The 144,179-nt window shown below is 42.4% G+C and overlaps 1 protein-coding gene across 1 annotated transcript; it reads left to right on the forward strand.

The window, feature by feature from the left end:
• Positions 1-32,568: 32,568 nt before the first annotated feature.
• LOC311147672 (protein Wnt-5a-like) lies at positions 32,569-114,671 on the forward strand. The gene is made up of 5 exons (XM_084184426.1): positions 32,569-32,878; positions 81,157-81,322; positions 84,099-84,346; positions 113,300-113,592; positions 114,164-114,671. Exons 2-5 carry the CDS (start codon positions 81,183-81,185, stop codon positions 114,620-114,622), a joined length of 1,140 nt encoding a protein of 379 aa, XP_084040552.1. The 5' UTR covers positions 32,569-32,878; positions 81,157-81,182; the 3' UTR covers positions 114,623-114,671.
• The last annotated feature ends 29,508 nt before the right edge of the window (positions 114,672-144,179 follow it).

Below are 144,179 nucleotides of genomic sequence, written 5' to 3' on the forward strand. Positions count from 1 at the left end.
TTTTCATCGGCAGGGTCTAGGAAGCTGGTCAGAATTGAAGGAATGATGGATAGTGCTAAATACAGGGAAATTCCTGAGGGAAACCTGTTTCAGTATTCCAGAGATTTGAGACTGGCATGGAGGTTCACCTTCCAGCAGGACAATGACCCTAATCACACTGCTAAAGCAACACTTGAGTGGTTTAAGGGGAAACATTTAAATATCTTGGAATGGCCTAGAATACCCCAAGAGACTTGCAGCTGTAATTTTTCTACAAAATATTGACTTTGGGGGGGGTGAATAGTTATGCACGCTCAAGTTTTCTTGTCTTATTTCTTGTTTGTTTCACAATAAGATTTATTTTTCATCTTCAAAGTGGTAGGCATGTTGTGTAAATCAAATGATACAAACCCTCCAAAAAATCCATTTTAATTCCATGGTTGTAAGGCAACAAAATAGGAAAAATGCCAAGGGGGGTGAATACTTTCGCAAGCTACTGTATTTAGCTAAGGTGTATGTAAACTTCCGACTTCCACTGTATATTTAAATACTCGAATACCACTCATCTATTCCCCTCAAAAAAATATTGAATTTTAAACGTTCGTTACAGCTCAGCTTTACCACAGATAAGCAGAATTTGACAAAATCTAAAAAATGAAAGTCTGCTTACCTGTTAGTTCGGCTGTAAACTGCATCCTGTCAGTTTAGACGACAATCTGTTATGATGAGTTTCTCTGGCATCAAGTAATTCAGTATGCAAGAAGATTCTTAAACTCTTATATGGAAAGTTGATCCAAAGTATTTAATATTATGGTACCGGATTCAACATGACAAGCGGCACGTGAGTAGCCTATTGTCATTTGAATGACTTACATAGAAAACCTCTCAGTTTATATACTGATTTGCGAGCTAATTCCATCCAACATTTGCCAACTAATATTGAGTGTCACTCCTCACCACAATAGTATCACCCTATATGGTATCATGTTGCACCCTAGTCAGGATATTCCATCACGTACTCCTTCTAAGATTAGCACCAGTGGCCCCCAAGCTATCTTGGCACACAAACCTTGTGGCACCCACCAGTGACAGAAATAAATACATGGAATGTCCTCATCCTCAAAATCCTATACACCATGTAATATCAGACATTAACAAACCCTGTGTAAAAAACATCTTATCAGTGTTCGTTCATGGTTTTGATATATTCACTATTATTCTACAATGAAATAAATTGTAAAAATAAAGACGAACCCTTGAATGAGTAGGTGTCCAAACTTTTGACTGGTAGTTTACGTCTAGTGGAGGAGTTTGATGAAGTTTGTGTGGGTTACTTTGACAGAGATGGTGTTCTATTTAGGAAATTGCATTTTGGTGCCCAAGATGGCCTGCCATACTACCATTGTGAACCAACCTCAGTATCTCTTGTCGAAGCGTAACTGGAATGACAATTAGAGATACACTGGGCAGGACGATTGCCCCAGTGTATCTCTAATTGTCGTTCCAGTTACGCTTCGACAAGACATACTGAGGTTGGTTCACAATGGTAGTATGGCAGGCCATCTTGGGGCAGACAAGATGTATGACTATCTTGCGTAACATCTTCTGGTCTGAAACAGGATGTCATGTCTTACAGGATGTCATGTCTTACTGTCCTTTGCCCAACGCAAAGAGTGGTAATCAGTTTTCCCTGAGGCCATTCCACTGAGGAAAATCACGAGAGGAAAGTTACTACGGATATTGCAGTAGTTTCCCCGTGGTAAGGACAACTTGGTTGCTGATTATCTCTCAAGGGTGGGCAGTCAACACGTTTTGTGTTTGCCAGTGTTTTGCCCTGGCGCACAATTTATTTTGACTGCACGTTTTTCTGTATTGGAGATTCGTTTTGTTTTGTTTGGGGTCATTCCAAACGTACATTTTTCATAACTTGAGAGTTTAAGACAACTATAAAAAAAATTATAACAAAAAGTAGAGAGAAAAAATATATATGGTTAAATCTATATATCTATATATATATATATATATATACAGTGGGGAGAACAAGTATTTGATACATTGCCGATTTTGCAGGTTTTCCTACTTACAAAGCATGTAGAGGTCTGTAATTTTTATCATAAGTACACTTCAACTGTGAGAGACGGAATCGAAAACAAAAATCCAGAAAATCACATTGTATGATTTTTAAGTAATTAATTTGCATTTTATTGCATGACATAAGTATTTGATCACCTACCAACCAGTAAGAATTCTGGCTCTCACAGACCTGTTAGTTTTTCTTTAAGAAACCCTCCTGTTCTCCACTCATTACCTGTATTAACTGCACCTGTTTGAACTCGTTACCTGTATAAAAGACACCTGTCCACACACTCAATCAAACAGACTCCAACCTCTCCACAATGGCCAAGACCAGAGAGCTGTGTAAGGACATCAGGGATAAAATTGTAGACCTGCACAAGGCTGGGATGGGCTACAGGACAATAGACAAGCAGCTTGGTGAGAAGGCAACAACTGTTGCCGCAATTATTAGAAAATGGAAGAAGTTCAAGATGACGGTCAATCACCCTCGGTCTGGGGCTCCATGCAAGATCTCACCTCATGGGGCATCAATGATCATGAGGAAAGTGAGGGATCAGCCCAGAACTACACGGCAGGACCTGGTCAATGACCTGAAGAGAGCTGGGACCACAGTCTCAAAGAAAACCATTGGTAACACACTACGCCGTCATGGATTAAAATCCTGCAGCGCACGCAAGGTCCCCCTGCTCAAGCCAGCGCATGTCCAGGCACGTCTGAAGTTTGCCAATGACCATCTGGATGATCCAGAGGAGGAATGGGAGAAGGTCATGTGGTCTGATGAGACAAAAATAGAGCTTTTTGGTCTAAACTCCACTCGCTGTGTTTGGAGGAAGAAGAACGATGAGTACAACCCCAAGAACACCATCCCAACCGTGAAGCATGGAGGTGGAAACATCATTCTTTGGGGATGCTTTTCTGCAAAGGGGACAGGACGACTGCACCGTATTGAGGGGAGGATGGATGGGGCCATGTATCGCGAGATCTTGGCCAACAACCTCCTTCCCTCAGTAAGAGCATTGAAGATGGGTCGTGGCTGGGTCTTCCAGCATGACAACGACCCGAAACACACAGCCAGGGCAACTAAGGAGTGGCTCCGTAAGAAGCATCTCAAGGTCCTGGAGTGGCCTAGCCAGTCTCCAGACCTGAACCCAATATAAAATCTTTGGAGGGAGCTGAAAGTCCGTATTGCCCAGCGACAGCCCCGAAACCTGAAGGATCTGGAGAAGGTCTGTATGGAGGAGTGGGCCAAAATCCCTGCTGCAGTGTGTGCAAACCTGGTCAAGACCTACAGGAAACGTATGATCTCTGTAATTGCAAACAAAGGTTTCTGTACCAAATATTAAGTTCTGCTTTTCTGATGTATCAAATACTTATGTCATGCAATAAAATGCAAATTAATTACTTAAAAATCATACAATGTGATTTTCTGGATTTTTGTTTTAGATTCCGTCTCTCACAGTTGAAGTGTACCTATGATAAAAATGACAGACCTCTACATGCTTTATAAGTAGGAAAGCCTGCAAAATCGGCAGTGTATCCAATACTTGTTCTCCCCACTGTATATATATATATATATATAGTCTTTTATATTCTGTTTTGTCGTATATTTAATTGTTGACAGCCATGTTTACATTGGAGAAGGTGACACATTTAAGTAGCGACGCATTTAAGTTGATTATGCTGTGCAATGGAAATTGTTTTCTATTGGTGGTGAGCAAACTTATCCAACAAAAATATAGTATATATTTGTTTCTTAAGGTCTTTGGTTTTTCCATTATGTTTTGAGGTTTGGACTTTAGCATATATAGCTCATTAGCACGTAGGGAGTACTGATTGATGTCACCTCATTTGTCAGTATGTGTTACACCTGTGCTGGCCCAGGTGCTATTTAAGAGTGGCTGGCCCAGTGCTCCAGTAATCTTGAGCGATATGGAGGGTCAACACCTTTAGTCTATTTGGTTTCTAGAAAAACATTATTTTGTCTGATGTTTTGCGCCACCTTTTTGGTTTGTTTGCTGTCTAAGTTTGGTGTGGGTTTTTGTTTGCCTTTTGGGCAAAGTTAGTGGGTGTTTATGGCGGGTGTCTTTTAGGTTCCAGTTGTTGCTAGTCAACTTTCAGTAGCCACCCCCATGAGTGTCTTTCAGAACCCCTCCTAAAACCCCACCTGTTTTGGCTGTTGGTCAGTGACATTTTTGAGTTCCCCCTTCTGTTTGAGGTACATTTTTTGTTTTGTTGCTGGGGAATGTAAAAAAAAATGTGTCTTGCTATTTGCGAAACGTCAGTCTAAGGAAGCTGGCATGTGCCTAATGTTAAATGCCCTTTAGCTGAATGAATCAGTTATTGTAAAATATTTAACATTTATTGAAATGCTATTAGGGTCCCCTGAGAAATACTGACCAGCACTTTGGTTCCAACCCTGTCATAACTCCTACCTATCTTTTTCATTTGTCGTACCAAATAGCATAATTATTTATATGATTCCAACAGTTCACACAAGTGTGTTGATCTACACTGCGTGTACAACACATTAGGAACACTGTCCTAATATTGAGTTGCACCCGCTTTTGCCCTCAGAACAGCCTCAATTCGGGACATGGATTCTACAAGGTGTTGAAAGCTTTCCACAGGGGTGCTGGCCCATGTTAACTCCAATGCTTCCCACAGTAGTTTCAAGTTGGCTGGATGTCCTTTGGGTGGTGGACCATTCTTGATGCACACGAAACTGTTGAGCATGAAAAACCCAGCAGCGTTGCAGTTAATGACATTCTCAAACCGGTGCACCAGGCACCTACCACACCCTGTTCAGAGGCACTTAAATATTTTGTCTTGCCCATTCACCCTCTGAATGGCACACATTCACAATCCATGTCAATTTTCAAGTCTTCTCCCCTTCATCTACACTGATTGAAGTGGATTCAACAAGTGACAATAAGGGATCATAGCTTTCACCCGGTCAGTCTGTTTTGTGCACTAAAGTGTATATTGCAAGTCAAATTGCAATATTTGGTTAAAATCACTTTTGTTGTTGTCCATATTGGCCTAACAACCTTGTGACTTTGCCATTATGCAAACATTTGGTGGCACAGAAAGAAAGGGTATCTTCAGGAGATGTGCAAAAGTAAGTAGAATTCATATAGGCCCAATGTAGGCTAGCTCTCATTAAAAAAATAAAACAATTGTGGTGCGCATAACTTTTTAAAGCTATGAGCACCAGTGCTACCAATTAAACATGTTACATTAGAGCCCAGGCCATAAACCTTGCATTTCAAGACTATAGGCGTTGTACTGGGTCTTCACCCGTTCCTACCAGTGTGTGAATGGAGATTTCACTGGGAATGGTCCAATATTGAAGTGAGGTAGACTTACTACATGTTAACCAGCGCGAAATGACAGCCCATACATTAATGCATTGTAACAATTAGATCTTTACTTGCTTTAAACTAGTAGCTAGCGCATATTGATCATGTGTTCCTTCTCTCTTTCTAGAAGCAATCAGTTACAAGTTTTGGATGACCCAATTGCTGGGTTGCAGGTATTCGGTCAATAGATGGGTTGATTTCTGTAAAAATGGCAAAATTGGGTTGTTGGTGATGGATTATTAAGGTTGGCAGGGCTATGGATATTTGACTCAGCCAGTCGGTTAATTCTCCCGCCACAGCGTGTGAAGTCCACCAGAACATGAGCATGTGTTGAGACGTGGAAACTTGCAAGTCTTCTAGTTCTAGTGCGACTGAGTGGAAAACGGCTAACGTTATTTACACCGACAAAGGGTATTTTGGCTGACTGAAAACGGCAAGTAACAAATGTTACAAATTATGAATTTGATGGTCATTCAGGTTAAATATGTTGGCCAATCATGATTAGGTTGCTAGCTAACATTAGCTTGAGCGTTTTTAGCTAGCCATTTTCTGTGCTAAAATCTCTGGCTGTGGTAACGTTAGCCTCGCGACCATGCTCGTAACGTTAGCTTAGTGTTGTCGCGGAATATAACTAAATGTACGGTTTCTGTCAACGTTTGGCTAGCTAACTTTTATTTTTTTATTTTTTTTAAATCTTTATTTTAACAGGGAAAAACAGACAGACCTGGATCTCTTTTACGGCTGTGCCCTGTGTAAACATGTTGACATGTATAGTTTTAGACATACAGACTAGAACATTTCAAACATACAAAACAAAAACACAATTCAACAGAAACAATCACAGACAACATCATATTGATCCTCCATAGAATGGGCAAGGGACACCAGAGTGTCTAACTTAAATTGGATCTGCAATTTGTTCCATAAATAAGGTGCAAAGGAACTGAAGGCAGTCCTACCCAACTCTGTGGAGACCACAGGAGTCTCTCTAATGTAATCCACATCTGTGATCTGGTTTTAAAATTAGTATATCTAGTGGAAATTAATGATGATATATATATGGAGGTAGTTTTAAAAGAAGTGCTTTATAAATAAACAAGAGAGCATGTTGCTCTCGCCTCACAGATAGAGGCCCAACCCACATGTTGATATAGGAAACAGTGATGAGTTTTGTAACTATCACCCGTGATAAACCTGAGTGCACAATGGTAAATAGCATCCAGTGGTTTTAATGTGTTTGCCGATGCATGCATATAGATAATATCACCATAATCTAAAACGAACATAAAAGTAGCCTGTACAATTTGTTTTCTATTTACGGAGGACAGACAAGCCCTGTTTCTGTAAAGGAACCCTATATTGAATTCAGTAACATGTTTTTTAAAAGAAAGCCTATCATCTACCACACCCCTAAGTATTTATATGCAGAGACCTGTTTGATTTGGGTACCATCCAAGCTAGTGATTACATAAGTGTTTCTAATTGAGAGTTTAGACCTAGAAAAAAAAACATGACATTTGTTTTCTTGGCGTTTAAAACAAGTTTAAGCTGTAAAAGAGACCCCTGTAGTATCCTAAAATCAGACTCCAACTGCATTAAAGCTTGGTCCGCTGTTGGAGCAATAGAGTACATCACTGTGTCATCTGCATATAAATGGAATTTACAATATCTGACATCATCACCAATGTTGTTTATATGAAGTGAGAACACTAGTGGGCCAATTACTGAACCCTGAGGGACCCCTTTAATTAACTGTAAGGGGTCAGACTTGACCCCGTCGACCATGACGGCTTGAGTTCTATCTTTAAGATAGTCATAAAACTATCGACAGGCATCAGTGCCCAGTCCTATAGATGACAGCTTACTCAAAAGGAAAGCATGGTCTACAGTGTCAAAAGCTTTTGACAAATCTACAAACAACGCAGCACAGTGCTTTCTATCATCTAAGGCTGTCACGATCGTCATAAAGAGTGGACCAAGGCGCAGCGTGATATGAGTACATACTTTAATAGGTACTTTTCAAACAGCAACAAAAACAACAAAACGATACGTGAAGTCCTCGGTCAATAACACAAACCTACACGGAACAAGATCCCACAAAACACAAGTGCACAACAGGCTGCCTAAGTATGGTTCCCAATCAGAGACAACAAGCAACAGCTGATTCACGTTGCCTCTGATTGAGAACCACCCCGGCCAACATAGAAACACATAACCTAGAATAGAACATAGAAAATGAAACAGACACTACACAAAGAAACTAACACCCTGGCTCAACATACAAGAGTCCCCAGAGCCAGGGCGTGACAAAGGCATTTGCAATATCATTTACAACATGCATAGTGGCCGATGTGGTACTGTGTTTAGATCTAAAACCAGATTGTTTGGTGCTAAAAATACTGTTAACAGAAAGAAAAGATTGTAACTGTTTGTTGACTATAGATTCTAGGATCTTTGCCAGACAAGGGAGCCTAGAGATGGGTCGATAGTTATCCAAATCACTACCGTCACCTCCCTTATGTAATGGCAGAACAAAAGCTGCTTTCCAAACCTTAGGGATATTTCCTGTGCTTAATGTTAGATGAAAAATGTGTGTCACTGAACCAGCAATGATAGGTGCAGCACACTTAAGTAAGTACGGGTCTAAATTGTCAGCGCCTAAGGATTTCTTAGTATCAATGGCACACAGGGCAGCTAGAACCTCTGCTTCAGTTATTTCCTGGAAACTAAAAACAGGGTTACCATTTTTTAGAGTAACGGTTGAAAAGCAAGACGAAAAATCAACTAACTGGCCAGTACCACAATGGCCACTTTTCTTTTCAAATAAAAAACCAGCAAAGATGAAATGCTCATTAAAAGCATCAAATATCATTTTTTTCACTTAGAATACAGGAGTCTGAGATAATTTGCTTAGGAAGAGAAACAGCAGAATTCCCCCGTTTCAGTGAATTAACGGTTTTCCAGAATTTTGCAGGATCTCCTGCAGAATCTGTCATAGCATTAAGGAAGTAATTTGATTTTGCCTTTTTGACAGCTGCTGTACATTTATATCTCAATTGCCTAATAAACAGCCAATCAGCTGGAGTACCTATTTTTCTCGCCAAGGCCCAGGCCCGATTCTTTTGCAGAAAAATACCTGACAATTCAGGAGAGAACCAAGAACTGGTTCGGTTTCTTACTCTATGATTCTTAAGCGGGGCATGTTTATCAGAAATAGAGGTAACAATAGAAGAGAAAAAAGCAAGGGCTAAAACCGGGTCCAGAAAGCAGCAAGTGGATAAAAGCTCAGAGTGATATTAGTCAAGGATAAAAGCTTGCTGTGATAAATGTTTATAATTTCTCTTAGAGATTATACAGGGATCAGAGTGTTTCAGCCTGGTATCTCTAATACAAGCAATAGAGCAGTGGTCACTGATATCATTTGGAAAAAAAACACTGGCTGTGTATTAATGGGGGGTATTTGTTAGAATAATGTCTAGAGTAGATTTTACTGGATTCTTAAAGTTGGGACGGGTTGGTTTAGTTATCAGCTGAGTTAGATTTAGCTCAGTACAAATATATTTTAATTTATCGGATACTGGTGAAAGCCAATCCAGGTTAAAATCTCCCAAAATCAGTAATTCAGAGTTTGCATAATTAGACAGTATATCCGAATTTGCATAGAGTACAAGGAGGAGCTGAGGGGGGGGGGGGGGGGGGGGCGATATACCCCTGCTAGAGTTAAATGAGCATTATTACCAAGTACCACATTTAAAACTAGACATTCATATTGCTTTGGGACAGAGGTTGATATGGACACAAACATTTAAGCAGCATTTTGCATAAATCGCGATACCACCACCTCTACCAACTCTATCAGCTCTATAAATATTGTACCCAATCAACTGAACATCTGAATCAGGCACAGAATCACACAGCCACGATTCAGATACAATCAGTACGTCAACATTTGATTGTGAGACCAAAATGTCAATAAAGTCCAACTTTTGGATCAGGCTTCTAGCATTCAAATACATTATTCCAATACCATTGCTACGGGAATTCATATCAGATGGACTATCCAAGGTAGCACCTGAAGCTGCACTAAATGAGCAATAAACCATTTGAGCTATTGACAGAGCTCAATTTTATGGGGACAAGATAACTACTAACAATACCTCTCTGCATGTAAGTAGTATTCGCAATACGGTGATTGGACAATAATCTAGGAATTGCAGAAAAGCTGAAGTTTGTTCCATATTTGCAATTGAGGGACTAAATAATGAAACTGGGAGAGGAGCATTGAACATAGTCTGATAGGGGAGCGTACAATCCCAAAAGTCAACCCCCGAAAATACACAACGTCAGGTATCAAAGGCTCTACATGAGGCAAGAGTAAGAGACATGTTGGTGGAGAGGATGCTGGAGCCATACCTGTTAAGATGTAAATTGTCCCGAAGAAATAGACCTGGTCAGTCTGTAAAAGCTGCAATGTTATCCACAAAAGGAATTCCCATCGTGCAGCAGTATCCCTTAAGCCAGGTGTGTAATTGGCGTATACGACTAAAAACCATATCCGTGTAGCGGATACTGCTTCCCAGATTCCAGCAGCGTATTTATCAATGTTTTAAAATCGTCTCTCAATTTCTCTGACTGCTGGAGTTTAATGTAATTTGACCCAACATGGACAATGACAGTTGAAGCGGCGGAGTGCTTGCTAATAAGTAGCGGTAGCATGGAATTTAGGTCAGGGATCCTAGCGACAGGGTAGCAGAAAGTCTCAGCTTTCCGGATTGAAACGTTTCGGACCATGGATGAACCCACCACGAGAACGGAAGGACTACAGATGGGTTTATTGGGTAAATGACGGGGCCTCTCCCAGGTGATCTGCCTCCTAGCAGGTTGAGGGGGGCTAGCAGCTGAGACTGACGACCTAGCGGTAGGCATGGAGCGCAGATGAGTTTGCTTGGGCACTTCCACCTGAGAGAGACGGCAGCAGTAGCGATGTAGCGGAGGGACCCTCTACAGTATGATTGGAATGCACTTCCAGGCCTTCCAGGACCTTGAATCTCCTCCCCAATTGTAGCACTTCCGAAACATTTGATGGATTCCGTTTCCTGGAGTGCTTTACTCCCCGGACAGCAATCCAGGCATCCTGAGGCGGAGCAGAAGGGGTGGAACAGACCGGGCCCTTCGGTTTAGCTCCTAGCCTGGGCCATGGCTCATTTAAGGGAACCGAATGGAGTTTCTCCGTTACAGGCTCCCCAGAAGTGGAGATGCCGAGCCAGGGGCAGGTGACGTCGTCGATTTTGGAGGTGGTTTGTGCAACCATGGAGTCCAGGAGTTCTTCGTCCTCCTTGATCTGGCGCAAGACAGATACTCTCCCCTCCAGCTCAGCGACTCTCTGGCTCAGGTACTGGCAGATGGTACATCCAGGGGTGAGCGAAGCCATGAGAGACATCCAACTTTCAGCTTGCTCCTCTCTGTAGGTCATCTCGTCATTGTTGGTAACCAGGAGTCTGTTGCGTGATGACGTGATGTGCTTGATATTGTACTGAGGTGGTATACTACACAGTAGGCAATGACTTGAAGCCATAAAAACCTATGTCAAAGTCTGTAATGGTAGCTAGCTACCTTAGCTAGCTAAGACTGACTTCTTCTGGACTGTTTCGGACACTTTCGATCGTTATCTAACGTTAGCTGAATTGTACTTATTTTACATCTGGGTTAATTTTACCAAGCTATATGGCAGGCTTATCTAATGCTTGCATGGTGACTGAGTTAGCTGTACTGGTTTTCAATGGTTTCTGAAAGTGGCAGCTTTTAGTTGGACTTGTGAAGTAGAGGATAGATGCAAATTATGTTAGGTAGCTAACGTTAGAGGTTACCTTCAATTTGATGTAGCCAAGTTAGTATAGCTAGCTATGTTTTTCCAACATTTCTTTATTTCTGTACTTATATGAAGAGGTCAAGGCCAATGAATGGACAGTTTTGTAAAGGATACACTGAATGAATGGAACCTGGCATCTTTGATTCCAAGATACATGTTTTTATAAATTTCTACATGTTTTCAAACCCTGACTCAGTACTTTGTTGAAGAACCTTTGGCAGCGATTACAGCCTCATGTCTTCTTTGGTATGACGGTACAAGCTTGGCACACCTGTATTTGGGGAGTTTCTCCCATTTCTTCTCCGCAGATCCTCTCAAGCGCTGTCAGGTTGGATGGGGAGCGTTTCTGCACAGCTATTTTCAGGTTTCTCCAGAGATGTTCGATATGGTTCAAGTAAGGGCTCTGGCTTGTCCACTCAAGGACATTGAGACTTGTCCAGAAGCCAGTCACGTGTTGTCTTGTCTGTGTGCTTAGGGTTGTTGTCCTGTTGGAAGGTGAACCTTCACCCCAGTCTGAGGTCGTGAGCGCTCTGGAACATGTTTTCATCAAGGATCTCTCTGTACTTTGCTCCGTTCATCGTTCCCTTGATCCTGACTAGTGTTCCAGTCTCTTGCCGCTGAAAAATATCCCCACAGCATCATGCTGCCACCACCATGCTTCACCATAGGGATGGTGCCATGTTTCCTCCAGACGTGACGCTTGGCATTCAGGCCAAAGAGTTAAATCTTGGTTTCATCAGACCAGAGAAGCTTGTTTCTCGTGGTCAGAGTCCTTTAGGTGACTTTTGGCAAACTCCAAGCTGGCTGTCGTGCCTTTTACTGAGGAATGGCTTCCGTCTGGCCACTCTACCATAAAGGCCTGATTGGTGGAGTGCTGCAGAGATGGTTGTTCTTCTGGAATGTTCTCCCATCTCCACAGAGGAGCTCTGTCAGAGTGACCATCAACCCCCTGACCAAGGCCCTTCTCCCCCAATTGCTCAGTAATCAATTTCATAAGAAGGCTGTAACGTAACAAAATGTGGAAAAGGGTCTGAATACTTTCTGAATGCACTGTATCTGCTGCCTCTTTGGTATTAAATGGCATTGTAAATAGCATGGACAAAAGGCAGCGTTGTGCTGGCCTTTTCATAGACCTGTCGAAGGCTTGCAACACTTGACCACTCATTATTAATTCGTAGACATTCTGAAATTGGCCTTGGTCAGGCAGCCTGCTTTTGGTTTGAAAACTACCTGTCAGAGGACACTTTCTTATGATGGTGTTAAGTCAGGTTTCCTTGTCACCCAAGGGTCTCTATAAACAATATTGGGTTGTCTGTAAGAAATGGTAACCTCCACATGTATGTGGACGACGCTGTTGTGCATTCTGTTGCCCAGGCTCAGAACTACAATATGCCTTTTTTGCTTTACAGAAAGCCTTTGTTGAACTGAGTTTTACTTAATGCAGTTACATTTATCTGATTTATGCATATTGGATGGTGCCCATATTGATCGTGTCCCCACTTTTATAAATATCTGGATTGACAAAAAGCTAATTGTCTATCAACAGTGGCAACACACCTGGGTTTGACAACTTGGATGGAAATTTAATGAGGATGACAGAGGATGATATTGCCACTCCTATTTGCCATCCCTTCAATCTAAGCCTACAGGAAAGTGTGTGCCCTCAGGCCTGGAAGAAAGCAAAGGTAATTCCGCTACACAAGAATAGCAAAGCACCCTTTACTGGCTCAAACAGCTGACCAATCAACCTGTTACCAACCCTTAGTAAACTTTTGGAGAAAAAAAAGTTACACCAGATACAATGCTACTTCACAGTAAACAAATTAACTACAGTTTTTCAGCACGCTGTTCGACTTCAGCTCAGCTTTTAACATTATTGATCATAATCTGCTGCTGGAAAAACGTTATAGCTTTACATCCCCTGCTATATTGTGGATTAAGAGTTACCGGTCTAACAGAACAGAAGGTGTTATTTAATGGAAGCCTCTCCAATATATTCCAGGTAGAGTCAGTCATTCCCCAGGGCAGCTGTCTAGGCCCCTTACTTTTTTCAGTCTTTACTAATGACCTGCCACTGGCTCTGATAAAGCCTGTGTCTATGTATGCTGATGACCCTTCACTATACACATCAGCTACCACAGCAAGTGAATTCATTGCAACACTTAACAAAGAGTTGCAGTCAGTTTCAGAATGGGTGGCAATAAATAAGTTAGTCCTAAATATTTCTAAATCGAAAAGCATTGTATTTCGGACAAATTGAGCAAGGAAATACTAAAATGCTTGGAGTAACCCTGGATTGTAAACAGTCATGGTCAAAACATATTGATCCAACAGTAGCTAAGATGGGGAGAGATCTGTCCTAAATAAAGTGCTGCTATGCCTTTACAACGTTATCAACAAGGCAGGTCCTACAGGACCTAGTTTTGTCGCAACTGGATTACTGTCCAGTCGTGTGGTCAGGTGCCACAAAGAGGGACTTAGGAAAATTACAATAAGGAACAGAACAGGGCAGCATGGCTGGCCCTTAAATGTACATGGATAGCTAACATTAATAATATGCATGTCAGCCTTCTTGGCTCAAAGTACATATTGAATTCATCAACTTGTATTTGTGAGAATTATTGACATGTTGAATGCACTGAACTGGCTGTTTAAACTACTAGTACACAGCTCAGAAACCCATGCATACCCCACAAGGCATGCCTCCAGAAGTCTCTTCACAGTCCCCAAGTTCAGAACAGACTACGGGAGGTGAACAGTACTACATAGAGCCTTGAGTACATGGAACTCTATTCCCCATCACGTAACCCATCCAAGCAGTAAAATCTGATTTAAAAAAACAGATAAAAATGCAACGTATGGAACAGCGGGGTCCTTGAAGAGATGCGCATACACACGATAACATATGCACTATTGTCACGACCGTTTAGTGAAGGATCGGACCAAGGTGCAGCACGGTATGTGTATATATTAATTTATTCAAGAAACACCGACAACAGAACGTGAAGTTCTACAGGCTACACAGCAACAAGCCAAACCAGAAACAAGATCCCTCAAAGGTAGGAACATGGCTGCCTAAGTATGATCCCCAATCAGAGACAACGATCGACAGCTGGCTCTGATTGGGAATCACACACGGCCAACATAGAAATTGACAACCTAGACAGTACACTCCAAATCACACCCTGACCTAACCAACTAGAGAATAAACGGATTTCCAAGGTCAGGGCGTGACAGTACCCCCCCCCCCCCCCCCCCCCAGAGGTGCGGAATTTGGCCGCAAAAACCCGACTCATTAGGGGAGGGTCCGGGTGGTAATCTATCCTCGTTGGCGTCTCCGGCTTCGGGCACGACGTAAATAGTAACCTCTTATCCCTTCCTGCCTCCCCGATGCACACCCGGTCCGGTCTGGCCCCCGGCGCAATGCTTCCCCTCTCAGTCCTCCCACAATGCACCAAGCCCTGTCTGGACCCTGGTGTGGGAGCCCTCGACCCTGGAGAGGAGCTGACGTCTGGTCCCGGCTCAGTAGTCCTCCCGCGATGCACCAGGCCCTGTCTGGACCCTGGTGTGGGAGGCCCTGACCCTGGAGAGGGGTTGACGTCTGGCTCCGGCTCGGACCCCGGTGGAGCGGATGGCTCCAGCATGGGGGGGAAGAGCAGATAACCGGAGCTGCACTAGACACCGGTGGAGTGGACTGCTCCGGCACTGGACTGGAGCAGCTGACCCTCGCTGGAGATTGGGTGCGTGGCGCTGGAACAGGCCGTACCGGACTGGGCACACGCTCCACTGGTTTGGTGCGAGGAGCAAGCACGGGCCGTACCGGGCTGGGGACACGTACCACTGGTCTGGTGTGAGGAGCAGGCACAACCCGTCCTGGCTGGACGCTCACTTTAGCCCGGCAAGTGCAGGACGCTGGCACAGGACGCACTGGGCTGTGAAGGCGCACTGGCGACACAGTGCGTATAACCAGCGCAGGATTTACTGGACCGAGGAGGCGTACTGGAGACCAGGAGCATTGAGCCGGCACAACCCGTCCTGGCTGAATGCTCACCTTCGCACAGCAAGTGCGAGGCGCTGGCACAGGACACACTGGGCTTTGAAGGTGCACTGGCGACACAGTGCGTATCTCCGCATTACATGGTTCCTGAACGGTCACACGCTCCTTAAAGCGAGTGCTGGTAGTTGGCTCTGGTCTGAAACCTGGCTCCACCAACCACCCCGTGTGCCCCCCCCCAAAAAAAATAGTTGGGGGCTGCCTCTCGGGCTTCCTTCGTGGTCGTAAACTACGAAGTCGCCGTTGATCCTCCCTCGCTGTCTCCGTCTGCTCCCATGGAAGGCGATCCCTTCCTGCCTGGGTCTCCTCCTTCGCCCAGGGTCCCTTTCCAGCCAATATCTCTTCCCATGTCCAGAATGTCTTCCCCACCTGTGTCCAGGATGTCTGCTCCTCCTGGCCACACTGCTTGGTCTGTTGGAGGTGGGATCTTCTGTCACGACCGTTGAGTGAAGGATCGTATAAGGTGCAGCATGGTATGCGTACATATTAATGTATTCAAGAACCACCGACAACAAAACGTGAAGTTCCACAGGCTACAAAGCAACAAGCCAAACCAGAAACAAGATCCCACAAACAAAGGTAGGAACATGGCTGCCTAAATATGATCTCCAATCAGAGACAACGATCGACAGCTGCCTCTGATTGGGAACCACACCCGGCCAACAAAGAAATGGACAACCTAGACAGTACTCCCCAAATCACACCCTGACCTAACCAACTAGAGAATAAATGGATCTCCAAGGTCAGGGCGTGACAACTATACACACGTAAACATGGATTTTGTGTTGTACAAATGTGGTAGTAGAGTAGTGGCCTGAGGGGGCACACTTAATATTTTGTTAAATCTGTTGTGAAATGTAATGTTTTTAATTGTATATAACTACCTTAATTTTTCTGGACCTAAGGAATAGCCTTGGCAGCAGGTAGTGGGGACCTATAATAAATACAAATAAGTGGACAAGTTAAGAATTAACTTATAGGAGTAGGGCATGCCTTTCGTTAAATAGCAGGAAACAAATTCAGTCGACATTAATTCCGGCTTTAGACTATGGCAATTTTGTCTATATGAATGCACCTGCCACTGTATTACGGGCGATACACATCACTGCATTCTGTATCAGAAAGTAGGCCCTCTCAATTCTCGTAGATCAATGCACTGCTCTCTTTTTGAGATAAGGCCATACCAGAAAATCTGTGGTCACCGTTAGCTGTCGATTGAGGTGACATTGAGGACACAGGTGCTGGGCAGATTCCCAGCGTTGGAAGTCTCTCATCTTCAGTAGTACCACATTTTTTCATAACAAGCTCTGATGAAACACCCTTCATGTGCGTGTTTGCTTTATGAAGTGTTTGTTCCCCTTTCACACTGACACCTGTTCTTTATGTCTCCCTACAGCTGATTGTGAGCCGGGTCCTAAACCAAACACACACATCCTCCTGTCCATCCCAGTGGAGCAGCTCTACTGATCCAGGTGCTAGATTGACTGCAGCAAAGTCCCAGGACCATGCACACCTGCCCTTGTTGAAGTCAATCCTTTACCCACCTTCGGTTGCCGAGATGTTCTCTTTCCTTCCAGTGTTTGACAATCAGAGAGCAGTGACTCGTAGAGCTCCAGAGGACTCTGTGAATGTAGCCCCGACTGAGACACTATACTGATATACCGTGGCTTTAACTCTCCACAGCAACTGTCAAATAATCTTCTCACTGCCCCTGCCAGGTTCACTGACTCGCTGACCAGACCTAAACAACAGACTGGTCAGCATAAAAACCAGAAGGACCAATCAGGAAGGACCAATGATAATGACCAACCGGAATGTATATTTGGTGTTATTTTTTATTCTACTTTGTGAACTCTTGAAAGACTATGGATGAGAACAACTCTTGATGTGGTTTGTTTACGTAGCCACATACGGCTAGCATTAGCATCATCCACAACATGGATCTCAGATCCACATGGATCTTCTCAATGTACAGTGCCAAAGGAACCTCTCCCTGTCAACAGAGACACTGAGGGGGGAACCAAATTAAAATTACTCTAGAACCCACAGAGAACCCTGAACTGTCCTGTGTACCTTTTTCAGAATGTTCTCAAGTCTGGAAACACTCCTGTCATCACTGGACAGCTATCTTGGTTGAAAGTGCTCCAAGTAGAAAATGTCCATAGGAACCGGTGGAGGTTGATGCATTTAAGATTATTTTTATGAGCATGGCCTTATTTCTATTACAGCATATTGGATGACTGTCATTCATATTTCATTCACAAAGCTCAATGTATCACCAAAAGGTACCCACCATGAGGTGCGGCTGGCTTCTGTGTTAAGCGAGCAGTGTCAAGAAGCAGTGCGGCTTGGCAGGGTCGTGTTTCGGAGGACGCATGGCTCTCGACCTTCACCTCTCCTGAGTCCGAACGGGAGTTGCAGCGATGGGACAAGACTGTAACTACAAATTTGGATATCACCATTTTGGGGAGAAAGTGGTGTACATTCTTTTAAACAAATATAATCATAATAATAACTAGCCTACAAGTGAATGTTTATAATGTAGGTGCACAAGTCGAGAGGCAAATTGGAGTAATCAAGGTGACAGACAATTACACATTCAATAGAGCCTTGCACACTCTTCCTGCATATAGTTGATCTTGTGTGTAATCATTAGTCCAAACCGAGAGTTACTCTATTAAAACAAATTAATATTGGACAAATTCAGGTAGGTCCATCCCCATTTCAGTTTAAGAAACATTTTGCAACAGAATTGGCGGAATGAATAGACCCCTGATCACAGTTCACTTTCATAGCAGCCATACAAACAGCATCATCACATCTACAGTACCAGTCAAAAGTTTTGACCGACCTACTCATTCAAGGGTTTTTCTTTCTTTTTACTATTTTCCACATTGTAGAAAAATAGTGAAGACATCTAAACTATGAAATAACACAAAACCGAAAAAGTGTTAAACAAATCAAAATATGTTATTTGAGATTCTTCAAAGTAGCCAGCCTTTGCCTTGATGACAGCTTTGCACACTCTTGGCATTCCCATTAAACCAATGTTCTCATTACATTTCACAATATAGTTATATTTTGAAGCAATGGTTGTGTGGGGAGATGTTTACAATGCAAATGAATGCACAACAACAGGTTTTGAATGAAAGACTGGCTGCGTTATCTTCCCCAAACTTGAAACTCATGTGCATGTATTCCAGTTAGGCTCTACACCGGTTGTAAAGCGAATGAATGTGTTTCATTTTAAGTTATGGGCTAGGCTACATGAGGTGTGCGACTGATTTGAAAAAGTCGGGGGGAAAAGCATGCGCTATTTGCCTTAAGCTGGGCATCATTCACAAGTGATAGGCTAATATTGTCACCCATCAGACTATTCTTGATTTAATCTTGTCTTTACGTACAGTGTCTTTGGAAAGTATTCAGACCCCTTGACTTTTTCCACATTTTGTTACGTTAAAGCATTAAAAAATGTAGTAAATAAAACATTCTCAGCTATCTACACACAATACCCCATAATGACAAAGCGAAAACAGTTTTATTTTTTATTTTGCACATTTATTAAAAATAAACATACCTTATTAGCATAAGTATTCAGTCCCTTTGCTATGAAACTCAACTGAGCTCCAGTGCATCCTGTTTCCATTGATCATCCTTGATGTTTCTACAACTTGATTAGGGTCCTGTCAGGGGCGACGTGTATGCGGTGAGTGAAGTCAAGCGCAGGACACAGAGATACTAGCAGACGTACTTTACTAAATGTAAAGAACATACAAAACAAAACCTCCTAACAGGGAGGAAAACAAATACACGTATACTACAAAAACAGCAATGCCGATACAGCCTAGACAAAAAACAATAACACACAATACCAAACGAGAGACATGGGTAAATATAGGGACTACAATCAAACATAATAGACAACAGGTGTAACCACTCAAGACAGAACAAGACAAACACCGAAACATCGATCGGCAGTAGCTAGTACTCCGGGGACGACGAACGCCGAAGCCTGCCCGAGCAAGGAGGAGGAGCAGCCTCGGCAGAATCCGTGACAGGTCCACCAAGCCATGAGGTCGAAGGAATTGTCCGTAGAGCTCCGAGACAGGATTGTGTCAAAGCACAGATCTGGGGAAGGGTACCAACAAATTGCTGCAGCATTGAAAGTCCCCAAGAACAGTGGCCTCCACCAAGACTCTTCTAGAGCTGGCCGCCCGGCCAAACTGAGCAATCGGGGGAGAAGGGCCTTGGTCAGGGAGGTGACCAAGAACCCGATGGTCACTCTGACAGAGCTCTAGAGTTCCTCTGTAGAGATGAGAGAACCTTCCAGAAGGACAACGATCTATGCAGCACTCTACCAATCAGGCCTTTATGGTAGAGTGGCCAGACGGAAGCCGCTTCGCAGTAAAATGCACTTGACAGCCCGGATGGAGTTTGCCAAAAGGCACCTAAAGACTCTCATACTAAGAGAAACAAAATTCTCTGGTGTGATTGAAATCTTTGGCCTGAATGCCAAGCGTCACGTCTGGAGGAAACCTGGCACCATCCCTATGATGAAGTATGGTGGTGGCAGCATCATGCTGTTGGGATGTTTTTCAGCAGCAGGGACTGGGAGACTAGTCCAGATCGAGGGAAAGATGAACGGCGCAAAGTACAGAGATCCTTGATGAAAACCTGCTCCAGAGTGCTCAGGACCTCAGACTGGGATGAAGGTTCACCTTCCAGGACATTGGGCCTCATTCACCAAGCGTTCTTACGAAGTAATGTGTTCTTAAACCCCACTTAGGCACTTTTGACGAAGATTCTGACATTCACTAATGTTTTCTCATCTTGGATTTGTTCTTAGGTAAGACCTGAACCCAATAGAACATCTTTGGAGGGAGCTGAAAGTCTGTATTGCCCAGCGACAGCCCCGAATCCTGAAGGATCTGGAGAAGGTCTGTATGGAGGAGTGGGCCAAAATCCCTGCTGCAGTGTGTGCAAACATGGTCAAGACCTACAGGAAACGTATGATCTCTGTAACTGTACCAAATATTAAGTTCTGCTTTTCTGATGTTCAAATACTTATGTCATGCAATAAAATGCAAATTAATTACTTAAAAATCATACAATGTGATTTTCTGGGTTTTTGTTTTAGATTCAATCTCTCACAGTTGAAGTGTACCTATGATAAAAATTACAGACCTCTGCATGCTTTGTAACTAGGAAAACCTGCGAAATCGGTAGTGTATCAAATACTTGTTCTCCACACTGTATGCAAAGAAACACTAGCACTGCAATTTACATCAGCAATTAAGGTGATTAAATCCTGCATTATGTGGTGATTGATCACGCTATTTATAGGGCCTGTTTCTGCACATCAGGCATGCTATCAAAATTGCACATCTATTGCTGCTTGACGACATTGCCGAGCGTGCTCTGAGAAGGGAACGCATCTTTGAGGATCAGGTTGATTTATTTGCAGAGACTGACGAGTACTTGATTGGACGGTTTAGGCTTCCAAGACATGTTTTAATGGAGCTGTGTGATACTTTGGAGCCAGCGCTGCAAAGCCATACCCAACGGTCCAATCCCGTACCACCTCATGTGCAGGTACACTCCACCTTGGGATTTTTAGCCACTGGGACATTTCAGCGGGAGTTAGCAGACCGGGTGGGCATATCACAGCCATCCATCAGCCGCGCTCTCCCACGAGTTGTGGATGGAATAAATCAACTGGTGATATGGTGATATTATCTATATGCATGCATCGGCAAACACATTAAAACCACTGGATGCTATTTACCATTGTGCACTCAGGTTTATCACGGGTGATAGTTACAAAACTCATCACTGTATCCTATATCAACATGTGGGTTGGGCCTCTATCTGTGAGGCGAGAGCAACATGCTCTCTTGTTTATTTATAAAGCACTTCTTTTAAAACTACCTCCATATATTTCATCATTTATTTCCACTAGATATACTAATTTTAAAACCAGATCACAGATGTGGATTACAATAGACTCCTGTGGTCTCCACAGAGTTGGGTAGGACTGCCTTCAGTTCCTTTGCACCTTATTCATGGAACAAACTGCAGATCCAACTTAAGTTAGACACTCTGGTGGCCCTTGCCCCTTTAAAAAAGGTTATGGAGGATCAATATGATGTTGTCTGTGATTGTTTCTGTTGAATTGTGTTTTTGTTTTGTATGTTTGAAATGTTCTTGTCTGTATGTCTAAAACTGTACATGTCAACATGTTTACACAGGGCACAGCCGTAAAAGAGATCGAGGTCTCAGTCTGTTTTTCCCTATACAACGCAACAACAGCTGCCGGTCAAGAGAGGGTTCTACTCTATTGCGGGTCTGCACAACGTTATCGGGGCAATAGACTGCACTCACGTGCGCATTAAGGCACCCTCACCAGACCCATTCCCATACCTCAACCGCAAGCAATATCACTCAATCAATGTACCAATCATCTGTGACTCCGACAACCATCTCTTGAACGTGGTCTCCCAGTTCCCAGGAGGTGCACATTACTTATATTTTGCAGAGCAGTTCTGTGGGAATGTGCCTGGAACAAGGAGCTGCTGGAGACGCATGGCTCATTGGTAAGCATCGTTCAGTAATTTCCAATTCCAATTGTTGGTTTCAAAAAGTGGGTTTCTTCATTAATGACTTGTTTCATTAGGAGATCGGGGGTATGCCCTGGCCAATGACGCCACTAACAAATCCTCAGACGCACCAAGAGGCCTCTTATAACCAGAGGCACGCACGAACCCGCTCCACCATTGAGTGAACCATTGGTATTCTGAAGGGATGCTGGATGTGTTTGGACACAGCAGGGGGTAAGCTGCTTTACAAGCCAGAGAAGGTGAGTAGGACTACTTGTTTTATTCAGGTTTGAAAAATGGAGAACATGTTGTAGAATAATCTAATTCCAACAATTCATTTTATTTAGTTTTTCTAGCTTTTGATCATCTTTACACCGTTTTTAGGTTTGCAGAATAATCATGGCCTGTTGTGTGTTACATAACATCGCTATGAAGCGTGGTGTTCCACTTCCACTTCAGCCACCACACCAGGATGTGGGTCCTGACCCATTGCTGGGACCAGACAACCGACTTGGCGTGGAAGTCAGACAACAAATAATTTCTCGTTTTTTATTTGTTTTGTCCTTTAAATACCACAAATTAAACACATGAAATGACACAGGTTTCAGTGTGCGTTCTTTATATCTTTAAATGTGTGTTTATGTCTTTGAGTGTTTCTGATATTGTGGCCAGAGTAAAAGCGATTTCACAGAGACTTTGCGCAATCCGCTCCTGGTTATCCAAGACCGCATCGGAGATGACACGTGCAGTTGGACGGGACCTGGGGGCACGTACAGAGGCAGGCCTACTGCAGGAAGGCCAAATGGTGTCAGGTTCCTCTTCACAGAGGGGTTGCCTGGATTGGAGATCTGAAAATAAAAATGATACTGAAAGTAAAACAGTCACAGTGCATGTTTTTTTTGTAGATGTTTCAGTTTGTTCTATATAGGCCTACTGCAAAAGCAATAGGATTTCAAACTGAATAAACTAGGAATTCAGGTGAGGACTCATTCACAGTCACATAGGCCCATATTTGGTTTGACAAACTGGTGTAAAATTCCTTTCCAATGGTTTCACCGTTGCTTTCAGTTAAATTATGGCAAGGAATTGTATAAATTCAGAAAGACTTGCTTACCGTCTTATTCACTGGTGGGAGATGGCCTTGGAGGATATGAAGCTGTTGATATAGGGCCCTGGTCAGTGTCCAGTTGCTCAGCTGATGGCACACCTGAGAGTGCCGTCTCACCAATAATGGCCCCGATGCGCTGGTCAATCTCAGATAACTCAGGGCCTGCATGCCCCCTTCCAGTGGTCAGCTTATGTCTCTTATGTATGGCAATGGATTTTTTGGTCTCTGATTTTAAGTCAAACCATTTATTTTTTACATCTTCAATTGAGCGACGTTGTCCAGAAACAGAGTTCACGGAATCCGTGATCTCCTTCCATGCCTCTTTGGTTGGTTGCAGTAGAATTTCTATTTCAGAATGACTGAAGTTCCTTTTCGTTTGGTGATCGGTAGACCACCACAGTATGTGTGTCTTTTGGACATTCTCCAACTTTTCTTGCACACAGCCCTGAAGTGTCATGTCCTTATATGGGAATTTGCGGGGTGTTTTCTTATGCTAATTAGGAACAACTGGCACACGCTTTCAATTACGAAGACGTGTGATTCATCAATCTTCAGAACACAGGTGTGAACAATTCTGTTATTTAAGATGTCATGAATCCGACGTACACTTTTCTTAGGGAGTTTATTAAGAACAAAGTTTAGAAAATTCTCAGGTAGATATTGGTGAATGAGGCCCAATGATCCTAAGCACACAGCCAAGACAATGCAGGCGTGGCTTCGGGATAAGTCTCTGAATGTCCTTGAGTCCTTGAGTGGCCCAGCCAGAGCCCGGACTTGAACCCGATCGAACATCTCTGGAGAGACCTGAAAATAGCTGTGCAGCAACGCTCCCCATCCAACCTGAGAGCGCTTGAGAGGATCTGTAGGGAAGAATTGGAGAAACTCCACAAATACAGGTGTGTCAAGCTTGTAGCGTCATACCCAAGAAGACTCGATGCTGTAATAGCTGACGAAGGTGCTTCAACAAGGTACTGAGTAAAGGGTCTGAATACTTATATTTCAGTTATTTCTATTAAACAAATTAGCAAAAATGGGGGGGAGAATCATCCATTTTAGAATAAGGCTGTAACGTAACAATGTGTAAAAAGTAAAGCGGTCTGAAATTTGCTTTGATTTAGAATGGACCACTATCATGCACATGTCATCTATGCATTGAAATAGCGAATGGAGTACGCTTTTCCCGTGATTCATTTTAATGCCAGCCAGGTAGGCTATACTCCTGTTTTAAATTGGAGATGTTTGATAGCTTTAGCCAGCTAGCTAGCTAACAAAAATATAATTCCTCTCTTTGAGTCAGGTTGTTGAGTAGGCAAAATTTGTTGCATTAGCTAGCGTAAGTGAAAGTGAAACTACATTTAAATCTCTGCTGCTTCTCATACATTTAAGAAATTAATTTGTTCAAAACTGTTCAACTATTGTCTTTCTCCCTCCAGTCAACTACTCGCCACATTTTATGCACTGCGGTGCTAGCTAGCTAGCTGTATCTTATGCTTTCAGTACTAGATTAATTATCTGATCATTTGAACAGATGGATATGTCAGTTCATGTTGCAAGAGCTCTGATTGGATGGAGGATGTCCTCCAGAAGTTGTCGTAATTACTGTGCAAGTCTATGGAAGGCGGTGAGAACCATGAGTCTCCGAGGTTTTATATTGAAGTCAATGTGCCAGAGAAGGACGGAAATGAGTTGTCCTCCGGCTACACTATGGTGCTACCCTACAAAGTGCTGTTGAGACTACTGTAGACATTCATTGCAAAACAGTGTTTTAATCAGTTATTTGTTGACATCTAAAAATAATAACATGGGTCCCATTATGCCTGGTGAAAACCAAACATTCCACAGTAAGAACCTTATACCAACGATCAAGCATGGTGATGGTAGTGTGATGGTTTGGGGATGCTTTGCTGCCTCAGGACCTGGACGACTTGCCTTTAATTTAAGGAATCGTGAATTCTGCTCTGTATCAGATAATTCTACACAAGAATGTCAGGCCATCCTTCTGTAAGCTGACGGTGAAGCGCAGCTGGGTCATGCAGCAAGACAATGATCCAAAACACACAAGTCTACATGAAAATGGCTAAAAAGCAACACATTCAAAGTTTTGGAATGGCCTAGTCTAAGTGCAGACCTAATCCCAATTGAGATGTTGTGGCAGGACTTGAAACGAGCAGTTCATGCTTGAAAACCCACAAATGTCGCTTAGTTACAGTGAGGGAAAAAAGTATTTGACCCCCTCTCAATCAGAAAGATTTCTGGCTCCCAGGTGTCTTTTATATAGGTAACGAGCTGAGATTAGGAGCACACTCTTAAAGGGAGTGCTCCTAATCTCAGCTTGTTACCTGTATAAAAGACACCTGTCCACAGAAGCAACCAATCAAATTCCAAACTCTCCACCATGGCCAAGACCAAAGAGCTCTCCAAGGATGTCAGGGACAAGATTGTAGACCTACAAGACCATCGCCAAGCAGCTTGGTGAGAAGGTGACAACAGTTGGTGCGATTATTCGCAAATGGAAGAAACACAAAAGAACTGTCAATCTCCCTCGGCCTGGGGCTCCATGCAAGATCTCACGTCGTGGAGTTGCAATGATCAGGAGAACGGTGAGGAATCTGCCCAGAACTACACGGGAGGATCTTGTCAATGATCTCAAGGCAGCTGGGACCATAGTCACCAAGAAAACAATTGGTAACACACTACGCCGTGAAGGACTGAAATCCTGCAGCGCCCGCAAGGTCCCCCTGCTCAAGAAAGCACATTTACATGCCCATCTGAAGTTTGCCAATTAACATCTGAATGATTCAGAGGAGAACTGGGTGAAAGTGTTGTGGTCAGATGAGACCAAAATGGAGCTCTTTGGCATCAACTCAACGTGTTTAGAGGAGGAGGAGGAATGCTGCCTATGACCCCAAGAACACCATCAAACATGGATGTGGAAACATGCTTTTGGGGGTGTTTTCTGCTAAGGGGACAAGACAACTTCACCGCATCAAAGGGACGATGGACAGGGCCATGTACCGTCAAATCTTGGGTGAGAACCTCCTTCCCTCAGCCAGGGCATTGAAAATGGGTCATGGATGGGTATTCCAACATGACAATGACCCAAAACACACGACCAAGGCAACAAAGGAGTGGCTCAAGAAGAAGCACATTAAGGTCCTGGAGTGGCCTAGCCAGTATCCAGACCTTAATCCCATAGAAAATCTGTGGAGGGAGCTGAAGGTTCGAGTTGCCAAACGTCAGCCTCGAAACCTTAATGACTTGGAGAAGATCTGCAAAGAGGAGTGGGATAAAATCCCTCCTGAGATGTGTGCAAACCTGGTGGCCAACTACAAGAAACGTCTGACCTCTGATTGCCAACAAGTATTAAGTCATGTTTTGCAGAGGGGTCAAAAACGTATTTCCCTCATTAAAATGCAAATCAATATAACATTTTTGATATAATTTTGTTTTTGTTATTCTGTCTCTCACTGTTCAAATAAAACTACCATTAAAATTATAGACTGATCATTTGTCAGTGGACAAACGTACAAAATCAGCAGGAAATCAAATACTTTTCCCTCACCGCGACTGAACAACTACAGTAAGCGTTCGTTTGGAGTCATTTCTAGCTAAAAGGTGGCAATTACTTTCACACAGGGGTGTTGCATAACTTTGTTTATGAAATCAATTAAATAGGTATGTAATTGTTATTTGTTCACTCAGGTTCCCTTTATCTAATATTAGGTTTTGGTTGAAGATCTGAAAACATTCAGCATCAAACGTAGAGAATTTTAAAGGGGGCAAATACTTTTTCACAGCACTGTACCTACATGTACACTATGGTCACAAGACACAGGCCTCCTTATTGTTCCTAGAATTTCAAAGCAAACACCTTGTCACGAACGTTGAGGGATGGGTCAGACCAAGGTGCAGCGTGAAAAGCGTACATGTTTATTAACTAAACAAACATTCCACAAAACAAGAAACAACGTAACGTGAAGTCCTCTGGCTATACACATACAAGCCTAACAGGAACAAGATCCCACAATACACAGTAGGCAATGGGCTACTTAAGTATGATCCCCAATCAGAGACAACGAACGACAGCTGTCTCTGATTGGGAATCACACCCGGCCAAACCTAGAAACACAACCTAGCACAGCAACATAGAAATAGACTAACTAGAACAAACAGAATATATAACATAGAAACTCACGCCCTGACCAAACCAACTAAAGACAACAGGCCTCTCAAGGCCAGGGCATGACACACCTTGAGGCAGGGCTTTCTCCTATAGAGCTACATTTTTATGTAATGGTCTGCCGATCCATGTGAGAGACCCATGGTCGTAGGGACTCCAACTGGAACACCACCGGGTGCAGTGGTCGGGGCTCTTCTCTCTCGATCCCCAACCAGCCCTCTAGCCCCCCCAAAAAATTGTTCTTGGGGTTGCTTCTCGGGCTTCCTCAGCGGTTGGTCCCGTTCTCGTTGATCCTCTCTTGCCAGGGCCTGTACCTTTGCCCAGGGTCCTTTCCCAGCGAATATCTCCTCCCATGACCACCATTCGCCCACCTGTGACAAAGCTATTCGCTCCGCCTCTGCACGCTGCTTGGTCCTTTTGTGGTGGGATCTTCTGTCACGAACGTTGAGAGACGGGTCAGACCATGGTGCAGCGTGAAAAGCGTACATGTTTATTAACTAAATAAACAAGAAACAACGTAACATGTAGTCCTCCTGCTATACACATACAAGCCTAACAGGAACAAGATCCCATAATACACAGTAGGCAATGGGCTACTTAAGTATGACCCCCAATCAGAGACAATGAGCGACAGCTGTTTCTGATTGGGAATCACACCCGGCCAAACCTAGAAACACAACCTAGCACTGCAACATAGAAATAGACTAACTAGAACATAAACATAGAATATATAACATAGAAACTCACACCCTGACCAAACCAACTAAAGACAAAAGGCCTCTCAAGGCCAGGGCGTGACACACCTTGAGGCAGGGCTTTCTCCTATAGAGCTACATTTTTATGTAATGGTCTGCCGATCCATGTGAGAGACGCAGACTGTCTCAACCTTTAAGTCTTTACTGAAGACTCATCTCTTCAGTAGGTCCTATGATTAAGTGTAGTCTGGCCCAGGGGTGTGAAGGTGAACGGCAAGGCACTGGAGTGACAACCACCATTGCTGTCTCTGCCTGGCCGGATCCCGTCTCCACACTGAGATTCTCTGCCCCAAACCCTTTTACAGGGGCTGCTTAACTGGCTTGCTTGAACTCTCCCATTCTGTCCCTGGGAGGGGTGCATCACTTAATACCAGGATTTTTTCACTATAATCGACCTGAGTGGGTTCCTGTCACTGACGTGATCTTCCTTCCTGTCCTCGGACTCGTGCGGTGGGGGAGATCATCGTGGGCTATACTCGGCCTTGTCTCAGGGTAGTAAGTTAGTGGTCTGTTGATATTCCTTTGGTGTAGGGGCAGTGAAGAGAGACACACCCACGCACACAGGTACAGACATACACATACAAAAGCTAGCACACACACTTTAAACACGTACAAAAAGTTGTATGTTGGTATTATACATTTTGTATTGTAGATATGTAGTGGTGTAATAATGCTATATGATGTACTGTTTTATCTTTTGTGTAATGTGTGGACCGCAGGAAGCATAGCTGCTGCCTTGGCAGCCTTAATAAATACAATAGTGGGAGGGGTTATATACTTGTTATGGATCCCCACGGTACTGCTGCTCATTCCGTTCACCAGCTCCGGAGGTCTATGTCACCGGCATTCTAGGCGTCACTGACATGGTTCATTACCACCAATCCCGGACTGTCTTGTCTCATTACCTACACCTGGTTCACAATTCTCCTGATTTAGTATGTGTGTGAATATACGTGCCCTCTGTTCCCCATTGTCCTTGTTGATTATTGTCCCATGTCCGTTTGTTTTGTGAGTACCATGTATTGTGCTCTTGTTATTACGGGTCTCGTCTCGTGTATTTGTTTGGAGGTTTACACTGCGCTCTTTTGTTAGGGTTATATTCCAGTGTTATTTTATATATATATGTATATATATGTGTGTGTATATATATATATATGTGTGTGTATATATATATATATATATATATATATATATATATATATATATATGTTTGTTTTGGGCTTCGTCCCCGTTGTTTTTTCATGATGTACCTTGTGATGGGTGGAGTAATAAAAAAAACAAATACGTATTCCTGCGCCTGTCTTCGAATCATTATACAACGTGACAATACTACCTGGCTGGCCCTGTCCGGAGCTCACTTAGGATGGGGCCACAGTGTTCCCACCCCCCCGTCATATCTGGTGTAATTCTCCTGTCTTATATGGCGTCCCTCTAATTATCTCTCTCTTTCCCCTCCCGGAGGACCTGAGCCATAGGACCATGCCTCAGGGCTACCTGGCCTGACGAATCCTGGCTGTCCCCGTCCGCAGTCCACCTGCTGATCCAGCTGTTCTGCCTGCGGCAATGGAACCCTGACCTGTTCACCGGATGTGCTACCTTGTCCCGGATCTTGTTTTGACCCTCTCTCGTCCTCTCTCTCTACCGCACCTGCTGCCTCAATCTATGAATGCTTGGCTATGAAAAGCTAACTGACATTTACTCCTGAGTTGCCGACCTGTTGCACCCTGTATGACCACTGTGATTATTATTTGATCCTGCTGGTCATCTATGAATGTTTGAACATCTTGAAGGATGATGTATCCTCATGTACTCTCCACCTGGCACAGCCAGAACAGGTCTGGCCACCCCTCAGAGCCTGGTTCCTCTCTAGGTTTATTCCTTTTTTCCAGGCTTTCTAGGGAGTTTTTCCTAGCCACCTTGCTTCTACATCTGCATTGCTTACTCTCTGGGGTTTAAGCTCGGTTTCTGTATAAGCACTTTGTGACTACTGTGCAGATAAATACTTGGTTTTAATGTAATCTGGCACCTTTTTTGTATTGATGTGTGATATGATCCCATGTACTGTTTTGTAATGTGGATGTAATATCCTAGGCATGTTAGTTTTATTATATTGAGATGTGATTTACAACAGCCAGAATGACACCCTCATTAAAATGACAATTGAACAGGTAAAAAGGTAACCTTAGCCTATGCAGAAAAATATACTTTTTTTTTTTTTACATAGAATTAGGCATAATGATTATGGCTCTGGATTGCAGGAAAAACTTGTTTGAAAAATCCCCCCCATCCTCACATACTTCATGACAACCCTGTTCTACAGTGTGTTGCCTTTGTCAATATGTTTCTCATTCAATAATAATAATAATAATAATAATAATATGCCATTTAGCAGACGCTTTTATCCAAAGCGACTTACAGTCATGCGTGCATACATTTTTGTGTATGGGTGGTCCCGGGGATCAAACCCACTACCTTGGCGTTACAAGCGCCGTGCTCTACCAGCTGAGCTACAGAGGACCAATAAAAGTGTGGCAATTGTCTCATCTGTGTGGAGAATGTGTCTCTATCAGATAACCTCAAACATAATAAAACATGGATGTGATCAATATCAGTGATCAGTGACAGTGGTCCTCTGTAGCTCAATTGGTAGAGCATGGCACTTGTAACGCCAGGGTAGTGGGTTCGATCCCCGGGACCACCCATACGTAAAAATGTATGCACACATGACTGTAAGTCGCTTTGGATAAAAGCGTCTGCTAAATGGCATATTATTATTATTAATATCACTTATTACAACGTATCAGTGGATCTTTTGAAATCCTCAATCTTTCTGACACTCAAAGAATGGATTGTGCTTTTGTTACCCGTTTTCATGGTCACTCTAACGCTCTCTCAGAAGCAATGGGGCATGGACTCAGCACTTTCTACACTGATTGGGGACTACTAGGCAGGCAGGCAGGCAATGGTGTGAGGTCTGAGGTGAGTGGCGCAGTGGTCTAAGGGATCCTGGTTCGAATCCAGGCTCTGTCGTAGCTGACCGCGACTGGGAGACCCATGGGCCGCCCCGGGAGACTCTTGGGGCAGCGCACAATTTGCCCAGCATCGTCCAGGGTAGGGGAGGGAATGGCCAGCAGGGATGTAGCTCAATTGGTAGAGCATGGCGTTTCCAATGCCAGGATTGTGGGTTCGATTCCCACGGGGGGCCAGTATGAAAAATAAAATAATAATGTATGCACTCACTAACTGTAAGTCACTCTGGATAAGAGCGTCTGCTAAATTACTAAAATGTTACTGTACATACTGGTGTCTCTCCCCTGATGGATGATGACAATGTAGACAACAGCCCCCCCCCCCCCACACACACACACACACAAAATGATTCAAAGTGTAGACTCACTCATCTCTCAGAGCACAAAAAAGCACTGCAGAGACTGGCCTTTCAAAGATTGACAGGCACTATGAATGTAACACAGTTAGATTATTTTAGTTCCTCTGCTTTTATTTCCTCTCAAATCCACTGGAATCCAAATGTATTTGGCCCAGATCTGTGATTGTTGGAAATACGGTATAAACCAATGAATAATGGTTACAGTAGCTGCCTCAGCCTTCTCCCGCTCCTGAGAACGGATGTGTGTAGCCTGTGGTTTGAGTCTGTTCAACGATAATGACACAGAAACCTGGAACACTTCGCCCCTATATACTGTTCCTCCAACTTTGTTCACATCGAATGTTCTGCGATAACTTCCATGTTCAGCGATAAGATAATACTTATTCTAATGACCATAATGCTTATGCATACATGCCTGTGGATGATGAGAGCGCTCTGTATAAGCAAACAGTGTTGACCTGCTTGCGTTGGTTTTTACTGGGAGGTAACTGGATCCCCTGCTCCTGAAAATCCTAACTTGGCTCCGGCATGGATAGGATAATATCCCCGGGTGCTTTATACATTTATTTTAGGTTAGAGACGCTTGTCTTGTTACAGCCTGCTCTGCCCTTTATTTTTATATTTTTTCAATTTCACCTAGATGTATTCTTTGCCCTCAAAGTTGTGGGACTTTGAAGAAGAAAAATGTGCTTTGGAAGAAAATGTGAAGCGCGTGCGCCATCGAAGTTTTCCCTCACTCATCAGTGGTAGGATTTGCTAGTTTGCGAAAGGAGGCAGGTGAAAGAAGAAGAGGGATTCAAACTGTCTGCACACACACACAGAGACACTCACACTACTGGGCGGGGGTTATCTCCACGAGTGCACCGTCTGCAAGCAAAGCTGTTGATCTCCACGCGCCTTCTCTCTCTCACACACACACAGTGCCTCTGTGAGCGTGGAATTTCGGCAATTTGGGTCCCACACCACTCACGGCTAGATCTGTTGGGAACGCACTTTTTGCGGGTAAAGTTTTTGTTCCAAAGAAAATCACCTGAAGATTCCAGGAGAGAGAGGTATTTCTGGCAGAATGGAGGATTAAATAATGGCTTCAGGTTTGTGGCGATAAACCCAGTGTGGATGTTTCACACAGGTATAACGCATTAAGCTCTGAGTTCAAGATGTCACCGCTGTTGGATCATATCTCTCCTTAGGCTACCTCTCACCAGTAAATAACCCCGGTCTCTGCACTAGTTCTCCTCTGTCCTGCGCGCATTCGTCCATGAACGATCGCCCATGCCAGTCTACCGACAACAAGCGTCGAGAGCCGCAGGATTACCACGGTTACCGCCACCTTCCTCCATTACACACCAGACACTACCCCGATTTAGCACTAATTGCTTTGGATTGCAACCGACCTGAGCACCCTGTATAGGTAAAAGGAGTCTTGAGTCCACTACACCCTTGGCAGTGGAATTATTCGTTTGATTATCATCTCCCCAAAGTGGATTACCTTTAGTAAAACATTGTTTTCCGCGGTGAGTAGCCTGTAGTTTGCTCTCCATTGAGTTGTTCATTATGTAATTGTTATTGAGACCGATTACCAATTTTTAAAAAAGAACTTTCCCTCCATTACGTCCACCACTAAGCGTGTGTTTAGGATTTATTCTCGTTCGTTTGACCACAGTTTGCAGTCTATCCAAAAGCAGTTCTCTTCACCCTGAAGTAGGGCAACTTTTTAAAACTATTTTTATTTTTGTGTGCATTAAACGTAATGCAACATGTTTGAATTTGCAATGATTCCCTTGGTCCCTCTCTTGGTCTACTCTTCTCTGCTCCCTCTCCTTCCATCAAAACATACTCTGGCTCATCTGGCCTTCTAAAACCTGTGTGTGCTCGGGACTGATATTTATTGATGATGATTTATTAATTAACACTAATCTATTTATGGTGACTATGTAAGTTGTTTAAAAAAACTGCGTCGCTTGAAGGCGATTTTTTTTCATGTATAGAAGTTTAGTCTACATCTGACATGAATACATCATTTGATAGCCATTATCCTTCCAAGGATAATCGAACAATGTCAAGCACACTTTTTATGGGAGCATTCAATGTCTGACTAACCAGGTTTCTATCCAACCTTTTTATGTCGGATAAAAAATGTAATGACAGGCCTGATGGAAACAGACATTTTTCCGGTAAACTTAACAAATGTCGACAAAACAAAATATGCTAGACAAGGTGGGGTCTTTTTGTTTCGGTAAAATGATCGAAAATGTTGTAGGAAACGCTTTTACGCGCAAATATTGATATAATAACCATCAAAGTAAACTTGGAGTCACGCGATGTGTGGTCCTCCCACTATGACTCGTCTGGAAAGCATGCCGTTTTATTAGGCTACAGATTCAATCAATTATGATGAACTTCACAGGGCGGTGAAAGTACAAGGTGATGAGCTTGATGCTCCTAAACCAATAAATATCGAGGGACGTATTCTGGTGACATGATCATCGATGCTTGGCTTCCGTTTGATAAATAAAAATAACATCGCTCTTTTGTCCATAATGATCTCATGTAGGCCAGGGCTCTTTAACCCTGTTCCTGGAGAGCTACGGTCCTATAGGTTTTCACTCTAACCATAATCTATCACACCTGAGTCTAATAATTAGCTGGTTGATAAACTGAACCAGGTTAGTTACAACTGCGGTTGGAGCGAAAACCTACAGGAGGGTAGCTCTCCAGGAACAGGGTTGGAGACCCCTGATGTAGGCTATACGTGCGCTCTACAGAGCGCCAATACCAGAGTTGGCACACTCACTATACAACGCAATTTCTTTTGTGAGAACCATCAGTCGATTTGAAAAGGCGATGGAAAGCCATTTAACTTGTCTTTTTTATTCGGTACATGGGAATTTCACCGCAAAATGTATGTGCACTACGTCATCACACACTGCAACAAGTCAATTTGATGGAAACATCTCTGTTGGGAAAATGCACATTGCTTTTATGCGATTTTAGAATTTTAGCATGAAAATATGTCACCAATTGGATGGAAACCTGGCTATTGATCTACATTTTAAACATTAGGGCATCTTTACTTTCTCTACTCAATTATTCTCAGAAACAAATAGGCTAGTAAATATCTGAAATGAACTATTTCAATCTTGACCGTTATTTTGTCATGTAATTTAGGCCTAATTTATTCCCCTGTAAATGTGTAGATAGTAGGCTATTCATTTATTGTATTCGCATAATGCACGTGGGGTATAAACATTACATCACCTAATTGTGTTTGTGCATAAAATGGTTTAGCCTATTTCAACATATGAGTCAATATAATGTTATTAGCCGACATGGAATATCACTTATTTTCTGGCCATAAATCCATTCATAATAGCCTACTCACAGCAATTTAGGGTGGAGCAGACACCAGGCCGTTGCCATCATGATTGAATAGCCCTACTAGGTGTGCGCTGACCGGCTCTTTACCAGAGAGTGGCGGTCTGGTATGAATGGTGTGTGTTTATCTGCTTCTTTCGCTGGTTGGGATATTCTCCATAGCAGTTCTGTCAATTCAAGAAGTGAATTGAAATTCCAGTTCAAGAAAATAAATGACACTAGCAATATTTGGGACGAGCAGCCTAGCTAGGGCAGACTAGGCTGTAGGCCTACATTTTCCTTCATACAGAAACGTTGTTTAGAAATTATCTGAATGGTTATGGTATTTCACTGGCTAAATATAGGATACCATTAGACCTGTAATTAAAATAGAAGAAATGAAATGGACATTACCTACGCAAGCGACAGTGCTCAAACTGAAAGTGTGTGGGATTGTGAATTAAAATCACCATGCAGAGATCGACGCTCAATTGTTGCCACTTTATAAACAGCAGGACCATTAAAGGCTAATTAATTTCACTGTTGCATTTGCTTTTTCATTAGAATCAGAACAGCGGAAATTCTAATTATTCCAGAGCCCAAAAACAGTATTGAATATACTTCACAGGTGCATTTTAATCCCATACTTCTGCTTAAATTATGCAAACATTCATACACTCTTAGAATTTTCCCCCCTATAGAACCAAAAAGGGTTATATCCCTTGCTTCATATATGGAACCCTTAAAAGTTCTATATAGAACCCTTTTTTATAGGGTTCTTTGATCAGAACCCTATAGGTTATTCTTCACTTAACCAAAATGGTTACATAATCCTACATGGTGCAATTTATGAATTATGGCTACTACTATTAAATAGTAATATTTGGAGCAAATAATATAACTAAATTAACAATTAAATAATGGACAAAAGAATACCAGCATAGTTTTTAGAATTTGTAATTATATGCAAACATAGTTTGGAAATATGCACTGGTGGCCAGGGAGTCATTCCTTTGTTTGAATGATGGCCCATGTTGAGTTCTTTGCAATACAATTCACTTTGTCCAAAATGTGGTTCAAGCTGCATACAGCACCCCTGGATGGAGAGCATGTTGTGGGGTTAAGTGCGTTGCTCAAGGGCTCAATAATGTTTTGAGGATGTGAACCCAGCAGCCCTCCAGTTGTTAGATCAATTCTACCTTTTTTCCCAGCAGCCAGCCCTGGAGTCGAACCGGCTACCTTTCCACCACAGGTCAAACTCCTTAGCCGCTGGGCTACCTGCTTGACTGGTTCCAGAGAACAAGAAAAAAGGAGCAAAAACGTGTTCATCTTCAGAAATAAGGATGAGTTAATCTACCAAAATGAAGACAAAATGCTATACAGACATATAATTATAATGAAGGAGAAGAACTTACATTTAGTCAGCAGCAGCCTAGAGAGAGATCCTCTGATAGTTCTGGCTTACTGCCAGACTGAGCAAAACATAGTGTATAAAAGTCATGTAATGATTAACAAGGCTATTGAGTCAGCAAGACTTATTCTACATAATTTATTATAAATCATTTATACATGCCTCCTCACAGTCAGCAACAGTCTTATAATGGCTTCATGAAACACAGGCTAGTCCCCTCAATTGACTCCACACTGAAATACTGAAATAAATAAAAAATGATTAGATAATTGTCAATGTCAGGCTGGGTCCAATTAAAATAAGTTAGACTGTATTAAATGTGCTCAAATTCCAATAATGTTTCAACTTTATTTATCTAGCCTATAGTTTATCACATGACTTTGACTTAATATTTGAATTAAATAATCAACCTTGTTTACCTTAATTATTGAAAAATAACGTGCTTATTGGTAACGTTAGGCTACTTGCAAGTTGGTTCAACCACCATCCTCTAGTGTCGTAATGCTGGAAAGGATTAGCAGTTGGTTTTTGAATCAGAATAGCACTTACAGTTGAAGTCGGAAGTTTACATACACATTAGCTAAATACATTTAATTTCAGTTTTTCACAATTCCTGACATTTAATCCTAGTAAAAATGCCCTGTTTTAGGTCATTTAGGATCACCACTTTTATTTTAAGAATGTGAAATGTCAGAATAATAGTAGAGAGAATGATTTAATTCAGCTTTTAGTTCTTTCATCACATTCCCAGTGGGTCAGAAGTTTACATACACTCAATTAGTATTTGGTAGCATTGCCTTTAAATTGTTTAACTTGGGTGAAACATTTCGGGTAGCCTTCCACAAGCATCCCACAATAAGTTGGTTGAATTTTGGCCCATTCCTCCTGACAGAGCTGGTGTAACTGAGTCAGGTTTGTAGGCCTCCTTGCTCACACGCGTCAGGCCTTTGTGATGGCCACTCCAATAACTTGACTTTGTTGTCCTTTAGCCATTTTGCCACAACTTTGGAAGTATGCTTGGGGTCATTGTCCATTTGGAAGGCCCATTTGCTACCAAGCTTTAACTTCCTGACTGATGTCTTGAGATGTTGCTTCAATATATCCACATAATTTTCCTTCGCCATCTATTTTGTGAAGTGCACCAGTCCCTCCTGCAGCAAAGCACCCCCACAGCATGATGCTGCCGCCCCTGTGCTTCATGGTTGGGATGTTGTTCTTCAGCTTGCAAGCCAACCCGTTGTTCCTTCAAACATAACGATAGTCATTATGGCCAAACAGTTATATTTTTGTTTCATCAGTCCAGAGGACATTTCTCCAAAAAGTATGATCTTTGTCCCCATGTGCAGATGCAAACCATAGTCTGGCTTTTTTTATGGCGGTTTTGGAGCAGTGGCTTCTTCCTTGCTGAGCGGCCTTTCAGGTCATGTCGATATAGGACTTGTTTTACTGTGGAAATAGATAATTTTGTACCTTTTCCTCCAGCATCTTCACAAGGTCCTTTGCTGCTGTTCTGGGATTGATTTGCACTGTTCACACCAAAATAAGTTCATCTCTAGGAAACAGAACGCGTCTCCTTCCTGAGCGTTTTGATGGCTGCGTGGTCCCATGGTGTTTATACTTGCGTACTATTGTTTGTATAGATGAACATGGTACCTTCAGTCATTTTGAAATTACTCTTATGGATGAACCAGACTTGTGGAGGTCTACAATATATTTGCTGAGGTCTTGGCTGATTTATTTTGATTTTCCCATGATGTCAAGCAAAGAGGCACTGAGTTTGAAGGTAGGCCTTGAAATACATCCACAGGTACACCTCCAATTGACTCAAATGATGTCAAGTAGCCTATCAGAAGGTTCTAAAGCCATGACATAATTTCCTGGATTTTTCCAATCTGTTTTAAAGGCACAGTCAACTTAGTGTATGTAAACTTCTAACCCACTGGAATTGTGATACAGGGAAATAATCTGTCTAAAGAATTGTTGGAAAAATTACTTGTGTCATGCACAATGTAGATGTCCTAACCGACTTGCCAAAACTATAGTTTGTTAACAAGAAATTTGTGGAGTAGTTGAAAAACGAGTTTTAATGACTCCAACCGAAGTGTATGTAAACTTCCGATATTCAATTGACAAAGGTTCTATATAGAACCTATTTTTTTTTATCTAAGTCTGTATGCTTTTATTAAACACATCTCCTGTTGCTTTTAGCTAGCATTGAGTTTGCAACGGCACAGGTTTGTATGAACCTTGCTGTTTGCCAGTCAGACCTCGGGAACAATGTTGCAACATATGAATTCGATTTTCCCCGTTCCATAAATAGCTAACAGTGTCATCTAGCCATTTTTCTGACCAGGTGAAATCGTGCAGCAGCAATATTGATATGCACTACATGCAATTCATGGGCATTAATATGGAGTTGGTCCCCCCTTTTGCTGCTATAAAAGCCTCCACTCTTCTGGGAAGGCTTTCCACTAGGGACTTACTTCCATTCAGCCACGAGAATTAGTGAAGTCGGGCACTGATGTTGGGCGATTAGGCCTGGCTCGCAGTCTGCGTTCCAATTAATCCCAAAAGTGTTCGATAGGGTTGAGGTCAGGGCTCTGTGCAGGCCATTCAAGTTCTTCCACACTGATCTCGACAAACCATTTCTGTATCGACCTTGCTTTGTGCACGGGGGCATTGTCATGCTGAAACAGAATATGGCCTTCTCAAACTGTTACCACAAAGTTGGAAGCACAGAATCATATAGAATGTCATTGTATGCTGTAGCGTTAAGATTTCCCTTCACTTGAGCTAGCCTGAACCATGAAAAACAGCCCCAGACCATTATTCCTCCTCCACCAAATTTTACAGTTGGCACTAAGCGTTCTCCTGGCATCCACCAATCCCAGATTTGTCAGTTGGACTGCCAGATGGTGAAGTGTGATTCATCACAACAGAGAACGCGTTTCCCCAGCTCCAGAGTCCAATGGCGGCAAGCTTTACACCACTCGAGCCGACGCTTGGCAGTCCGCATGGTGTTCTTAGGCTTGTGTGCAGCTGCTCGGCCATGGAAACCCATTTCATGAAGCTCCCAACGAACTTTACTTGTGCTGACGTTACTGCCAGAGGCAGTTTGGAGCTCAGTAGTGAGTGTTGCAACCGAGGACGGCCAATTTTTACCCGCCACACGCTTCAGCACTTGGCGGTCCAGTTGTGTGAGCTTGTGTGGCCTACCACTTTGTAGCTGAGCTGTTGTTGCTCCTAGACGTTTCCACTACACAGTAACAGCACTTACAGTTGACCGGGGCAGCTCTAGCAGGGCAGAAATTTGACAAACTGACTTGTTGGAAAGGTGGCATTCTGTGACAGTGCCACGTTGAAAGTCACTGAGCACTTCAGTATGGGCCATAGTACTGCCAATGTTTGTCTATGAGGATTGCATGCCTGTGTGCTCGACTTGATATGGGTGTGGCTGAAATAGCCAAATCCGCTAATTTGAAAGGGTGTCCACATGCTTTTATATGTCAATGGAAAACCGCTAAAGCAAATTAAAATGACATTTTAGCAGTCATTTCAGAGTTTGATGTAGCTGTTGATTTATCAAATCCCCATAACCCTCAAGGTTCTTTGCCTACACTTGGTACAGTGGGGAGAACAAGAATTTGATACACTGCCGATTTTGCAGGTTTTCCTACTTACAAAGCATGTAGAGGTCTGTCATTTTTATCATAGGTACACTTCAACTGTGAGAGACGGAATCTAAAACAAAAATCCAGAAAATCACATTGTATGATTTTTAAGTAATTCATTTGCATTTTATTGCATGACATAAGTATTTGATACATCAGAAAAGCTGAACTTAATATTTGGTACAGAAACCTTTGTTTGCAATTACAGAGATCATACGTTTCCTATAGGTCTTGACCAGGTTTGCACACACTGCAGCAGGGATTTTGGCCCACTCCTCCATACAGACCTTCTCCAGATCCTTCAGGTTTCGGGGCTGTCGCTGGGCAATACGGACTTTCAGCTCCCTCCAAAGATTTTCTATTGGGTTCAGGTCTGGAGACTGACTAGGCCACTCCAGGACCTTGAGATGCTTCTTATGGAGCCACTCCTTAGTAGCCCTGGCTGTGTGTTTCGGGTCGTTGTCATGCTGGAAGTCCCAGCCACGACCCATCTTCAACGCTCTTACTGAGAGGTGGAGGTTGTTGGCCAAGATCTCGCGATACATGGCCCCATCCATCCTCCCCTCAATACGGTGCAGTCGTCCTGTCCCCTTTGCAGAAAAGCATCCCCAAAGAATGATGTTTCGACCTCCATGCTTCACGGTTGGGATGGTGTTATTGGGGTTGTACTCATCCTTCTTCTTCCTCCAAACACAGCGAGTGGAGTTTAGACCACATTACCTTCTCCCATTCCTCCTCTGGATCATCCAGATGGTCATTGGCAAACTTCAGACGGGCCTGGACATGCGCTGACTTGAGCAGGGGGACCTTGCGTGCGCTGCAGGATTTTAATCCATGACGGCGTAGTGTGTTTCTAATGGTTTTCTTTGAGACTGTGGTCCCATCTCTCTTCAGGTCATTGACCAGGTACTGCTGTGTAGTTCTGGGCTGATCCCTCACCTTCCTCATGATCATTGATGCTCCACGAGGTGAGATCTTGCGTGGAGCCCCAGACCGAGGGTGATTGACCGTCATCTTGAACTTCTTCCATTTTCTAATAATTGCTCCAACAGTTGTTGCCTTCTCACCAAGCTGCTTGCCTATTGTCCTGTAGCCCATCCCAGCCTTGTGCAGGTCTACAATTTTATCCCTGATGTCCTTACACAGCTCTCTGGTCTTGGCCATTGTGGAGAGGTTGGAGTCTGTTTGATTGAGTGTGTGGACAGGTGTCTTTTGTACAGGTAACGAGTTCAAACAGGTGCAGTTAATATAGGTAATGAGTGGAGAACAGGAGGGCTTCTTAAAGAAAAACTAACAGGTCTGTGAGAGATGGAATTCTTACTGGTTGATAGGTGATAAAATACTTAAGTCATGCAATAATATGCAAATTACTTACTAAACAATCATACAGTGTGATTTTCTGGATTTCTGTTTTAGATTCAGTCTCTTACAGTTGAAGTGTACCTATGATAAAAAGTACAGACCTCTACATGCTTTGTAAGTAGGAAAACCTGCAAAATCGGCAGTGTATCAAATACTTGTGCTCCCCACTGTATGTATATATACACTACCGGTGAAAAGTTTGGACCCCTACTCATTCAAGGGTGTTTCTTTATTTTTACTATTTTTAACATTGTAGAATAATAGTGAAGACAAACTATGAAATAGCACATATAGTAACCAAAAAAGTGTTAAACAAATTAAAATGAGATTCTTTAAATAGCCACCCTTAGCCTTGATGAAAGCTTTGCACACTCTTGGCATTCTCTCAACCAGCTTCATGAGGTAGTCACCTGGAATGCATTTCAATTAACAGGTGTGCAGCCTTAATGCATTTGAGCCAATCAGTTGTGTTGAGGCAAGGTAGGGGGGGGGGGGGTATACAGAAGATAGCTGTATTCGGTGAAAGACCAAGTCCATACTATGGCAAGAACAGCTCAAATAAGCGAATTTGACTGCCTTCATGACTCATGACCTTAGTCTGTCCTATATCTACAGTGAGGGGGAAAAAAGTATTTGATCCCCTGCTGATTTTGTACGTTTATCCACTGACAAAGACATGATCAGTCTATAATTTTAATGGTAGGTTTATTTGAACAGTGAGAGACAGAATAACAACAACAAAAATCCAGAAGAACGCATGTCAAAAATTGTATTTTCATTTACTTCATTTAGCAGACGCTCTTATCCAGAGCGACTTACAAATTGGTGCATTCAACTTATGATAGCCAGTGGGAAAACCACCTTTTTCCTTTTTTTATGGGTGGTGGGGGAAGAAGGATTACTTTATACTATTCCAGGTATTCCTTAGAGGTACGGTTTCAAGTGTCTCCGGAAGGTGGTCAGTGACTCTGCTGTCCTGGCATCGTGGAGGAGCTTGTTCCAACATTGGGGTGCAAGAGCAGCGAATAGCTTTGACTGGGCTAAGCGGGAACTGTACTTCCGTAGAAGTAGGGGAGCTAGCAGGCCAGAGGTGGATGAATGTAGTGCCTTCGTTTGGGTGTAGGGTCTGATTAGAACCTGAAGGTAAGGAGGTGCCGTTCCCCTCATAGCTCCGTAGGCAAGCACCATGGTCTTGTAGTAGATGCTGGCCTCAACTGGAAGCCAGTGGAGTGTGCGGAGGAGCGGGGTGACATGAGAGAACTTGGGAAGGATGAACACCAGACAGGCTGCAGCGTTCTGGATAAGTTGCAGGGGTTTAATGGCACAGGCAGGGAGTCCAGCCAACAGCGAGTTGCAGTAATACAGACGGGAGATGACAAGTGCCTGGATTAGGACCTGTGCCGCTTTCTGTGTAAGGTAGGGTCGTACTCTGCGAATGTTGTAGAGCATGAACCTGCAGGATCGGGTCACCGCTTTGATGTTAGCGGAGAATGACAGGGTATTGTTCAGGGTCACTTCAAGGTTCTTTGCACTCTGGGAGGAGGACACAATGGAGTTGTCAACGGTGATGGCGAGATCATGGAGCGGGCAGTCCTTCCCCGGGAGGAAGAGCAGCTCCGTCTTGCCAAGGTTCAGCTTGAGGTGGTGATCCGACATCCACACTGATATGTCTGCCAGAAATGCAGAGATGCGATTCGCCACCTGGTTATCAGAAGGGGGAAAGGAGAACATTCATTGTGTGTCGTCTGTGTAGCAATGATAGGCGAGACCATGTGAGGATATGACAGAGCCAAGTGACTTGGTGTATAGAGAGAATAGGAGAGTGCCTAGAACTGAGCCCTGGGGGACACCAGTGGTGAGAGCACGTGGTGCGGAGACAGATTCTCGCCACGCCACTTGGTAATAGCGACCTGTCAGGTTGGAGATACCCAACTCGGAGAGGGTGGAGAGGAGGATCTGATGGTTCACAGTTCAAAGGCAGCGGATAACTCTAGAAGGATAAGAGCTAGGATAAATTGATTTGCATTTTAATGAGGGAAATAAGTATTTGCAAAACATGACTTAGTACATGGTGGCAAAACCCTTGTTGGCAAATCAGAGGTCAGACGTTTCTTGTAGTTGGCCAACAGGTTTGCACATGTCTCAGGAGGGATTTTGTCCCACTCCTCTTTGCAGATCTTCATTAAGGTTTCGAGGCTGACGTTTGGCAACTCGAACCTTCAGCTCCCTCCACAGATTTTCTATGGGATTAAGGTCTGGAGACTGGCTAGGCCACTCCAGGACTTTAATGTGCTTCTTCTTGAGCCACTCCTTTGTTGCCTTGGCCGTGTGTTTTGGGTCATTGTCATGCTGGAATACCCATCCACGACCCATTTACAATGCCCTGGCTGAGGGAAGGAGGTTCTCACCCAAGATTTGTACATGGCCCCGTCCATCGTCCCTTTGATGCGGTGAAGTTGTCCTCTCCCCTTAGCAGAAAAACAACCCCAAAGCATAATGTTTCCACCTCCACGTTTGACGGTGGGGATGGTGTTCTTGGGGTCATAGGCAGCATTCCTCCTCCTCCAATCACGGCGAGTTGAGTTGATGCCAAAGAGCTCGATTTTGGTCTCATCTGACCACAACACTTTCACCCAGTTCTCCTCTGAATCATTCAGATGTTCATTGGTAAACATCAGACGGGCCTGTATATGTGCTTTCTTGAGCAGGGGGACCTTGCGGGCGCTGCAGGATTTCAGTCCTTCCAGGCGTAGTGTGTTACCAATTGTTTTCTTGGTGACTATGGTCCCAGCTGCCTTGAGATCATTGACAAGATCCTCCCGTGTAGTTCTGGGCTGATTCCTCACCATTCTCATGATCTTTGCAACTCCACGAGGTGATATCTTGCATGGAGCCCCAGGCTGAGGGAGATAGACAGTTATTCTGTGTTTCTTCCATTTGCGAATAATCGCACCAACTGTTGTCACCTTCTCACCAAGCTGCTTGGTGATGGTCTTGTAGCCCATTCCAGCCTTGTGTAGGTCTACAATCTTGTCCCTGACATCCTTGGAGAGCTCTTTGGTCTTGGCCATGGTGGAGAGTTTGGAATCTGATTGATTGATTGCTTCTGTGGACAGGTGTCTTTTATACAGGTAACAAGCTGAGATTAGGAGCACTCCCTTTAAGAGTGTGCTCCTAATCTCAGCTCCTTACCTGTATAAAAGACACCTGGGAGCCAGACATCTTTCTGATTGAGAGGAGGTCAAATACTTATTTCCCTCATTAAAATGCAAATCAATTTATAACATTTTTGACATGCATTGTTCTAGATTTTTTTGTTGTTATTCTGTCTCTCACTGTTCAAATAAACCTACCATTAAAATTATAGACTGATCATGTTTTGTCAGTGGGCAAACGTACAAAATCAGCAGGGGATCAAATACTTTATTCCCTCACTGTACATATACACCTGTTCTGAAAAGCCCCAGAGTCTGCAAAAACCACTAAGCAAGGGGCACCACCAAGCAAGCGGCACCATGAAGACCTAGGAGCTCTCCAATCAGGTCAGGGACAAAGTTGTTGAAAAGTACAGATCAGGGTTGGGTTATAAAAAAAATATCTGAGACTTTGAACATCCCACGGAGCACCATTTTAAATCCATTATTTAAAAAATGCAAAGAATATGGCACCACAACAAACCTGCCAAGAAAGGGCCGCCCACCAAAACTCGCAGACCAGGCAAGGAAGGCATTAATCAGAGAGGCAACAAAGAGACCAAAGATAACCCTGAAGGAGCTGCAAAGCTCCACAGCAGAGATTGGAGTATCTGTCCATAGGACCACTTTAATCCGTACACTCCACAGAGCTGGGCTTTAAGGAAGAGTGGCCAGAAAAAAAGCCATTGCTTAAAGAAAAAAATAAGTAAACACGTTTCGCCAAAAGGCATGTGGGAGACTCCCCAAACATATGGAAGAAGGTACTCTGGTCAGATTGAGCTGTTTGGCCATCAAGGAAAACGCTATGTCTGGCGCAAACTCAACACCTCTCTTCACCCCGAGAACACCATGTGAAGCATTGTGGTGGCAGCATCATGCTGTGGGGATGTTTTTCAGTGACTAGATCACAGTGGCTAGATGTGCCAAGCTTATAGAGACATACCCCAAGAGACTTGCTGCTGTAATTGCTGCAAAAGTTGACTATACAAAGTATTGACTTTCACAAGAAAAAATATTTTGCATCTTCAAAGTATTAGGCATGTTGTGTAAATCGAATGATACAATCGCCCAAAAAATCTATTTTAATTCCAGGTTGTAAGGCATCAAAATAAGAAAAATGCCAAGGGGGTGAATACTTTCGCAAGCCACTGTATTACCTCAATTACCTCCACTACCTCGTACCCTTGCACATTGACTCGGTACCGGTAATCGGTGTATATATTGTAATTGTTATTTTATTGTGTTATTTCCTTCTTTTTTTTGCAAATGTTTCTTACTTTTAAACTCTCCAATGTTGGTAAGTAAGCATTTCACGGTAAAGTCTGCAACTGTTGTATTCGCCGCATATGACAAATAGTGATACTGACACTAAGATTTTTCACTGTCAAACAAAAACCAATGATTGCAAAGTGAAACAAACTATACAACTCTATGCACAATGACTACTGTAGACACAAAATGTAAACCAGCAAAACACAAAGCGTTTTGTTTTGTTTTTGCATGACTATATAATAAAAAAACAAGTGCAAACTTTAGAGCAGCCATTGTATGTCATCTAAATATTTTAATGCTACATTATAATCATTAATTTCATTGTATTTGCAAAAGATCAAATTTGCCAAGTGTCTCTCACCCATTTGTGAGCGATGGGGCCACAGTATGATACCCCCATGGGGAGCACTTGATGCAGTCACTACCAAGACCCTCATTGCCACTCGGAACAGTGAAGGAAGATTGTTTCTGTTCTTAGTCCAGAACAAGAGGTTGTTCTGTCCTTCACAAATGTCAAGATAGTGGCTGAGCTGAGATGCTGAAGTGCCACATACTTTTCTCTTTTGTCTTTTGCAATATGCTGCAAACAGCCCTGACTCCTCTCCCAGTGAACGGTCCTCGTCCTCAGCAGTGGTTGGATCCACAGGCTGCTCAGTCTCTGAAGCCTGTCGGAGAATAAAATCTGATGAAATAAAGTCAAGACAAACATAGACAGAGACAAAAAGTGTCTTGCTATTAGTAGTTTACTATTTAAGTGAAAATGCTGTATAACATAAATGAATTAGGCTAAGTATTAACTCTATTGCTCAACATGTTATGACAAAAAGATACACACCTTTCACCATTTGTCACCTCGTCCTTAATACCATCATCCACCAGAACATGATGTTGCAGCCACATCAGGGAAAAGGAGGGATCTAGCACAGCTGCTTTAAGATAGAAATGGTCTGAGGAGGGTGTGATTTCTCAGTCTCCAGATGTGGTAGCCATTTGACATTGATGAAGATTCCAAGAAATCTCCTCTTCAGTGATGCTTGGACACTTCGGAAGAGGCCAGTAAGGTGGCTCACTTGTGGTTTCTGCATCTCCAGATGATGGTGTAGGGAATGAATGCAAGGAACCACTGCACTGATTGTGACAACCTTCTCTCCTTGGGTAATATCTCTGGCTTCTGCAAAAAGGCTGAAGAATGTCGGCCAACTCTTTCAGTAGTTTCCGCTCTCTCAACGAAAATATGAATTCCTTATGCTCCACCTCTTCCAGCATCCGTAAGAACTTCAGGTAGTTGCAATGGAGCACTGCTCTCACCTACCTCAGTGTGGAGTTCCAGCTTGTGTTCACTGCAGCAGGGATTCCCCTCATTCAAAACTCACCCACAAACGCCTCTTTAAAAGTGGTGTTAGTGTGGAGCAATGAGCTAATCTTGGACTCTTTGGAAAGAGCTGGACTGACAATTGTCTCCTTCAACCCATCTGCCACCACTAGTTGCAAATGCATGTGCAAAACACTGTAAACATTGTTGTTGACGATTTTTACCCAAAGTAGTGTTGATGGTCTTCTGTTCTTCAACTTCCAGGTCATTCCATATGTCTGGAACATCTATGTCCATATGTCTGGGAAGCACACTTAACGTCTTTTTCATGTTAGCTGCATTGTCACATTATGTAATCTAGATTGTGTTTGATCCCATACTCGTCACATATGCCCGGTCAGCTTGTGCCACCTGGTCTTTGAGTTTTGTCTGCCTGTCGGCAACCAGGTTGTCAATCTTGGACCTTATGGGTCTGTGACGCACTGGGGGCATATTTGCTATCAACCACTGACAAAAAGGGACAAAAGCTCTTATGTTCAACGATGGCCAGGGGCATGTTGCAATCCACAATCAGGTCTGACATTATGGAATTGGTAATCAATCAATCAAATTGTATTTATAAATCCCTTTTTACATCAGCAGATGTCACAAAGTGCTATACAGAAACCCAGCCTAAAACCCCAATCAGGAAGCAATGCAGATGTAGAAGCATGGTGGCTAGGAAAAACTCCCTAGAAAGGCAGAAACCTAGGAATAAACCTAGAGAGAAACAAGGCTCTGAGGGGTGGCCAAGATTTTTCTCCTAGATGCTCAACCATTCATAGATGACCAGCAGGGTCAAATAATAATCACAGTGGTTGTAGAGGTTGCACCAGGTCAGCACATCAGGAGTAAATGTCACTTTGCTTTTCATAGCGGGGCATTTAGAGGTTGAAATAGCAGGTGCGGTAGAGCGAGAGAGTTGAAAACAGCAGGTCTGGGACAAGGTAGCACATCCGGTGAACAGATCAGGGTTCCATAGCCACAGGCAGAAGAGTGGAAACTGGAGCAGCAGCACGATCAGGTGGTCTGGGGACAGCAAGGAGTCATGGTCCTAGGGCTCAGGATGGGAGGGAGAGCGATAGAATTAGAGGGACCATACTTTTTGCTGTGGATGGTTTGTGTTGTACAGTTGCACAGTGTGCCTCTATGAATTGGGAGATGTGAGGCTGCTGAGGGTCATTGCTGATCATCTTGCTCTTCTGATATTCATCAGAGATAAAGAATATGTTTTTAATTTTATTTGCTAAATTGTTTTATATGATGGAGATGATCAAATAACACATGAGGAATCATGTAGTAACCAAAAAATGTTTACATCAAAATGCATTTTATATTTGAGATTCTTCAAAGTAGCCACCCTTTGCCTTGATGACAGCTTTGCATTCTCTCAACCAGCTTCATGAGGTAGTCACCTGGAATGCTTTTCCAACAGTCTTGAAGGAGTTCCCACATATGCTGAGCACTTGTTGGCTGCTTTTCCTTCACTCTGCGGTCCAACTCATCCCAAATGGGTTGAGGTCAGGTGATTGTGGAGGCCAGGCCAGGTAGTCCTGAGGCATGGTCCTAGGGCTCAGGGTGGGAGGGAGAGCGATATAATTAGAGGGACCATACTTTTTGCTGTGGATGGTTTGTGTTGTACAGTTGCACAGTGTGCCTCTATGAATTGGGAGATGTGAGGCTGCTGAGGGTCATTGCTGATCATCTTGCTCTTCTGATATTCATCAAAGCTAAAGAACACGTTTTTTATTTTATTTGCTAAATTGTTTTATATGATGGAGATGATCAAATCCCCATCTCACCGTAATTTTTTGTTGAATTCATGAATGAGCATAACATTAAGGAAACGGATATTATTCAGTAGGTAACTGTATGTATTTACATACATTTATTTGTATAACATCTTTTAATAGTAGGCCTACATATGGATATTAAAAACAAAACAATCTAAATGTGCTTTCCACTTTGGACACACATGGTAGGTGGAGCCGTTGCAAGCTAGCTAACATTAGTAAGTTCCATGTTAGCTAGTTAGCTCACACAGCACAGCAATCATTTCATTCTTAACTCTCTTTATGGGACTTCATAAGTCTGACAAAGTTTGTTGTTGCAATTGCATCTGATTTTGAACTCACATGTTTTACAAACTGCAGCCCTTTTTTTCCCCCACCATCACATAGTCTTTGAAACCATATGCAAAGATTTTTGGGACCGATCCAGATGATGCCATGATGGAGACTCAATCAACGTCTCTTTGAATTGACGAACTAGCGTCAGAGATACTGTATATAATGACGAGATGGTATTGTCTCTGCCCTTAAAGGCCATGTTGCAAGTCAAATTTGCCAATATAAATAGAATATACACCCCTTGTAGACGGCAATACAAATAATTAAATACAAATATTTTCCTGGGTTGCTCAAGTAAAAAATGTGATAAGCACGTGCGTTAATAAGCAATGCCCCCTCAAGTGCATGACGCAGACTGTGATTTTGCCTGTGCCGTTCATTCAGGTGAAGACAGGAGCTGACTGGGAACAACATCTGGTGAAGATGCCTGTTTGACAAACAAGTAGCTATTACTCCTCGGCCTGAAGTCCTAGAATCAAACTAAAATGATCTGTTTGAAGGTAATTGTCTCTTTTATACAGTATCAGTCAAACGTTGACACATCTACTCATTCCAGGGTTTTTCTTTATTTTTACTATTTTCTACGTTGTAGAATAATAGTGAAACATCAAAACTATAAAATAACACATAAGGAATCATGTAGTAACCAAAAAATGTTACATCAAAATGCATTTTATATTTGAGATTCTTCAAAGTAGCCACCCTTTGCCTTGATGACAGCTTTGCATTCTCTCAACCAGCTTCATGAGGTAGTCACCTGGAATGCTTTTCCAACAGTCTTGAAGGAGTTCCCACATATGCTGAGCACTTGTTGGCTGCTTTTCCTTCACTCTGCGGTCCAACTCATCCCAAATGGGTTGAGGTCAGGTGATTGTGGAGGCCAGGTCATCTGATGCAGCACTCCATCACTCTCCTTGGTCAAATAGCCCTTATACAGCCTGGAGGTGTGTTTTGGGTCATTGTCCTGTTGAAAAACAAATGATAGTCCCACTAAGTGCAAACCAGATGGGATGGCATATCATTGCAGAATGCTGTGGTAGCCATGCTGGTTAAATGTGCCTTGAATTCTAAATAAATCACAGACAGTGTCACCAGCAAAGGACCCCCAGACCATCACACCTCCTCCTCCATGCTTCACAGTGGGAACCACACATGCAGAGATCATCCATTCACCTGCTCTGCATCTCACAAAAACACGGTGGCTGGAACCAAAAATCTTGAATTTAGACACCAGACCAAATGACAGATTTCCACCAGTCTAATGTCCGTTGCTCGTTTTTCAGTCTCTTCTTATTATTGGTGTCCATTACTAGTGGTTTATTTGCATTAATTCGACCATGAAGGCCTGATTCACACAGTGTCCTCTGAACAGTTGATGTTGAGATGTGTCTTACTTTAACTCTGAGGTGCAGTTAATTGCTGATTTCTGAGGCTGGTAACTCTAATGAACTTATCCTCTTCAGCAGAGGTAACTCTGGGTTTTCCATTCCGGTGGCGGTCCTCATGAGAGCCAGTTTCATCATAGCGCTTGATGGTTTTTGCAACTGCATTTGAAGAAACATTCAAAGTTCTTGAAATGTTCCAGATTGACTGACCTTCTTGTCCTAAAGTAATGATGGACTGTTGTTTCTCTTTTCTTATTTGAGCTGTTCTTGCCATAATATGGACTTGGTCTTTTACCAAATAGGGCTATCTTCTGTATACCAACCCTACCTTGTCACAACTTGGAAGGAAAGAAATTCCACAAATTTACTTTTTAAGAAGACACGCCTGTTAATGCAAATGCATTCCAGGTGACTACCTCATGATACTGGTTGAGAGAATGCCAAGAGTGTGCAATGCTGTCATCAAGGCAAAGGTTGGCTACTTTAAAGAATCTCAAATATAAAATATATTTTGATTTGTTTAACACTTTTTTGGTTACTTCATGATTCCATATGTGTTATGTCATAATTTTGATGTCTTCACTATTATTCTACAATGTAGAAAATAGTTTAAATATAGAAACCCTGGAATGAGTAGGTGTGTCAACTTTTGACTGGTACTTTACGTGTACATGGTTTTTGTTGGTAAAAGGCATGAACTTGGCATTGCAAGCTGGCTTCTGACTTGTTCATCGTACTTTACTAGCAAGTGACCAGCTGTATCAGGCAGCTTTAGAAACGAGGGGAAAACTAACAGCTACATTTGCTAAGCAACCATCTGATTTGATCAAGTTAATAAAAAATTTCATTAGCGATCTAGATTGAAAATGCTGGGGGAAAGTTTGCTAATGTTACCCAACGCCCACCATCAGTCTGAGTTCACCACCTTCGCTAGCTAAGTGGACCTGTAGCTAGGTTACTAGACAATAAAGATACTGAATAAAACCATAAACGCAACATAAAACAATTTCATTTACAGAGTTACAGTTCATATGAGGAAATCAGTCAATTGAAATATTCATTAGGCCCCAATCTATGGAATTAACATGTATGGGAATACAGATATGCATCTGTTGTTCATATACCTTTAAAAAAAGTTTGGGCGTGGATCAGAAAACCAGTCAGCATCTGGTGTGACCACCATTTGCCTCATGCAACGTGACACATCTCTTTCTCATAGAGTTGATCAGGCTGTTGATTGTGGCCTGTGGAATGTTGTCCCACTCCTCTTCCATGGCTGTGCGAAGTTGCTGGATATTGGCGGGAACTGGAACACGTCTATCCAGAGCATCCAAAACAAGCTCAATGTGTGACATGTCTGGTGAGTATGCAGGCCATGGAAGAACTGGGACATTTTCAGCTTCCAGGAATTGTGTAGAAATCCTTGCGATATGGGGCAGTGCATTATCATGCTGAAACATGAGGTGATGGCGGCGGATAAATGACATGACAATGGGCCTCAGGATCTCGTCATGGTATCTCTGTGCATTCAAATTGCTATCGATAAAATGCAATTGTGTTCGTTGTCCATAGCTTATGCCTGCCCATACCATAACCCCACCTCCACCATGGGGCACTCTGTTCACAACGTTGATGTCAGCAAACCGCTCGCCCAGACAACGCCATACTGCCATCTTCCCGGTACAGTTGAAAGCGATATTTGTTTGTGAAGTGCACACATCGAAGGTGATTATTTGCCCACAGAAGTCGGTAATGACGCCGAACTGCAGTCAGGTTAAGACCCTGGTGAGGACTACGAGCACGCAGATGACCTTCCCTGAGAGAGTTTCTGACTGTGCAGAAATTCTTCAGTTGTCTAAACCAACAGTTTCGTCAGCTGTCCGAGTGGCTGGTCTCAGATGATCCCGCAGGTGAAGAAACCGGATATGGAGGTCCTGGGCTGGCGTGGTTACACATGGTCTTCTCTAAAATGACGTTGGAGGAGGCTTATGGTAGAGAAATGAACATTCAATTATCTTGCAACAGCTCTGGTGGACATTCCTGCAGTCAGCATGCCAATTACACACTCCCTCAAAACGTAAGATATCTTTAGCATTGTGCTGTGTGACAAAACTGCACATTTTAGAGTGGACTTTTATTGTCCCCAGCACAAGATGCACTTATGTAACGATCATGCTGTTTAATCAGCTTCTTGATATGCCACACCTGTCAGGTGGATGGATTATCTTGGCAAAGGAGAAATGCTCACTAACAGGGATGTAAATAAATGTGTACTCAAAATTTGAGAGAAATTAGATTTTAGTGCATATGGAACATTTCTGGGATCTTTTAATCTCATGAAACATGGGACCAACATTTTATATGTTGCGTTTATTTTTGTTCAGTGTATATATATATTTGCTAGCTATGATACTATTGTGAACACTTTTTGTCAAACTACTTATTTCCCCTGCCTGTTTATTGATGCACTGTTGACTCAAAAAGTTGGCAAGAAAAATGCCCCTCTTGATTTCACTGTAAATAGGCTGTTTTGCTATAATTTGACTGAATAGGCTTGTGCACATTTACGTTAGTGTTTCATTTATTAAGTTACTAACTGACTAGGCTAATTCTTATTCATGTTTTTGGCATTGTTGCATTTCAGATGAGGGACTTAGATCACTAGAAAGCAGCATCCAGACAGACCAGGGTCAGTATTCACAAAGCATCTCAGAGTAGGAGTACTGATTTTAGGATCAGTTTTGCATTTTATATCACAATGAATGATTACGTTGATGAGGGGTAGCTGGTCCTAGATCACTTTTCCTACTCTGAAGACGCTTTGTGAATACATGCCCGGGAAGAAAGCTGTTGCCCAATACCTTGCACAGCAGTCATTCACCACAGGACCCTAGAGGTATTATATGAACTGAATATTTGTGTGAATGTCAATATCGATGACACTTACAAAAGGGTTGAATTGTTCAGCAATGTGCAGTGAACATGGCTTTGGTGATGAAAGGTGCATTTGTCATCTCCCTATCAAGCCACTGCAGGCCGTGACATAGGCTTGGATGGTGACACACATCTTCCCCAAGCTTCACGACTGAATACTGGGGTCTTCAGTGGTTCTGAAAGCAAGGCTTTACCTGGGAGTACAGCAACAGTCTCTGTCTCGCAACCATTCTGTCAACATGTATTGTAGTCTGGAGAGATCGTAGGTAGTTGGTCCCAAGGCACTGAAGGTCCTTGGACCAGTCCGTCTCTGTAGCACCTGGAGAGAGACGGATAGAGGTAGTGAGTATGCTTGAAAGAGAGCCGTCACCACTGACATACCACTGGCCCAGGGCCTCCTGCCTAACCCTCTAATCAGTCTCTGACAGGCAGTTACTCCAGGAGTAGACCGTTGTATGGTGCATAGGGCTTCTCCACTTCATATGACTGTAGTATTAGCTCATGAAATGGTATAATGCAATGTAAAGGAAAAATATATATCATGACTTACTGGCACGTAGTGCTCCATGTTCCTGCTGATAGCAAGCCTCAACCTGGATGCATGATTCATGCCTGTAAATGACAATAGATTGGTCGTCACTAGTTACCACAGCCACAAAGTCATACATCACACCTATTTCTACAATTTATTTTAAAATCTGATTTTAAACCTAAACCTAACCTAACCACACCAATAACATTATACCTAACCTTAAATGAAGACCAAAAAGCAAAACAAAAAAAAGTTCATGAATGTTTACGATTTGGCCAGTTTCGACTTTGTGGCTTTGGTAACTAGTGAAATGCCAACATAGCTGAAAAATATGTGCATGCCATTTTGTGATAATGGTTACGACAAATTACATGACATACATGTGATTTTATAGCTCTTATTTATATTATGGCACCACTTATCATTTCACTAACAATTACAACCTCAACTTATTCCATCATGACATCAACATGCTCCTTATTTGACTATAGTTTGCTGCTAGCTTAGCCAGATGCAGCCTGTGAGGCCGGGCTAATTTTGCAGCCAGACTGCTTCAAATAGGGTGATTAGCCTAGGTAGCTAGCTAACTAAATAACAACCCTATTAATTGTAGAAGTATCAACTATTGCTTAATTCAGAAAGTAGGCTTCACCTCCGAGTTACATCTGTAGGCATTAGATCGCTAGCTAGTGTGATCTAGCTATCCAGCATGCATTGTTTCTGACATGCCATGATCCTGATTACTTTACTTTACATCTGACAGATATTTAGCTTCTGTAGCTAGCTTGATAATAATGGTTTATGATGATTGCATTTAGTTCATTATCTAGCTAGCTAAGTGTAAGATGCAGCTGCTTTTTACACTTAGCTAGCTAACCAACTAGGCAGTTATCAAAGACACTTGGTAACTTACCATACTTTTCTGACCATCTAGACATTACTTTAGCCAACCTTGGCCGACTCAGATAAAATATAGTTTTTCTAGAAATCAAATATGGAGCGCCAACTGAAGGTGTTAACCCTGGGCCAGCCACTCTTAAATATCACCTGGGCTAGCACATATGTTTCTACAACTCTCATCCCCTTGCAACGAGCACAACCAAAACAAAACAAATCTCCAATACGGCAAAACGTGCAGTCAAAATAAAATGTGAGCCAGGGCTACACACTGGCTAAACACACAATGTATTGTCTGCCAACCCTTGAAAGATGATCAGCAACCAAGTTGTCTTTACCACAGACATGTCTGATTTCAAGGGGAAACTCCTGCAACATGATGGTTAAGAGAAACTGGTTACCACTCTTTGCTTTGGGCAAAGGACCAACACAGTCCACCAGAAACCTGCTGAAAGGTTTGTCAAAATCAGAAATAGGCTACAAAGGTGCAACCGGTACAGCTTGGTTCGGTTTACCCATCCGCTGGCAAACATATCAGGATTTACAGTAAGCCACAACATCCTGTTTCAGACCAGAACAAGTTACTCAAAATACGGTATATACGTCTTGGCCTGCCATACTAACATTGTGAGCCAACCTCAGTATCTCTTGTCAAAGCGTAACTGGAAAAACAATTTGAGATACACTAGGCCAATCATCTTGCTCGGAAGTGCTGAGAGAACACAATTTCCTCATCAGAACACCATCTCTGTCAAAGTAACCCACACAAACTTCATAAACTCCTCCTCTGGATGTATCTCAGCAAAAACAGGGGAAAGGGAAACATCTTTACTCTGTTAGGCGATCAGCTGCTTCCTAGACATCGAAACATCAACTGTAGGAACATCTCTTCCTTCAGCGGTCCTACAAACTCACTCTCCTTTGGGGTTTTCAAAGGAGAGGTCAGCTCAGGAGGTTTACTGAAATCAGGATCACCCATAAACATCTGACAGATCGACCATGGTGGGATCGCTGACATCCTCCTCAACAGTAGACTTGCTCCTGGCGACTTTCTTAGACGCTGGGAACACTTTAGGGTACTTTTCTGATAACCCATCAGGTTCCTCTAATGTGGGCTCATTATAAACAACAGGATTTGGCACGAACTTCCCTCCAGCCAAATAATTTCCCAAAATCAACGAGACCCCCTTCACCGGTAGGCTAGGCCTCACGACAACGGAACCAGAAATAAGATCAGACTTGTGTTCCACATTATACAAAGGAACTTCCATGCAACCCATCTCCACGACTCAACATTGCTTTGTGATTCTGTCTTTCATAATTTACTGACTTGTCTGTATGCCTCTGGTACCAACTCGTAAACCTGAAGGATAGCAGATTTAACAGCGTCATAATCTCACTTTGAGCTTTTCCCACAAGAACACTTTGGAGGAGCAGTGACCAAATGTCTCTGACATTTTAGGGATGTGGCAATCCGCTCAAACAGAATAAACTATACATCCACCTCTTTTTCATTGAAAGGCAGTACAATCCGGCTGTTCCGACCTAGATCAAACTCTGAGGGTGCAGGATGGCTTGACTTGATTTGGAGTGCTTCCAGATCTCTCTTAATCGAATGGTATGCTCACGTTCCTGTTCCCTTTCCTTCTGCTCAAGCTCCAATTTCTGTTGCTCCCATTTTGCCTTTAGTTCTACCGTTTGCTGTTGAACGTCTATGGGATAAGGGAACAGGAACCACCTGTAGGACCCTTTTCATCATCCTCCCTCTCCAGAAGGATTTCCTCCTCCACTAAAACAGTACCGATCAACTCTTTGACTACTGCTTTTGGATCGCCAGATGCCACTTTGATGTCATAATGCTTTGCAATGATGAGCAGATTCGCCTTCGTAGGATTTTCCACAAATGCTTCCAACTTAAAGTACATGGCTTTTATTTGATTTTATTAGCCTGTGTGTTTATGCAACTTTCAAAATGATTCCACTAATCTTATAACCCCTCAGGGTGGATGTCAGTGACAAACTATCTGGGCACTGCAGCGCTTCAGAGTAGGTGATTAGAGTGACTATCATACTCATGGGAAACAGAATCCTGGACGAGCATCCATTTTGTTACGTTTCCCAGCAAGAAAACCACTTATTGTTGCTCAAACAGAAGGGGGAGCTAACAAAGAGTCAATGACAACCACCAAAACAAAGTTGTAACCTTCCACATCTCTCAAGAAAACTGGAGCACTGGGCCAGCCACTTTTAAATATCACCTGGGCCAGCACAGGTGAAACACATTCCGACTAACAAGATGGACGAGCCAGCACAGGTATAACACATACTGACTAACAAGGTGACACCAATCGGTGCAGCCCACGTGCTAACATCCAACCTTGAAATATAAATGGAAAAACCAAAGCCTGTAACAAAACCCATACGCACACTGCCATCTGGTGGAGCCGGGCAGTCAATGGCTCAGCGTTCTAAAAGTAATCACCTGAATCTATGTCAAGCCTGGACAACATTCTTTTTCATATTTTTATGGTGCGTGTGAAGCCCAGAAGCATATAATCGAGAAATATCTCCAATGGACAATGTCGGATTGAAAAAAAATAAAAACTGACATACAGTATCTGATTCATACATGCAGTATATGCACTACTCATTATTATTTTTTTTAATTAATTGAAACATGGCCTTTGGGAGTCGTTGTCCCAAAAGTGAGAAGGCTGGGGATCTGCTTATCATTCTGCTTATCGCTATATTCCCGCATGGACAGATTGTGATGGGAATGGACGCTCTCGCTTCACCTTGTCCTCTCTGCTAGCGTTGACAGATACATTTTGAGTGACTTCGAGAGTCGAGTGTTGTTTTACCAACCCCGCCCACTGGATGCGCATGGAGAGGTCTGTGGAGTTTTTTTTAGCTAATAGCAGAAGGTGCTGCCAGAGGAGAGGAGATGAGAGGATGTGGAAATCTAAACAAATCTCCCGAGTCATACAGCTCAAGTCCAAGTCAATTGGCAAGTGTTTTTTCTTTTTGTTAAGTCTCAAGTTGCAAAATGTGCAACTCGAGTCCAAGTCACGTGACTCGAGTCCACATCTTTGGTGCTGTGCATAGAGGAGTGCCAAGGTAACCGATTTGGAACAGAATGGACTCCTCTATAAAACCATCCTCTGTATAGATCTATCTTTCTAACCAATAGACAGCAGCTGGTCATCATCCCCTCTACATGACAAATGTTCTATGCTCAATGCCTCCATACAATGTCAAAGTACAGCATACATTATTTTTGAGGAACTCTCAGTACCACTATTGATTAAGTTAAGGTGGTGATTGGGGGATTTCATGGTTACCTCCAGGAAGTCCCCAGAGTGCTGTGAATAGAGGAGAGCCAAGGTAACCTACTTGGAACAGAATGGACTCCTGTATCTCCTGTCTCTGTCAGCTGAGCAGAGACCAACTTTACCACCACATATTAGTGACAGTGGACCTGCATGGAAAGAGGGATGGAGAGAGAAATGGTTTGAGGTCATTCTCATTTATTGTAACTGCACAAAAACTGGCAGTAAAAGTGATCAAATCTGTATTTCAATTAGACTTTATCTCAAAGTATGCGGTTAACAGTTTACAATATTGGCTATTATGTAGTTCGAAAGCCTGACCTCTCTTGGCTCCCCCTCCTTGATCACGGCCCTGTTCCCCAATGAGTCTTCCCTGTCTGTTCTCACTCTGCCTCTCCCCCCTCTTCTGCCACCCAGTCATTCTGGTCTTCCAAGTCCTCCTCCTCTGCTAAACCCCTCCTCGATTTACCTACAATGCTCTTAGTTAAACCAGAGAAGGCATAACGAAACCACCTTTGGTTAAGCCACAGGGTTAGACGTTAGCTAATGTTAGCTAGTTAGCTTCCTATCTTACTTACGTTAACCTAGCTTGCCTCATCAATAGCCTGCCTTAATAACAGAAGACCAAATAACTACCTACTTCAATTTCAATATTGATATCATAGTTAATTAGTTAGTTTGTTTCTCTACTAAAAATGATCAAACTTACCTCTTTGTCAGCCATTGTTCACATTCCACCTTCCCCTTTGCAAAATGCTACAGTGTTTGATTCATATCAGCCATTTTCTTATAAAACAGCTCAGCTAGCTAGCAAAATGCTAATTTGCTATGCTAGCTAGCTAGCTAATGTTAGCTAGACTCGGGAGCTCATGGGAACATATGCTTCAGGAGCCAGTGGGTTAAATATGATTCCACCATGGGCAACAACAACTGGCTACTAGTTCGTTTTCAGCCAAATATGTTCAACTTATAGCTAGTTTGTCCAGTGACCACTGCATTTAGAAGGATAGCTACTGACTTCTAGCTGGCTAGTTAGCATGCTGGCTCACACTGGCCATTTACATTTTAGTCATTTTAGTCATTTAGCAGATGCTCTTATCCAGAGCAACTTACAGTTATTGAGTGCATAAGACACAGCTATCTAGACTTGGGAGCTCATGGGCACACAGGCTATATTAGCCTACTGGTTAGACATGATTACACCACGGGCAACAATATAACTGGTGACTAGTTCGTTTTCATACAAATATTTGTAACTCTTCGACTTAGTTTATCCACTGACCACAACATTTAGAAGGATAGCTAATTACTGAAATGTAGCTCGCTAGATCACTGTCCAGAGCCTCTAACTAATTGTGGACAATGACCTATTCTTTGATAAATTTGGGTTAACTTGCTCATATCAAGCAACCCATACCAGATCGTTTGTGGAAAGGTAAAAATAACTATTAGTGGGCTGATATTTTAAATAATCAGACAGTGAAACAAAAATAGATTGGTAGCTAGCTGGTGAGGCTTTCAATTATTTCCCAATTAATTTGGTGATCAGGCTGAAGCTGGGTTTTCCAAGTTGTCCGGTCGGTGCTAACTGCTCATGACTGCGGCACGAGCTAGCTAAACAGAAGGCTCTGTCAGAACATCTTTGTGACGTCAAGCACTCAAGAAAGCTCTATGTCGAGACTCATGAATCCTTTGCTGGTGACACTGTCTGTGATTTATTTAGAATTCATGGCACACTTAACCAGCACGGCTACCACAGCATTCTGCAGCGATACACCATCCCATTTGGCTTAGTGTGACTATCATTTGTTATTCAACAGGACAATGACCCAACATACCTCCAGGCTGTGCATTTTTTTTTATTTCACCTTCATTTAACCAGGTAAGCCAGTTGAGAACAAGTTCTCATTTACAACTGCGACCTGGCCAAGATATCGCAGTGTGATAAAAACAACAACACAGAGTTACATATGGGGTAAACAAAAAATGAAGTCAAAAATACAAACAGAAAAGATATATATACAGTGTGTGCAAATGTAGTAAGTTATTAACACTGGAATTATAGATGTGCAAAAGATGATGTGCAAATAGAGATACTGGGGTGCAAATTAGCAAAATAAATAACAATATGGGGATGACGTAGTTGGGTGGGCTAATTTCAGAATGGCTGTGTACAGGTGCAGTGATCGGTAAATTGCTCTGACACTGACGCTTACATTTAGTGAGGGAGATAAGAGTCTCCAGCTTCAGTGATTTTTGCAGTTGTTCCAGTCATTGGCAGCAGAGAACTGGAAGGAATGGCGGCCAAAGGAGGTGTTGGCTTTGGGGATGACCAGTGAGAGATACCTGCTGGAGCGCAGACTACGGGTGGGTGTTGCTATGGTGACCAGTGAGCTAAGGTAAGACTGGGATTTGCCTAGCAGTGATTTATAGATGACCTGGAGCCAGTGGGTTTAGCGACAAATATGTAGTGAGGGCCAGCCAACAAAAGCGTACAGGTCACAATGGTGGGTAGTGTATGGGGCTTTGGTGACAAAACGGATTGCACTGTGATAGACTACATCCAATTTGCTGAGTAGAGTGTTGGAGGCGATAGAGCTCTGCACGCTATCTCTACAGTAGATTGCAACCCCACCCCCTTTGGCAGTTCTATCGAGATGGAAAATGTTGTAGTTGGGGATGGAAATGTCTGAATTTTTGGTGGCCTTCCTAAGCCAGGATTAAGACACTGATAGGACATCAGGGTTGGCGGAGTGTGCTAATGCAGTGAATAACTCAAACTTAGGGAGGAAGCTTCGGATGATAACGTGTAAGAAACAAATGCTTTTACGGTTACAGAAGTCAACAAATGATAACGCCTGGGGAATAGGAGTGATACTGGGGGCTACAGGGCCTGGGTTAACCTCTACATCAGCAGAGGAACATAGGTGGAGTAGAATAAGGATATGACTAAAGGCTTTAAGTACTGGTCTTCTAGTGTCTTAAGTACAGAGAAAAAAAGGGGCAGGTTTCCGGACGTTGTAGAATAGATTCAGGGCATTATGTACAGAAAAGGATATGAGTACAGTGGAGGTACACCTAAGCGTTGGATAATGATGAAAGAGAGAGCATCACTGGAGGCACCAATTGAGTCGGTCTCCGCGTGTATGGGGGGTGGGACAAAGGAGCTATCTATGGCAGGTTGAGCTGGGCTGGGGGATCTACAGTTAAATAGTACAATAAGAAATAACCGAAACAGCAATAAGCAAGGCATATTGAAATGGTAGAGAGTCATAAAGCAATCACAGGTGTTATTCGAGAGAGCTAAGTCAACAGCTGGTAATGGCGACACAGTTTGGGCTGAGGCTAAACATAAACAGGATGCGGGACCGTATAAAGGAACAGTCCAGCAGGCATCAGCTGTATAGCTGAGTTATCATAAGGTCCGGTGAACAGCAATAGGAGAGTTCGGAGGTAGATCGGGGGCTGCTATAGCACTGACGAGCAAGAGGCCACGGCTAGCGTGTGCTAGCGGGCCGGGGCTAGCAGATGGATCTTCGTGGTCGACGTCATAACGGGAAACCTGTTGTAATCGCATCAAACGATTTTGTCGGCAGACCAGTCGTGTTGGATCGGCGGGGCTCTGTGTCAACACTAGGAGGTCCCGTCCGGTTGACAGAGAGGTAGATAGCCGGGAGAAGGGCCTGGCTCGCGGCTAGCTCGACGCTGATTAGCCAACAACAACGTCCATTTGATTGCAGCTATCTAGCTACGATGATCCGGTGTTATAGGTCCAGTGAATTAGTGATTCCGGCAGAAAAACTGATATGTTCTGGGTCGATAACGTGCTTTGCAGACAGTGCAGACTGGCCGATAATAGTCCAGGCTAGAGCTGGCTGGTAGGTAGTGCAGGCCACGGACAATGGTGAGAAACCGCTAGCGGTGGCTAATGGCAAGTAGCTAGTTAGCTGGCTACTCCCGTCCGGTAGACAGAGAGGTAGATAGCTGGGATATGGGCCTGGCTCAAGGCTAACTGGTGCTTGCTTCAGGGGCAGTGGTGATTAGCCAAACAGCAACATCCAATTCGGTTAATTAGTCAGCTAGTTGCAATCCGGTGTTAATGTCCAGTGATTTAGTTATTCCGGCAGAAAATCTGATGTTCTGGGTGAAAACCACTAACGGTGGCTAATAGCAAGTAGCTAGTTAGCTGGTATCAACTGGAGATTCTAGATAAAAGGTAAGTCAATAATAGAATCCGTTCCACATTGAGTGAGGCGGGTTGCAGGAAAGTATATTTTGTAGAAGGATGAAAAGTGTGATAGGGAAATATGTACGAAAAATACAAAAAATACTAAAAACAGGCTATTTACACAGACACACAACAAAGAACACGACCACACTGCTATGCCATCTTGGCTTTGAAGGGGCTATTTTACCAAGAAGGAGAGTGGTGGAGTGCTGCATCAGAGGACCTGGCCTCCACAATCCCCCCCGACCTCAACCCAATTTAGATGGTTTGGGATGAGTTGGACCGCAGAGTGAAGGAAAAGCAGCCAACAAGTGCTCAGCATATTGACTGTTGGAAAAGCTTTCCCGGTGAAGGTGGTTGAGAGAATGCCAAGAGTGTGCAAAGCTGGCATTAAGGCAAAGGGTGGCTATTTGAAGAATCTCAAATATAAAATATATTTTGATTTGTTTAACACTTTTTTGGTTAATTAATGAATCCATATGTGTTATTTCATAGTTTTGATGTCTTCACTATTATTCAACAATGTAAAAAATAGTAAAAATGAAGGAGAAACCTTGAATGAGTAGGTGTGTCCAAACTTTTGACTGGTACTGTAATTCACCAATAAATGTCTTGGTAGTCCAACAAATATTGCTGTCAGGTTATAAATCACAGCCGGCCTCCTACATTGTTTGGTTCCTCCAGCCATTCGGGATAGACTGTTTCAGTTTGAATGACTCAATATTTTTTACAAAAACGGACGAATGTAACTAAGGCGGAGAATGTCAATACAATCAAACAAGCAAGGGCAATGATCACAAGTCAATCATAACGTGGCTAATAGGCTAGCGTATCTATTTACAGTGCCTTCAGAAAGTATTCATACCCCTTTACTTTTTCCACTTGTGACCAACCAGCTTGATTTGGTCCTATGTAGAAACATTTAAAATTAGTTTTTTTTTACATTGGATAAAAGTAGAGACTCAGAGCTAGAAAATGGTCCATGATAAACTGCAGTTGAGGAACAATTGATGGGTCATGTGAAATAAATGCTATAACCACCCCCTAGCCACATCTAGCTAAGTGGAATGGTCACTATTGTCTCGACATGTATACATGTTCATACATTACAATAGATGACCGTATTCACCAACCAGACACAACAGGCTAACTTGATGGGTCATGTTATCTTCTGGTGAAGTAGAGTATTTTGTTTAGACGCGAGCTTCAGGTCGGAAAGTCGGGGCTCTAGAAAGAGGCCTTTGTTCCCGGATTGGAATTCCGAGTTGGATGAGCTCGCAGTCCGAGCAAATTTTTTTCCAAGTTGTCTTGAACACACTGAAGTCGGAAGTCGGAGATTTCAGAGTTCCCAGTATGGCAATAATCCCAACCCATACTACTAGCAATACAAACTGATTGTCATAGCTAGCCACCATACATGAATCTGCAAGTAGCTAAAGCTAACCAACTAGGTTCAATGTTGTCTAGCTAGCTAACACAAGGCTATAACTAGCAATGCAAATGGATTTCTGAGATACAAATAATGTTACTGCACAGATCATGCACATAACGTTAGCTAGCTAGCTAACAGTACACTTTAACAATGGAAACAACTTTCTTACATAATTTGAAATGTATAGTATCTGAAAATGTAGCTAGCTAGACTCTCTTACCCGTATACATTGATGAACGCTTCTCCCACTGTGTCGCAGATGCCATGGCTGCCCTTAGTTTGAAGATGTAATCCGGAGACAGATATTTTATACAACAGCCTTATGTGTTCTCTTTTCGAGTCCCTCCTCATATTTGCAATCAAACACCAGCATGTTCTCCATCTACTTAGCTTTCATACTCTGCTTCCACCGGGCATTACACCGATTTTGAAAACCCTGTCAACTTCTTCCGTGAAAACAACACTGTTGATCACCATTTCAGAACACTCTACAATGTCTGGTTCAATGAAAAATGTGTTTACCTAAATCAGGGATTTCTCATCATCTGATTCATTTTCAGAGTCAACATGGTACGATCGTTCTCCAGAAAAGGGAGAGCAGTATCAACACTTTTAGTTTTTCATGATACTTTTAAAAAAGCAGTGGCAGAAAGGATTACCTGCACATACTGAGCAGCTGATGTTATAGACAGAAACATGCTACAATGGCAGACCAATCCGAACTCATCTCTAGGCATGTCCAGCCTATCCATTATCTCAGCCAATCATGGCTAGCGGGAAGGTTCCTGTCTTTTTCCGTGGCTAAACCAACTAGGCTTGTAATTTAAAAGGTTTATTCATGTATGTTATTGAGGCATATGAAAGTTCACATGTTCCAGAAGGCATTTCTGCCCCATAACGCATTTTGATGAAAAAATAAATGTTTACGTTCAAATGCCTCTCCTGTGAAGTGGTGATGTGCGACATACACCTAGTTTCCTGAAATGAGTCACATTTTGTTGTGTTACATGGTGGGTTCGAAAATTGATTTAATTGTCTTTTTTTGTCAACAATCTACACAAAATACTCTGTCAAAGTGAAGAAACATTTGTCAAATATTTAGAACAAATAAAACACTAATAAATATTCAACCCCCTGAGTCAATACATGTTAGAATCACCTTTGGTAGCGATTTACAGCTGTGAGTCTTTCTGGGTAAGTCTCTAAGAGCTTTACACACCTGGATTGTACAATATTTGCAAATTATTCTTTTTCATTCTTCAAGCTCTGTCACGTTGGTTGTTGATCATTGCTAGACAGCCATTTCCAATTCTTGCCATTAGAATTTCAAGCCCATTTAAGTCAAAACTGTAACTAGGACACTCAGGAACATTCAGTGTCCTGGCCCAGTTTTAGGTTATTGTCTTGCTGAAAGGTCTCCCAGTGTCTGTTGGAAAGCAGACTGACACCAGTATTCTAGCATGTTGCCTGTACTTAGCTCTATTCCGTTTGTTTTTATCCTAAAAACACTCCCTTGCTGATGACAAGCATACCCATAACATAATGTAGCCACTACCATGCTTGAAAATATGAAGAGCGGTACTCAGTGATGTGTTGTGTTGGATTTCCTCCAAACATAATGTTTCATGTCTAGGACATAAATGTAATTTATTTGCCAAATTTTTTGCAGTTTGACTTTATTTGTATTTATTAGGGATCCCCATTAGCTGCTGCCACTCTTCCTGGGGTCCAAACATATTAAAACATTTACATTACATATAAAGCAAAAGATAAAACAGTACATCGTATTACACCATTACCTATCAACAATACAACATGTTTAACACCACCATACAACAATATCACAATTTGTGCGTCTCTTCACAGTCCCTGTTGTGCCATAAGATGTATTTTTACCTGTTTTTTAAATCTGATTCTACTGCTTGCATCAGTTACCTGATGTGGAATAGAGTTCCATTTAGTCATGGCTCTATGTAGTGTGCGCCTCCCATAGTCTGTTCTGGACTTGGGGACTGTGAAGAGACCTCTGGTGACATGTCTTGTGGGGTATGCATGCGTGTCCGAGCTGTGTGCCAGTATTCCAAACAGACAGCTTGGTACATTCAGCTTGTCAACACCTCCTACAAAAACAAGCAGTGATGAAGTCAATCTCTCTTCCACTCTAAACCAGGAGAGACTGACATGCATGTCATTAATGTTAGCTCCCCTTGTACTTTTAAGGGCCAGCCGTGCTGCCCTGTTCTGAGCCAACTGCAATTTTCCCAAGTCCCTGTTTGTGGTACCTGACCACACTACTGGATTGTAGTCTAGGTGTGAAAAAAAACGAGGGCCTGTAGGACCTGCATTGTTGATAGTGTTGTTAAGAAGTCAGAGCAGCGCTTAATTATGGACATACAGTGAGGGGAAAAAAGTATTTGATCCCCTGCTGATTTTGTACGTTTGCCCACTGACAAAGACATAATTGGTCTATAATTTTAATGGTAGGTTTATTTGAACAATGAGAGACAGAATAACAACAAAAAAATCCAGAAAAACGCATGTCAAAAATGTTATAAATTTATTTGCATTTTAATGAGGAAAATAAGTATTTGACCCCTCTGCAAAACATGACTTAGTACTTGTTGGCAATCACAGAGGTCAGACGTTTCATGTAGTTTGCAACCTGGTCAACACACATCTTAGGAGGGATTTGGTTCCACTCCTCTTTGCAGATCTTCTCCAAGTCATTAAGGTTTCGAGGCTGACGTTTGGCAACTCGAACCTTCAGCTCCCTCCACAGATTTTCTATGGGATTAAGGTCTGGAGACTGGCTAGGCCACTCCAGGACCTTAATATGCTTCTTCTTGAGCCACTCCTTTGTTGCCTTGGCCGTTTGTTTTGGGTCATTGTCGTGCTGGAATACCTATCCACGACCCATTTTCAATGCCCTGGCTGAGGGAAGGAGGTTCTCACCCAAGATTTGACGGTACATGGCCCCGTCCATCGTCCCTTTGATGCGGTGAATTTGTCCTGTCCCCTTAGCAGAAAAACAACCCCAAAGCATAATGTTTCCACCTCCATGTTTGACGGTGGGGATGGTGTTCTTGGGGTCATAGGCAGCATTCCTCCTCCTCCAAACACGGCGAGTTGATTTGATGCCAAAGAGCTCCATTTTGGTCTCATCTGACCACAACACTTTCACCCAGTTCTCCTCTGAATCATTCAGATGTTCATTGGCAAACTTCAGGGGGACCTTGTGGGCGCTGCAAGATTTCAGTCCTTCACGGTGTAGTGTGTTACCAATTGTTTTCTTGGTGACTATGGTCCCAGCTGCCTTGAGATCATTGACAAGATCCTCCCGTGTAGTGCTGGGCTGATTCCTCAACATTCTCATGATCATTGCAACTCCACGAGGTGAGATCTTGCATGGAGCCCCATGCCTGAGGGATATTGACAGTTCTTTTGTGTTTCTTCCATTTGCGAATAATCGCACCAACTGTTGTCACCTTCTCACCAAGCTGCTTGGTGATGGTCTTGTAGCCCATTCCAGCCGTGTGTAGGTCTACAATCTTGTCCCTGATATTCTTGGAGAGCGCTTTGGTCTTGGCCATGGTGGAAAGTATGGAATCTGATTGATTGATTGCTTCTGTGGACAGGTGTCTTTTATACAGGTAACAAACTGAGATAAAGGCAGTGCTCCTAATCTCAGCTCGTTACCTGTATAAAAGACACATGGGAGCCAGAAATCTTTCTGATTGAGAGGGGTCAAATACTTATTTCCCTCATTAAAATGCAAATCAATTTATAACATTTTTGACATGCGTTTTTCTGGATTTTTTTGTTGTTATTCTGTCTCTCACTGTTCAAATAAACCTACCATTAAAATTATAGGCTGATCATTTCTTTGTCAGTGGGCAAACATACAAAATCAGCAGGGGATCAAATACTTGTTTCCCTCACTGTACTTCTCCCCATCTTAGCTTCTGTTGTATCAATATGTTTTGACCATGACAGTTTACAATCCAGGGCTACTCCAAGCAGTTTAGTCACCTCAACTTGCTCAATTTCCACATTATTCATTACAAGATGTAGCTGAGGTAGGATTTATTGAATGATTTGACCCAAATACAATGCTTTTAGTTTTGGAAATATTTGAAAACCTCCCTGGTCTTTGGTTGAATATGTGTTTGAAATTCACTATTCGATTGATGGACCTTACAGATAATTGTATGTGTCGTGTACAGCAATGAGGTAGGCATCGAAAAATAACATTTTTTTTTACCTTTTATTTTAACAGTAAAAACATATTGAGACCGAAATCTGTTTTGCAAATGTGCCCTGTATATACAACATAAATATACACATTATACACAAACTTATACACATTAACATACCAAAACACATTCATGGGAAGGACAAATAAAGCCTCACAAATCACCCAGGTAAACTGTTACATTCCTCCACAAATAAGTCCCCAATCAATACTTTAAATTGCCCGAATGGCACCAGAACATCAACATGAAATATATTTTGAATTTTGTTCCAGCAATACGCTGCATTAAAACTAAAAGCAGATTTACCTAGCTCTGTGGAGATCCTAGGAACCTCGAGTTAACCAATCCTGTGAACGGGTTAGGCAACTCGGGTGTCTATACTTCAACAGCATCGTTAGATAAGATGGAAGTTTATGAAGTAGGTAAACAAAAAGGGAGCAATGTAAACAAAAAGGGAGTAATATAGAGATCTATGGGTCTTAAGCCAAGTCCAGACAACCTTTTGACACAGGACGTTAAGATAAGATCAATCAGAGTTGACTTTGAAGAATCAAATTGTGTGTCACTAAGCAGATCCTTATCTAAGCAGTGTGTCTTCCTCAATTAACAAGGTTGCTGATCATCAACCTTGTTAATGACACATACAGTTGAAGTCGGAAGTTTACATACACCTTAGCCAAATACATTTAAAATCAGTTTTTCACAATTCCTGACATTTAATCCTAGTACAAATTCCCTGTCTTAGTTCAGTTAGGATCACCACTTTATTTTAAGAATGTGTAATGTCATAATAATAGTAGAGAGAATGATTTATTACAGCTTTTACTTTTTCATCACATTCCTAGTGGGTCAGAAGTTTACATACACCCAATTTAGTATTTGGTAGCATAAATTGTTCAACTTCGGTCAAACGTTCCGGGTAGCCTTCCACAAGCTTCCCACAATAAGTTGGGTAAATTTTAGCCCATTCCCCCTGACAGAGCTGGTGTAACTGAGTCAGGTTTGTAGGCCACCTTGCTCGCACATGCTTTTTCAGTTCTGCCCACAAATGTTCTATAGGATTGAGGTCAGGGCTTTGTGATGGCCACTCCAATACCTTGACTTTGTTGTCCTTAAGCCATTTTGCCACAACTTTGGAAGTACGCTTGGGGTCATTGTCCATTTGGAAGACCCATTTACGACCAAGCTTTATCTTCTTGACTGATGTCTTGAGATGTTGCTTCATTATATCCACATAATTTTCCTTCCTCATGATACCATCTATTTTGTGAAGTGCACCAGTCCCTCCTGCAGCAAACCACCCCCACAGAATGATGCTGCCACCCCCGTGCTTCACGGTTGGGATGGTGTTCTTCGGCTTGCAAACAGCCCCCTTTTCCTCCAAACATAACAATGGTCATTATGGCCAAACAGTTGTATTTTTGTTTCATCAGACCAGAGGACATTTCTCCAAAAAGTACGATCTTTGTCCCTATCTGCAGTTGCAAACCGTAGTCTGGCTTTTTTATGGCGGTTTTGGAGCAGTGGCTTCTTCCTTGCTGAGTGGCCTTTCAGGTTATGTTGATATAGGATTAGTTTTACTGTTGATATAGATACGTTTGTACCTGTTGCCTCCAGCATCTTCACAAGGTCCTTTCCTGTTGTTTTGGGATTGATTTGCACTTTTTGCATCAAAGTTTTATTTATTTTTATTTCACCTTTATTTAACCAGGTAAGCCAGTTGAGAACAAGTTCTCATTTACAACTGCGACCTGGCCAAGATAAAGCAAAGCAGTGCGGTTAAAAACAACAACACAGAGTTACATATGGGGTAAAACAAAACATAAAGTCAAAAATACAACAGAAAATATATATACGGTGTGTACAAATGTAGCAAGTTATGGAGGTAAGGCAATAAATAGGCTATAGTGCAAAATAATTACAAGTAGCATTAACACTGGAATGATAGATGTGCAAGAGATGATGTGCAAATATAGATACTGGGGTGCAAATGAGCAAAATAAATAACAATATAGGGATGAGGTAGTTGGGTGGGCTAATTTCAGATGGGCTGTGTACAGGTGCAGTGATCGGTAAGGTGCTCTGACAACTGATGCTTAAAGTTAGTGAGGGAGATAAGAGTCTCCAGCTTCAGAGATTTTTGCAATTCGTTCCAGTCATTGGCAGCAGAGAACCGGAAGGAATGGCGGCCAAAGGAGGTGTTGGCTTTGGGGATGACCAGTGAGAGATACCTGCTGGAGCGCATACTACGGGTGGGTGTTGCTATGGTGACAAATGAGCTAAGATAAGGCGGGGATTTGCCTAGCAGTGATTTATAGATAGCCTGGAGCCAGTGGGTTTGGCGACGAATATGTAGTGAGGACCAGCCAACAAGAGCGTACAGGTCACAGTGGTGTGTAGTGTATGGGGCTTTGGAGACAAAACGGATTGCACTGTGATAGACTACATCCAATTTGCTGAGTAGAGTGTTGGAGGCTATTTTGTAAATGACATCGCCGAAGTCAAGGATCGGTAGAATAGTCAGTTTTACGAGGGCATGTTTGGCAGCATGAGTGAAGGAGGCTTTGTTACGTTCATCTCTAGGAGACAGAACGCATCTCCTTCCTGAGCAGTATGACGGCTGCGTGGTCCCATGGTGTTTATACCTGCATACTATTGTTTGTACAGATGAACGTGGTACCTTCAGGTGTTTGGAAATTGCTCCCAAAATGAATCAGACTTGTGGAGGTCTACAATTGTTTTTCTGAGGTCTTGGCTGATTTAATTTAATTTTCCCATGATGTCAAGCAAAGAGGCACTGAGTTTGAAGGTAGGCCTTGAAATACATCCACATGTACACCTCCAATTGACTCAAATGACGTCAATTAGCCTATCAGAAGCTTCTAAAGCCATGACATGATTTTCTGGAATTTTCCAAGCTGTTTAAAGGCACAGTCAATTTAGTGTATGTAAACTTATGACCCACTGGAATTGTGATACAGTGAAATAATCGGTCTGTAAAGAATTGTTGGAAAAATGTACTTGTGTCATGCACAAAGTAGATGTCCTAACCGACTTGCCAAAACTATAGTTTGTCAACAAGAAATGTGTGGAGTGGTTGAAAAACTAGTTTTAATGACTCCAACCTAAGTGTATGTAAACTTCCGACTTCAACTGTACATACACATCAGAATTCAGTGCTGATCCATTCTGTTTATGTGCTTTGAAGGATCTTTAGGGTTGGGCCGTGTAGGCTTAGTCACCAGCTGGGTTAGGTTTAGATCATTACACATTTATTTTGAATTGTCTGAAGCCTGCATTTCCCAATCATAATTTAGGTCACGCAGGATAATAACTTCTGATTTAATAAAAGAAGACAACAAACTAGCTAACTCCGAGTGCACAAAGGTTAGCCGAAGGAGGACGGTAGTCCCTATAACAGTTACGGACACATTGTTGCCCAGACAAAGGCTTAAAGATAGTAGCTAAACTTTTTTTGGCAAGGGAAATGGATTTCAGTAAAGATCAAATATTTTTTATAAGAATGGCCACTCCTTCACCTCTACCCTGTCTGTCAGCTCTGAACACATTATAACCCTCAATATTAATATCATAATAGTCCAGAATGTCCCCAGAGATCCAAGTTTCAGTCAATGTCCGGATTCGTCTACATAGCCCAGATCTTGATGTAATCCATCTTAGGAAGTACAGTGGGGAAACTCCCACGGGGGGCCAGTATAAAAATAAAAATAAATACTGATGTATTCACTAACTGTAAGTCGCTCTGGATAAGAGCGTCTGCTAAATGACAAAAATGTAAAACATTTTTAAATGTCTCTGACCTCCTCCCTATTGGCTGTCTCATCATAGTCGGTGATCTGGCCTACCACTGTTGTGTCGTCAGCAAACTTAATGATGGTGTTGGAGTCGTGCTTGGCCACGCAGTCGTGGGTGAACAGAGAGTACAGGAGGGGGCTAAGCACACACCCCTGAGGGGCCCAGTGTTGAGGATCAGTGTGACAGATGTGTTGTTGCCTACCCTTACCACCTGGGGGCTGCCCATCAGGAAGTCCAGGATCCAGTTGCAGAGGGAGGTGTTTAGTCCCAGGGTCCTTAGCTTTGTGTTGAATGCTGAGCTGTAGTCAATGAACAGCATTCTCACACAGGTGTTCTTTTTGTCCAGGTGGGAAAGGACAGTGTGGAGTGCGATTGAGATTGCGTCATCTGTGGATCTGTTGGGGCGGTATGCGAATTGAAGTAGGTCTAGGGTTTCCGGCATGATGGTGTTGATGTGAGCCATGTCCAGCCTTTCAAAGCACTTCATGGCTATAGACGTGAGTGCTACAGGGCGGTAATCATTTAGGCAGATTACCTTTGCTTTCTTGGGCACAGGGACTATGGTGGTCTGTTTGAAGCATGTAGGTATTATAGACTCGGTCAGGGAGGGGTTGAAAATGTTGGTAAAGACACTTGCACGTTGGTCAGCTCATGCTTTGAGTACACATCCTGGTAATCCGTCTGGCCCCGCGGCTTTGTGAATGTTGACCTGTTTAAAGGTCTTGCTCACATCGGCTAAGGAGAGCGTGATCACACAGTCGTCCGGAACAGCTGGTGCTCTCATGCATGCTTCAGTGTTGCTTGCCTATCCTTGAAGCGAGCATAAGGCATTTAGCTCGTCTGGTAGGCTCGCGTCACTGGGCAACTCATGGCTGGGTTTCCCTTTGTAGTCAGTCATATTTTTCAAGCCCTGCCACATCTGACGAGTGTCAGAGCCGGTATAGTAGGATTCAAACTTAGTCCTTTATTGACGCTGTTTGATGGTTCATCTGAGGGCATAGCAGGATTTCTTATAAGCGTCCGGATTAGTGTCCCACTCCTTGAAAGCGGAAGCTCTAGCTTTTAGCTCTGTGCGGATGTTGCCTTTAATCCATGGCTACTGGTTGGGAAATGTACGTACGGTCGCTGTGGGGACGACGTCGTTGATGCACTTATTGATGAAGTCGGTGACTGAGGTGGTATACTCCTCAATGCCATTGGATGAATCCCGGAACATATTCCAGGCTGTGCTAGCAAAACAGTCCTGTAGCGGAGCATCCACGTCATCTGACCACTTCTGTATTGAGTGAGTCACTGGTACTTCCTGCTTTAGTTTTTGCTTGTAAGCAGGAATCAGGAGAATATAATTATGGTCAGATTTGCCAATTTGAGGGCAAGGGAGAGCTTTGTATGCGTCTCTGTGTGTGGAGTAAAGGTGGTCTAGAGTTTTTTTTTTCTCCTCTGGCTGCACATGACATGCTGGTAGAAATGAGGTAAAACGGATTTAGGTTTGCCTGCTTACAGTCCCCGGCAACTAGGATCGCCGCTTCTGGGTGAGCATTTTCTTATTTAATTATGGCCTTATACAGCTTGTTGAGTGTAGTCTTAGTGCCAGCATCGGTTTACGGTGGTAAATAGACTGCTACGAATAATGTAGACTCTTGGTAGATAGTGTGATTTACAGCTTATCATGAGGTATTCTACCTCAGGCGAGCAATACCTTGAGACTTCTTTAATATTAGACATCGCTCCCCAGCAGCTATTGACAAATAGACACACACCCCCGGCCCAAGTCTTACCAGATGTAGCTGCTTTGTCCTGCCGATGCACAGAGAAGCCAGCCAGCTCTATATTATCTGTGTCGTTGTTCAGCCATGCCTCGGTGAAACATAAGATATTACAGTTTTTAATGTCCCGTTGGTAGGATAGTCTTAATCGTACATCGTCCAGTTTGTTTTCCAATGATTGCATGTTGGTCAATAATAAGGAGGGAAGTCGTGGTTTACCTAGTCGTCGGCTAATTCTTACAAGTACCCCGCCCTCCTCCCCCTTTTCCTCCGTCTTTTCTTCACGCTGATGACATGGATTTGTGCCTTGTCTTCACAAAGCAGTATATCCTTCACGTCGGACTCATTAAAGAAAAAATCTTTGTCCCGTTCGAGGTGAGTAATCGCTGTTTTGATGTCCAGAAGCTCTTTTCGGTCATAAGAGACGGTGGCAGCATAATTATGTACAAAACAAGTTACAAACAATGCGAAAAAACAAGCAAAATAGCACAGTTGGTTAGGAGCCCGTAAAACGGCAGACATCCCCTCCGGTGCCATTATTTGACAACCGAGGGGGTATTCAATTTTATGGAATTCACAATTGAACTAAAAGCAACTGAGGGAGAGAGCAACCTTTTCATGGTTGTTTGATCAAAAGGACAAAAGTTTCCACATGTAAGAGGACTTCCGTGGTATTTACATTTTGCAGAAATCCATTCGGGTGTATTTTGTGGCTTTTGGCGAATGCTTCCTAATGATCTAAAGTCGCACTGTTGCTACACAGACCAGTTCAAAGTGAACTTATTTGCATATAGGCCCACTGTCACTCTGATTGGCTCTGGCGCACCGTTCTATATCTAAGTGCTCGCTTCTCAGATTTTTTTTTTTTGCCGTCATATTTTCCCTGGGTTAGTACATTACCAGTCAAAAGTTTGAACACACCTACCCATTCAAGGGTTTTTCAGATTTTTCAGATTTCAGGAGCAGGACAAGACACTCTCTTTTTGACTGATGACTGATAGGCCTATCATGTACATGCCCTTCTATCTGGCTTATATGATTATGATGGTCATAATGCTTCTTGACAGTGTCTTAAAGTGTATTTTCTTTACAGCTATTTAAAATATGATGAAAAAAACATGACTGTAAAGAATTAATCACAAAAACAACAAAGGATTTAAGAAACAAACATTCAAATGAAAGGAAACTTCTTGACAGGGAAAAAAATAATTTGAATAAATGTGGGTTTTGCGCTCTTATGTAGGTGTCATAACCAGGTATGTAATAACACAATATATGTCACAACAGATGTAAATATATGGGTCATGACAGTGTTATGACCATATTATGACATGATTATGACCGAATGACACTGGGTGTCAAGTAAAGTGTTACCAATTTTTCTAAGTAGTTAGGACGCACAGGAACAGACTATGTTGGAAAGTAATCTTTAGACATTTGTACTTTCGTATTAATATATTTTTTAATTATGATTTTTCAGGGGGGTGCTGCAGCACCCTCAGCACCCCTACTTCTTACGGCTATGGCTGGGACTATGTTTATGGCAACTTGGCCAGATGTGATATGAGAGCTCTCCTACATCGATTTTGAATCCTTCTCATAAATTGTACGATTTGTGACAGAATAGTTAAGTGACTTTTGTGTGTCAGGAAGATATTTCGTTTTTCGTATTACAAAGTTTACATGAATATTCTAGACCGGTTGCCAGCTACTTAGTAGGCTAACCTTAGGTGAAAGAGTGCCAAACAAGACAAACTGAAAAAGGATAAGCAGGACTGGCAGAAAATCCCCCCTGTGTTAGAATGTCACTCTGCTCAATGCATTGACACCATGGTGAGTGATACTTCTGATCACGAAATGACAATGGATGGAGAGCTTTTTTCTGATTCACCATCACCACCATTCAGCCCTGCACATGAGAGCAAACACAGAACCATCTTTACTTGAACTACAACAAAAAAGAATCGGGGCTCGACCAGTGAAAATGAATTCGAGGGCAGACAACCTTGAATGTATGATTAGAGACAACTCTAAATCCATTGCAGGCCTAAAGGAGTCACTGTGCTCAGTCCAAGATGAGATCAGTGGATTGAACATAGAGAACAGAACCCTGATGATTTTATTTTGGTATTCCGACCAACGAGGGACCTCATCTGGAAGAAAGCTAAGGACAGCAGCTTCCTCATAGACTCCAAACTCCGCTTTGGCGAGGACCTAACCATAATGGACAAGGAGGCCAGTGCCGCTCTTTGGCCTCTTCTGGAGAGTGCCCTCAAGAAGGGAAAGAGTGCTTATTTAGTTGGTCCTAGAGCATACATCGATGGGAAGGAAATACGACGCAAATGAAGAGACATCTCTACCTATCCTTCTTTATGTTTTCTATCATAGGTTGTTGACATTGAATCATATACTATATTGACACTGACATTTTGATCGTCATCCATTGATTATGACATTTGACAGGTAATTGGTTCTTGTTATTTTTTTCATTTTTTCATTTATAATGTTCCAATACAGGTTAATATTAAATTAAGATTAAATATGACATGTAATATGTTCCATTCCACTTATAAGCGAGTGGGAGTAACATTTTCAATTCAGTTAAGTAGTTGGTTAACTACTTTTATTGTTAGGGAGTTACTTCTTATAGCCGTTAACACAAGGGGTTTACGTGAAATTGTAAAAAGAAAAGCTTTTTTCTATTTTGTAAAGAGACAACGGCAGATTTTACTTTCTTACAAGAATGCCATTTATGCTCAGAGGATGTGCAATTTTGGAAGAACATGTGGGGCAATGGTTTATGGTTATCACATGGTACAAATCACTCTGCAGGATTCGCTATTCTCAAAGACATGTTTAAAGAGGATGTATTAACTAAGACTCATACAAGAGATACTGGGTCTATTTAGTAATTGAAACTGCTGGAGAACAGTTCTTACTTTAATGTTTATTGTTATAACTCAAGAAATGAAAAACTATTGGAAGATATAAAAGAGAATGCAAAGCTGATATTTGGGTGAGAGACAGAAATCCTCCTAGAGCACATGATTCAGGTAATATGTAATCTGTATTCTCTAATATAAATGTGACTGATATATGGAGGTATAGAAAACCTGTGGTAAAATACTTATATTGGAACTCTACAGTCCAGAATAGACTTATGGCTGATATCCAATTAATTAGAACCTAAAGTTGATCAAATTGAGACTCACCTGATATTTTAACAGATCATAAAGTCAAACTAAAACTGAATATTTGTGATGACTCACAAATATGTTCAAATGTGGGTTATTGGAAAACATATAACTCTATTGCAAATTGAAGATTTCACACAAATTGTCAATTCTCTTATTGAAGAACACTGGACATTAGCCATTAGTAAATGGTGAACATGGGAAATACTATGAAGTATTACAGTTTAAGATTAGAAGATTGGCCATGAGGCATTGCAAGGAACATGCATAAAAAAAGAGGTTGAAGATAGAATGCATTGTCAGTGAAATTGCTTCCCTAGCTTAATGTCAAAAATAAAGTACAGAGTTGTATGATATTCAGTTACATAAACTGCTAAATTAATTAAAAGTACAACGAAAAGGCTAGAGGGGCTTTTGTTAGATCAAAAAGACAATGGATGGTGGAAGACGAGAATAATTGCAATTATTTCTTCAGCTTGAGAAATTCAATGTTTTAATTATTAATCCAGTAACTTTAAATGAGGAATTCATTTATACAAGACAAGCACAAAGACAGGTGAAACAGATCAGGGTGTATCAGTACACACCCCTCTAGGGACGTCACCTGGCGTCCTACATGGGCGCATACCTGATTGACCAGGGTACCAGCGTTGGAACTCAGCGATGAGGCCTGGGTCCAGGATGTCCCTAGCGTGGACCCAGCACCTCTCCTCTGGGCCATAACCCTCCCGTAAACCAGGTACTGGAATCCACTGCACCGCAGTCGAACCTTCAGGAGGCGCCTGTGTATGCTGGTTGGCCGTCGATGAGACGGGGGAGAGGGGTAGGCCTGGAAACAGGAGCCAAAGGGCTCTGAGACATGAAAAGTGGGATGTATACGGAGGGATCATGGCAACAGAAGACGAACAACAGAAGGGCTAATAATCTTGGAGATGGGGAAAGGTCTGATAAAATGGGGAAGATCCCAAGTAGACAGCCATACCGTTGGACTGAGGGTGGAAACCGGAGGACATGCTGGCCGACGACCCAATGAGTGTGCAGAACGTCTTCCAGAACCGGGACGAGAACTGAGGACCCCGGTCGGAGACCATGTCCACCGGGAGTCCATGGATCCGGAAGACGTGCTGTGTGATGAGCTGGGCCGTCTCTTTGGCAGAGGGTAGCTTGGGGAGAGGAATTAAATGAAATGGGTTGCTTTGGAAAACCGGTCCACTACTGTCAGGATGACTGTGTTGCCATCAGAAGGGGTGAGCCCCGTGATATGTGAGACCAGGGACAATTAGGGAAAGGCAGCGGTTGAAGGAGACCAGCCAGAGCTTGCCGAGGATTCTTGTTCTGCACACAGATCGTGCAGGCAGCAACGGATGCGGAGATGTCAGGGACCATGGTAGGCCACCAAAAGCACTGTCGTGCAAAGGCCAGGGTCCGATGGTAGCCCGGATGGCAGGCAAGCCTGGAGGAGTGGGCCCACACCAGGACCGATGGGCGGACAGCGTCAGGAACAAACAACCGGTTATCTAAAATGCAAATTAATTACTTAAAAATCATACAATGTGATTTTCTGGATTTTTGCTTTAGATTCTGTCTCTCACAGTTGAAGTGTACCTAAGATACAAAATTGCAGACCTCTACATGCTTTGTAAGTAGGAAAACCTGCAGAATCGTTTCAAAAAATTCTAAAAAATTAAAAACAGAAAAGTGGTGTGTGCAAATGTATTCACGCACTTTGCTATGAAGCCCCTAAATAAGATCTGGTGCAACCAATTACCTTCAGAAGTCACATAATTAGTCAAATAAAGTCCACCTGTGTGCAATCTAAGTGTCACATCATCTCAGTGTATATATACACCTGTTCTGAAAGGCCCCAGAGTCTGCAACACCACTAAGCAAGGGGCACCATCAAGCAAGTGGCACCATGAAGACCAAGGAGCTCTCCAAACAGTTCAGGGACAAAGTTGTGGAGAAGTACAGATCACGGTTGGGTTATAAAACAATATTCAAAACTTTGAACATCTCACGGAGCACCATTAAATCCATAATAAAAAAATTGAAAGAATATGGCACCACAACAAACCCGCCAAGAAAGGGCCGCCCACCAAAACTCACAGACCAGGCAAGGAGGGCATTAATCAGAGAGGCAACAAAGAGACCAAAGATAACCCTGAAGGAGCTGTAAAGCTCCACAGCGGTGATTGGAGTATCTGTCCATAGGACCACTTAAAGCCTTACACTCCACAGAGCTGGGCTTTATGGAAGAGTGGCCAGAAAAAGCCATTGCTTAAAGAAAAAAATAAGCAAACATGTTTGGTGTTCACCAAAAGGCATGTGGGAGACTCTCCAAACAAATGGAAAAGGGACTCTGGTCAGATGAGAATAAAATGTTGCTTTTTGGCCATCAAGGAAAACGCTATGTCTGGCGCAAACCCAACACCTCTCATCACCCTGAGAACACCAACCCCACAGTGAAGCATGGTGGTGGCAGCATCATGCTGTGGGATGTTTTTCATCGGCAGGGACTGGGAAACTGGTCAGAATTTAAGGAATGATGGATGGCGCTAAATACAGGGAAATTCTTGAATAAACCTTTTTCAGTATTCCAGAGATTTGAGACTGGGATGGAGTTTCACCTTCCAGCAGGACAATGACCCTAAGCATACTGCTAAAGCAACACTCGAGTGGTTTAAGGGGAAACATTTAAATGTCTTGGAATGGCCTAGACAAAGCCCAGACCTCAATCAAAATTGAGAATCTGTGGTATGACTTAAAGACTGCTGTACACCAGCGGAACCTATCCAACTTGAAGGAGCTGGAGCAGTTTTGCCTTGAAGAATGGGCAATACTCCCAGTGGCTAGATGTGCCAAGCTTATAGAGACATACCCCAAGAGAATTGCAGCTGTAATTGCTGCAAAAGGTTGCTCTACAAAGTATTGACTTTGGGGGAGTGAATAGTTATGCACGCTCAAGTTTTCTGTTTTTTTGTCTTATTTCTTGTTTGTTTCACAAGAAAAAATATTTTGCATCTTCAAAGTAGTAGGCATGTTGTGTAAATCAAATGATACAAACCCCCCCAAAAATCCATTTTATTTCCAGGTTGCAAAACAAAATAGGAAAAATGCCAAGGGGGGTGAATACTTTCGCAAGCCACTGTACCACCATCAGAAATCACACATGGTGTCCCGGGAGGTCTACCCCGAGGGTTGGTGATAGAGGGGAGGTACGTGCCACGACGTCGTTGGCTCCCTCTGCTGGGACTACCCGGGATGGGCACCCCGACGCTGATAGCATCCATTAGGGGTAATTAGGGGAGGGTGCCAACCAGCCATGCAGGCCACATAAATGGAGCACCATGGCACAACCTGAGAGAGAAAAAGAGAGAGGCAAGGAGTGAGCCGACAGAGGGGAACGAAGCTCCCGGAGGCATGGAGACGAATATGAGAAGGACCGAGCCAATCCTAAGTAAATTTGTTGTTACATTTATTTTTGTTGCCTAGTAAAGTCGTGTTTTCTGACTAGAACCTCCCTGTCTCTGTGTCCATCTCTGTGCGCTGAACCCAACACCCCATGGTTTACCACACCTGTCTGACAGATAATTATCAAACCACTTGCAAGAAGCCTGATCCAGGACTACTTCAGTCAATCTTTGAATGAGCATGTGAAGGTCAACGGTATCAAAGCCCTTGGAAATGTCTATAAATAAGACAGCACAATGATGTTTAGGATCTAAGCAATTTAACACATCTAAAACAAGCGTAGCAGCATAATCTGTGCTATGTCCAGGTTGAAAACTGGATTGGTGCACATTTAAGAATAGAGGTAGAAGTTAAAGTTCTTAGCAGAGAGGATTCTAAAACTTTGGAAAGGCAAGATCATTTGGAAATTGGACGGCAGTTATCTAAGTCAGAAGGATTTGCTCTTTTATGTAGGGGGAGGACATGTGCCGCTTTCCAGATCTTAGGGATAACGCCAGAAACAATTGTCAAGTGGGACAGAGCGCTGCAGTAATGATGGTTTGTGTTAAAATTGATGGAATTTCAATAAAAAAACGAAACAAAAAACAAATCACAGCACAGATTGAAGGGCACACTTCCAGGCATGGGTACACTGAAAATGGCTGCCTGTCCAACCATTATGCCATCATTAATTTGAATAGAGACACCCTTTCTATTCATTCTATGATGTAGACAGACAGACAGGATATGTATACAGTCTTCGCCTGTTTCAGTTTGTGTGTGTGTGTGCATGCGTGCCTCTCTGACCCTGTGTCCTGCCTTCTCTCCTCAGAGCTGTTCCTGTAGAGCTGATCCACTATGTTGTTCCTGAGGAGGCTGGTGTGTGTGTGTTGTCCTTCAGCACTGGTGAGGGGTGTGTTGGACTCCAGACACTGTACGTTCGCCCTCACTCTCCTCACACTACTCATGCAGGTGGTGGTGGAGGCCAACTCATGGTGGTATGTACACTTCATTTTACACAATACACTTTACATGATACTGCTCTGCTCTCTGTGTGTGGATAAAGAGGAGGTAGAGAGAGAGACAGAGGGAGGCAAAGAGATGGAGAGGCGTGTTAGAGAATAGAGAGAGATAGACAGAAGGAGGGTGGAGGGGGTGAAAGATGGGGGAGGGAGAGAGACGAGAAGGAGGGGAGATAAAAAGGAAGTCGAGAGAGAGACAGAGGGAGGCAAAGAGAGGGAGAAATAAGGAAAGAGGGGGATTATAGAAGAGTGTGTGTGTGTGTGAGAGAGAGAACCAACAGAAATGAATGCAATTGACTTGTCAACTACTTGATGCATATCTATACATCAATCTCATTGAATGCAATGTATTAACTTAGGAATCATGTCTGTGAAGCATATTTGTAGGCAGTAATATTGTGACACTAATCTTCTCCCAATTGAATGCAATGTATTCACTTAGGCGTCATGTCTCTGGCTTATCTCTAGGCATCAATATAGTTACACTAATCTTCCCTCATTGAATCTAATGAATTCATATAAGCGTCATGTACACAACATTGCTCGTCGAACATCTCATTCCAAAGTCATGGGCATTAATATGGGAAGGCTTTACACTAGATGTTGGAACATTGCTGCGGGGACTTGCATCCATTCAGCCACGAGCATTAGTGAGGTCGGGGCACTGATGTTGGGCGATAAGGCCTGGCTCACAGTCAGTGTTCCAATTCATCCCAAAGGTGTTTGATGGGGTTGAGGTCAGGTCTCTATGCAAGACAGTCAAGTTCTTGCACACCAATCACGACAAACCATTTCTGTATGGCCCTCACTTTGTGGACGGCGCTATTGTCATGCTAAAACAGGAAAGGGCCTTCCCCAAACTGTTGCCACAAAATTGGAAGCACAGATATGTCTAGAATGTCATTGTATGCTGTAGCGTTAAGATTTCCCTTCACTGGAACTAAGGGCCTAGCCCGAACCATGAAATACAGCCCCAGACCATTATTCCTCCTCCACCAAACTTTACAGTTGGCACTATGCATTCAGGCAGGTAGCGTTCTCCTGGCATCCGCCAAACCCAGATTTGTCCGTCGGACTGCCAGATGGTGAAGCTTGATTCATCACTCCAGAGAACACGTTTCGACTGTTCCAGAGTCCAATTGCGGTGAGCTTTACACCACTCCAGCCGACGCTTGGCATTGTGCATGGTGATCTTAGGCTTGTGTGCGGATGCTCGGACATGAATACCCATTTCATGAAGCTCCCGACAAACTGACGTTGCTTCCAGAGGCAGTTTGGAATTCAGTAGTGAGTGTTGTTACGGAGGACAGACGATTTTTACGCACTTCAGCACTCGGCGGTCCCGTTCTGTGAGCTTGTGTGGCCTACCACTTTGTGGCTGAGACGTTGTTGCTGCTTGACGTTTCCACTTCACAATAACAGTACTTACAGATGACCGGGGCAGCTCTAACAGGGCAGAAATTTGACGAACTGACTTTTTGTAAAGGTGGTATCGACATTGAAGTCACTGAGCTCTCCAGTAAGCCTAATTTACTGGTAATGTTTGTCTATGGAGATTGCATGGCTGTGTGCTCGATTTTATATACTGTACCTGTCAGAAACGGGTGTGGCTGAAATAGCCAAATCTACTAATTTGAAGGAGTGTCCATATACTTTTGTAAATATAGTGTATCTATACAGTATATCTATTTATCATTTGGAAAATATAGAACAGGAAAATCCAAACGTGTGTGTGTGTGTGTGTGTGTGTGTGTGTGTGTGTGTAAGAAACAAAAACAAAACTAAGTAAATAAAGTGTGTGTAATCTTTTGTTGAATTTAAGCGGGTGTGGCTGAAATAGCCGAATCCTCTAATTTAAAGGGGTGTCCACTAATCTAAACGGGTGTTTGTGTGTGCCATTAGGAGAGAAGTCTAAATGTGAACATGCAGTTGAGAGACAAACTGAATAGATTTGCTACACAGAGGTAAACAGTGTTTAGACATCACCATAGGAGCATTGCTCAAATCAGATCTAATTTGAATTCTGTTTGTGTCTCTGCGTGTGAGCGTGTGTGTGTGTGTGTGTGTTTGCCTGCAAGTGTGTGTGTGGTGTTTGTGGTGATTTTGTAACAGCAAAACGCTAAAGAATTTGTGCCAAATGGAAAGTAGAACTTTTACAGACATGTTTTCTACTTGTTTATAGGAAACTAGAACAAACAGTACACAACTCTTTAGTGAGAATACTGAAGCAATGAGCTATACTGAGGTCATTAGGCAGAGGAATACAATCATCTGTAGCCTTTTCAACAAATCCATGAAGTTGTATTTGTTGATGTATTGAGACTCTACATACTGTAGTTGACTAAAGCAATGGCAGAAGAGAAATTCCATTGTGATATTCCATGGATTATGTGATTTAGTATGGACACAAACATTATCACACAAAATACCTACTGCTGACGTGTGTGTGTGTGTGTTGTGGTTTGTGTGTGTGTTTGTGATTTGTGTGCCTTTCAGTTCCCTCCAGTAAAAGACACACAGGTGCAAACGATTTACTGTGTCCGAGCGAGTGAGGCCTGTTAGGGGGGTGTGTGTCAGTGTGTTTTCTCTCCCTCCCTCCCTGGCTGCTCTCCCCAACAGATCAGGTTACAGTGGGGGCTAATTGTGCTGCTCTGGGGGGGTTTAGAATGGATTGCTGTGTGTGGGCACGCGAGCTTGCGTGCAGTTATTCTCTAACAGGTTATTCTCTCTCTCTTCCTCTCCCTCTTTCCAGGTCTTTAGCCATGAACCCTCTGCTGATCCCCGAGGCATACATCATCGGTGCCCAGCCTCTGTGCAGCCAGCTGGTAAGTCTGTCTCAGGGCCAGAAGAAGCTGTGCCAGCTCTACCAGGACCACATGCAGTACATCGGCGAGGGCGCCAAGACTGGCATCAGGGAGTGCCAGTATCAGTTCCGACAACGGCGTTGGAACTGCAGCACCGTGGACAACTCCTCCGTGTTCGGACGGGTCATGCAGATAGGTAAGGCTTAGCTCAGTGGGTTAACGTGGTCTTCAGTCGCAGACACTCTATTTTTAATACCCTCTTACATCATTATATTCTAGTCCAGTCTGTTGTATTCTACTCTGTACTTGAAAGAGGTTGAGTAGAAGTGATGAGTATGGAGTTAATCTGTTCAGAGCCATAGACCTTTAAAGCTTAGAGAGGATCTCATGTCAAATGTTGAAGTGTTGTGGTTGCAAGTTCACCTGTCTACTCTAAAGCCTCTTCTTTTGGGGTACTGCTATAGGCCATCAAGTGCTAACAGTCAGTATTTGGATAATGTGTGTGCATGTTTGATAGTGTATGTGATGTTAAAATACAGGTTTATTTTCTGAGTGACCTGAACATTGACTGGTTAGCAACTTGCTGTCCTCTCAAGAGGAAGCTTCTAACTGTGAAAAATGCCTGTAAGATGACCCAGGCTATCACTTAACCAACTAGTGTCTACCAATAGTGTTGAATCTGTGACATCCACTTGTATTGATCATATCTTCATTAATGCTGCAGAGCTTCGCTCCAAATAAATACCAGTTCTCATTAGCTGTAGTGACATAACATTTTGGCAATAACAAGGAAAGCCAAAGTGCAAAAGGTTGGGCCTATAGTAAATTATAAGAGATCCAGTTGTGTAAAGTACTTAAGTAAAAATACTTTAAAGTACTACTTAAGTAGTTTTTGGGGGTATCTGTGGTTTACTTTACCAATTATATTTTTGACTACTTTTATTTCACTGCATTCCTAAAGAAAATAATATACTTTCTACTCCATATATTTTCCCTGACACGCAAAAGTACTCATTACACTTTGAATGCTTAGCAGAACAGGATCATGGTCAAATTCACATCCCTGGTCATCCCTACTGCCTCTGATCTGGCGGACTGACTAAACACAAATTATTTGTTTGTAATGATGGGTGTTTGAGTGTGCCCTCGTTATCCCTAAATTAAAAGAACAAGAAAATTGTACCGCCTGGTTTGCTTAATATATTTTAGCAATTACATTTACTTTTGATACTTAAGTATATTTAAAACCAAATACTTTTAGACTTTTACTCAAGTAGTATTTTACTGGGTTACTTTCACTTTTACTTGAGTCATTTTCTATGACCATATCTTTACTTTTACTCAAGTATGACAATCAAATCAAATCAAATTTTATTTGTCACATACACAGGCTTAGCACATGTTATTGCGGGTGTAGCGAAATGCTTGTGCTTCTAGCTCCGACAGTGCAGTAATATCTAACAAGTAATATCAAAAAATTTCACAACATGTACCCAATACACACAAATCTAGTAAGGAATGGAATTTAAGAATATATACATACAGTGGGGAGAACAAGTTTTTGATACACTGCCGATTTTGCAGGTTTTCCTACTTACAAAGCATGTAGAGGTCTGTCATTTATTATCATAGGTACACTTCAACTGTGAGAGACGGAATCTAAAACAAAAATCCAGAAAATTACATTGTATGATTTTTAAGTAATACATTTGCATTTTATTGCATGACATAAGTATTTGATACATCAGAAAAGCAGAACATAATATTTGGTACAGAAACCTTTGTTTGCAATTACAGAGATCATAAGTTTCCTGTAGCTCTTGACCAGGTTTGCACACACTGCAGCAGGGATTTTGGCCCACTCCTCCATCCAGATCCTTCAGGTTTCGGGGCTGTCGCTGGGCAATACGGACTTTCAGCTCCCTCCAAAGATTTTCTATTGGGTTCAAGTCTGGAGACTGGCTAGGCCACTCCAGGACCTTGAGATGCTTCTTACGGAGCCACTCCTTAGTTGCCCTGGCTGTGTGTTTTGGGTCATTGTCATGCTGGAAGACCCAGCCACGACCCATCTTCAATTCTCTTACTGAGGGAAGGAGGTTGTTGGCCAAGATCTTGCGATACATGGCCCCATCCATCCTCCCCTCAATACGGTGCAGTCGTCCTGTCCCCTTTGCAGAAAAACATCCCCAAAGAATGATGTTTCCACCTCCATGCTTCACGGTTGGGATGGTGTTCTTGGGGTTGTACACATCCTTCTTCTTCCTCCAAACACGGCGAGTGGAGTTTAGACCAAAAAGCTCTATTTTTGTCTCATCAGACCACATGACCTTCTCCCATTCCTCCTCTGGATCATCCAGATGGTCATTGGCAAACTTCAGACGGGCCTGGACATGCGCTGGCTTGAGCAGGGGGACCTTGCGTGCGCTGCAGGATTTTAATCCATGACGGCGTAGTGTGTTACTAATGGTTTTCTTTGAGACTGTGGTCCCAGCTCTCTTCAGGTCATTGACCAGGTCCTGCCGTGTAGTTCTGGGCTGATCCCTCACCTTCCTCATGATCATTGATGCCCCACGAGGTGAGATATTGCATGGAGCCCCAGACCGAGGGTGATTGACCGTCATCTTGAACTTCTTCCATTTTCTAATAATTGCACCAACAGTTGTTGCCTTCTCACCAAGCTGCTTGCCTATTGTCCTGTAGCCCATCCTAGCCTTGTGCAGGTCTACAATTTTATCCCTGATGTCCTTACACAGCTCTCTGGTCTTGGCCATTGTGGAGAGGTTGGAGTCTGTTTGAGTGTGTGGACAGGTGTATTTTATACAGGTAACGAGTTCTCTCACAGTTGAAGTTTAACTATGATAAAAATTACAGACCCCTACATGCTTTGTAAGTAGGAAAACCTGCAAAATTGGCAGTGTATCAAATACTTGTTCTCCCCACTGTATATGGACAAGCAATGACAGAGCGGTATGGATTAAGATACAGTAGAATATTATAGAATATAACACAGTATATACATATGAGATGAGTAGTGGTCCTCTGTAGCTCAGCTGGTAGAGCACGGTGCTTGTAACGCCAGGGTAGTGGGTTTGATCCCCGGGACCACCCACACACAAAAATGGATGCACGCATGACTGTAAGTTCCTTTGGATAAAAGCGTCTGTTAAATGGCATTTTTATTTATGTTTTTATTTAGTGCAAGATATGTAAACACTATTAAAGTGACTATTGTTCCATTTCTTACAGTGGCCAGTGATTTCGATAGGCAGCAGCAGCCTCTAATGTGCTAGTGTGGCTATTTAACAGTCTGATGGCCTTGAGATAGAAGCTGTTTTTCATTCTCTCGGTCCCATCTTTGATGCACCTGGACTACCTCACATTCTGGATGATAGCGGGGTGAACAGGCAGTGGCTCGGGTGGTTGATGTCCTTGATGATCTTTTTGGCCTTCCTGTGACATCGGGTGCTGTATGTGTCTTGGAGGGCGGTAGTTTGCCCCCGGTAATGCGTTCGGCAGACCACACCACCCTCTGGAGAGCCTTGCGGTTGCGGGCAGAGCAGTTGCCGTATCAGGCGGTGATACAGCCTGACAGGATGCTCTCAATTGTGCATCTGTAAAAGTTTGAGGGTTTAGGTGCCAAGCCAAATTTCTTCAGACTCCTGAGCTTGAAGAGGCTCTGTTGCGCCTTCTTCACCACACTGTCTGCGTGGGTGGATTATTTCAGTTTGTCAGTGATGTGTACGCCAAGGAACTTGAAGCTTTCCACCTTCTTCACTGCGGTCCCGTCGATGTGGATCGGGGGTTGCACCCTCTGCTGTTTCCTGAAGTCCACGATCATCTCCTTTGTTTTGTTGACGTTGAGTGAGAGGTTATTTTCCTGGCACCACACTCCCAGAGCCCTCACCTCCTCCCTGTATGTGGTCTCGTCATTGTTGGTAATCAAGCCTACTACTGTTGTGTCGTCTGCAAACTTGATGATTGAGTTGGAGGCGTGCCAGGCCACGCAGTCATGGGTGAACAGGGAGTACAGGAGGGGGCTGAGCACGCACCCTTGTGGGGTCCCAGTATTGCGGATCAGCGAAGTGGAGATATTGTGTCCTACCTTCACCACCTGGGGGCGGCCCGTCAGGAAGTCCAGGACCCAATTGCACAGGACGGGGTTCAGACCCAGGGTCTCGAGCTTAATGATGAGCTTGGAGGGTACTATGGTATTGAATTCTGAGCTATAGTCAATTAACAGCATTCTTACATAGGTATTCCTCTTGTCCAGATGGGATATGGCAGTGTGCAGTGTGATGGCAATTGTATCGTCTGTGGCTCTATTTGGACAGTAAGCAAATTGAAGTGGGTCTAGGGTGACAGGTAAGGTAGAGGTGATATGATACTTGACTAGTCTCTCAAAGCACTTCATGATCACGAGGTGAGTGCTATGGGGCGATAGTCATTTAGTTCAGTTACCTTTGCTTTCTTGGGTACAGGAACAATGGTGGCCATCTTGATGCATGTGGGAACAGCAGACTGGGAAAAGGAGAGATTGAATATGTCCGTAAACACACCAGCCAGCTGGTCCACCACTGAAGAGATCATACAAAAATGTTTTCTCAGGACTCTTTTGTTGAAGATGTAAAACATGTATGTTGGTCTGATGTTGACAAGCATGCACCTGTTAAGAAATGAACTGAGAACTGTAAGAGCTCCATGGATTGATGATGAATTGAAAAATTGTATGGTTCAAAGAAATGATGCAAAATAGGAGGCAAACAAGTCAGGCTGCTCAGCTGATTGGTTGGCATACTGTACATTGAGACATTTTGTGACTAAACTTAACAAAAAGAAGAATAAATGATATTACCAAAACAAGATAAATGACATAAAACACAATAGAAAATACTTTGGAGTACCTTAAATGATATATTGGGCAGAAAACCCAATTCATCTCCATTGTTCATTGAAGTTGATGGGTCATTTATAACTAAACCTTTCAATATTGCCAATCATTTCTGACAAAATTAGAAATGTATAATATATGACAATGTAGCTAGACTCTTGCCCGTAAACATGGATGAATGATTCACGGCAGAATGGAACCATTTAACTCAGTTTTGTTTGTAGACACATCTTGTTTGGCAAGCATTGTGTCAAGTCACTATGGGTCACACTGACTGTGGCATGTGCAGAAAGTAGCCCATCACAACTTTTTCCAACTGATCTGTCGATAGCAACTGCTAAATTCAGGGCATCAGTTTGATTGGGAATGTAGTTTGTGTTTATATTTGTATTTATTATGGATCCCCATTAGCTGCCAAGGCAGCAGCTACTCTCCCTGGGGTCCAGCAACATAAGACAGTTTAAAATACTACTTGACATGACATTTAGTAACACCTTACCCAACACATTCAGTGTGTTCCCTCAAGGCACCACTCCATCACCACATATTTACAATACAGTCGTGGTCAAAAGTTTTGAGAATGACACAAATACAAATTTTCACAAAGTCTGCTGCCTCAGTTTTGATGATGGCAATTTTTATATACTCCAAAATGTCATGAGGAGTGATCAGATGAATTGCAATTAATTGCAAAGTCCCTCTTTGCCATGAAAATTAACTTAATCCCCAAAAAACATTACCACTGCATTTCAGCCCTGCCACAAAAGGACCAGCTGCCATCATGTCAGTGATTCTCTTGTTAATACAGGTGAGAGTGTTGACGAGGACAAGGCTGGAGATCACTCTGTCATGCTGATTGAGTTAGAATAACAGACTGGAAGCTTTAAAAGGAGGGTGGTGCTTGAAATCATTGTTCTTCCTCTGTTAACCATGGTTACCTGCAAGGAAACACGTGCCGTCATCATTGCTTTGCACAAAAAGGTCTTCACAGGCAAGGATATTGCTGCTAGTAAGATTGCACCTAAATCAATCATTTATCGGATCATCAAGAACTTCAAGGAGAGTGGTTCAATTGTTGTGAAGAAGGCTTCAGGGCGCCCAAGAAAGTACAGCAAGCGCCAGGACCGTCTCCGAAAGTTGATTCGCTGTGGGATCGGGGCACCACCAGTGCAGAGCTTGCTCAGGAATGGCAGCAGGCAGGTGTGAGTGCATCTGCACGCACAGTGAGGCAAATACTTTTGGAGGATGGCCTGCTGTCAAGAAGGGCAGCAAAGAAGCCACTTCTCTCCAGGAAAAACATAAGGGACAGACTGATATTCTGCAAAAGGTACAGGGATTGGACTGCTGAGGGCTGGGGTAAAGTCATTTTCTCTGATGAATCCCCTTTCCGATTGTTTGGGGCATCCGGAAAACACCTTGTCAGGAGAAGACAAGGTGAGCGCCACCATCAGTCCTGTGTCATGCCAACAGTAAAGAATCCTGAGACCATTCATGTGTGGGGTTGCTTCTCAGCCAAGGGAGTGGGCTCACTCATAATTTTGCCTAAGAACACAGCCATGAATAAAGAATGGTACCAACACATCCTCTGAGAGCAACTTCTTCCAACCATCCAAAAACAGTTTGGTGACAACCAATGCCTTTTCCAGCATGATGGAGCACCTTGCCATAAGGCAAAAGTGATAACTAAGTGGCTCGGGGAACAAAACATCGAAACTTTGGGTCCATGGCCAGGAAAATCTCCAGACCTTAATCCCATTGAGAACGTGTGGTCGATCCTCAAGAAACGGGTGGACAAACAAAAACCCACAAATTCTGACAAACATTGATTATGCAAGAATGGGCTGCCATCAGTCAGGATGTGGCCCAGAAGTTAATTGACAGCATGCCAGGGCAGATTGCAAAGGTCTTGAAAAAGAAGGGTCAACACTGCAAACATTGACTCTTTTGCATAAACTAAATGTAATTGTCAATAAAAGCCTTTGACACTTATGGAATGCTTGTAATTATACTTCAGTATACCATAGTAACATCTGACAAAAATATCTCATAACACTGAAGCAGCGAACTTTGTGAAGACCAATACTTGTGTCAATCTCAAAACTTTTGACCACGACTGTACAACATCCATGTGCACGTGTGTGTAGATTGTGTCTTATTATATGTATGTGTGCCTGTGTTTGTGTCTCTTCACAGTCCCTCTCTGCTGATCCAGAAGGTGTATTTTTATCTGTTTTTTAAATCCGATTCTACTGTTTGCATCAGTTACCTGATGTAGAATAGAGTTCCATGTAGTCATGACTCTATGTAGTACTGTGTGCCTCCCATAGTCTGTTCTTGACTGTTCTTGACTGTGAAGAGACATTTGGTGGCAAGTCTTGTGGGGTATGCATGGGTGTCCGAGCTGTGTGCTAGTGGTTTAAACAGACACCACGGTGCATTCAGCATGTCAACACTTCTTACAAAAACATGTAATGATGAAGTCAATCTCTCCTCCACTTTGAGCCATGAGATACAGTGGGGAAAAAAGTATTTAGTCAGCCACCAATTGTGCAAGTTCTCCCACGTAAAAAGATGAGAGAGGCCTGTAATTTTCATCATAGGTACACGTCAACTATGACAGACAAAATGAGATTTTCTTTCTCCAGAAAATCACATTGTAGGATTTTTTATGAATTTATTTGCAAATTATGGTGGAAAATAAGTATTTGGTCAATAACAAAAGTTTCTCAATACTTTGTTATATACCCTTTGTTGGCAATGACACAGGTAAAACTTTTTCTGTAAGTCTTCACAAGGTTTTCACACACTGTTGCTGGTATTTTGGCCCATTCCTCCATGCAGATCTCCTCTAGAGCAGTGATGTTTTGGGGCTGTCGCTGGGCAACACAGACTTTCAACTCCCTCCAAAGATTTTCTATGGGGTTGAGATCTGGAGACTGGCTAGGCCACTCCAGGACCTTGAAATGCTTCTTACAAAGCCACTCCTTCGTTGCCCGGGCGGTGTGTTTGGGATCATTGTCATGCTGAAAGACCCAGCCACGTTTCATCTTCAATGCCCTTGCTGATGGAAGGAGGTTTTCACTCAAAATCTCACGATACATGGCCCCATTCATTCTTTCCTTTACACGGATCAGTCGTCCTGGTCCCTTTGCAGAAAAACAGCCCCAAAGCATGATGTTTCCACCCCCATGCTTCACAGTAGGTTTGGTGTTCTTTGGATGCAACTCAGCATTCTTTGTCCTCCAAATATGACGAGTTGAGTTTTTACCAAAAAGGAGGACATAGGAGCCTCTTAAAGAAGAAGTTACAGGTCTGTGAGAGCCAGAAATCTTGCTTGTTTGTAGGTGACCAAATACTTATTTTCCACAATAATTTGCAAATAAATTCATTAAAAATCCTACAATGTGATTTTCTGGATTTTTTTTTCTCAATTTGTCTGTCATAGTTAACGTGTACCTATGATGAAAATTACAGGCCTCTCTCATCTTTTTAAGTGGGAGAACTTGCACAATTGGTGGCTGACTATATACTTTTTTCCCCCACTGTATGGTTCATCCTATATTCTCCCTAACATCCTTACCCCCTTGCAACAGATGTGGGATAAACACACATGCACACACTCAACCCCTTACAGCTGTTTGAGAAAGCATGCAAGATTGAGCAAAAAATTTACAACAATGTGAGATTTGATTAATCTATTTAATCTATGTCAAGTCCTAGGTGATGGAGATCAGATCCACCCTCTTCACTTGAGACACAAACACTCTGGTCCCCTGTTGTAACCATTTTTCCCAAGCATCTCCGTGCAGTAAAACTTTGATTATTTTGTGCCACCTGGGCCACAATATTAAGCCCCTTCTCTGACTGTCCGAGTGTGACCCCCTCCCATGGGTTACTGCAGCCAGTGTTGCCAGCACTGCCACTACCTGTGTGGGGGTACCCCACCGGAATCCCCACCAGCTAGGTACAAGGTCGTCAAGGTTCTCATTAGCAGCTTTGAGAATTTTCTTGTATATTATGCTCTCCCATCAGAGGGCTCTGGCTTTGTAGGACCAACCCTGCCAGGCAGGCTCAGAATGTTGAGGGGGCGGTGCTGCTCAAGTAGCTCTCTGACCGCATTTATTTTTCTGTTTTGGCTGCATATAGGCAACTCACAGCAGGTCCATAAAACAGATGGGGACTTCTCTTTGGTGTATGGCTCGCTCAGGTGGGTGTCTAGGATATAAGGTTGGGGATCATTCCATCATGATAGGACAATAAATTTTTTTATTAGATATATACAGTATTTTAAAATGTATATCCCTCATCTGTACAAAATTGAAAGCTCTCTCTCACAACCCCTGCTCACAGATACACGTTGGTTCTGGGATATGCAACCATTTCCTTTCTCACTCACTTAACTCCACACTTTTTCAAACACAAAAACGCACACAACACCTTCCATCACAATACATCCACACATACCCACATACTGTGCCTTCTATGTCTTCTGTTTGCTATGTTTTTATCTCCACTATGTTGATTGAGTACTTGTGTTCTAATTTAGTTGTATTTGAAGATTTATTATTTTGCTTGTTATCTTTTCTTGTAATACACCCTTTATAAAATACTATACATACTATAAATGTGTTTTATTATTACAATCCCTACCATGGCTAGTATTGGGTGTTCCATTATTCGACTCCTCTATTAGAACTTTCAGAATAGCCATGGAATAGTCTTTGTGTCGCGGAACATTTGGTTGTCAATATACAGTTTATCGACAACGAGAGCAACACGCTTCCCTTTTAATCTATTTTCCTTGAAGATTGGGTAGAGAACTTTGCGCCGTTCTGCAATCTCCCTCGGGAACTGATCATTCATGCCTATTTAACCATGACTTTATCCTTTAAAAAAAGCAAATTTGGCAACGATTGGATGCTCATATCTCTGTCCTCTTTGTCCGAAACGGTGTACACGTTCGAGTTGGATTTTGTCGACAGCCTCGAGTGGGATTTGAAGTGCTGTAAGAAAGAAGTCCTTCACAATTTTTTCTGTAACTTCTTATTTTTCCCGGATACCTGTATGTACAAGATTTTCTCTCATCTATCTAGTTTGTATGTCTAGTAAGGCTTCTCTCAGAAAGTTGTTTTCCTTTTTAAGTTTAAGTATGCCGAGTTTGTCATTTATCGACTTCAACAGATCGCTTTCCACACTTATCAGTCCCAATGGTGAAAAGCATAAATCATCTGTATCAGTCGAGGAGTCGCGTTTTCTCTTGGAGATGGATTCTCCTAGTTTATCTTCCGTCATGTTTGGGTGTTGCGTGTTGTTGCAATATTTGTCGATACATTTCTCTAGCCTTATAATTTGTTTTGTGTTATTATCCAGATTGAATGTTATTACCCTCGAATATATGAAGTGCTAATATTTAGTCTATCTTACTGAATATTATGTTTTTATCTTGAGGTGATTTGTACCGCTGTGTATTCAATAAGCCATCTTAAACAGTCAGAGTATACTTTGTGAAGTGTTGCAGTGATTTCACTCGCTGTAGTAGCTGATGTGTATAGTGTTTTATACAACTCATTCACATACATAGCTACACTTGCTTTACTCAAGGCAAGTGGCATGTCAGTAGTAAAGATTGAAAAAAAGTAATGGGCCTAGACAGCTGCTCTAGGGAATTCCTGATTCTACCTAGATTATGTTGGAGAGGCTTCCATTATAGAACAACCTCTGTTCTGTTAGACAGGTAACTCTTTATCCACAATTTAGCAGGGGGTGTAAAGCCATAACACATACGTTTTTCCATTAGCAGACTTTGATCAATAATGTCAAAAGCCGCACTGAAGTCTAACAAAATAGCTCCCACAATATTTGTATCATACATTTCTCTCAGCCAATCAGTAATTTGTGTAAGTGCTGTGCTTGTTGAATATCTTTCCCTATAAGCATCCTGAAAGTCTGTTGTCAATTTGTTTACAGTAAAATAGGATTGTATCTGGTCAAGCACCATTTTTTCCAAAAGGTTTACTAAGGGTTGTAACAGGCTGATTGGTTGGTAGTCCCCTGTAGCTCCGTTGGTAGAGCATGGCGCTTGCAATGCCAGGGTTGTGGGTTCGTTACCCAAGGGGGGCTAGTATGAAAATATATGCACTCACTAACTGTAAGTCGCTCTGGATAAGAGCGTCTGCTAAATGACTAAAACGTATTTGAGCCAGTAAAGGGGGCTTTACTATTCTTGGGTAGCGCAATTACTCTGGCTTCCCTCCAGGCCTGAGGGCACACACTTTCTAGTTGGCTTAGATTGAAGATCTGGCAAATAGGAGTGGCAATATCGTCCTTTATTATCCTCAGTAATTTTCCATCCAAGTTGTCAGATCCCGGTGGCTTGTCGTTATTGATAGAAAACAATCATTTTTCAATTCTTCCACATTCACTTTACGAAATTCAAAATGTTCAGGTTTTATAGGAAATAATTTATTAGACTTATGCAGCTGCAGCCCCTAAACACTATGGGACCATAGCCCAATATCTGATGAGTACTTATGTGAAGTTTGATGCCAATAAAGTAAAGTAAACCAAAGTTGTAGGGGTTTTAGTTGAAGTATGTTTAGGCGGAATACCAAATGGAGACATTCGGGTAGATTTGGGCACCATCAGTGCCATTTGACTTTTATCAGGTACCAGACAGCAAAAGGCATTTAATTTCACTAACATATCACTATATGTGTACATTCCATTAAAATACAACTGTTTTGATGTTGTTTACCATGTTCTCCCAGACCTCTATAAACCATACAATGGGAAAGTTTGACTCCAAACTGAGCAGATTTATTAGAAACTATAAACAACAAATGTAAAAACAAAGATTACACACATCCCAAAACTATAAACAATGATATGGTGTCCTTGGGTGGGTTGTCACACAAAATGTAGACAATTTTTTCTCTTCTCTATTATGCCACCTACAGTGGGGGAAAAAAAGTATTTAGTCAGCCACCAATTGTGCAAGTTCTCCCACTTAAAAAGATGAGAGAGGCCTGTAATTTTCATCATAGGTACACGTCAACTATGACAGACAAATTGAGAAAATAAATTCCAGAAAATCACATTGTAGGAATTTTAATGAATTTATTTGCAAATTATGGTGGAAAATAAGTATTTGGTCACCTACAAACAAGCAAGATTTCTGGCTCTCACAGACCTGTAACTTCTTCTTTAAGAGGCTCCTCTGTCCTCCACTCGTTACCTGTATTAATGGCACCTGTTTGAACTTGTTATCAGTATAAAAGACACCTGTCCACAACCTCAAACAGTCACACTCCAAACTCCACTATGGCCAAGACAAAAGAGCTGTCAAAGGACACCAGAAACAACATTGTAGACCTGCACCAGGCTGGGAAGACTGAATCTGCAATAGGTAAGCAGCTTGGTTTGAAGAAATCAACTGTGGGAGCAATTATTAGGAAATGGAAGACATACAAGACCACTGATAATCTCTTCCGGTGGGGTACCCCCACACAGGTAGTGGCAGTGCTGGCAACACTGGCTGCAGTAACCCATGGGAGGGGGTCACACTCGGACAGTCAGAGAAGGGGCTTAATATTGTGGCCCAGGTGGCACAAAATAATCAAAGTTCTGACTGCACGGAGATGCTTGGGAAAAATGGTTACAACAGGGGTCCAGAGTGTTTGTGTCTCAAGTGAAGAGGGTGGATCTGATCTCCATCACCTAGGACTTGACATAGATTAAATAGATTAATCAAATCCCACATTGTTGTAAATTTTTTGCTCAATCTTGCATGCTTTCTCAAACAGCTGTAAGGGGTTGAGTGTGTGCATGTGTGTTTATCCCACATCTGTTGCAAGGGGGTAAGGATGTTAGGGAGAATATAGGATGAACCATACAGTGGGGGAAAAAAGTATATAGTCAGCCACCAATTGTGCAAGTTCTCCCACTTAAAAAGATGAGAGAGGCCTGTAATTTTCATCATAGGTACACGTCAACTATGACAGACAAATTGAGAAAATAAATTCCAGAAAATCACATTGTAGGAATTTTAATGAATTTATTTGCAAATTATTGTGGAAAATAAGTATTTGGTCACCTACAAACAAGCAAGATTTCTGGCTCTCACAGACCTGTAACTTCTTCTTTAAGAGGCTCCTCTGTCCTCCACTCGTTACCTGTATTAATGGCACCTGTTTGAACTTGTTATCAGTATAAAAGACACCTGTCCACAACCTCAAACAGTCACACTCCAAACTCCACTATGGCCAAGACCAAAGAGCTGTCAAAGGACACCAGAAACAACATTGTAGACCTGCACCAGGCTGGGAAGACTGATTCTGCAATAGGTAAGCAGCTTGGTTTGAAGAAATCAACTGTGGGAGCAATTATTAGGAAATGGAAGACATACAAGACCACTGATAATCTCCCTCGATCTGGGGCTCCACGCAAGATCTCACCCCGTGGGGTCAAAATGATCACAAGAACGGTGATCAAAAATCCCAGAACCACACGGGGGGACCTAGTCAATGACCTGCAGAGAGCTGGGACCAAAGTAACAAAGCCTACCATCAGTAACACACTACGCCGCCAGGGACTCAAATCCTGCAGTGCAAGACGTGTCCCCCTGCTTAAGCCAGTACATGTCCAGGCCCGTCTGAAGTTTGCTAGAGTGCATTTGGATGATCCAGAAGAGGATTGGGAGAATGTCATATGGTCAGATGAAACCAAAATATAACTTTTTGGTAAAAACTCAACTCGTCATATTTGGAGGACAAAGAATGCTGAGTTGCATCCAAAGAACACCAAACCTACTGTGAAGCATGGGGGTGGAAACATCATGCTTTGGGGCTGTTTTTCTGCAAAGGGACCAGGACGACTGATCCATGTAAAGGAAAGAATGAATGGGGCCATGTATCGTGAGATTTTGAGTGAAAACCTCCTTCCATCAGCAAGGGCATTGAAGATGAAACGTGGCTGGGTCTTTCAGCATAACAATGATCCCAAACACACCGCCCGGGCAACGAAGGAGTGGCTTTGTAAGAAGCATTTCAAGGTCCTGGAGTGGCCTAGCCAGCTCCAGATCTCAACCCCATAGAAAATCTTTGGAGGGAGTTGAAAGTCCGTGTTGCCCAGCGACAGCCCCAAAACATCACTGCTCTAGAGGAGATCTGCATGGAGGAATGGGCCAAAATACCAGCAACAGTGTGTGAAAACCTTGTGAAGACTTACAGAAAATGTTTGACCTGTGTCATTGCCAACAAAGGGTATATAACAAAGTATTGAGAAACTTTTGTTATTGACCAAATACTTATTTTCCACCATAATTTGCAAATAAATTCATAAAAAATCCTACAATGTGATTTTCAGGATTTTTTTTCTCTCATTTTGTCTGTCATAGTTGACATGTACCTACGATGAAAATTACAGGCCTCTCTCATCTTTTTAAGTGGGAAAACTTGCACAATTGGTGGCTGACTAAATACTTTTTTTCCCCACTGTATCTTCTTCTTCCTCTTCTTCCTCCCCGACTCTTGGAGTGGCAGGCCTACCTTCACCACGCTGACTTCGATGCGCTGACTTTGAGAAAGCTTTTCCTTTTCTTTTGGGTTGAGGGCTCTTTACAGGGGACTCAGTGTCCGATGAAGACCGTGGCCGAAGGAGGGGAGCAGAAGTGCGTTGTCTAGACAAGCGGCCAGGCTGAGGAAGAGGAGGCTCTGCCTGAGGAAGGGGAAGCTGTGGCTGAGGAGGCAGATGCTCTGGCTGTGGCTCATCACCCCTATAATCATCTTCACTGTACAAACAAGACAAAAGAGAAAAAATCATGACAAAACACACTTGTATTCATTCATTGACAAATCTGACTCAAAACAGTCAGATATATAAAATAAATAGTTAGAACTATGAGAATGTTGACTAAAGTGATAATTCAGTGACAAGTAATAATACACATAGCATTCTATTGTAAGTAAACTTGCGCGTGGGCCTCTAAGCTATGCTAGCGCTAACTTTTACGTTGAGCTTCAGTTACTCAGATATTTTAGATGTATGTTTTGTACTCATACAATACATTAGTAATAGTATTATTAGAAGTAATAAATAACAATGGGATTACATACTCTTCTGATGATTGAGTAGGGCCCTGGACACGATAACCTTCGTTCTCTTCGTTGGGGTCTGGTTTGTCCGGTCTAAGCAGGTCCTCATCGTCTGATTCAGAGTCAATGGGGATACATGGAGTCCAACTTCCATCTGTTACAATTAATAACGCCTCTGTAACTGTATATTTGTCACTAGAGCCTGCCATATTTGAATAAACTTTGCGTTTTCCCTCCGAAATTCTAGTGTTGTTGTGCGCTCTGAGTAACCGTGCGTAACGCAGCAAGTCAACTAATATGAGACAATGAGGTGCGCACTTGGATATTTCAACAACTGGTTGATCGATTTTGACATGTGACCCCTCTATCGAAAGCTCTGGATCAGTAGAATTAAATGAGAACAATGACAAATCACGGGGATTGCATCATATATCCAGAAGATGGCGACAAAACAGTGCCTGTTGTGATTGAACCAAACTACTGACTTCATCTTCAAATACATTGTTGGCCATGTAAAACGATGGAAACTCATTGAAATCGACTCAGAATGAGAGAGACACCCTAGAGCAGGGTTCTTCAATTCCGGTCCTGGAGGGCCGAAACACTTCTGTTTTTTATTTCTACCTGGTAGTTAATTGCATTCACCTGGTGTCCCAGGTCTGAATTAGCCACTGATTAGAAGGAGAGGATGAAAAACAGAGGTGTTTCGGCCCTCCAGGACCGGAATTGAAGAACCCTGCCCTAGAGTATCTTTTCAAGTGTTTTTATTCGATCAGACACTACTTTTGGTAACAGAAACAACAAAGGTAAGACACAGTTTGTTGTTGTGATAAAACAAATTGAAGTTTGTTATTGACGTTCTTTGATTAATAGTTTAGTGAGTGTTGGTCATAGAGGAACACGGCTATCACTGTTGGAATCTGTGAGGTAGCAGCTTTGAATGGTGTATCGTTTGTGTAGATAGGTTGAGAAAAATACGTTATCTGTCTAAGAATATACGGGTATGCATGGTTTCAAAATACAGTACTGGTTTTGCTATATGCTTATATATTTGCTTGGAGTCAGAATATTATTTCATTTGGGCAACAACAGTTTAGCTAGATTCACAGTTGAGACGCTTCTCGTTCCAGTAGTGTATAACATTCGGTTATTCACACATGTTTAAAAACCGTACTATGCCATTGTTTGAGATTGTGGGAGGAGTACCCACTGGCTCCAGGCCATCTATAAATCACTGCTAGGCAAATTCCCGCCTTATCTTAGCTCATTGGTCACCATAGCAGCACCCACCCGTAGTCTGCGCTCCAGCAGGTATATCTCACTGGTCATTCCCAAAGCCAACACCTCCTTTGGCCGCCATTCCTTCCAGTTCTCTGCTGCCAATGACTGGAACGAATTGCAAAAATCTCTGAAGCTGGCGACTCTTATCTCCCTCACTAACTTTAAGCATCAGTTGTCAGAGCACCTTACCGATCACTGCACCTGTACACAGCCCATCTGAAATTAGCCCACCCAACTACCTCATCCCTATATTGTTATTTATTTTGCTCTTTTGCACCCCAGTATCTCTATTTGCACATAATCTCTTGCACATCTAGCATTCCAGTGTTAATACTATTGTAATTATTTTGCACTATAGCCTATTTATTGCCTTACCTCCATAACTTGCTACATTTGCACACACTGTATATATATTTTCTGTTGTATTTTTGACTTTATGTTTTTTACCCCATATGTAACTCTGTGTTGTTTTTATCGCACTGCTTTGCTTTATCTTGGCCAGGTCGCAGTTGTAAATGAGAACTTGTTCTCAACTGGCTTACCTGGTTAAATAAAGGTGAAATAAAAAAAAATAAAAATAAAAATGTGACACTTAGATTGCACACAGGTGGACTTTATTTTACTAATTATGTGACTTCTGAAGGTAATTGGTTGCACCAGATCTTATTTAGGGGTTCATAGCAAAGGGGGTGAATACATACAGTGGGGAGAACAAGTGTCACGATCGTCGTAGGGAATAGACCAAGGCGCAGCGTGATGAACGAACATGTTTAAACTTTATTATCTTTAGTGATAATAGACAACAATAACCAAAACAAGAAACGACTCGTGAAGTCCATGGTAACAATGACAAACACGGAACAAGAACCCACAAACACAAAGGGAAAACAGACAGTTTAAATATGGCTCCCAATCAGAGACAACCAACGACAGCTGACACTCGTTGCCTCTGATTGGGAGTCACTCTGGCCAACATAGAAATAAACACAACAGAAAGAACACACCCTGGCTCAACATATAGAGTCCCAGAGCCAGGGTGTGACAACAAGTATTTGATACACTGCCGATTTTGCAGATTTTCCTATTTACAAAGCATGTAGAGGTCTATAATTGTTATCATAGGTACAAATCTACTGTGAGAGACGGAATCTAAAACAAAAATCCAGAAAATCACATTGTATGATTTTAAAGTAATTAATTTGCATTTTATTGCATGACATAAGTATTTGATACATCAGAAAAGCAGAACTTAATATTTGGTACAGAAACCTTTGTTTGCAATTACAGAGATCATACGTTTCCTGTAGGTCTTGACCAGGTTTGCACACACTGCAGCAGGGATTTTGGCCCACTCCTCCATACAGACCTTCTCCAGATCCTTCAGGTTTCAGGGCTGTCGCTGGGCAATACGGACTTTCAGCTCCCTCCAAAGATTTTCTATTGGGTTCAGGTCTGGAGACTGGCTAGGCAACTCCAGGACCTTGAGATGCTTCTTACGGAGCCACTCCTTAGTTGCCCTGGCTGTGTGTTTCGGGTCGTTGTCATGCTGGAAGACCCAGCCACGACCCATCTTCAATGCTCTTACTGAGGGAAGGAGGTTGTTGGCAAGATCTCGCGATACATGGCCCCATCCATCCTCCCCTCAATACGGTGCAATCGTCCTGTCCCCTTTGCAGAAAAGCATCCCCAAAGAATGATGTTTACACCTCCATGCTTCACGGTTGGGATGGTGTTCTTGGGTTGTACTCATCCTTCTTCTTCCTCCAAACACGGCGACTGGAGTTTAGACCAAAAAGCTCTATTTTTGTCTCATCAGACCACATGACCTTCTCCCATTCCTCCTCTGGATCATCCAGATGGTCATTGGCAAACTTCAGACGGGCCTGGACATGCGCTGGCTTGAGCAGGGGGACCTTGCGTGCGCTGCAGGATTTAAATCCATGACGGCGTAGTGTGTTACTAATGGTTTTCTTTGAGACTGTGGTCCCAGCTCTCTTCAGGTCATTGACCAGGTCCTGCCGTGTAGTTCTGGGCTGATCCCTCACCTTCCTCATGATCATTGATGCCCCACGAGGTGAGATCTTGCATGGAGCCCCAGACCGAGGGTGATTGACCGTCATCTTGAACTTCTTCCATTTTCTAATAATTGCGCCAACAGTTGTTGCCTTCTCACCAAGCTGCTTGCCTATTGTCCTGTAGCCCATCCCAGCCTTGTGCAGGTCTACAATTTTATCCCTGATGTCCTTACACAGCTCTCTGGTCTTGGCCATTGTGGAGAGGTTGGAGTCTGTTTGATTGAGTGTGTGGACAGGTGTCTTTTCTACAGGTAACCTGTTCAAACAAGTGCAGTTAATACAGGTAATGAGTGGAGAACAGGAGGGCTTCTTAAAGAAAAACTAACAGGTCTGTGAGAGCCGGAATTCTTACTGGTTGGTAGGTGATCGAATACTTATGTCATACAATAAAATGCAAATTAATTACTTAAAAATCATACAATGTGATTTTCTGGATTTTTGTTTTAGATTCCGTCTCTCACAGTTGAAGTGTACCTATGATAAAAATTACAGACCTCTACATGCTTTGTAAGTAGGAAAACCTGCAAAATTGGCAGTGTATCAAATACTTGTTCTCCCCACTGTATGCATGCACCACTTTTCCGTAATTTATTTTTCAGAATTTTTTGAAACAAGTTATTTTTTTAATTTCACTTCACCAATTTGGACTATTTTGTGTATGTCCATTACATGAAATCCAAATAAAAATCAATTTAAATTACTGGTTGTAATGCAACAAAATAGAAAAAACGCCAAGGGGGATGAATACTTTTGCAAGGCGCTATACATCTATATATTGTTGGCTAGGCGTAGGCAACACCATAAGCAAATAGGTGAACTGGGATAATACTAAAGAGTTCATCAGTGTGGTTTTTCCACAAATAGACATTTATTTACCTTTCCATGGTAGCAATATCTTATCTATCCACATCACCATCAGACCATTTAATTGGTAAACTACATGGTAATGTAAACATTTTACTTTTTAGTGATCCAATACACAATATATGTATCATAATTTGGTTGTAATCCAGAGAGGTTAGAAAATTTATCTAGATCATCTATGAGGCAATGGAGGGATTCAAATTGTGGATTTAAAAGAAAACATGAATCCTCAGCGTACAATGACACCTTTGTTTTTAAGCCCTGGATTTCTAATCCCTTGATATTATTGTTGGATCTGATTTTAATAGCTAACATTTTGATGGCCATAATAAATAGATATGCCGATAGTGGACAACCTTGTTTTACTCCTCTTGACAGTTTAAAACTTTCTGAGAAATATCCATTATTTGCTATTTTACACCTAGGGTTACTATACATTAGTTTAACCCATTTTATAAGAGATTTTCCAAAATTGAAATGCTCCAAGCATTTATATATAAACGTACTTGATCAAATGCCTTTTCAAAGTCTGCTATGAATAGCAGGCCTGGTTTCCCAGATGTTTCATAGTGTTCTATTGTTTCCAGTACTTGCCTTATATTATCTCCAATGTATCTTCCATGTAAAAAACCTGTCTGATTAGAATGAATAATGACAGACAATACCTTTTTAATTATATGCGCTATACATTTTGCTAGAATTTTTGCATCACAACACTGAAGTGTAAGGGGCCTCCAATTTTTTAAATGGACTGAATCTTTATATTTCCCACTTGTATCCTGTTTCAGTAATAATGAAATCAGACCTTCTTCTTGAGTGTCTGATAATCTACCATTTACATAGGAGTGGTTAAAACATGCTAGTAACGGTCCTCTGAATATATCAAAAAAGGTTTGGTATACCTCGCTGGTATGCCATCCAACCCTGTAGTTTTCTGAGACTTAGTCTTTAATTGCATCCAGAAGTTCATTCTGAATGGCTGTTAATTTTACATTATCAATTGAAAAAATCTACAATTAGCTTCAGTTAGAGGAGATGGAGACGACTGAAACGAAAACATATGCTTAAAGTACTTTGCTTCCTCCTTTAAAATATAATTTGGTGAATCATGGGTGACTCCATCATTTGTAACCAGTTTCAGTAAATTATTTTTGGTAGTATTTCTATGTTGAAGATTAAAAAATAATTTATTGCATTTTTTCCGCATATTCCATCCAGTTTGCTTTATTTTGATAATATATTACACTTGATCTTTCTTGAATAAGTTTCTCCATTACTTTTTGTTTTTCCTCTAATTTATTCTGAGCCTCTGTTACAGTTTTTATTGCTATCTATCTGTTCTGTTAGACCTTCTATTTCCTTTGTTAGTATGGACCTTTTGACCTATGGACTCTTGTGGTCCTCTGTAGCTCAACTGGTAGAGCACGGCGCTTGTAACGCCAAGGTAGTGGGTTCAATCCCCGGGACCACCCATACACAAAAATGTATGCACGCATGACTGTAAGTCGCTTTGGATAAAAGCGTTTGCTAAATGGCATATTATTATTATTATTATTATTATTATTACCTAAGTTGCTTTTGTTTTCGAGATGAGTACTGAATTGCATGGCCTCTAAAGGCACATTTTAAAGTGTCCCATACAATAAGGGGATTTGCTGTACCTATATTATGTCGGGAAAAAATCAGTTAAATTCCTCAGTCCTAGTTAAAAACAAGTTATCATCCAATAGACTGATTACATTTCCAATATCCTTGCCCACGTCGAAATTCAGTAAGAGTAATGTAATGCCAATTATATGATGGTCCAACCGCATTCTGTCCCCTATCAACACTTTTTAAACTTTTAGTGCCGACGAGAAATTACATAAGAAAGAAGTCAAGATGACTAGCTTGATTGAGTCTCCACCATGTATATCTCACTAGTTCAGGATATTTAAGCCTCTATATATCTACTAATTCTTATGCATCCATGACATTCATGATTTCCTTAAGAGCATGAGGGTGATAGTTTGTAGTGTGATTTCCTTTACGGTCCATTGAGCTATTTATAACTGTATTATAATCTCCCACCATAATAATATAATGTATTATATATATTGTCAAAGAAGTGTGGATCATCATTATTTGGTGTGTAAAGGTTAATGAGCCATATCTGTTTATGGTCCAATAACATATTTAAAATCATCCATCTACCTTGCGGATCTGTTTGGACAATTTTCACATTTGGATCGAAATTACTGTTAATTAATATCATCACCCCTTTTCAGTTTCTTTGCCCATGGGAGAAGTATATTTCGCCTCCCCCCCAGTCATTTTTCCACACAACTTCATCTAGAATTGTTGAATGAGTTTCCTGTAAACAATAGATTTTATATTCCTTTGAGCAATGTAAATATTGTTATTCTATTGTTAGCATCTGCTAAGCCATTACAATTATAACTGGCTACACTTACTTCAACACTTACCATAATGAGATACAGGTTTCAAATCTATTTATAATATATGTTTGTAAATTTACCAATAAAATATACCATAGTGATTGAGTGTCCACAAAGCTGTACCATGATATTTGTATTGCTACTAAGTAACCCACCAATTGTTCTCCACTATTCCCCCCACTAAAGCCCCTCCCCATCCCAAGTTGGGTTGTCATCCCAGTGATCGGCATACCACCCCCGTCCCCCCGGATCCCTAGGCCCCCCGAGAGGCCAGGAACCATTCTTCGAAAACAGCACACAGTGCCACCCACAAAACAGAAGCAGGTCAACCGCCAAAAGCATTTCCAATGCTCTCACCTCAATATTTTTAATAGCATATATATATATATATATATGCTAGTAAAAATACATATTTATTCAAATATCTTGCATATCTTAATTCCCATCATTAGCAATTAATATTCGTAATAATGTCGGCAGTTAATGCGAAGGGATTGTTACCTATAACCCGGATTGCCATTGTATTACATTACATTTTTGTCAAGCAATTATTATTTTAGCAAACAATTATTGTGGTTCATCCTATATTCTCCCTAACATCCTTACCCCCTTGCAATGGATGTGGGATACACACACACACACACACACACACACATACTCTAACACACTCAACCCCTTTCCTCCACAATCAACCATAAGCTCAGATGCTCAACGGTTGTTACATCCCAGAGCCCAACTCAAGAAAGGACCTGATTTACGAATGCATATACAGCTGTTTGAGAAAGCATGCAAGATTGAGCAAAGAATTACACAAATTTCAGTCAGACCTTTGATTATTTTGTGCCACCAGGGCCACAATAATATGCCCCCGCTCTGATTGTCCGAGTGTGACCCCCTCCCCATCGGTTACTGCAGCCAGTGTTGCCAGCACTGCCACAACCTGGGTGGAGGTACCCTACCGGAATCCCCACCGGCTCGGTACAAGGTCGTCAAGGTTCTCATTAGCAGCTTTGAGAATTTCCTTGTGTATTATGCTCTCCCATCAGGGGGCTCTGGCTTTGTTGGACCATCCCTGCCAGGCAGGCTCAGAATCTTGAGGGGGCGGTGCTGCTCTAGTAGGTCTCTGATCACATTTATCTTTCTGTTTTGGCTGCATATGGGTAACTTACAGCAGGGCCAGAAAACAGATGGGGACTTCTCTTTGGTGTATGGGTTGCTCAGGTGGGTGTCTAGGATATAGGGTTGGGGACCGTTCCATCATGATAGGAAAATAAAATAATAGATCAGATGTATACTTTATTTAAAAATGTATATCCCTCATCTGCACACAATTGAAAGCTCTCTCTCACAACCCCTGCTCAAAGACACATGTTGGTTCTGGGATATGCAACCATTTCCTTTCTCACTCACTTAACGCCACACTTTTCCAAACACAAAAACGCACACCACACCTTTCATCACAATACATCCACACATACCCACATACTGTGCCTTCTATGTCTTCTGGTTGCTATGTCTCCACTATGTTGATTGAGTACTTGTGTTCTAATTAGTTATATTTTTAGATATATTATTTCGTTTGTTATACTTTCTTGTAATGCCGTCTTATCCCTTTATAAAATACTATTAATGGGTTTTATTATTTCAATCCCTACCATGGCTAGTATTGGGTGTTCCATTATTCGACTCCTCTATTAGAGCTTTCAGAATAGCCATGGAGTAGTCTTTGTGTCGCGGAACATTTGGTTGTTAATATAAAGTTTATGGACTACGAGAGCAACACGCTTCCCTTTTAATCTATTTCCTTGAAGATTGGGTACAGAACTTTGCACCGTTCTGCAATCTCCCTCTGGAACTGATCATTCATACCTATTTTCGTGCCAGCAAGTATTTTACCTTTTAACCATTACTTTATACTTAAAGAAAGTACATTTGGCAACGATTGGATGCTCATATCTCTGTCCTCATTGTCCGCAACGGTGTACATGTTCGAGTTGGATTTTATCAACAATATCTAGTGGGATTTGATCAACAATATCGAGTGGGATTTGAAGCGCTGTAAGAAAGAAGTACTTCACAATGTTTTCGGTAACCTCTCCTTCTTTTTCTTGGATACCGTAAGTACTAGATTTTCTCTCATCGACCTAGTCTGTATGTCTAGGAATGCTTCTCTCAGAAAGTTGTTCTCCCTTTTAAGTTCCTTATCGTCCGTTTCTATCTTAGTGACTGTCCCTTTTTGCTTTTTTGTATCTTTCTCCATTATCGCAGCTTTTTCGTCAGTCATTTCAAGACTCGCCTTCAACTCTTTGTCATCCTTACTGACCAACTCTAGTATGCCCAGTTTGTCATTTATCGACTTCAACAGATCGCTTTCCACACTTACCAGTCCCAGTGGTGAAAAGCATAAATCATTTGTATCCGTAGAGGAGTCGCGTTTTCTCTTGGAGATTGATTCTCCTCGTTTACCCTCCGTCATGTTTGAGTGTTGCTTGTTGTTGTAATATTTGTCAATAGATTTCTCTAGCCTTATGATTCGTTTTGTGTTATTATCCAGATTGAATGTTATTATTCATGAGTATGCTAATATTTAGTCTAACTTACTGATATTGAAATTACGTTTTTATCTTGAGGTGATTCGCACCGCTGTGTGTTCAATACGCCATCATGTCACGTGTCTTTGTGAGATGCCTTGTTGACTACTTTCCCTTAGGTCTTCATCAGGCATGCATTTTTCAGAGAACAAGTTAACTACTAACTCTTTCAGCATACGTATAGAGAATGGCACTCAACTTTTACTGCACTGGCTCAGATGACTGATGATTTGTTACAAATAAATGGATAAGATGATAGATGGAGCTGTATTGTTAGATTTCAGTGTAGCCTTTGTTATTGATCATAACTTGCAATGGCTTTACATCATCTTCCATCACATGGTTGGAAAGATATTTATCCAATAGAACCCAGAGAGTATTCTTCAAAGGACGCCTCAGTGTTTTCAACAAGCACATGGTGTATGCAGCCATAGAAAAATTTACTATTTGTTTTTGCCGACCAGGCTCTATTTTGGTGGCCTCTGGTTCTTTCTAGTGCTAGACTGTATTTTCAACCAGCAACTATGAGGAAATAACACAGATTTTTAAAAAAAAGTCACACTTTTGTAGTGTTAGTTTAATCAACTGTTGTACAATATGATATAAAACACAAGAGCAACTTAATTTTGACTGCACTATGCCTATAAAGAATCCCGTAAGAGTCTGCTGACTTCCACAGGCTTCAAGCTTCTTTAAGAGGCATTTTCTCAGCAATCTGCAACACAGGTTTGATTGAAGAATGAAGCAGGTGTTAAACATGGCCTTTGCTACACAGAAAGCAGCAGTTGACTCCTCCATTGTCAACACTTTGATTAAATCAGTAGACCTACATCAATATCATTGAAAATACCATATACTGTAAGTATCATTAGCTTTTAAAACAATTTAATGTTTTCTTTTAATATGTTTTGGACCATAGTGAGGATATTTCTCCACTAGCCTACATATTGTTCCTGCAGTGAGGATTATTCACCATCTTCATTGAATGTTTTCATAATTTATCTGAAGATATTTCGTCAAATTACTCTTACCGATGCAATTCGGTAGGCTACTGACAAGTCACTCACTCTAATGTTACTATCTGGCAATACCTACTGGACTTCATATCGAAAATACAAAAACAAGATCTTGTTTAATTTAATTGTCCGGATGAGTTACCATGGACATATAACTACATTGTATGATTTATGAATAGCAAGGATATGAGATTGACTTTATTCAGTCAGTTCGACACCTTTTAAAAAACAAATCAAGCTTCTTGTTCATCAATCAAAACACAGTCAATAGCCTATGCACCACCACTCCGTGCTGCATATGAAACACGGCAGGATTCAACATGCAGGGCCAGTAGAAACTCTGTTCGGGCCAGTAGATATTTTTTTTTGCCGTGCTTTCTCTCTATATTCAGCTATTAATAGGCCACATTGGGTTATTATGATATGTATTAAAAAGGTATGTAATATATTTTAGCAACGCAAGTCATTACTCTATTCTTTAGAATTGCATTGCATTAATTGCATTACATTTTGTTTCTAAAGTATGTCATTTTGAGAAGATTTTTAAATAGTACACTGCCCCTTTAAGACAAACGTTCCAAAAGAGATATCGACATGGCTATAGTAGGCTAGCCAAGACGAATGCTAGGTGTCTTTTTGTAGCTTTCTTTTTGCAGAATATCAACAGTAGCCAGCAAATTGCTAGGATGTTCGCTATTGAAGGTTTACTTTTGTAAATCACTTTCGCTAAAATAAATAAACTCAGCGAGTAGATTGATTGGTGCTTCTTTTTGCTCTGGACAGCTTGCGTGTGCTGTGTGAAGGGATCAACTCATGTACTGCTTGAGAAGTTGTGACTCGCAGGAGCGTGATCATGCTTGAATGAACGGCCAATCACATTGGTCAAATACAAATGGCATGACATTTAGGCGTGTAGTCTTTAATGGTTTTCAATGGTAGATTGCGACAGAGCAGCTAGATGTTGAACTGGAATGCAAAAATGAGCTGAAAAGTGACTGGCCCAAAAAGTTACTGGCCCTGACGACATCCACTGGCCCAACGACACATGTTTTTTACTGGCCCCGGTGGGCTATTTTTTATGTCGGACCCTGCACGCGAAATAAAATAAACAAATGTGACAGAAAATCATAGGTTAAGTGGATTTCGATTCATCGTTATCACATTATATGGGATGTGCAAATTCATGCTCTCTCCCTCCGTGTAGAAATTATACTGCAACCACAGTGCACACAACTCACACACCTAGGTACCAAGTGGCAGGACAGACCGTCAAACCAGCAGTGTTTCCCTGTCATCGCTAACTTTGTAACTGACAGGCACCTGTGTTATCAATAGATGGCTAGAAGACGCATATCCTGCATTCTAGTGAGAGAGGGCTCAACATACTTTTTTCTGACTAGGGAATTGAAAAGTACCCGTCTGAAAATGACTCTGTAATCGGCTGTATAGCCGACAGCTGGTGCTAGTGGAACACACTGTGATTGATGATTCCACACTCTACATGTCAGCACCAAAAGCCAGTGAGCTCATTGAAATTCTAAGTAAGGAGTTACAGTCAGTATCAGAATGGGTGATTAATAATAAACTGGTCTTAAATACATCTAAAACTAAAAGCATTGTATTTGGTTCAAAACATTCTCAAAGACCTAAACCTCAACTGGAGTTGTACATAAAGGGTATGACCATTGAGCAAATTGAGGAAGTTAAACTCCTAGGTATAACATTGGATGGTCAATTATCATGGTCAAGTCATATTGACAAAGTTGTTATGAAGATGGCGAGGAGTATGTCTGTTATAAAAAGATGTTATGCATTTTTAACACAAATTAACTGTACTAGTTGTTCAGGCTCTGATCTTGTCCCATCTTGATTACTGTGGTAATATGGTAAAGTGCAGCAAAGAAAGACCTAGCAAAGCTGCAGCTGGCTCAAAACAGAGCAGCACACCTTGCCCTTAACTGCATATACAGGACATCAACATGCATGCCAGTCTTTCCTGTTTCTCTTCTAGTCTTTATGATAAATATTACTGTGATGAAAATTCCAGGTTTTCTGTATAATCAAATAACATCCAGCTCAGACATCCATACATACCCCACAAGACATGCCACCAGCGGTCTCTTCACAGTCCCCAAGTCCAAAACAAATTCACAGCAACACACAGTATTATACAGAGCCATGATCTCATGGAACCAATTACTGAAGAAAACCAATAACATTACCTTTAAAATAATTATAAAAAATAATCTCATGGCACAATAGAGATTGTGAAATGACCAACACATGCACACACAGACTGCACACATATTGTTCTTGTCTATCAGTGTTTTGTTACTTGTCGTGTTTTATGTTTTTGTTTGGACCTCCCATGAAGAATAGCTGCTGCTTTGGAAAAAGCTAATGGGGATCCGAATAAACCACTGCTTAGTTATGCATTATGTGGTTCTCTAGCTCTGAGTATGCACACTGTTTTTCCTTCTTCTTCCCTTCCCCTTTCTCCTACTAGACCAGAGGAGGATTTGGAGGTTCCCTCTTCTCCTGTTGTAATCCATGGGGTGATGTTGAGCAGCTGTGCTGGGGGAATAGTTTGTGGGGGAGGTCTCTTTATAAATCACATGTGGACTGGGGCTCCATGGCCATAGTCTGACACTCACAATGGGGAGGAATTGCATTCAGCCTCAATGTATCTCAAACACACACATGCATGCAAGTTAGTTTTTCACCCCTCATAGAACTCAGAGAGGTAGAGGGTTTCAATCCTACTTCCAGATCCTGTCTATTTGATGGAGCGTTTGTTTTATGTCCTCTCCAATGTTTGACTTTTCCACAGGAGCCCATGTTGTGGTGGTTTACTGCCGGCATTTATTGTTCATAACTGTCACATTTAATTTAAACCAAAGCATTTACCTCATGCCGTTCAGCCTAGCGTTGTGATAATGCTGTGGCTTGAGCATCTGTACATTTGAAACATGAGAGAGAAGAAATTAGAGGACAGGAATTGGATGAGCCTATCACCACAAGTGATAACCATTATCACCGCGAGAATGTGTGTTTGAGAATGTATGTGCGCTACATATGCATCTCTCTGGGAGTGTGTGAGACTCCTCCCTGTAAATACTTTTGATGTGAGCTTGCTTTTGTCTCAGTCCCTCCCCTGTTCTGAGATCCCTTTCTACAGATTCTGTACTGTGTGTCTTCAAAGAAAAACCATCAATGAGAGGACAGCTTCTCTCTCTTTATTCTCTCTCTCCCTCTTTCTCTCATTTTCTCTCTCTGACCCCGTCTCCCATTAAGGGGAAGACAGGGCTTCCATCTTGGTTCACTCTGGGCCAAGTAAACATGTCCTCCCCAGTCTGTTTGACTGTTCGGTGCTGCTGATTTCGGGCTGAGCTCCAGGGTAGGGGAGTCTGCCCGTGTTGGCTGCCCCCGTGGCTGGGTGGACTAGGCCACTCACTGAGGAGAGGGAGGCTTCTCTGGGATCAGTCCTGAGAGAGAGAGCGAGAGAGAGACATCATGTCTGTCGACAGCTCTGCCACAAGCTCCCCCTTGGCAGACTCTGCTACCGAGACTTTCCATCTGGACAAGATTCATTCGCTACCTGTACCGCCCTCTGTCAGTCAGATGAGCCCAGTATACCTAGAAGTATTGACTAATCTGTCAACATGGTATGGTCGTTCTGCTCCATATTGTTGACTTATGTTAAAGCTCTATAAATGCTGTGTCTGGCCAGTTTGGACCCTACTACTATGACTCACTAAAGTGACTCTCATCTCTTCTTTTTAAGACTTTGACTCCTCATCACTTCAAATGAAATCTAACACCAGGTCTGACTCCACCGTACACTGTTACTGCTGTCATATATTCATGTTGTTCTTCTGTCTTCTCGTCTTTCTGTCTGTTCACAGGAAGCAGAGAAACAGCATTTACGTATGCCATCAGCGCGGCAGGCGTGGTCAACGCAGTGAGCAGGGCTTGCAGAGAGGGGGAGCTGTCGAGCTGCGGCTGCAGCCGTGCCGCACGTCCCAAAGACCTGCCTCGTGATTGGCTGTGGGGCGGCTGCGGGGACAACCTGAACTATGGCTACAGGTTCTCTAAAGAGTTTGTTGACGCGCGGGAGAGGGAGAAGAGTTATGCCAAGGGATCCTACGAGAGTGCCCGGCTGATGATGAACCTACACAACAACGAGGCTGGAAGGAGGGTGAGGAGGAATCATACTCTGCTGTCACACACACACACCCTAACAAAATGAAGCACTGTGCCTGCATACTTATTTTACTGTCACACTCACACACTAACACATAAAACAAGTTCATCTCCACCTGTTTCTGCTGTTCTGAAGTTGATCCCCAATGACACTTAGTGAGAGAATGGAAGGAATAGAGACAGAGGGAGTGAGAGAGAGAGAGGGGGAGCCAGAGAGAAAAAGAGAATCCAGGTCAATCAGATGGGTGTGGTATCTCGTCTCTCCCCTGAAGCCTGTCTTTGATCTGTGTGAGTTGGGATCATGACGGCTCACTGGGATGCTTTCTGTAGTTCATTCCAAAAGCCTTGACACAGCCTCAAAGGAAACAGCTCGCCAGAACCTGTTGTATACACATCACTTCTGACTCTAACAAATGAGCGGACAGGGTTTTGTTCAGCTTATAGTGTGGGCCATGGACACAATAAATCATGTTTGTATAGTATTGACATTTTATTTAAGAAAATGGTCATAACCAATCTTTCCATCTCTCCCAACCTGTTTCCCTCCTACTCTCCTCTCCTCTCAGACGGTGTCAGACCTGGCCCACGTCTCCTGTAAGTGCCATGGCGTGTCGGGCTCCTGCAGTCTGAAGACGTGCTGGCTGCATCTGGCAGACTTCCGCAAGGTGGGCGAAACCCTGAAGGAGAAGTACGACAGCGCAGCGTCCATGAAGCTCAACTCGCGTGGAAAGCTGGTGCAGCGGGACAGCAAGTTCAACCCCCCCACCAGCCACGACCTGGTCTACATCGAGTCCAGCCCAGACTACTGCGTGTCCAACCAGAGCACGGGCTCACTGGGTACTGTAGGCAGGCTGTGCAATAAGACATCTGAGGGCATGGATGGCTGTGAGCTGATGTGTTGTGGCCGGGGCTACGACCAGTACAAGGCCCAGATCGTGGAGCGATGCCATTGCAAGTTCCACTGGTGCTGCTACGTCAAGTGCAAGCGCTGCACCAAAACCGTGGACCAGTTCATCTGCAAGTGAGGAGGAGGAGAGTGTGTATGTGTTTGTTTGCGCGTGTGCATTGTGTGTGAGGCATAACAAAAAAGGCGAAGGGAGAGTGAGGAATAAAGAAAAATGTTATAAATGATATTTACTGTATATAGTTAAACGATTATACTGTTGTGAGAGACTGATACTTTTTTTCCATGCAATAGTTCCAACAAATCGAATGCCTTCAGAAACTGAAAATATGGGGAAATATTTATTTCGGGGATTGTTTTTGCCCCATCATCCACAGCAAACGTTTAACCCCTGAATACCCAGGCCTTGAGACTAGCAGCCAGGTTAGTTTTATTATGAATATGTCTAATTGACCAGTCTAATGGTTCACCATGACTGTGAAATGGGAGCTTATCTCCTGTTTCATAGCAGTAGATTAGTTCAATGTTTTGCTTGATGGAGAATGCTGATGGCCACACTTAACTGTTTAATCTGGGGCTATCAGTAAGAGGTGACTAATGTCATCTTCCAGTTGAGAAGAGGATGCTTTATGTCACTATGGTGCAGTTTCCTAGACCCAGATCAAGCCTCTATTGGACATACTTGAATCTGGCTCTATAGGTTTGTACTCATGGACCACATCCTAAACCCTAGCCCCTCTGTCTAAACCAAATAAGGGCCTTGTAAAGTGGAAGAGATCTGGTTTGGGGTTAGTTCCATCCTGTGAAGTATCCCACAAGGCCACAGCTAGACCCCTAAACACATTCAGCATATGCACTTTGACCCTGAGGCCTTAGCCCGTCTGTATGGCTGTTTGTTTTGAAATACAGAGCTTTGCTTGTAATATGCAATCTTCTTATTAATACAGATATCCACTTAACATATAAGATTCTACTTACAAGCTTAGAATATATATGGGAAATGTTGTGGTTATAATGGTTAAATACACCATGTTCTGTATATAGTACACTACCAGTAAAAAATTTGGACACCTACTCATTCAAGGATTTTTCTTTATTTTTACAAAAAAAAAATACATTGTAGAATAACAGTGAAGACATCAGAACTATGGAATCATGTAGTAAACAAAAAAGTGTTAAACAAACCAAAATATGTTTTATATTTAAGATTCTTCAAATAGCCATACTTTGCCTTGATGACACCTTTGCACACTCTTGGCATTCCCTCAACCAGCTTCACCTGGAATACTTTTCCAATGGTCTTGAAGGAGTTCCCACATATGCTGAGCACTTGTTGGCTGCTTTTCCTTCACTCTGCTGTCCGACTCATCCCAAACCATCTCAATTGGGTTGAAGTCCGGGGATTGTGGAGGCCAGGTCCTCTGATGCAGCACTCCATCACTCTCCTTCTTGGTAAAATAGCCCTTACACAGCCTGGAGGTATGTTGGGTCATTGTCCTGTTGAAAAACAAATGATAGTCCCACTAAACCTTAACCAGATGGGATGGCGTATCACTGTACAATGCTGTGGTAGCCATGCTGGTTAAGTGTGCCTTGAATTCTAAATAAATCACAGACAGTGTCACCAGAAAAGCACCCCCACACCACAACACCTCCTCCTCCATGCTTTACGGTGGGAAAAACACATGCAGAGATCATCCGATCACCTATACCGCGTCTCACAAAGACACAGTGTTGGAACCAGAAATCTCCAATTTGGACTCCAGAGCAAAGGACACATTTCCACCGGTCTCATGTCCATTGCTCGTGTTCCTTGGCCAAAGCAAGTCTCTACTTATTATTGGTATCCTTTAGTAGTGGTTTCTTTGCAGCAATTCGACCATGAAGGCCTGATTCACACATTCCCCTCTGAACAGTTGATGGCGAGATGTGTCTGTTACTTGAACTCTGTGAAGCATTTATTCGGGCTGCAATTTCTGAAACTGGTAACTCTAATGAACTTATCCTCTGCAGCAGAGGTAAATCAGGGTATTTTATTCTAGTGGCAGTCCTCATGAGAGCCAGTTTCATCATAGCGCTTGATGGTGTTTGCGACTGCACTTGTAGAAACTTTCAAAGTTCTTGACATTTTCCGGATTGACTGACCTTCATGTCTTAAAGTAATAAGGACTTTCGTTTCTCTTTTGCTTATTTGAGCTGTTCTTGCCATAATATGGACTTGGTATTTTACCAAATAGGGCTATCTTCTGTATACCCCCCTTACCTTGTCACAACAACTGATTGGCTCAAACGCATTAAGAAGGAAAGAAATTCCACAAATTAACTTTTAACAATGCACACCTGTTAATTGAAATGCATTCCAGGTGACTACATCATGAAGCTGGTTGAGAGAATGCCAAGAGTGTGCAAAGCTGTCATCAAGGCAAAGGGTGGCTATTTGAAGAATCTCAAATATAAAATATATTTTGATTTGTTTAACACTTTTTTGGTTACTACATGATTCCATATGTGTTATTTCATAGTTTTGATGTCTTCACTATTATTCTATAGTGTAGAAAATAGTAAAAATATTGAAAAACTCTGGAATGAGTATGTGTGTCCAATCTTTAGACTCGTACTGTACATCTAAATGACCAACCAATCATTAAATTTTATGTATTTATTTTATTTTATCCAGATCTATTTTAAGCTTCAAGATAATAAAAATATATACACACACCTCTATTTCTATCAATGCGTTCAACTCATACACTTTTTTACATACTACATTTTCAGGTCACTTGTTCTCACATTTGAAGATGCAGGTAACTGCCTAAATGAAGAAAAGTGTATTAATAGGGCTTTGGCCCATCACGAGCAGCCAGAACAGCTTCAATGCGGCATGGCATAGATTCTACAAGCGTCTGGAACTCTATTGGAGGGATGCGACACCATTATTCCACGAGAAATTCCATAATTTTGTGTTTTGTTGATGGTGGTGGAAAACGCTGTCTCAGACGCCACTCCAGAATATCCCATAGGTGTTAAATTGGGTTGAGATCTGGTGACTATGACACATGTGCATGCGCAATGCACACACACACTTTTAACCCCATATGCTCCTCACTGAGATCTCCTTTTTAAGCCATGGTAGGCAAAACAATGGGCAATTGGGCATTTTTAAACATGACCCTAAGCATGATGGGAGGATAATTGCTTAATTAACTCAGGAACCACACCTTGCTTTCAATATACTGTACTTTGTGTCCCTCATTCACTCAAGTGTTTCGTTTATTTTGTCAGTTACCTGTATGTTACACAATAATTTGGTTCCCCAGTGTTGTTTTTGTAAAGGGGAATGCACCTTCTTGTTCTGGCACACCTTTTCATTATGTGTTAAAATCAAATCATATCAAATTTTATTTGTCACATACACGTGTTTAGCAGATGTTATTGCCGGTGTAGCGAAATGCTTGTGCTTCTAGCTCCGACAGTGCAGCAATATCTAACAAGTAATATCTAACAATTTCAAAACATATACCCAATACACACAAATCTAGTAAGGAATGGAATTTAAGAATATATACATATATGGACAAGCAATGACAGAGCGGCATGGACTAAGATACAGTAGAATATTATAGAATAGAATACAGTATATACATATGAGATGAGTAGAGCAAGATATGTAAACATTATTAAAGTGACTAGTGTTCCATTTCTTAAAGTGGCCAGTGATTTCAATAGGCAGCAACAGCCTCTAATGTGCTAGCGATGGCTCTTTAACAGTCTGATGGCCTTGAGATAGAAGCTGTTTTTCATTCTCTCGGTCCCAGCATTGATGCACCTCTACTGACCTCGCCTTCTGGATGATAGTGGGGTGAACAGGCAGTGGATCGGGTGGTTGATGTCCTTGATGATCTTTTTGGCCTTCCTGTGACATCGGGTGCTGTAGGTGTCTTGGAGTGCAGGTAGTTTGCCCCCGGTAATGCGTTCGGCAGACCGCACTACCCTCTGGAGAGCCCTGCAGTTGCGGGCGGTGCAGTTGCCGTACCAGGCGGAGATACAGCCCAAAAGGATGCTCTCAATTGTGCATCTGTAGAAGTTTGTGAGGATTTTAGGTGACAAGCCACATTTCTTCAGCCTCCTGATGTTGAAGAGCCTCTGTTGCGCCTTCTTCATCACACTGTGGGTGGACCATTTCAGTTTGTCAGTGATGTGTACGCCAAGGAACTTGAAGCTTTCCACCTTCTCCACTGTGGTCCCGTCGATGTGGATAGGAGGATGCATCCTCTGCTGTTTCCTGTTGTGCACGATCATCTCCTTTGTTTTGTTGACGTTAAGTGAGAGGTTATTTTCCTGGCACCACACTCCCAGAGCCCTCACCTCCTCCCTGTAGGCGGTCTCGTCATTGTTGGTAATCAAGCCTACTACTGTTGTGTCGTCTACAAACTTGATGAATGAGTTGGAGGCGTGCTTGGCCACGCAGTCGTGGGTGAACAGGGAGTACAGGAGGGGACTGAGCACGCACCCTTGTGGGGCCCCAGTGTTGAGGATCAGTGAAGTGGAGATGTTGTTTCATACCTTCACCACCTGGGGTCGGCCCGTCAGGAAGTCCAGGACCCAGTTGCACAGGGCGGGGTTCAGACCCAGGGCCTCGAGCTTAATGATGAGCTTGGAGGGTACTATGGTGTTGAATGCTGAGCTATAATCAATGAACAGCATTCTTACATAGGTATTCCTCTTCGGATAGGGCAGTGTGCAGTGTGATGGCGATTGCATCGTCTGTGGATCTATTTGGTCGGTAAGCAAATTGAAATGGGTCTAGGGTGTCAGGTAAGGCAGAAGTGATATGATCCTTGACTAGTCTCTCAAAGCACTTCATGATGACAGAGGTGAGTGCTACGGGGCGATAGTCATTTAGTTCAGTTACCTTTGCTTTCTTTGGTACAGGAACAATGGTGACCATCTTGAAGCATGTGGGAACAGCAGACAGGGAAAGGGAGAGATTGAATATGTCCGTAAACACACCAGCCAGCTGGTCTGCGCATGCTCTGAGGACACGGCTAGGGATGCCATCTGGGCCGGCAGACTTGCAGGGGTTATCATGCTTAAATGTCTTACTGACGTCGGCCACGGAGAAGGAGAGTCCACAGTCCTTGGTAGTGGGCCTCGTTGGTGGCACTGTGCTATCCTCAAAGCGTGTGAAGAAGGTGTTTAGCTTGTCTGGAAGCGAGACGCCGGTGTCCGCGACATGGCTGATTTTCCTTTTGTAGTCCGTGATTGTCTGTCGACCCTGCCAAATACATCTCGTGTGTGAGCCGTTGAATTGCAACTCCACTTTGTCTCTATACTGATGTTTTGCCAGTTTAATTTCCTTGCAGAGTGAGTACCTACACTGTTTGTTTTCTGCCATATTCCCAGTCACCTTGCCATGGTTAAATGCGATGGTTTGTGCTTTCAGTTTTGCGCGATTGCTGCCATCTATCCATGGTGGCTGGTTAGTGTAGGTTTTAATAGTCACAGTTGGCACAACATCACCTATACACTTCCTGATAACTCAGTCACCGTTTCAGTGTATTCGTCTAAATTATTTTCGCAAGCTACCCGGAACATATCCCAGTCCACGTGATCAAAACAATATTGAAGTGTGGATTCCAATCGGTCAGACCAGCGTTGCATAGTCCTTAGCACGGGTACTTTTGAGGTTCTGCCTACAGGAAGGGAGGTGCAAAATGTAGTCGTGGTCAGGTTTGCCGAAAGGAGGGCGGGGGAAGGCCTTATAACCATCCCGGAAGTTCGAATAGCAATGGTCGAGGATTTTAGCAGTGCGAGTACTACAATAAATGCAGCCTACGGATATGTGGTTTCCAGTTTGCATAAAGGCCAGTAAAGTTCTTTGAGGGCCGTCGTGGTATCGGCTTGAGGGGGGATATACACGGCCGTGACTATAACCGAGGAAAATTCTCTTGGGCGATAATACGGCCGGCATTTGATTGTGAGGTATTCTAGGTCGGCTGAACAGAAGGACTTGAGTTCCTGTATGTTACTACAATTACAGCATGAGTCGTTAATCATGAAACACACACCTCCGTCCTTCTGCTTCCTGGAGAGATATTTATTCCTGTCTGCGCGATGAACTGAGAACCCATCTGGCTGGACCAATTTCGACAGAATATCCCCAGAGAGCCATGTTTCTGTGAAACAAAGCATGTTACAGGCCTTGATGTCTCTCTGGAAAGAAATACTTGCCCGGAGCTCGTCGAGCTTGTTAACCAGAGACTAAACATTAGTGAGTAGTATACATGGAAGCGGTGGGTGGTGTGCGCGCCTCTTAAGTCAAACCAGCAGGCCGCTCCGAGTGCCTCTCCTCCGCCGGCGATGTTTTGGGTCAGCCGCTGGAATCAGTTCAGTTGCCCTGGGGAGAGCAAACAAAGGATCTGCTTCAGGAAAGTCGTATTCCTGGTCGTAATGCTGGTGAGTTACCGCCGCTCTGATATCCAATAGTTTTCCCTGGCTGTATGTAATGATACAAAACACTTTCTGAGCTAATAATTTAGAAAATAATACATTTAAAAAAAAATAATACAAAGTTTCCTAAGAGCTAGTCGTTAGGCCTCCATCCTCGTCGCCGCCAGTTAATAAGCCTTCACAGATCTTACACACACTCAGTTTGGCTGTTGCCACAAACATCTAAATACCACTCAGCTCATCTACACCATCCCTGTGATCATCTTCATTAAAAACATAATTGCTATACGTCGTCAATATCAATCCAATCTTTATATTGATCAGCTTCTCGATTTGAGGTTTGCAAAACATATTTCTTATCTGTTATTTTGTTCCTTCCTTTAAAAAAATGGTGCATCGATGTGCTACTTCGTTTCAATAAATATTAAACTAAAACCTGAACAATCGTAACTTTCAATACAAATATACTCCAGTACAGTACTGTTAAATTCAACTCCACATTTGACACTAAGTTGGTATTTTTGCCATGAATGTAGCCCCCCCTGTACTTATTTGTTGGTGTGTGGTGTGTAATGAGGAGCAAACAGACGCTGCACCTGACACATTTATGAAATTGCTTATTCCAGTAACTATTAAGCATGCACCAATTAAGAAAATGACTGTAAAAACTGTTATATCCCCTTCGATTGATGAGGAATTGAAAAATGGTATGGTTGAGAGGGATGAGGCAAAAGGAATGGCAAATAAGTCTGGCTGCACAACCAATTGGCAAACGTATTGCAAATTGAGAAATCATGTGACTAAACTGAATGAAAACAAGAAGAAACTACACTATGAAACAAAGATAAATTACAAAGAATGATAGTAAAAAGCTTTGGAGCAACTTAAATGACATTTTGGGGAAAAAAAGTAAACTCAGCTCCATCATTCATTGAATCAGGTGGCTCATTCATCACAAAACCGACTGATATTGCAGCTACTTTAATTATTTTTTTCATTGGCAAGATTAGCAAACTTAGGCATTACATGCCAGCAACAAATGCTGACAATACACATCCAAGTATATCTGAACAAATTATGAAAGACAAGCGTTGTAATTTTGAATTGTGTAAAGTGAGTGTGGAAGAGGTGAAAAAATGATCGTCTATCAACAATGACAAGCCACCGGGGTCTGACAACTTGGATGGAAAATTACTGAGGATAATAGCGGACGATATTGCCACTATTTGCCATATTTTCTATTTAAGCCTACTAGAAAGTGTGTGCCCCCAGGCCTGGATGGAAGCGAAAGTAATTCCGCTACCTGAGAATAGTAAATCCCCCTTTACTGCCTCAAATAGCTGACCAATCAGCCTGTTACCAACCCTTAATAAACGTTTGGAAGAATTTGTTTTTGACCAGATACAATGCTATTTTAGAGTAAACAAATTGACAACAGAGTTTCAGCACGCTTATAGGGAAGAACATTTACACAAATGACTGATGATTGGCGGAGAGAAATTGATGATAAAAAGATTGTGGGAGCTGTTTTGTTAGACTTCAGTGCAGCTTTTGAAATTATCAATCATAGTCTGCTGCTGGAAAAACGTATGTGTTATGGCTTTACACCCCCTGCTATATTGTGGATAAAGAGTTACTTGTCTAACAGAACACAGAGGGTGTTATTTAATGGAAGCTTCTCCAACATAATCCAGGTAGAATCAGGAATTCCCCAGGGCAACTGTCTAGGCCCCCTATTTGTTTTTCAATCTTTACTAACGGCATGCCACTGGCTTTGAGTAAAGCCAGTGTGTCTATGTATGTGGATAACTCAACACTATACATGTCAGCTACTACAGCGACTGCAACACTTAACAAAGAGCTGCAGTTAGTTTGAGTGGGTGGCAAGGAATAAGTTAGTCCTAAACATTTATACAACTAAAAGCATTGTATTTGGGTCAAATCAGTCACTAAACCCTAAACCTCAACTAAATCTTGTAATAAATAATGTGGAAATTAAGCAAGTTGAGTTGACCAAACTACTTGGAGTAACCCTGGACTGTACACTGTCATGGTCAAAACATTTTGATACAACAAATAAAATAAAATATTATTTGTCACATGCGCCGAATACAACAGTGAAATTCCTACTTACAAGCCCTTAACCAACAATGCAGTTTTAAGAAAAATACATGTTAAGTAAGAAATAGATAATTAAAATAATAATAATTACAGAGCAGCAGTAAAATAACAGTAGTGAGGCTATATACAAGGGGTACCGGTACAGAGTCAATGTGCGGGGGCACAGGTTAGTCGAGGAAATTGAGGTAATATGTACATGTGGGTAGAGGTAAAGTGACTATCCATAGATAATAAACAGAGAGTGGGGGGGGGGGGGGGGGATGGACAATGGAAATAGTTAGGGTAGCCATTTGATTAGCTGATAAGGAGTCTTATGGCTTGGGGGTAGAAGCTGTTAAGAAGACTTTTGGACCTAGACTTGGCGCTCCGGTACCACTTGCCGTGCGGTAGCAGAGAGAACAGTCTATGACTAGGGTGGCTGGAGTCTTTGGCAATTTTTAGGGCCTTCCTCTGACACCGGCTGATATAGAGGTCCTGGATGGCAGGAAGCTTGGCCCCAAAAATGTACTGGGCCATACGCACTACCCTCTGTAGTGCCTTGTGGTCAGAGGCCAAGCAGTTGCCATATCAGGCGGTGATGCAACCAGTCAGGATGCTCTCGATGGTGCAGCTGTTATCCTGGCACCACACATCCAGGTCTCTGACCTCCTCCCTATAGGCTGTCTCATCGTTGTCGGTGGTAAGGCCTACCACTGTTGTGTCGTCAGCAAACTTAATGATGGTGTTGGAATCGTGCTTGGCCATGCAGTCATGGGTGAACAGGGAGTACTGAGGGGACTGAGCACGCACCCCTGAGGGGCCCCCGTGTTGAGGATCAGCATGGCAGAGGTGTTGTGACCTACCCTCACCACCTGTGGGCGGCCCGTCAGGCATTCCAGGATCCAGTTGCAGAGGGAGGTGTTTAGTCCCAGGGTTCTTAACTTAGTGATGAGCTTTGTTGGCACTATGGTGTTGAACGCTGAGCTGTAGTCAATGAATAGCATTCTCACGTAGGTGTTCCTTTTGTCCAGGTGTGAAAGGGCAGTGTGGAGCGCAATAGAGATTGCATCATCTGTGGATCTGTTGGGGCGGTATGCAAACTGGAGTTGGTCTAGGGTTTCTGGGATAATGGTGTTGATGTGAGCCATGACCAGCCTTTCAACAGTAGCTAAGATGGGGAGAAGTATGTCCATAATAAAGCGCTGCTCTACCTTCTTAACAGCACTATCAACAATGCAGGTCCTACAGGCCCTATTTTTGTTGCAGCTGGACTACTGCTCAGTCGTGTGGTCAGGTGCCACAAAAATGGACTTAGGAAAATTACAATTGGCTCAGAACAGGGCAGCACGGCTGGCCCTTGGATGTACACAGAGAGCTAACACCAATTATATGCATGTCAGTCTTTCCTTGCTCAAAGTGGAGGAGAGATTGACTTCATCACTACTTGTAAATTATTTATGAGCGGTATTGACATGTTGAATGCACCGAGCTGTCTGTTTGAACTACTGACGCACAGTACTACATAGAGCCATGACTACATGGAACTCTATTCCACGTCATGTAACTAATGCAAGCAGTAAAATTAGATTTTAAAAAACAGATAAATACACCTTATTGAACAGCAGAGACTGTGAAGCAACACAAACATAGGCACAGACACATGCATACACACACGATAACATACTCACTATACACACACGTACACATGGCTTTTGTATTGTAGATATGTGGTAGTGGTGGAGTAGGGGCCTGAGGGCACACAGTGTGTTGTTAAATCTGTGAATGTATTGTAATGTTTTTTTAATTGTATAACTGCCTTGATTTTGCTGGGCCCCAGGAAGAGTAGCTGCTGCCTTGGCAGCAGCTAATGGGGATCTATAATAAATACAAATACAAACATTTGGAATATTGTGTATATTTTCCCCCTGTCCTGGGGCTCAGAGAGAAATATACTGTTTGTTCTTGTGTGTGTACATAATTGATGTAGGGAAGATTTCTCTAGATTTTTATATGCTTTCATTCTAAACTACTGCTTTTGAGTTGGTGACATTGATTCTAAAAGTGAATAATATGATCATATCAAACATGAAATTAACTTATCTGGAGTTTGAATCCTGGACTCCCTCATTTGACCCCTAACTTTCAGAAGTTTTCAAAGGGATTTTATTGTTGTACCTCCATCTAGCACTCTGATATGCTGGCTAAAATGTTCACCATAGAATAAGATTGGTCACTGGGACTAGTTTTCAGGAGATATCTGAAGGTCATATGGAGAGAGGGTTATTATAGAGAGGAGAAAGGCAATAGGAATTGAGAGAGGAGGGAGGGCCGGCAGAGGAGTTGTGTCTGTCAGTGAAGGGCTGGTCCACGAGCATCATGGATCTGTCTGCAGAGGGCCAGGGATGGGTTGGAGTCTATGAGGGAGATGCATGCCTGGGCTAGTGAGACTGGGAGATAGGAAAGGAGGACAGGATGGGAATGCAGAGATGGGGAGGAAAGAGGAGAGAAGGCCTGTGGAGGACAAAGGAAAACGAGGAGAGAGGAGAGAAGAGGACAGGGCGTGCTTTAGGTGGATTTTAAGCAGTTGAACTAGTGCCATTACAACATAAACGGCGCTGACATTGACTAATATTTATTCTGGTAAAATTATAGACTTCAGGATCACATCCCATATGTAATCCTTTCAATTGCCCCCCTGTGTGCGTGTGTGTGTGTGTGTGTGGCATTGGCACAAAATGTTTTACATCATGATGGCATGTTTACATTTCTGATTGGTGTCACACAGGCCAACGAGACAGGGAGGGAAGTGAGGTAGGGAAGGAAAGAGAGAGTGGAGGGAGGCTAAGGGAGTGAAAGAGTGTTACTGTAAAGTAGCTCCTGAGTGGCGCAGTAGTCTAAGGCACTGCATCGCAGTGCTGTGCTACTAGAGATCCTGGTTTGAATCCAGGCTCTGTCGCAGCCGGCCGCGACCGGGAGACTCATGGGCGGCGCACAATTGGCCCAGGGTAGGGGAGGGAATGGCCGGCAGGGATGTAGCTCAGTTGATAGAGCATGGCTTTTGCAACGCCAGGGTTGTGGGTTCGTTTCCCATGGGGGGCCAGTATAAAAAAAATGTATTCACTAACTGTAAGTCGCTCTGGATAAGAGCGTCTGCTAAATGACTAAAATGTAAATGTAAATGTAAAGAGAGCTCCAGAGAGGCTGAGGCCAGATTGAATTTTTCCATCTTTGGACTTCCTGTCAACACCATGGTTTTACTGTATATGTATGTGAAATCAGACATTGACACTGGGCTCCTCACAGTAGGGTTTTGACTGGGAGCCCAAACACACACACACACACACAAGTGCACAATGAAGTGTGTGTGATCTTTACTGCTGCTGCTGTGTTCAGTGTTCCTCTGACTGGTAGCTCCAACACACAGATGCAGGTGCACAGTGGACACACACACACACATGCACACACACGCATGCACACACACAATCACAGGTGCACAGTGCACAGACACACTCATGAAATCTAAACCCCACAGGTGTACAGCTGACCTACACCCCTCCATATTCTCTCACACACACACACACACACCTGGGCACTCTAGTCACTCCATAGGACTCCAGTGTTATCTATAGTTTTAAGTTTATTTTTCCACAATGACAAAGGCATGGTTGGGGAGTAATGGATTACATGTGATCTGTTACATGTAACTGATTACAAAAAACATTGTTATCAGATTGCAGATACTTTTGAAAAAGTACTACTTGTAGGATTACTTTAAATTCAGAAATGTTTGCAAAACAAACAAAAAAATCACATATTTCTGTTTATTCAATGACATACAAAACATCATTGGCGCAATTTTAAGTTTGTTCCCCCTGAGCGAGTCAGACCACAAGTCGGAGACCACTATAATGACACACCAAATCTGTTTGATGGATTGCCAGAAAAGAGTAGGAATAGGCTTTTGTAGGCTACAGTCCAAGCTATTTCTTCCAATGATGCGACTGCTGTTGGCGTCCAAAGATTACCCAACTTATAATATAATAATATAATATGCCATTTAGCAGACGCTTTTATCCATGTGTGCATACATTTTTATGTATGGGTGGTCCCGGGGATCGAACCCACTACCCTGGCGTTACAAGCACCATGCTCTACCAATTGAGCTACAATGCTTGGAGGTAAGGACGACAGCAGTGGTGTAGCCTACGGGTGATAAAGATCTAATTTATTATTGATATCTACATAGCAGCAGTGTAATTCACATCATTGCGCTATCTCATTTAGCTATTTGTGACTTATGGATTGTGGTTGTTGTGTTTGGCTGTTCACAAATCTTAACCAAATAATGGTTGAATTTAAGAAATGTAAGCTGTCTATCAATCAGTGTTTTTGCAAACCAGTGGACAGCCAGTGAAAATTGCACTCTTGCAAAAGCTGCATTGCGTGGATCCCAGCCTATGAAATAAAAGTTTGACGGAGTTCCTCCCTTCTAAACTCTTCCATGGTATTGTGCTCCATACTGGCAAAAACTAGTTTAATTTAAGAAGACCATGAGTGGGGCATTTATTGCTCGATCTAATTTGTGCTGATATTTTTTTCTTCTTCCATAGCCCTAACGGACACATGCTCAAACTCGTGCACGTAAACAGCTTCAAATTATCGAGATATCAAAGTTTCACCAACAAAAATGTAAACAATAGGCCTATAGCAAATGTAGAATATGGCATACATTTTTCACATGTAAATAGCACTTTTTGGCAGTGCCCAAATGATGCCATTCCTTGAGCAGTATTTATTTTTCAGTAGTGGCTGCGGTTTCCGGAATTTCTTGAACCTGCATTTTTATTGTTTTTAAAATAAAATAGAAATTAGGGGGTAGAGCAGATGTAATATTGCAGATATTACGATCTAATCATCTGCATCACTTCCAATCACCCATATATTGTTTGAGTAAATATACACTACCGTTCAAAAGTTTGGGATCACTTAGAAATGTCCATGTTTTTGAAAGAAAAGCAATATTTTTGTCCATTAAAATAACATCAAATTGATCAGAAATACAGTGTAGACATTGTTAATGTTGTAAATTGCTATTGTAGCTGGAAACTGCTGATTTTTTTATGGAATACAGTGAGGGGAAAAAGTATTTGATCCCCTGCTGATTTTGTACGTTTGCCCACTGACAAAGAAATGATCAGTCTATAATTTTAATGGTAGGTTTATTTGAACAGTGAGAGACAGAATAACAACAAAAAAATCCAGAAAAACGCATGTCAAAAATGTTATAAATTGATTTGCATTTTAATGAGGGAAATAAGTTTTTGACCCCCTCTCAATCAGAAAGATTTCTGGCTCTCAGGTGTCTTTTATACAGGTAAGGAGCTGAGATTAGGAGCACACTCTTAAAGGGAGTGCTCCTAATCTCAGCTTGTTACCTGTATAAAAGACACCTGTCCACAGAAGCAATCAATCAATCAGATTCCAAACTCTCCACCATGGCCAAGACCAAAGAGCTCTCCAATGATGTCAGGGACAAGATTGTAGACCTACACAAGGCTGGAATGGGCTACAAGACCATCGCCAAGCAGCTTGGTGAGAAGGTGACAACAGTTGTTGCGATTATTCACAAATGGAAGAAACACAAAAGAACTGTCAATCTCCCTCGGCCTGGGGCTCCATGCAAGATCTCACCTCGTGGAGTTGCAATGATCATGAGAACGGTGAGGAATCAGCCCAGAACTACACGGGAGGATCTTGTCAATGATCTCAAGGCAGCTGGGACAATAGTCACCAAGAAAACAATTGGTAACACACTATGCCGAGAAGGACTGAAATCCTGCAGTGCCCGCAAGGTCCCCCTGCTCAAGAAAGCACATATACAGGCGCGTCTTAAGTTTGCCAATGAACATCTGAATGATTCAGAGGAGCACTGGGTGAAAGTGCTGTGGTCAGATGAGACCAAAATGGAGCTCTTTGGCATCAACTCAACTCGCAGTGTTTGGAGGAGGAGGAATGCTGCCTATGACCCCAAGAACACCATCCCCACCGTCAAACATGGAGGTGGAAACATTATGCTTTGGGGGTGTTTTTCTGCTAAGGGGACAGGACAACTTCACCGCATCAAAGGGACGATGGACGGGGCCATGTACCGTCAAATCTTGGGTGAGAACCTCCTTCCCTCAGCCAGGGCATTGAAAACGGGTCGTGGATGGGTATTCCAGCATGACAATGACCCAAAACACACGGCCAAGGCAACAAAGGAGTGGCTCAAGAAGAAGCACATTAAGGTCCTGGAGTGGCCTAGCCAGTCTCCAGACCTTAATCCCATAGAAAATCTGTGGAGGGAGCTGAAGGTTCGAGTTGCCAAACGTAACCTTAATGACTTTGAGAAGATCTGCAAAGAGGAGTGGGACAAAATCCCTCCTGAGTTGTGTGCAAACCTGGTGGCCAACTACAAGAAACGTCTGACCTCTGAGATTGCCAACAAGGGTTTTGCAGAGGGGTCAAATACTTATTTCCCTCATTAAAATGCAAATCAATTCATAACATTTTTTACATGCGTTTTTCTGGATTTTTTTGTTGTTATTCTGTCTCTCACTGTTCAAATAAACCTACTATTAAAATTATAGACTGATCATGTCTTTGTCAGTGGGCAAATGTACAAAATCAGCAGGGGATCAAATACTTTTTTCCCTCACTGTATCTATATAGGCGTACAGAGGCCCATTATCAGCAACCATCGGTCCTGTGTTCCAATGGCACGTTGTGTTTGCTAATCCAAGTTTATCATTTGAAAAGGCTAATTGATCATTAGAAACCCTTTTGCAAGTATGTTAGCACAGCTGAACACTGTTGTGCTGATTAAAGAATCAATAAAACTGGCCATCTTGAGACTAGTTGAGTATCTGGAGCATCAGCAATTCTGGGTTCGATTACAGAATCAAAATGTCCAGAAACAAATAACTTTCTTCTGAAACTAGTCAGTCTATTCTTGTTCTGAGAAATGAAGGCTATTCCATGTGAGAAATTGCCAAGAAATTGAAGATCTCGTACAACACTGTGTACTATTCCCTTCACAGAACATCGCAAACTAGCTCTAACCAGAATAGAAAGAGGAGTGGGAGGCCCCGGTGCACACCTGAGCAAGAGGACAAATACACTGCTCAAAAAAATTAAGGGAACACTTAAACAACATAATGTAAGTCCAAGTCAATCACACTTCTGTGAAATCAAACTGTCCACTTAGGAAGCAACACTGATTGACAATACATTTCACATGCTGTTGTGTAAATGGAATAGACAACAGTTGGAAATTATAGGCAATTAGCAAGACACCCCCAATAAAGGACTGGTTTTGCAGGTGGTGACCACAGACCACTTCTCAGTTCCTATGCTTCCTGGCTGATGTTTTGGTCATTTTTGAATGCTGGCGGTGCTTTCACTCTAGTGGTAGCATGAGACGGAGTCTACAACCCACACAAGTGGCTCACGTAGTGCAGCTCATCCAGGATGGCACATCAATGCGAGCTGTGGCAAGAAGGTTTGCTGTATCTGTCAGCGTAGTGTCCAGAGCATGGAGGCGCTACCAGGAGACAGGGCAGTACATCAGGAGACGTGGAGGAGGCCGTAGGAGGGCAACAACCCAGCAGCAGGACTGCTACCTCCGCCTTTGTGCAAGGAGGAGCAGGAGGAGCACTGCCAGAGCCCTGCAAAATGATCTCCAGCAGGCCACAAATGTGCATGTGTCTGCTCAAACGGTCAGAAACAGACTCCATGAAGGTGGTATGAGGGCCCGACGTCCACAGGTGGGGGTTGTGCTTACAGCCCAACACCGTGCATGACGTTTGGCATTTGCCAGAGAACACCAAGATGGGCAAATTCGCCACTGGCGCCCTGTGCTCTTCACAGATGAAAGCAGGTTCACACTGAGCATATGTGACAGACATGACAGAGTCTGGAGACGCCGTGGAGAACGTTCTGCTGCCTGCAACATCCTCCAGCATGACCAGTTTGGCGGTGGGTCAGTCATGGTGTGGGGTGGCATTTCTTTGGGGGCCGCACAGCCCTCCATGTGCTCGCCAGAGGTAGCCTGACTGCCATTAGGTAGCGAGATGAGATCCTCAGACCCCTTGTGAGACCATATGCTGGTGTGGTTGGCCCTGGGTTCCTCCCAATGCAAGACAATGCTAGACCTCATGTGGCTGGAGTGGGTCAGCAGTTCCTGCAAGAGGAAGGCATTGATGCTATGGACTGGCCCGCCCGTTCCCCAGACCTGAATCCAATTGAGCACATCTGGGACATCATGTCTCGCTCCATCCACCAACGCCACGTTGCACCACAGACTGTCCTGGAGTTGGCGGATGCTTTAGTCCAGGTCTGGGAGGAGATCCCTCAGGAGACCATCCGCCACCTCATCAGGAGCATGCCCAGGCTTTGTAGGGAGGTCATACAGGCACGTGGAGGCCACACACACTGCTGAGCCTCATTTTGACTTGTTTTTAGGACATTACATCAAAGTTGGATCAGCCTGTAGTGTGTCTCCAAATCCAGACCTCCATGGGTTGATAAATTTGATTTCCATAATTCCATAATTTTTGTGTGATTTTGTTGTCAGCACATTCAACTATGTAAAGAAAAAAGTATTTAATACGATTATTTCATTCATTCAGATCTAGGATGTGTTATTTTAGTGTTCCCTTTATTTTTTTGAGCAGTGTACATTAGAGTGTCTAGTTTGAGAAACAGACGCCTCACAGGTCCTCAACTGGCAGCTTCATTAAATAGTACCCGCAAAACACAAGTCTCAACGTCAACAGTGAAGAGGCGACTCCAGGATGCTGACCGTCTAGGCACAGTTGCAAAGAAAAAGCCATATCTCAGACTGCCCATCTTAATATTTTCTTTTTATTGGCTGTCACAATAATTTTGTTATCTCAATGGTTGAAGTCAAACACTTCTTAAATCTTTGAATAATTCCCACAGGTGTAAATCTCTAGTTTAAATAAATTAAACAAAGACCCAAATCTGCAATGGTCAGCCTTTATTCATTGAGAGCGCTCTGCAACAAAATGGTTGAACACTATTTTTATACACACACGTCAGAGGAAAAATTTATTTTTCCACTGTACACATCTTGTAAGCTCACACCTGTGTTTAGCTCATGTGATTTTCCTCTGCTCTCCTGACCATCAGGTCAAACACACACACACACACACACACACACACACACACACACACACACACACACACACGTTCTTATCATAGTCTACTTGCTCGGGCAGGCTGCATTTTTTCTCCATCGCTGTTCTCACAATATCCTGCAAGCCTTTTTCACTCCCCCTCCCTGTGTGGGAACCGGTCTCCTGTTATTGGTTTAAATCGTTTTGCACTTCTGCTTGCCTAATTACAAGACACAAATACTCTGTTGCTGGGCAAATATGCATCTTATATAAACACATTTGATTAACTCTCTAAGCTCTAGTCGACTAATTAGTCATGCATTGTTAGTTTAACTGAGGGTGTGACATTTTAGTCATATCTTACTCACACATTTCTTTATCATTGGCCAGTCTGAGATATGGCTTTTTCTTTGCAACTCTTAACTGATGTGCCATCTTAAAATGTAATTTGTGGAATTTCTTTCCTTCTTAATGCGTTTGAGCCAATCAGTCGTGTTTTGACAAAGTAGGGGGGATATACAGAAGATCGCCCTATTTAGTAAAAGACCAAGTCCATATTCGTGGTCCTCTGTAGCTCAGCTGGTAGAGCACGGCGCTTGTATCGCCAAGGTAGTGGGTTCGATCCCCGGGACCACCCATACACAAAAAAAATAAAATAATGTATGCACGCATGACTGTAAGTTGCTTTGGATAAAAGCGTCTGCTAAATGGCATATTATTATTATTATTATATTATGGCAAGAACAGCTCAAATAAGCAAAGAGAAACGACAGTCCATCATTACTTTAAGACATGAAGGTCAGTAAATACGGAAAATTTGTGCAGTCACAAAGTGCAGTCACAAAAAAGGGTGGCTATTTGAAGAATCTCAAATTTAAAATAGATTTTGAATTGTTTAACACTTTTTTTGGTTAATACATTAATCCATTAGTGTTATTTCATGGTTTTGATGTCTTCACTATAATTCTACAATGTAAAAATAAAGAAAAATCCTTGAATGAGTAGGTGTGTCCAAACTTTTGACTGGTAATGTATATGTACAGTACCAGTCAAAAGTTTGGACACACCTACTCATTCAAGGGATTTTCTTTATTTTTACTATTTTCTAGCCCTATTTGGTAAAATACCATGTCCATACTATGGCAAGAACAGCTCAAATAAGCAAAGAGAAACGACAGTCCATCATTGCTATAAGACATGGAGATCAGTCAACCAGTGTCAGAAATTGCAGAAATTGCAGCCCAAATAAATTCTTCATAGAGTTCAAGTAACAGACACATCTCAACATCAACTGAGGAGAATGCGTGAATCAGGCCTTCATGGTCGAATTGCTGCAAAGAAACCACTACTAAAGGACACCAATAATAAGAAGAAACTTGCTTGGGCCAACAAATACGAGCAATGGACATTATACCAGTGGAAATCAGTCCTTTGGTATGATGAGTCCAAATGTGAGATTTTTTGGTTCCAACCACCGTGTCTTTGTGAGATGCAGAGTAGGTGAATGGATGATCTCCTCATGTGTGGGTCCCACTTTGAAGCATGGGAGATTAGGTGTGATGGTGTGGGGGTGCTTTGCTGGTGACACTGTCTGTGATTTATTTAGAATTCAAGGCAAACTTAACCAGCATGGCTACCACAGCATTCTGCAGCGATATGCCATCCCATCTGGTTTGTGCTTAGTGGGAGTATCATTTGTTTTTCAACAGGACAATGACCTAAAACACACCTACAGCCTGTGTAAGGGCTATTTGACCAAGAAGGAGAGGGATGGAGTGATGCATCAGATGACCTGGCCTCCACAATCACCCGACCTCAACCCAAATGAGATGGTTTGGGATGAGTTGGACCGCAGAGTGAAGGAAAAGCAGCCAACAAGTGCTCATCATATGTGGGAACTCCTTCAAAACTGTTGGAAAAGCATTCCAGGTGAAGCTGGTTGAGAGAATGCCAAGAGTGTGTAAAGCTGTCATCAAGGCAAAGGGTGGCTATTTTGAAGAACCTAAAATATATTTTGAGTTGTTAACACTTTTTTGGTTACTGCATGATTCCATATATACAGTGCGGAGAACAAGTATTTGATACACTGCCGATTTTGCAGGTTTTCCTACTTACAAAGCATGTAGAGGTCTGTAATTTTTTATCATAGGTACACTTCAACTGTGAGAGACGGAATCTAAAACAAAAATCCAAAAAATCACTTTTATGATTTTTAAGTAATTAATTTGCATTTTATTGCATGAAATAAGTATTTGATACATCAGAAAAGCAGAACTTAATATTTGGTACAGAAACCTTTGTTTGCAATTACAGAGATCATACGTTTCCTGTAGGTCTTGACCAGGTTTTTACACACTGCAGCAGGGATTTTGGCCCTTCTCCAGATCCTTCAGGTTTCGGGGCTGTCGCTGGGCAATATGGACTTTCAGCTCCCTCCAAAGATTTTCTATTGGGTTCAGGTCTCGAGACTGGCTCACTCCAGGACCTTGCGATGCTTCTTACGGAGCCACTCCTTAGTTGCCCTGCCTGTGTGTTCCGGGTTGTTGTCATGCTGGAAGACCCAGCCACGACCCATCTTCAATGCTCTTACTGAGGGAAGGAGGTTGTTGGCCAAGATCTCGCGATACATGGCCCCATCCATCCTCCCCTCAATACGGTGCAGTCGTCCTGTCCCCTTTGCAGAAAAGCATCCCCAAAAATGATGTTTCCACCTCCATGCTTCACGGTTGGGATGGTGTTCTTGGGGTTGTACTCATGCTTCCTCTTCCTCCAAACACAGCGAGTGGAGTTTAGACCAAAAAGCTATATTTTTGTCTCATCAGACCACATGACCTTCTCCCATTCCTCCTCTGGATCATCCAGATGGTCATTGGCAAACTTCAGACGGGCCTGGACATGCGCTGGCTTGAGCAGGGGGACCTTGCGTGCGCTGCAGGATTTTAATCCATGACGGCGTAGTGTGTTACTAATGGTTTTCTTTGAGACTGTAGAGACAGCTCTCTTCAGGTCATTGACCAGGTCCTGCCGTGAAGTTCTGGGCTGATCCCTCACCTTCCTCATGATCATTGATGCCCCACGAGGTGAGATCTTGCATGGAGCCCCAGACCGAGGGTGATTGACCGTCATCTTGAACTTCTTCCATTTTCTAATAATTGCGCCAACAGTTGTTGCCTTCTCACCAAGCTGCTTGCCTATTGTCCTGTAGCCCATCCCAGCCTTGTGCAGGTCTACAATTTTATCCCTGATGTCCTTACACAGCTCTCTGGTCTTGGCCATTGTGGAGAGGTTGGAGTCTGTTTGATTGAGTGTGTGGACAGGTGTCTTTTATACAGGTAACGAGTTCAAACAGGTGCAGTTAATACAGGTAATGAGTGGAGAACAGGAGGGCTTCTTTAAAAAAAACGAACAGATCTGGGAGAGCCGGAATTCTTACTGGTTGGTAGGTGATCAAATACTTATGTCAAGCAATAAAATCCAAATTAATTACTTAAAAATCATCCAATGTGATTTTCTGGATTTTTGATTTGATTGATTTTAGATTCCGTCTCTCAAAGTTGAAGTGTATCTATGATAAAAATGACAGACCTCTACATGCTTTGTAAGTAGGAAAACCTGCAAAATTGGCAGTGTATCAAATACGTGTTCTCCCCACTGTAGTTGATGTCTTCACTTTTAGTCTACAATGTAGAAAATAGTAAAAACAAATAATAACCCTGGAATGAGTTGGTGTGTCCAAACTTTTGACTGGTACTGTATATATACTGTATATATGTGATGATGTGTAAAGTACAGACAATATGGATAGTACAGTGGGGAAAAAAAGTATTTAGTCAGCCACCAATTGTGCAAGTTCTCCCACTTAAAAAGATGAGAGAGGCCTGTAATTTTCATCATAGGTACAAGTCAACTAGGACAGACAAAATGAGGAAAAAAATTCCAGAAAATCACATTGTAGGATTTTTTATGAATTTATTTGCAAATTATGGTGGAAAATAAGTATTTGGTCAATAACAAAAGTTTCTCAATACTTTGTTATATACCCTTTGTTGGCAATGACACAGGTCAAACGTTTTCTGTAAGTCTTCACAAGGTTGTCACACACTGTTGCTGGTATTTTGGCCCATTCCTCCATGCAGATCTCATCTAGAGCAGTGATGTTTTGGGGCTGTCGCTAGGCAACTCAGACTTTCAACTCCCTCCAAAGATTTTCTATGGGGTTGAGATCTGGAGACTGGCTAGGCCACTCCAGGACCTTGAAATGCTTCATACGAAGCCACTCCTTCGTTGCCCGCGCGGTGTGTTTGGGATCATTGTCATGCTGAAAGACCCAGCCACGTTTCATCTTCAATGCCCTTGCTGACGGAAGGAGGTTTTCACTCAAAATCTCACGATACATGGCCCCATTCATTCTTTCCTTTACACGGATCAGTCGTCCTGGTCCCTTTGCAGAAAAACAGCCCCAAAGCATGATGTTTCCACCCCCATGATTCACAGTAGGTATGGTGTTCTTTGGATGCAACTCAGCATTCTTTGTCCTCCAAACACGACGAGTTGAGTTTTTACCAAAAAGTTATATTTTGGTTTCATATGACATTCTCCCAATCCTCTTCTGGATCATCCAAATGCACTCTAGCAAACTTCAGACAGGCCTGGACATGTACTGTCTTAAGCAGGGGGACACGTCTTGCACTGCAGGATTTGAGTCCCTGGCGGCGTAGTGTGTTACTGATGGTAGGCTTTGTTACTTTGGTCCCAGCTCTCTGCAGGTCATTCACTAGGTCCCCCCGTGTGGTTCTGGGATTTTTGCTCACCGTTCTTGTGATCATTTTGACCCCACGGGGTGAGATCTTGCGTGGAGCCCCAGATCGAGGGAGATTATCAGTGGTCTTGTATGTCTTCCATTTCCTAATAATTGCTCCCACAGTTGATTTCTTCAAACCAAGCTGCTTACCTATTGCAGATTCAGTCTTCCCAGCCTGGTGCAGGTCTACAATTTTGTTTCTGGTGTCCTTTGACAGCTCTTTGGTCTTCGCCATAGTGGAGTTTTGAGTGTGACTGTTTGAGGTTGTGAACAGGTGTCTTTTATACTGATAACAAGTTCAAACAGGTGCCATTAATACAGGTAACAAGTGGAGGACAGAGGAGCCTCTTAAAGAAGATGTTACAGGTCTGTGAGAGCCAGAAATCTTGCTTGTTTGTAGGTGACCAAATACTTATTTTCCACCATAATTTGCAAATAAATTCATTAAAAATCCTACAATGTGATTTTCTGGATTTTTTTTCCTCAATTTGTCTGTCATAGTTGACGTGTACCTATGATGAAAATTACAGGCCTCTCTCATCTTTTTAAGTGGGAGAACTTGCACAATTGGTGGCTGACTAAATACTTTTTTCCCCCACTGTATATGGATAGATATGTAGTATGTCTGAAGAATAGTATATGGACAGCAACAGTTAAAAATGAGTGGCCTTGACTTGAAGACAGTATACAGATATGAAGTGGGTAAAACAGTGTGTAAACAATATTTAAGTGACCAGTGTTCCATGACTATGTACATACAGTGAGGGGAAAAAAGTATTTGAGCCCCTGCTGATTTTGTACGTTTGCCCACTGACAAAGACATGATCAGTCTATAATTTTAATGGTAGGTTTATTTGAACAGTGAGAAACAGAATAACAACAAAACAATCCAGAAAAATGCATGTCAAAAATGTTATAAATTGATTTGCATTTTAATGAGGGAAATAAGTATTTGACCCCTCTGTAAAACATGACTTGTTGGCAATCACAGAGGTCAGATGTTTCTTGTAGTTGGCCACCAGGTTTGCACACATCTCAGGAGGGATTTTGTTCCACTCCTCTTTGCAGATCTTCTCCAAGTCATTAAGGTTTCGAGGCTAACATTTGGCAACTCGAACCTTCAGCTCCCTCCACAGATTTACTATGGGATTAAGGTCTGGAGACTGGCTAGGCCACTCCAGGACCTTAATGTGCTTCTTCTTGAGCCACTCCTTTGTTGCCTTGGCCGTGTGTTTTGGGTTATTGTCATGCTGGAATACCCATCCACGACCCATTTTCAATGCCCTGGCTGAGGGAAGGAGGTTCTCACCCAAGAATTAACGGTACATGGCCCCGTCCATCGTCCCTTTGATGCGGTGAAGTTGTCCTGTCCCCTTAGCAGAAAAACACCCCCAAAGCATAAAGTTTCCACCTCCATGTTTGACAGTGGGGATGGTGTTCTTGGGGTCATAGGCAGCATTCCTCCTCCTCCAAACATGGCAAGTTGAGTTGATGCCAAAGAGCTCGATTTTGGTCTCATCTGACCACAACATTTTCACCCAGTTCTCCTCTGAATCATTCAGATGTTCATTGGCAAACATCAGACGGCCCTGTATATGTGCTTTCTTGAGCAGGGGGACCTTGCGGGCGCTGCAGAATTTCAGTCCTTCACGGCGTAGTGTGTACCCAATTGTTTTCTTTATTTAACCAGGTAAGCCAGTTGAGAACACGTTCTCATTTACAACTGCGACCTGGCCAAGATAAAGCAAAGCAGTGCGATAAAAACAACAACAACACAGAGTTACATATGGGATAAACAAAACTTACAGTCAATAACACAATAGAAAATCTATATACAGTGTGTGCAAATGTAGTAAGTTATGGAGGTAAGGCAATAAATAGGCCATAGTGCAAAATAATTACAATTTAGTATTAACACTGGAGTGATAGATGTGCAGAAGATGATGTGCGAATAGAGATACTGGGGTGCTAATGAGCAAAATAAATAACAATATGGGGATGATGTAGTTGGGTGGGCTAATTACAGATGGGCTGTGTACAGGTGCAGTCATCGGTAAGCTGCTCTGACAACTGATGCTTAAAGCATTCTTACATAGGTATTTCTCTTTTCCAGATGGGATAGCGCAGTGTGCAGTGCGATGGCGATTGCGTCATCTGTGGATCTATTGGGGTGGTATGCAAAATGCAGTAGGTCTAGGGTGTCGTGTAAGGTGGAGGTGTTATGATCTTACTCACATCGGCCATGGAGAACGAGAGCTCACATTTCACTGGAGCAGTGGTGGCCCGCGTCGGAGGGACTGTATTTTTCTCGAAGCGGGCGAAGGTGTTTAGCTTGTCCTGGAGCAAGACGTCGGTGTCAGCAACATGACTGGTTTACCCTGTATAATTTGTGATTGTCTAGAGTTCCAGCCACATGGAGTACGTCTCGTGTCTGAGCCGTTGAATTGTCTCTTTACTGTCGTTTTGCCTGTTTTTGATTGCCTTAGGAAGGGCATAACTGGACTGTTTGTACTCAACCATATTCCCAGTCACCTTGGCGTTGCTGTGTAGATCATTTGTATACAATTTATTACCCTCCTTTTCATATAATTGTCTAGTAGCCTAATAGATCATTTTGTCTGCTCAGCTAACTTAATGCACTCGTGTTATTTTTCATTTGATCTATTTATACAGTAAAAAAGTTTGAAAATGATAATTAACTACAATGACCATAATCCATTGCATGGCTACTAAAGAAAAGTTATGTGAATAATTGATGCTTAATAAGTCATAGGCGGTCATGGGCAGTCACTACCATCATGGGACTTTTAATAATTGAACCGAAACTGAACCAACCTAAAAAAGCACTAATCGCTCAGCACTACTCACTGGGATCATCATTACATAAAAAACAGATACTCTTATTGCTATCCCAGCCTGAATGGTGTTAAAGAGTTACAGTTGAAGTCGGAAGTTTACATACACTTAGGTTGGAGTCATTAAAACTCGTTTTTCAACCACTCCACAAATGTCTTGTTAACAAACTATAGTTTTGGCAAGTCGGTTAGGACATCTACTTTGTGCATGACACAAGTAATCTTTCCAACAATTGTTTACAGACAGATTATTTCACGTATAATTCACTGTATCACAATTCCAGTGGGTCAGAAGTTTACATACACTAAGTTGACTGTGCCTTTAAACAACTTGGAAAATTCCAGAAAATGATATAATGGCTTTAGAAGCTTCTGATAGGCAAATTCACATCATTTGAGTCAATTGTAGGTGTACCTGTGGATGTATTTCAAGGCCTACCTTCAACCTCAGAGCCCCTTTGCTTGACATCATGGGAAAATCAAAAGAAATCAGCCAAGACCTCAGAAAATAAATTGTAGACCTCCACAAGTCTGGTTCATCCTTGGGAGCAATTTCCAAATGCCTGAAGGTACCACGTTCATCTGTACAAACAATAGTACGCAAGTATAAACACCATGGGACCACACAGCCGTCATACAGCTCAGGAAGGAGACGCGTTCTGTCTCCTAGAGATGAACCTTCTTTCGTGCGAAAAGTGCAAATCAATCCCAGAACAACAGCAAAGGATCTTGTGAAGATGCTGGAGGAAACAGGTACAAAAGTATCTATATCCACAGTAAAACAAGTCCTATATCGACATAACCTGAAAGGTCGCTCTGCAAGGAAGAAGCCACTGCTCCAAAACCACCATAAAAAGCCAGACTACGGTTTGCAACTGCACATGGGGACAAAGATCGTACTTTTTGGAGAAATGTCCTCTGGTCTGATGAAACAAAAATATAACTGTTTGGCCATAATGACCATTGTTATGTTTGGAGGAAAAAGGGGGCAGCTTGCAAGACGAAGAACACCATCCCAACGGTGAAGCACAGGAGTGGCAGCATCATGCTGTGGGGGTGCTTTTCTACAGGAGGGACTGGTGTACTTCACAAAATAGATGGCATCATGAGGAAGGAAAATTATGTGGATATATTGAAATAACATCTCAAGACATCAGTCAGGAAGTTAAAGCTTGGTCGCAAATGGCTCTTCCAAATGGACAATGACACCAAGCATTCTTCCAAAGTTGTGGCAAAATGGCTTAAGGACTACAAAATCAAGGTATTGGAGTGGCCATCACAAAGCCCTGACCTCAATCCTATAGAAAATGGGTGGGCAGAACTGAAAAAGCGTGTGCGAGGAACGAGGCCTACAAACCTGACTCAGTTACAACAGCTCTGTCCGGAGGAATGGGCCAAAATTCACCCAACTTATTGTGGGAAGCTTGTGGAAGGCTACCCGAAACATTTGACCCAAGTTAAACAATTTAAAGGCAATGCTACCAAATACTAATTGAGTGTATGTAAACTTCTGACCCACTGGGAATGAAATAAATAAAAGCTGAAATCAATCATTCTCTCTACTATTATTCTGATGTTTCAGATTCTTATAATAAAGTGGTGATCCTAACTGACCTAAGACAGGGACATTTTAGTAGGATTAAATGTCAGGAATTCTGACTTCAACTGTACATGCCAATGGACGTATGGCGGCTCAAGACTCAAGTTACAGAATACAGTGAAAAATAACGACAAATTGAGGTGCCTGGTTTGGTTTAAAGCCTACTCACCATGACAAGGTACAGGCCAAGAGTGGGATGTTAGTATGACAATACAAAGACAGTGATAGTTAACAAATATAAGGACACACAAACACTTTTATACAGTAATGCCACTGACAGTACAAACAGCAAACGTTTAAATATATACAAAGGGACAAAGAGAGGAATATAATACACAACTACCGGGCAATATTACAGTATTTGTTATTTTTTATTGGAACATTATATCTGTGCTACAATGTAAAAAAAAAAAAAACATTACAACAACAACAAATTTGTTTGGATTACAAAATACTCCAAGTGTGTGGCAAGATTGTGTTATGTTTTTTTTAAATAGTTTTTTGGGATCTTGGAAGTAATTGAACAGGTTATAACACAATTACAGTATATTCAGAACTGTTAAATTAAATATTTACACAAAACAAGTGATGGTTAATAAATGGGTAACTATAAATTAAACTACCAAAATGTCTAGTGAAAACCTGGGCCCCCTAATGCGGACTCCAGGGATCAACTGCATATGGTAGCGCTGGTTGCAGAGAGTGAAAACTTAGGCCCTGTAAAGCAGACTCCAAGTATCCCCTCAAGCATTTATTATGCTTGTTTTGCATAATGAGCTAGAGTCACCATGATGTTAATACTGAGAAAGAACTGTCCTTGGTGTACTGGGACGGTAAAACGTTAGGTGTCCATACAGGGTTTGTTGGCAGCTGGCTTTGAATATGACTTTAAACAACATGAATTGGGCTGTTCTGCTGAACGTCCATTTTCAGTTAAGGAGAAGGAGGATACATTCATACATACTGCAGGTCACACACATATAAACCACTCATATAAAACAAGACAAACATATATATGAAAGACTTACAGTGGGGAAAAAAGTATTTAATCAGCCACCAATTGTGCAAGTTCTCCCACTTAAAAAGATGAGAGAGGCCTGTAATTTTCATCATAGGTACAAGTCAACTATGACAGACAAAATGAGAAAAAAAATCCAGAAAATCACATTGTAGGATTTTTTATGAATTTATTTGCAAATTATGGTGGAAAATAAGTATTTGGTCAATAACAAAAGTTTCTCAATACTTTGTTATATACCCTTTGTTGGCAATGACACAGGTCAAACGTTTTCTGTAAGTCTTCACAAGGTTTTCACACACTGTTGCTGGTATTTTGGCCCATTCCTCCATGCAGATCTCCTCTAGAGCAGTGATGTTTTGGGGCTGTCGCTGGGCAACACGGATTTTCAACTCCCTCCAAAGATTTTTTATGGGGTTGAGATCTGGAGACTGGCTAGGCCACTCCAGGACCTTGAAATGCTTCTTACGAAGCCACTCCTTCGTTGCCCGGGCGGTGTGTTTGGGATCATTGTGATGCTGAAAGACCCAGCCACGTTTCATCTTCAATGCCCTTGCTGATGGAAGGAGGTTTTCACTCAAAATCTCACGATACATGGCCCCATTCATTCTTTCCTTTACATGGATCAGTCGTCCTGGTCCCTTTGCAGAAAAACAGCCCCAAAGCATGTTTCCACCCCCATGCTTCACAGTAAGTATGGTGTTCTTTGGATGCAACTCAGCATTCTTTGAGTTTTGACCAACAAGTTATATTTTGGTTTCATCTGACCTTATGACATTCTCCCAATCCTCTTCTGGATCATCCAAATGGACTCTAGCAAACTTCAGACGGGCCTGGACATGTACTGGCTTAAGCAGGGGGACACGTCTGCACTGCAGGATTTGAATCCCTGGCGGCGTAGTGTGTTACTGATGGTAGGCTTTGTTACTTTGGTCCCAGCTCTCTGCAGGTCATTCACTAGGTCCCCCCGTGTGGTTCTGGGATTTTTGCTCACCGTTCTTGTGATCATTTTGACCCCACGGGGTAAGATGTTGCGTGGAGCCCCAGATCGAGGGAGATTATCAGTGGTCTTGTATGTCTTCCATTTCCTAATAATTGCTCCCACAGTTGATTTCTTCAAACCAAGCTGCTTACCTATTGCAGATTCAGTCTTCCCAGCCTGGTGCAGGTCTACAATTTTGTTTCTGGTGTCCTTTGACAGCTCTTTGGTCTTGGCCATAGTGGAGTTTGGAGTGTGACTGTTTGAGGTTGTGGACAGGTGTCTTTTATACTGATAACAAGTTCAAACAGGTGCCATTAATACAGGTAACGTGTGGAGGACAGAGGAGCCTCTTAAAGAAGAAGTTACAGGTCTGTGAGAGCCAGAAACCTTGCTTGTTTGTAGGTGACCAAATACTTATTTTCCACCATAATTTGCAAATAAATTCATTAAAAATCCTACAATGTGATTTTCTGGAAAAAAATGTTCTCAATTTGTCTGTCATAGTTGACGTGTACCTATGATGAAAATTACAGGCCTCTCTCATCTTTTTAAGTGGGAGAACTTGCACAATTGGTGGCTGACTAAATACTTTTTTCCCCCACTGTATATTCATGGTTGTCCTTGTCATGTGGCACATAACACCGCCAAAGCTGCAGGAGTGGGATTTTTTTAAGTGAGTTAAGGTCTGATTTT

This window comes from Coregonus lavaretus (genome assembly GCF_964263955.1).
Source record: "Coregonus lavaretus genome assembly, chromosome: 20".
Taxonomy (NCBI): Eukaryota; Metazoa; Chordata; class Actinopteri; order Salmoniformes; family Salmonidae; genus Coregonus; species Coregonus lavaretus.

What these genes read in the sequence shown, in the direction of transcription:
- LOC311147672 (XM_084184426.1), top strand. Translation starts at nt 81,183, where the DNA reads ATGTTGTTCCTGAGGAGGCTGGTGTGTGTGTGTTGTCCTTCAGCACTG. An exon ending in GTGGAGGCCAACTCATGGTG is followed by an intron (nt 81,323 to 84,098) that starts GTATGTACACTT and finishes CCCTCTTTCCAG; the next exon opens with GTCTTTAGCCATGAACCCTC. An exon ending in ACAACGAGGCTGGAAGGAGG is followed by an intron (nt 113,593 to 114,163) that starts GTGAGGAGGAAT and finishes CTCTCCTCTCAG; the next exon opens with ACGGTGTCAGACCTGGCCCA.